This window comes from Spea bombifrons, chromosome 5 (assembly GCF_027358695.1).
Source record: "Spea bombifrons isolate aSpeBom1 chromosome 5, aSpeBom1.2.pri, whole genome shotgun sequence".
Classification (NCBI taxonomy): domain Eukaryota; kingdom Metazoa; phylum Chordata; class Amphibia; order Anura; family Pelobatidae; genus Spea; species Spea bombifrons.
The window spans coordinates 22,338,200-22,482,378 of NC_071091.1; the positions used below are offsets into that span (position 1 = coordinate 22,338,200).

The 144,179-nt window shown below is 37.7% G+C and overlaps 4 protein-coding genes across 5 annotated transcripts; all 4 read right to left on the reverse strand.

The window, feature by feature from the left end:
* Positions 1-1,500: 1,500 nt before the first annotated feature.
* OSBPL3 (oxysterol binding protein like 3) lies at positions 1,501-72,272 on the reverse strand. 2 transcript variants are annotated; one of them, XM_053466372.1, is made up of 22 exons: positions 72,058-72,272; positions 30,843-31,070; positions 25,539-25,655; positions 24,609-24,662; positions 23,495-23,608; positions 22,766-22,933; positions 20,149-20,260; positions 19,644-19,747; positions 18,337-18,432; positions 17,275-17,428; positions 16,803-16,900; positions 14,718-14,852; positions 14,207-14,300; positions 13,615-13,865; positions 12,887-13,024; positions 12,150-12,213; positions 7,498-7,576; positions 6,193-6,337; positions 5,162-5,306; positions 4,311-4,437; positions 2,625-2,747; positions 1,501-1,637 (listed from the first exon to the last, which is right to left on the reverse strand). In XM_053466372.1, exons 2-22 carry the CDS (start codon positions 30,933-30,935, stop codon positions 1,541-1,543), a joined length of 2,508 nt encoding a protein of 835 aa, XP_053322347.1. In that variant the 5' UTR covers positions 30,936-31,070; positions 72,058-72,272; the 3' UTR covers positions 1,501-1,540. The 2 variants fall into 2 exon arrangements, with proteins under 2 accessions (XP_053322347.1, XP_053322348.1); XM_053466373.1 differs by lacking the exons at positions 30,843-31,070; positions 72,058-72,272 and adding an exon at positions 28,819-28,913.
* Positions 72,273-79,394: 7,122 nt separating this feature from the next.
* LOC128496745 (cytochrome c, testis-specific) lies at positions 79,395-81,372 on the reverse strand. Its single transcript, XM_053466512.1, has 3 exons — positions 81,279-81,372; positions 80,063-80,239; positions 79,395-79,739 (listed from the first exon to the last, which is right to left on the reverse strand). The coding sequence occupies exons 2-3, from the start codon at positions 80,229-80,231 to the stop codon at positions 79,591-79,593; spliced, it is 318 nt and encodes a 105-aa protein (XP_053322487.1). The 5' UTR covers positions 80,232-80,239; positions 81,279-81,372; the 3' UTR covers positions 79,395-79,590.
* A 1,774-nt stretch (positions 81,373-83,146) lies between these two features.
* C5H7orf31 (chromosome 5 C7orf31 homolog) lies at positions 83,147-101,695 on the reverse strand. The gene is made up of 9 exons (XM_053467638.1): positions 101,562-101,695; positions 94,447-94,626; positions 92,416-92,487; positions 91,103-91,132; positions 90,826-91,001; positions 89,595-89,683; positions 87,138-87,312; positions 86,216-86,307; positions 83,147-84,116 (listed from the first exon to the last, which is right to left on the reverse strand). Exons 1-9 carry the CDS (start codon positions 101,693-101,695, stop codon positions 83,376-83,378), a joined length of 1,689 nt encoding a protein of 562 aa, XP_053323613.1. The 3' UTR covers positions 83,147-83,375.
* A 3,675-nt stretch (positions 101,696-105,370) lies between these two features.
* NPVF (neuropeptide VF precursor) lies at positions 105,371-108,513 on the reverse strand. The gene is made up of 3 exons (XM_053467095.1): positions 108,362-108,513; positions 106,832-107,280; positions 105,371-105,728 (listed from the first exon to the last, which is right to left on the reverse strand). Exons 1-3 carry the CDS (start codon positions 108,494-108,496, stop codon positions 105,683-105,685), a joined length of 630 nt encoding a protein of 209 aa, XP_053323070.1. The 5' UTR covers positions 108,497-108,513; the 3' UTR covers positions 105,371-105,682.
* Between the last annotated feature and the right edge of the window lie 35,666 nt (positions 108,514-144,179).

Consider the following 144,179-nt stretch of genomic DNA (forward strand, 5'->3'; position numbering starts at 1 on the left):
TTCATAGGCGTACAGAGGCACGTTATCAGCAACACTCCTGTGTTCCAATAGCACCTTGAGTTGGCTATTCCAATTTTAAGTTTAAAAGGCTAATTTTGCGATCAATGAGAATTTTTCAAAATCAACTCATTCATCGAACTATACATTACGCAGGGCCAGCTAAGCATTTTTGTAGGAGAAACGTTCCAAGGATGTCCCTTTCAATTGTACAGGGAAGTTATCTCTCCTGCCAATTCTCTCTTAACCTCTTAATGACAAAGCACGTATGCAGGCTCACAATGCATTGTTTTTAATGCGTTTAAGGACAATGTATATACTATATATATATATATATATATATATATATATATATATATATATATATATTATACACACACATAGGCACATCCCATCACCCTCCCCTAAATACATATACAGATAATAGGTTTTAAGGTGGAAAGGCTTTTATTCTAACAAACACTGTAAACAGATGTAGATTGTATAGGATCATTTAGCTTATTCACCTACAATAACTTTGCTAGGAGAGTATTTTTTTACTATGCTGGTTGCATCTTCCCATTAGATTTTTCAATAAAAAAAATATCTTAACTTAAAAAAAAAAAAAAAACAGAAACAGTAACCCTTCAAATATACAAATAAAATGTATGGGACATATGAATGCTGTAGTTCCCCATTTTATAACAGAAAATGGGCTGCAATCTAGATGTTTTCTGGTTAATGACATGAGCTGAATGATAGCGGTCTTGTAGACAAGTGTCCTAAATCTCACGCACATTTGACCTCTCTGTGTGCTATTTTTTATAAAATGCCATGAATATTAAGATGTTATTAAAATGTTATTATTAGATATCAGCTATAGTATACAGATACCTATATCAGCTATAATAATTCAAGGACATACTTGAAATATTAAGGCAAGTCCTATAATGCACCTCTCTTAATCTAATTTGAAAAATAACATCGCTACTAAATCCGGATGCCGATGTTCATATTAACAGGTAATATCTATCAAAAGACATTTTCAAGGTGCCAGTTCTATGTACAGAGAATACATATGTGGTCTTAATGTCAGGACCAACTGATATTTTTTTTATTTAACATTTCTTTTTCAAAATTTGTTCATAAAAAATGTAATTGATATTTTTTCCTGTTAAGTAACTGTCAAAATGAATAGGACAAGTTTAAGCACGTTTGTTAAAATGTATATTCTATGGTAAAACATGTCCCCAAAGAATTGAAGACTGGGTTTTTATTTTGTTAAATTAGCACAACTCTCCCATACTGTAGGCACAGGCATAAAAAAAGTGCAGAAAGTATATTTTTTATTATAATATTTTATAATATTCAGGACTGGAATGTGTTGACTATAGCTAAGGAACATTAGGTCAGGCTTCATTAATATCTAGACAAGTGTATTGTGTATATATATGTATATACACACACAATATTTTTTTCTTATTTTTTTTTTTTAAAACACACTGAATTTTATATTTTATTCAGCAAAATTCTAAACAGTGTTTGGTGCAGATCCATCCGTTCATCACCACAATATTGGACAGTCCATTTTAGAAAACCCTGGGTCTTTTCTCAGTTGCCAGTATGTTCCGTTTGAAACCCATGAATCATCTTCTGTTTTTCTGAAAATGCAGAATATTTCTGTGTTAATGCAACAAAACCTGGTTGTTTGCCAAGACACACAATAACACTTTCCCTGGTATAAATGCATATAAATCATGAAAAAATGCCACATTATAACTCCTGGTATGTTAACCCAACTGTGGATTACAGAGTGACGTGGAGAGCATTAAAATGGAAACAAAATGATAATCCTAGCATTAGTATGGTTTTAGTATAGTTAATTTACTAATATATCCCTATTGCTTGTGCTTTTTGTTTATCAATCAATTATGGGGACATTTAACTTGAAATACACCCTTAAAAAAAAGACTGTCTGCAACAATCAACAACTTAAAGGGACAGTCTACTTCCTTGGGAGTGCCAAATGCACATACGCATGGAGGTTCACATTAGACTACCTGAACATCTTGTGTGATACAGCCCTTCAGCTGGCCGGAGTGGAGGACCTGCTATTGCGCATTGCTGAGCAGGAGATGCGTTAGGCTGACCACATCTCTTGAAAGGCAAACTGCTGGTCTACTGGGAAATTCGGATGAATCCTTCTATGTGTTTGGATGAAACCTCAACCCCCTCCCCCTTAAATATAAGGTAACATTCAGCAATCATATGCATTAAAGTGCATACGAGGGTGGAATGTAGCTTTGACAAAAATGGAGAGCTAGCTTAGTGAGGAGAAACAATCATGCAGATCCAGAGAACATGATGTTAAGATGCCACCATATTCCGCAGCTCTGTACAATGGGTAAACAAGACATAACAAATAGCATGTAACATAAGAATTTTCACTTACGAAAACAAAAGATAGGGCGTTAGGGAATATTTTACAGAAGGTAAAAGTGTCATTCGTTGTGACAGACCAGACACGTATTAGAAGTTATTTTGATAGGTGTATATAGCTTATTTTAATCTGTTTATTTAGGTTATAGAACTATAAAATGTAGAATTTGGGAAAACGTCAATGACAAATTACATCTTTTAAGCTCTACCTGAAAAATCGAGGTTGATGCTCCATATTGTTCCCCTCCAGAACCCTCCTTCGCTCTCTTTGCAGCTGTTCTATCCTTTGTTTTTGCATTTCAGCTGCCTCAACATTTCCTTCTTCAAGATATCTGCAAAAATAGATTTTTAATAACACGAATGCCTATGATGTCCAGGAGATTTAACTTCTTACTATTTTCATGGTCTTGAAAAGTGAGAGAAGCTTAAAGGGCATGGTTAGACACTCAGTTACCTTGATTGTGTTTTCCATCAGCCAACACTTGAGTGTCAGAGTTTCCGGGGGGGGGGGGGAAATCTATAGATCTATATATTGGAAGCTACAGTTAATTATTTTCCTGTGCCAAAAACATTAAATATTCAATTAGATGCTAGTTGTGTTTGGGTTCCCCATGGAGTTGTTTCTAATGGTGCATTAGTCACTCTACGGCAAAAACACGGACTATGACCAAAAGTATGCGTTTGATACATTGATATGTAGTTGCCCCTCTCTGTTTATGGTCATAACAGGCTCTGCTCTACTGGAACGACTTATGGAGTGTTTCTGTGGGTGCATTCGTGAGGTCAGGCACTGAAGTTGGCCGAGAAAGCCTGACTTGCAACTGGCCTTCCAATTTAAAGTGTTTACTCGTGTTAAGTTCAGGGCTCTGTGTAGGCTGCTCAAGTTTCTCCACAACAAACTTTTCAAGCTTTGTCTTTATGGACCTTGTTTTGTACACAGGGGCATAGTCATGCTGGAACAGGAAAGGACCTTCCCCAAATTGGTGCCACAAAGTTGGAAGCATACAATTATCTAAAATGTCTTTTGCATGCTGTAGCATTAACATTACTCTTCACTGGAATTAAGTGGTCCAAACACTGACAAACAACCCCAGACCATTATCCCTCCTCCACCAAACGTTACAGTAGGCACAATGCATTCCGGTAGGTAGCATTCCACAGGCATCCACCAGAAGCCGATTTATCCATCAGACTTCCAGATCATGAAGCGTGATTCAGCACTACAGAGTCAAGTGGTGGTGTGCTTTACACCACTCCAGTCAAAGCTTGGAATTGAACATAGTGATCATTGTGTACAGCTGCTCAGACATGGAAACCCATTTCATGAAGCTCCCGACACACAGTGTTTGTGCTGATGTTGCTTCCAGAGACCGTTTGGAACTCGGTACTGAGTGATGCTACAGAGGACAGGTGATTTTTACGCACTACTCACTTCAGCACTCAGCAGCCCCACTCTGTGAAGGTGCAGGGTCTATCACTTTATGGCCGAGACGTTACCCCTAGAGGCTTCCACTTCACAATAATAGCACTTACAGTGGGCCAGGCCAGGCCAAAAATCTCACAAAATGACTTGTGGAAAAGGTGGTATCCCTATGGCAGTGGCACATTTAATATCACCAAGCTCTTCATTAAGATCCATTTCACTGTCAATTTTTGTTTATGGTGATGGCTGCCCATGTGCTTGATTTTATCCGCCTGTTGGCAATGTGTGGCTGAAACAACTGAACTCAATAATTAGGAAGGGTGTCCGTATACTTCTGGTCATATAGTGTAACTCATATGTTATTAAAATACAAACCAGTTTCATTTGATATTTTTATATCAGGTGAGCTGTGTTCTGTAGGCATCTAAAACTTACCACCTGAAAAAAAATTGAAATTGACATAAATACTGACCTTTGGTCTGGTCTAAATCTAGTGTCAGTCCCCGGCAGATGTGGTCTTATCTTTGGTTCCATTTCATTTAATGCCAATGCGTACTTTGTGAATCCATAGTACAGCTCAGAGTCTTTAGGCACGGGGTCTAATAGATAAGCAGGAATAAACAGCACTTGTTAAAAAAACAGAAAAAAAATTACCAAGTACAACTGTTGCAATCCAAGAGAAGGCGTGTCATACCCTATCCATGAGGGCCAAACCAGATCAGATTCTGAATATCCCAGCGTAAGCATTGGCAGCTCAGTCAAAATGGTCTGAACTAATTAAATCACTTGTGTTCAAATTATTTACTTAAATCCTGGTCTGTTTGTGGACCTTGAGGCCTGGAGTACAAACCCATGCCCTAGAGTTACACTTTACATATACTCAACTTTTCTGAATTGAATTTGTGTAGCGTTTATTATGCAGAAAAATATAGATATCCAAGCATAATGAAAACGTCCAATTTTAACCCCGCTAAACACGACATACCATGGCATATGAGGGGTTTCTGAAATCTAAAAAAATACCTAAATATATCTTAATCTGCACTGGTTATGTATTGCCTTTAGAGGTAAAACTGCAGAAATCTGAAGCTTTTGTTTTGAAATGTAACCCATTTCTTGAATGTGTTCTATGGACTTGCCCAATGCATTTTTCCCCTGGCAGCTGAGCTCTGAGACTTGTACATGATATGTATCAAACATAAAAGACTTTAAGAGGTTGAGCATTTGTCACATTAATGTCACATTTGTATTTTTGGCCAATCTTCTGGACCAAACCCATATCCCAAAGAATGTATGAGCCCAAAGACATTTTCATGAACATACGTGCTCTCCAGATGCACGTCGGTGAAGAAGGTGAGCCATAAAAAAGACTTTCATGCCACTTCCCAAACAGCCGATGCACCACCTTGCCATTCCTGTCCATCACCGTTCCTTCGATTTCATGCACGTTTGGATTCCAATACTTTGCCTGTAAATTATTTTCACTGGTTAGGAAAAACTTTATACATACACAATGTGTGTGTAGTCTATGTAGGGTGGGACACATTTATATATAAGTGTCACACAGTCTAGTTTTAGAAGCCAATTTGCAAAGTTTTGGGTCCAGGGAGACAAAAAACGATAAAAATCATGATATTTAGTAGGTACAGCCAAAGTGTTAAAGATTCTGGTCACAAAAACATTTTATACAGCTTTGTCGTGTCAGCTCTGATGAATAGAAGGCTAGAATGAAATGTCACAAAATCATATTGGGTATTGCCAGACAATTGATGGCCACTTCAGTGAAACAGTCATCAGAGTACAGAAAGTGGTTGGAATGCACTGAAGATTAATCTTCATGGAAATAGCCGTCTTGGGCCCATCGTTTCTAAAGTGTCCTACTGAATATTCTCTCATCACCACCTCCATCATCAAGACAACTGTTTTTTTTTTTATAGAATGATTGATCTTTACCTGCTTGGATATTTGTTTGAATACAAACATTGAAGGCTTCAACAATTATTGCAATAGTGATAAAATATTGACCATATAATAAGTTTGATACGATATTGTGGTCTGGCTTAACAAAAGTTTAGTCGTGAGCAATGTGATGATTCCTAAAGAATATTGGTGTTTGTTCACTTTATTTTTTTGAAATTTCAGGATTTATGGTAATTATATAAAACATGACAACTAATCTACAGACTATAACAACAACTGCAATATCCTACATTTCCAAAAGCTACTAAAGCAGATGCTCTCTTTTCACTGCATTAAATATTGCATTAAAAAGTTTCATATACACAGTCCACCACATTAGGAAGATATTACATACTATACATACAGATCATGAGCTACACTGAGTAGTTTCATACCTTCATGAAGGTTACTTTACAATGACAGTAGTTATTATTGGTATTCTTGATTATTATCTCGCCATAATGTTCAATCCATCTCTGGCCACTTAAAATGTTATGGATGCAAGAGGTCACTTTGTTCCATTCATAGTGGTCCTCAAACCTTAATAGAAACAAAATAACCAGTTGTAAAAAAAACCCCATATCTCATTCTGCATATTTTCACTGCATATATTGACATTTCAAGTACATTTCAAATGAATTAACGCTTTTGTTGCTGCAACAGGTATTCAAATAACAGTTAAAAAAATCTACCTTTGTAAATACCTGATTTAGTACACAACCAAAATACCATAAAACTCTCGGATGTAACGTGTCAGATTTGTACTTTATACTTAAAATGGCAAATCTTACCCTTTTTTTAAAAAACAAAAACACAAATGCACAAAAAGCAGTATGTTTCGAATTAGCGACAGATGATCATTCGTGACTGTAGCATCCATAGTAAAACTGTAAAACCTCCCACGCTCGATTCCTTAAGTAGCAATTTCATTCATACACAATCGCCTTTTGTAATCATGTCTTTGAAATGATTTGCAAGATAATTACTGTTCTAACTGCAATAACGTTAAAACAATGTATATCATTTTGAAAAATCTAGCCATTATATCTGGGCCGTACATGCAGTCAGATCTTATCTTGTGAGAGCAAAGTGGACAGGACTAGTGTATTTAATCTATACAGAGCCACCTTAACACGTGCCGTATGTGATGCATTCATTTTGATTCCTAAATTACTGTATTAAAAACCTAAAGGCAACAGAGGCCAATAATTTCATCTTTTAAACCAAGATCCGTGGACAGACACAACCCATCATCAACTGAAACAGATTAACTTCTTACAATCCAATTATCTCCTCCACCCATGACTCAACTGGTGCTGCAACCATACCATGGAACCTTCATCCACACAATTACAGAGCTTTAATTCTAAAAAGCTAATCATCAGAAAAGACAGATTGCACAAAGAACACAGCACAACTCTAGCTAACATAAACTTAATTATGGCACACTTATCAATATGAACAGAATGATGATTGGACCATTGCCCTCCAATCATAGCCATCAACACTTGTCCAAACACCCTCATCATCTATTGCAGTCTTTTTTTTTATTATTATTAAAGTTTGCAATATACAACAATAAAATAAGGGGATAAACAAGATTAAAAGGGGAGGGAAAGGGTAATATTTTCTGTCTCATGTTTGCTTATTGTAGTTAGTCTCTTACTACACAAGTGTTGACTTAAATGATAACAACTTACCCGGGTAGGATTAAATGTGTTGTACCAATTGGTACAATTTCCATAGATTTGCCCCAAAATTTATTTTTCCACCGGATATCTGAAACAAAAATAAAATAAATGTTTCATATGTTTGTCATGTATATAAGATGAGAAATGTAAGCACATTATGTAAATGCATCACATTTAACAAATTATTCTATTAAATTTATACCGGACACATTTGAAATTGTGGTAGCTGGACAAGAAGGGATGACTTTAACCATATTAAATACCATGCTCCAGAAAGTACTACAACGAGACAGCACAAAACTCATTCAACGTGAACTTATCACAAGTATATACACCACATTTTACTTTATTCCAATATTAAGCAATCTGCATTAACCCTATGGCACCTATTCCAGACTATATCTATATTGCAAATGTCACCCTCTTGTGAACCATTGTAACCCTCTGTCTTTTGCTTGGTACATCCAACTCTACACCTGACCCACTCCTGATTTCATCTCATAATTGAAATCTCTGATTAATTGGTATCCAGCTGTCCTGCTTGTTTGAAACTGTTGAAGGCCAGGTACTGACTACATATAATAAACTATTTGGGTCACTTATGGTATATCCAAATATCCTACGTGATGTCCTATAAATTCCAAGGCAGTTAAGTCACCCAACGTGAACTTATCTCAAGTGGACAGGTGGACTCATTGGTGTTCAGCTGGAAGGAAACTCCATCTCCCTTTGGCATCCCTACGTATTTAAGTTTAATTTACTTATTTGTTCCTGTTAGCACTAAGTTTCAATCATGGTTGTCTCATCAATTTATTAATTCCCCTCACTTTTCCTTTATCTTACTGCTTCTTCAACCACACTCTAAACAGAAATCATCTTTTCCCACCAACTTTGAGGTCTTCATACACTGATTTCTGCATGTTCTTCTCCCTACAACCAAATAATTCTGACGAAAGCAGTCGCTCCCCACTCAGCATCCTAATAAGACTGTTCAGTCACAAGGACATAGCCCTCTTCTTCTTCTGTACTAGTGTGTTTTATGTTTATTCATGTTATTGTCAGTCTTTGTTATTGTTGTATGACTGGCACTTGTGCAATAATATATACTACCACTACTACTACTACTAATCTAATACTGTCAGTAAATTCCTGACCAACAGTGAAACAGCAGCTGCATTTCTCCACTAGGGGGCGATCAAGTGGACTATTTTGGAACAGAACTTACAAAGGGAAAACGGATTTTCACAAACCTATCTGACACAAACACGCATACTAATTATATATATATATATATATGTGTGTATATGTGTATATATATATATATATATGTATATATATATATATATGTATATATATATATATATATATATATATATATATATGTATATATTTGTATGCATTATATATACATACATATAAACACATACATACACTATATGGACAAAATTATTGGGACCATTATTATAAAAATTATAAATAGATATATTAATATGTAGTTGGTCCCCTCTTTGATGCGATTACAGTTTCCACTCTTCTGAGAAGGCTTTTCACAAGATTGTGGGGTGTTTCTGATGGACTTTTTGCTCATTCATCCTGGACAGCATTTGTGAGGTCAGGCACTGATGTTGGACAACAAGGCCTGGCTCGCAATCTCCCTTTTCAGTTCATCTCAAAGGTGTTCAATGGGGTTGAGGTCAGGGCTCTGTGAGGGCCAGTGAAGTTCTTCCACACAAAACTCATCCATTCATGTCTTTATAGACCTTGCTTTGTGCACTGGGGCACAGTCATACTTGAATAGAGAAGCGTGATTCGTCACTCCACAGAACGCGTTTCCACTGCTCCAGACTCCAGCTGCGGTGTGCTTTATACCGGTCCGACGCTTGCCATTGTGCTTGGTGATGTGAGGCTTACATGCAGCTGCTTGGCCATGGAAACTGATTCCATGGCGCTCCCGCCACACAATTTTTGTGCTGTTATTAATGCCAGTGGAAGGCTGGAACTCTGCAGCTATGGAATCAGCAGAGCATTGACGATGGACCATGTGCCTCAGCACTCTATGACTTTACGTAGTCTTCCGCTTCGTGGCTTCCATTTTCCAGTAATACCACTTACAATAGACCATGAAATATCCTATTGCAAAGATGGCATCCTATCACAGTACCGCGCTTGAATTCACTAAGCTCTTCGGAACGACCCATTTTTTTCACAGATGTATGTAAACGCAGACCTGCATTGCTAGGCGCTTGATTTTATACACCTGTGGCAATGGGTCTGATTGAAACACCTGAACGCAATAATTAAGAGGTGTGTCCCAATATGCTTGTCCATATAATGTAAGTAAGGGTGCGGAGACTTTTTTATCGTTTGCATTTTACATGTCAGTTCTCTCTTTTACGGCACCCCAATTTTTTATATATTTTTTCTTTGCTCTCAGTGATCCCTATTCTTTTACCTTGCAGCTTTTGACTGTATTACGTGTTACATATTCCTCTGCAAATCTACATAAATGTCTCAAGAAGCTGTCAAGTCATTAGCAAATAATTGATTTGTCTCCCCAAACACTTCAGCATAGGATATAGAGCCATTGGACTTGGTGACACTAAAAGCATATGCTGTGGGATACATTATTCCACTGGATAAAGACCTAATCGAGAAGTAGGGAACATGGGAAGCAGTTTTCAACTGTTTAAGTGTTTGTATTCTACATAGTGCTTTCTGTCAGAGAAAGGGTTAACCTTTGTTCTCAAAAGAGCAGAAAATTGATTATTAATTCTCTTAGGTTCATGGATTAATAATTAAAGGCAGAAAAGTAGCTAGTTAGCCTGTAGAAGTAGAAGAAACAAACACAGACACAAACAAAGGCATATGACAAAAGGTTCACTGGAAGAAGATATTCACAAGTAATATAGCAGATATAAATTTACAGTGTAATGGTCCCTGTTAAGTTGAAGTGAATATAAATTATATATTGTATAAAGTTACAATACTAAAAGTGTCTTTTTGTAGATGGTGCTTTACAAATTGTAGTAACTTGTCTTGTCCCCATAAACATTAAGGTGGGCGTTCTTAGAATCCTTCCTTCCCACAATTCACTAAAGGAAGTGATGAAACAGGATATGATGTCAAATGAAGGGTATATAATATAATGCCACACATGAACTCCTTCAGTTCTTTTTCCTTTTCCTCCATGGTGGATGTGGTGAGAGTCAGCTCCCAGCAGTGAGCTATTATCGGATCTGGAGGCTTAACATTGGGTGAGATCAAATTGCATTGAAGGGAATTGTTATATGTATAGAGAGAGAGAGAGATAAAAGGGGGTTGTTGTCCTGTGGGGTTTGGCTATGCGTGTGTATATGAGATAAATGTGTTTGCTGTGTTGTTACCTTATAATAAATACCTTTGAATGTAGACGAACCTTTGTTATATTTTTATATTTGGTTTAACACCACACAAATCAGTAAGTAATAATTGCTAGTATAATATTTGATCATTAGGCAGAAAAATGGTGTTAAAAATAAAAGATCACTGTTGGAGATAAATAAAGTAAAATAATGTATTTAAAAATAAAAATGCAAATCCAACATCCACCCTCCTGATGGTGTGAAGAAAGATGAAAGCAAAATCCCAATAAATCCTTGAACCGTACCTACAACTTTTTTTTTTTTTTTTTTTTTTTTTTTTACCACAAGCTACGCCATTAAAAGCTGCATTATGCACCATTATGTCTCACCCTAATTAATCACCAAACCAGTCCGTTTCAGAAACGCAAACCTCATTACAATTTGCACTTGGAATCGTAACGTTCCCAATCATTTCCAGGCTTGCTATCAATATAAAGGGTGTTTGTGAATCCCATGGTGAAACCTGACCCATTAAAAGCTACAAGAGATCTCAGCCAAGCAGGCAGCATCTCACTAATTTACTGCTAATGGTTTAGCATGTCTCAACATGAACATGTTGTGGTGACCCCACGGTCCACTGTCCCAGAAATCTCTTGGAAAAACCATTTACTAAAGAAAAAAGAATGGAGGAAGCTAAAAGCACTTAACACATAACAATACTTCTTAATTGGACCGACATGTTTTCTATCACACCTTGATGGTGCAAACTGCAATTAGGAAATGTGTAAAAATAATTGGAAGGTGTTAAACATCTTCATCTTATCGATTAAAAGCCATTAAATCTTTATTTTCAACATACAACTTGTAAAGCTGCTCAGTCTCTCAATATTTATGTTTTCCCAAGCCTCAAGAATTAAGCCAGTATCCCAACCTCATGCTGACGAGTCCCGTTAAGGACGAAACAGCTGTCCATGAGCGGTGATCTGGCTACTGCACCTCTTACCCGAGTTTTGTCTAAAGGCTGTGCTGTACAGCGGGCAATTACTTTCAAGGGATCCATGTATAAAGTGGACACCGAGGCAAAAGGTGGTCATTGTTGACCTTATTTGATAGAGTACAGCACTGAAATTATGTGTAGAGCTTTTAAAATAATTGGGGAGTGCAGCTTATTCACAGCTTGTTCCATTTTATGAACAAGATGTGAATATCCTTTATACAATACGAGATTATGAACAGATGAATACCCTTTACTACAATAGATGTTATCATTCTCTGAGAATGGAAAGAAAAGGAATGATGGCAATATTGTAAATTCTTTACCTTGGTAAAATACAAATTTGTCAGAATCTGCATGGCAAGCAGATACTGGAGGGTGGTGGCAGACCTGCAAGGAAGGAAGAGATTAGCATTATGTTTCTGAAATATATATATATACCGAATTACACTAATCTGGTTAAAATAAATGCTTTTTATGCACAAGCAACATTTGCTCAGAATAGAGGAAGAATTCACCTCCAGTCAGAATAAACCCCAAATACCCTTCAATTACCCCAATTACCAAAATGCAATCCAGTTTACCTTCCGGTACCTGTGGCCATCATATCCATAGATGTGCCTATTAGAGTTTTACAAACATTACTTACAATGCAGCAACATTGTAAGGACTCATGTTTGAGACCTCCATTCTCCCTATGTTTAAGCCAGTTGTCAATCTATGTACAAACAGTAGCGAAAACATGAGTAAATCCGGCTGCAGTCTTCATATGGGGCGCCAACAAACTGGTTTCACGGCCTGGTTGAATCACGAGGGGTTCTGTTCAGAGCCCAGTCCATTGATTTCCAAGGAAGCATTTTTTCTGCTTCAAGCAACCAATCAGTGGCAATCAGTTGGACAATGAAGGCCTATTTTAGCTCTATTTTAATTAATTTTTTTTGGAGGATTTTGCATATTAAAGTACTCACAAATATTTTTGCACAGTGAAATGATCACCCCTTTATTAATAATGATATTAACTTTATATTACACTTTAACAAAAAGTTAGAATAAAGAATCGTACCTGCTCTGCTATGAATTTAAAGCCTTGGTCCTCTTTAATACATTCATATGTCTCTCCCAGCACAGGGTTAAAAGGCTTGCTTCCAGCCCTATAGAAGCTAGACGCATATGCAGATACTGCAAAAGTGGCAACGTAAACCTGTAACAGACACATACATAAAAAAAGAAAATAATTGAATATAAATGAAAACAACTTGTGAAAAGACTGGAAATGGGAACAGGGGGGCTGTCAATGTTATAATTTATATTAATAGCTTGAGTAAATTAATTTACTTAAACTAAGAATGGTGGCCAAAGGGGCCAGAGCTAGCACATCAAAGAACTTCTTAACCTAATTTCATCTCTTCTCCCCTAAACAATACAAAAGCTCCACAAAAGGTAGTTACTTGCTTAAACTTATAACACACCTCCTCCAAACTTCAAGGTATGCAAGCTAAATGTATTGTTTATATTATATATATATATATTAAAGTATTTGTTAAAATTCTCAGGGGAGCCTTGTGTAGGTCTGCATGTAGATTTTATTTTATGAAGTGTAAGCATGCCTGCTTGGAGCATTACAGTTCATTTTATACTACACTACAGGGTAATGTATGGTTGCATATGTAGCACAGTATGTACATAATGGATAGCTGATTTAGTATTCAGAAGGTACAGTAAGTATATTAGTTATACAGCCACTTCGCATTTGGTTTTGCTAATGTCTAACGAACAAGCCCTACTTCATACCATTCTTTCGTATGGGTCCTGAGTCTCAGCTGCCTTGTCCAGCAAGTCGCTATATTCAAGTTCCTCACAGAGCCTCTGCAAAGTATTAAGGGGCTCATTGAGCTGCACTGGCATGGACACCTTGGACAGATCCTTGCCAATGTTATTCCGAAGGATGTTCCACAAGCTAATGTTACTTGTGTTTGGGCACGGGGCAGGAAGGCAAGTACGGCTTTTTATGCAACCATCCACCGTTGTGACACCAGCTGAATCTAAAATCAAAGAAATAAAGTTGGACAAAAATAAAATCACCTAAAATAAACTTAAGTAAATGAGATTAGTGTTCCTGGTTTGAGGACTGCTCATTCTTCACTACACAGTGGCTCTAACCAACAATAACCAAAATACTTCCCATGGAACAACTGGAAAGCTGGAAAGTAGTGAGAAATACTTTTGAAAGTTGCAATTTCTGCCACCACTGAATAGGATTTAACAAGCCAAGATTAAACATTTCTTTAAAATCTAGCCCTGAAGACGTATTTTATGCATACATTGGATTTTTGTTCAATACCACCTTCTAGAACAACACTGGAAAATAAATCCCAATACCTACCTAAAGACTGTCTTTCATTGTCAATATCATTACTTAGATTATCCTCTGAAATGTTGTCACTTATATCACTAACATACGAGTCATCATCTGATATCTGGAGAAGAAATGAGGACAAAGAATGTGGATTAATAATAAAATATATTTTGGAGACAACAACCAATGCAATGGATAATGCCAGCCAAGCTAGTCTTCTGACCACTTTATGCAAAGGTAGAGAGACTTCACATAAACCACGCAAGTACAAGAAGAATTTGAGTTGTTGTAGTGTGAAGTTCAAAGACCAAAGGACTCTGCCTAATATGTTTATGTTGTAGATACCCAGATAAAACTTGATTAGCACTGTAAATGTTTTAACTATCTCAGGAACACTGTAGCTAGAGTTCTAGTATCGAATGCATCCTGTGGTCTGACACAAGGGTAGTAACGTTGGAGCAGAGAAACAGGCAGACCAGAGGACATGAATGAGCACAGATTTCTACATATGGAAGAAGGAAAACAAAATCTTACTAACTTCATTCTCAGATGAGCTCGATGATAGTAGCACTTCCTGAGCATCATAGAACTCAGTGAGGGAGTCTGTGATTGACAGTCTACTTTCATTGGACATCTGATGGACCAGAGGTTTGCTGTCCTCGCATGGGACCTCCTATTAACAAGAATTGCAACATAAAAAGAGGCAACGTTACATATGGGAAATGTTTTATTCAGTTAAGGTGGTAATTGTTACAAATCAATGAAATGATATGAACGATAACAAAAAATATAAGAAGACACTAAAGGGACAAAATTTAACCTGTTTGGACAAACACCGAGTATTTATCGCAATGCATGGTTGTGAGATATTTTCATACTACATACCAAACTTTAAGGCGAAATGTGGCAAAGATTTCTAAAATATGCAGCATTTCCAACACAGGGGGGAAAAAGCATGCTCTGCGTGTTTTAGTTACAACAAAATCACATCATTGGTGTCATCTCCATGCTCTTTATTTTCAACTCTTTTCTGTGGTGTGTCTCATTTGCTGATGCCGATGTTCTTGTAGCAGATGCTGTCAGCAGAGATCTAACTCCAAGCATGGAAATCTGACTTCTGGACTTTTCCTGTTTGTGTGACTGTGTGTATGACCTAGAAGCACACCTGTGTACTGCTCCTTTAAATGACCTTTAAGCACTCTCTTAAAAACACCATCCAGAACTTGTAAGTAGATCAGTGTTAATTTTTTGCATTTTTTTTTAAACATTTCTACTTAGGTGCCTGAGCACCTGAAGGACAAGCACCATCTTTGCTTACAGCGGTTTCCTTGTTTTCTTCTCCAACCTAAAGTCAGCCTAGAACAAGACTTTCTTTCATCCATCCTGCTCTGCAATTTGAATGACTATTCCTGATGGAGGTGTTACTTTAGGCATTGTATTTATTTTCAGAATGATTATTAGTGGAAGATCTGCACCATCTTCTAGAAGTGCTAGCATCACTCTACTTCTGAACTTTTAATTTTCTTTTGGATTGACTTTCCTCCATCTCAGTTATATGGTGTTGTACATTTATCTCAGTTAGTTATGCATACTATGTATGACGTATGTCCGTATCAAGTAAATGATAACAATTTGGGGTCACCAGTTAAAGCAGCACTGTTATCTTTATATTACTTGAAATAATTCAAGACAATACTATTAATATATGCCTTTTTTCTCATGTGTTCAAGGACCCACGCAAGATTCATGCTTCCATTATACAAGTAAGAAGTCTAAAGCCTTTCTTCTATGATTTGAGTAGTTTGTGAATTAAGGCGGCTTTGATAAACAATTATTAACACACATCCGGCAGATGGGATCTGCCTCACTAGAGTTGATTGAGTGAAGGTGACATACTTGGAAACCAGTAGTTCTATACTAATTGGTCAATGATAACTTTACCTTCTTGTGGCACAGATAATTTAACCTGGGTAAAGTACTAGCCTGGGGATTTCCTTGGAAACGGTTTCATTGCTGGATCAACTTTTGTGTAGCAGTTATTTTTTGTGACCAAAAAGTTCCTTTTAATCATGGCTGTCACTGAGCAACAGGAGTGAGGTATAGTATAACTGTCCTTAAGTTGGTTTTTACAAATTTATTCCAGAGACTTCTCTTCCATAAGTTCATCCATGTGAAGACTAGATGGCTCAGTTGGTTCTTGTCTGCCAAAATCTCTATCTTAAAATCACGCAGTGGCATCTAGTAACAGAGTGCAGACTAAGACTCGCCTACATGTAACCCTCAAACTATTGGAGTAACATAACACGAAATAAAAACAAACTTTAACAAGCCAGTTTTGGATATACCATAATATTCAGCAATGCGATCCACTGGTCACCAAATAAATATTTTTATCTAAAACTGGACAAACATGATCATCAATGTCCATATTAATAAAATGTGTTCATTCTATGTTAATATGGAAGATGGATTTTCAGGATCACTGGAGAAAATAATCTGATAATGCAGTAAGACATCCACATCTGCCAAATGCCTGAAAAAATGTCAAACACGCAGGTCTGGTTAACACGTTTAACTATTTTAACAGAGGAGGTCTTAATGAAAAAGGATTCTTTGAACTTACAATTTGAGCAGATGGAGAAGAGACTTGTTCCAGCATTTGTTTCAGTTTTTCTCTCTCTGTGAAGACTGTGCTATAAGCAGATTTTAAAGTAGAATAAGCTGATAAGGGAGAAAAAGTAGAACATATTTAGCTATTGTATGAACAAGTCCATAGTATAAAAAATATGGTATAAATATAAAGTTAACAATCGGACAGCAGGCATAAGATGGAACATGGAAAATATCAGGCAGATAAGAAACACTCGTATCCAACCAGCCAATCGGGTAAAAGATTGATATCAGATTTTGATGTTTTATTTTTTATTATTTTACTATCATTAAATAAAAGCCATTTAGGATTGCAATGTTATGCGATTATCTATTTTATCCTTTGGCTAGTTTAGGCTTGTTACTAAATGGAATTCATGTAGAGCTCCTTAATATGCTATTATTGCAATGTAAACGCAAATCATATCCTACGTGACCTTTCTCACCTTTGTGTGCTATATGACACAGATCATCTTGCATTTTGGTAAACTCTGAGCTTTCGGAGCTAGTGGAGTATTGTTTTTCCTCCACGTAATCGATGGTAGATAAGTTTGGGTTGGAAGCGTGTAACCTCATGTTGCCAGACATGGTTGGTGGCACCTGCAAGCAACACACAAAGCTGGTCAGGACAACAGAGCACATCAAAAGCACCACGTTTACATTCTGATTTTTTTTTTTAGTATTAAAAGAGAAAACAAATGGAGGTCATCAGAACTTTGTCTGAACTGCATAATAAAGCAATAGTGCTTTGGTTTGATCACCCTAGTATTAGTCAAGTGAAGATTTAGCAGGGTTATCACCACTCCAGCACAAAAATCTGGACCTTTATAAGATATTACATGTGAAGGCCCAAATGGCCAAAATTAATATGACATCAGAGAGCCTCAAAACACATTATAGGCAGTTAAGTAAAAAAAAAATGATCTTGTCACCATAGCAACTATTGCTGTTTGGACCATTAGTATTGCTCAAAATTACTTTTTTTTTTTTTTTTTTTAAACATATAATCCCCAAAATTATAGTGCATGTAATCAATCGCCTACTAAAATTTGTATTTGTCGTGTAGCATGAATACAGCACAGCCTTCTGGTATTTAAATAGATTGTCCTAATACAGTCTGGAATTTAAGTAACTACCAGACAGACCAGACCAGGAACACACGCACCTTTATTAGGACACAAATCTATTATTATATGAACAATAGGGAGATGAATAAATCATTGATAACAATTTATTTTAAGGTTTGGAACAAATTAACCAATAAGCAGAGGGATTTACACAAATAACAACCAATAGGATTACAGCACACACTTAGGCTAGGGGTAAGGTGGCTCATGGGAGAATTGCCTCCCTTGTCCAGGGGAGGGGGACCAAAAGGAGAAGTGACTACTTTCTCCATGTTACCCTATGGGGGAATGGTGACCAACTGGAGAAGTGCCTGTCTTCTCTTTTATTCAATGGGGATCAGCACAGGTAGTCTTAATTTCCCTTTAAAGACTGGCTACTACCTGCAGTGATCTTTTGGAATCTTTGCTCATTCCTTTTGTCCGCCACTTCCTTCTGTGTATTCCTTTTTCTTTTTTAGGGCTTTCGAAAGCATTTACCTTGGAGGAAAAGGGTGATTAAACATAAAATATCTACTGAATGTTAAAAGTGATCTTTGTTCCTTTGTACTAGCCTTCTGTCTTGTGGCATCAGCTAGTATTAATCAACAAGTTAAAAATAATATGCCGGTCCAATTCCTAACCATGGCCAAACTAAAAAAGATGTTTGCTAAAACCCACCAGACAAGCACCTAGTTACTGTAACCAAATGACCACTTTATGTCATACTTAGTCATTCTAGCCTTCATTATTGATCACATCTAATGAGTCTACAATCATAGCACGTGAAAGTTAACGCATTATAGTCGTGTCAAAGATACAGAAGCAGCTGCGATTATTTGATGGATGGCTGCTGCTAAACAGCTGTGAACGGTAAACAATTTTGCTACGATACACGTGTGTGTATGATTTTCCTTATATTTCGCAACGGCTGCTATCACGTATGGTGACCACCATAATAAAGGAAGGCAGCTGGGACACAGAAAAGAGTTCCACGCTAAATGGGGCATAAATGATTTCATGAGTCAGGAGAGTGCCTTTCTTCCTCCACCACATGTGTTTTCTTTATTGTTGGTCTTATGATCATTGCAAATACCATCAGCCTTTGAAACATTGATGCGTGACAGCTGGGTATTTTTGGATTCAGCCAAATTATTTCCTTGACTATACAACAAACACAATCCCCAATTAGTGTCACAAAAATATGACATACGTGAGCTGTATGCGGGAAGGGCAATCAACACTTACAACTTGCTGAGAAAATACCAAATGAGGCCATCGGAATATAAGCAATAGCAACATTCTGAATTATGGAAAATACGGAACTTTGTGTATTGTGCAGTGTCCATGAAAACAAGTGACTCAAAAACTATTTACTGGGCATAACTACCCAAACCTAACAAATGTCATGCGACACATATGTAAATTAGGGTCATTTTAAAAATAAATATTGCACATTTTTGTGTAATACCCAAATGTAGATGGTATTGTACCAGTATGTCTTAATGTGTTATGACACTGTTAATTTTAAGGTTATTGTTATTTTTCACTCTCCCCTGTTGTAATAGCGCTATGGGATCCGATGGTGCTATACAAATAAAGTGGAATGGACTGCAGCTATGACATGGTCTGAGTCAGGAGCCGTTAGTAAATTGTCAGGGTTATCTAATCTATAGTTTATCTATACATCTATATAAAGGGTTAATTCTCACCTGGATAGCATTTATTGCAGGTGCCGAGTATGTCCTATGAAGAACGTCCATATTTTGCAGAAGCTGACTCATTTCCAGCAAATAACCGTGACACTGGGCAAGGTCTACATGAAAGAATGAAGACAATTACTGTACAGTGCACCCAGGCCAGGTTATGTCAGCACTGCCCGCATCTCCAACAATCTTCAAAACACAATTTACTAGTGGTGTGTTATGGACCGATATACCATATACACACAATGATACTACTATTTCCAGGACACCTAAGTAGTGTATACCATCATTATGTTGATATAATTACAAAAGACTGGATAACGCATGAAGATAAAAAAGGCAGTACTGACACCACATTAACACCACTTCTGTTAATCATTTAACCAGGCTTTATATTTTCATCAATACATCTCCAGGCAAATAAGGCAGCACAATCTGTCCTTGTGGAAATACCCACTTATATGAGATATATAGCTAAGGTAACTGCTACCTAACGAAGAATTCATTTTACCTTTTGCACACTTTTCCATATCATCAGAAGACTGGAGCCAAGCTGGTATTCTCGTGTCAAATGGCAGACTGGGTCCGAGCTTCAAAGAATTCTTCCTATTGAAGTTGGATTCCTGCGACATTAAATAAAAACCCATACATACTTGCATTTTCCGAAAAGATCTGCACAAAGCATAAAAACTTACATTTCTTATTAATTTGGCTTGCAAGATCCGTTTTCCCATCTATAAAGCGTGACATGTTCATGACACTTTAAGCTTTGGGAATCAGTTGCTGTAACACTTTGTGACATTAAATGCAGTCAATGTGTAAAATATAATATGAACACCCCATTATCCTGTTTATATTTCTTATATATAAGACAGATCCCTAAAGAGACCATCAAAGGATAATGTGTTGCATTACATTCTGGAGAACGCTATATTCTAAGCTTGTTTTGTCTGAATCTGTGCCTTTAACACTGTAAAGGCCTCCCTCGTGCATAATGTATATGTAAGATGAGTATCGGACTCAGCGTTCATTTATTCTAGCAAACTGATCAATCTCCTGCTAAATGTCATGCAAAGCGATCAATACACAACAGTGCACATGACCACCTTATGCGTTACAGATCATCAAACACGGCCAAATCTGTTTTATTATTGTTCTTATTATGCAAGACATTAAGTCGAGCTAGGTTGTGGATGAGCAAACAAGCCCCTTAGTCTATGTTGGGATACAAAGACCCCCCCAGCCTGCCAAAAGGTGTAGATTGCCGGAATATCTAATGAAACTAACTAAGCTAGAAGGTGGGACAAGAAAACCCTTCTGCAATGTCCAGATTTGCCAGCAACTTTATTGACTTCTGAGTTTCTCTGACATGTCCGACACCTGTCCCTGGGGTACTAAAACTATAATAATGATATTAATTTTATATTGCGGAGCGACAGAAACCACATGATGAATGACATATTTACAAATATGTTCTAAATATTTAAAGGTTCTGGTCTTGGACAAGAACTTTGTACAGGTTTTTTTCTTAGTGATAATCCCCCCCCTCGTGCACTGGATGCAGATGATGATCCACACGAAAAAGTGAAATGAGTGAACTTATTTGCCTGCACATGACTGACTCCGCGTGCAAGCAAAAGTAACCTCCCTGTTCATTCGATGCATAACATTTAATACACGGACCTGTGTGTTTACTACAGTAGAGTTAAACATAAGAATTCAAATCAATAACTACAGATGACACACATGTTCATCTGGCGGCAAGGTGCATATTCTCAAGAAAAGGAAAGATATATGGATAGCCTATACATTGATAATCCAGTCCATCCAGCAGCGGAGACAGTGACTGTGCTCAGAGCAGTTGGCATCTCCGATGCATATCCAGCATCTTACATGAAAAACTGATCAGTATGCGGCATAAATAAAGAAAAAGCGACCTTGGGCACAAGTCAGCCCTAACTGAAATACTTCTACTAATTGCCAGCAGCTGGGAAAAATGCCAAAAGACACCTTGGCTCCAGAGTGCAAGGATCCCATGACCTGCCTCCGACAGCCTACAATAGCAAAGGAAGTCTCTGCCTTCGGCTTGTAGCCGGGCTCGTTAGCTGAATTATTAGTCACAAGTCTCCCGTTCGCATAAAGAACAGTACCGTGCATTCACTTTTTATTCTCTTCTATCTAACAGGAAATGCTTGTTTTTGGGGCTATTACTTAATGTCTGAGTTACATCGGGATATTTTTTTTAAGACTCTATCTAATTAAAACACCAAACAGAAACCTTCACACATCTGGAAAAGGTGCTTTTTTTTATTTTTATTTTTTTTTAGCACTAATGAGCCCCCAGTTCAATGTACCTCTCCAGGGCTCTGTCGCAGACCAATCTACTTTGTAATTAGTGATGTTATCTACACGTTATCAGCGTGACGAGGTCTGCTCGCACATACATTATAGCTGTAGCTGCATCTCTGATTCACTGAGCAGGTCAGTCCTGGACTGGCTGCCACAACTGTAATCAGGGAGGAATCACACAAAGGATTAGAATATAATGGTAACCTCCCTTCATCCCGCAGACAAAAAGACCTAGCTAGGTGTGACCGACATTAACTACACACATTCCGGCTGTCAATCAAGAAGGAAAAACACGCATTGTGTGAAAAGCTACCGGTATACTGTCATTCCACAAACCTTTGAGGCACCTTTTTCCAAAAAGAAAAACACACAGCAGAGAAAACATGGTCTATTTTAACTCCTTAACTACACTATACATCATGAAGGGTCGACCCCAGTGCTGCAGGATGGGCTTGGCTGGCCCCGTATAATGATTAGTTAAATCATCAGGTTTCTTCAAAGTCTCCTCGGCCATTGAACTATACATATAGCAGGGCCAGTTTAGCCCTTCTTTCCGGAGAAACCTGCCAATGCTGTCCCTTTCCTAATGAATAATTAAGTGAAGGTGTTGAAACCATAACCGTCCTGCCAACTCTCTTAATAACCAATTGCCAACACCATGAGGTCCCAATGTCATCACTACACCATTTGGAGTACCTGACACAGGATACTCTGCAAGAGGAAACACCAAACAAATACGGGACCATCCACGCCATATATTACCCTCCCTAGGCCTTTACCTGTTGAGATGACACTGGATCAAAACTGGAAGATGACTCAGTGTTGGAAAGCACTGGGAAAAAGGGAAGGTTCAGATCGTGTGGAAACACCGATATTTCATTCTGCCGGTAGAGGCGGTGATCACGAAGTTTTAGCACCCATTCTTCAAAAACTTCTGGAGACTTTGCCTAAATAATTACATAAAGATGTCTCATCAGGTTCCACAATGATACAATGTAACACATTACATAGTTTTATGCAGAAATCATCTATGCACAGTGAACCTCTATGACACTTACACCCTTACTAGGATATAGTAATGGTCGTTAACATTGTTTTTTTCCCTGTTTTATGTGACCATTACATAAATTCAATCAATTCATTAATCAGCAGGACTGCATCCATTCTCCTCTAAGTCATTAAAATTGGTGTCTCTTAAAGCAATAAAAGCACATTTCTCAGTTTCATTTCAAATATGTGAACTTGCTAAAATGTTCCTGACCAAAAGCCTCTAGAACACAGACGGGAATCGATACAGCTACAATACAATTGAAGCCGAACATGGAATATTGAGTAAAAACAAAGGGGGGCCGCCTCATATAATTCACATTAGTAACGTTTGGGGCTGGCAAACACTCCATTGCCCCTGGTTAATCCACCATTAGTTCAGCTGTGCCCTGAGGAACACCAGGAACTACAAAGTTTAACAAGGTCTTCTCATATCTCTATGATCTTCGTAGAAGGATTACCTTCAGGTGGTATATATGTTCTTCTGTATCCAAATCTATACACTTTGTTGACTTTTTGACAGACATCACAGAGAGACCAACATCAATGCAGCCGTGCAGTTTTCCCTTCTCCATCTTCGAGGAAGGAACGAAAGAAGGAAGGAAGATAATTTAATGGGATTCTTACGGCATTTTGTGCAACAACAATTACAACATCGGCATGCACGTTTTGCAGAAGAACAAGTCTAGGTACATTTCTGTTCACAGCTTTTGCATAAATGGCTTTTCTCTAAAATAACGCAGATCATAATCCAAGTAATAACTTTTTGTGGGTATTTTTTATTTTATTGTACATTAAAATGGGGTGGCCAAATCACTTAAAACCACCACTACAGATTGCTAATTTTATTAAATGGTAGTATTATTGATTAACTTTGGGATTTTTCTGTATGTATAGATGTGTAGAACTCCTACAGAAACCTTCTTCAGCTGAAATATCAACTACATTTCCAACTTTCATGGTTTTACTTTGTTTCCTTAGCATTCAACACCTAAACTAATGCTACACTACAACTTAATATTCTGATCAGAAGGATCGATTTGGGTAATGGAAGGCGCACGATTTTAAAATTCAAGTTAATGATAGAAAGGACATAAGGTGCATTAAATGACAAAGCAAGATTTATTGGGCCATATTTACAAAGAGCAGCCAGCAGGATCAGTCTACTGGCTTCTAAGATGGATCTTGACATTTAAAACTTTGCAGAAGCTTTATACAAATATTATACCAAAATACTGGTGCAAAGTGCTAAATATGGATATTAAGAGGAGAAGCCAACTGTTTTGGCCCATCATATTGCATACAGAAGTGATAGAATTTAAACAGAACTCTCCTTCAAGCTCATTTGAACATGTCCAACTTCTTCCAACTGCTTTCTATAAATATGAAATAAGGGTTATGCATTCAAAAAAGTGATTCTGGTGCCATTAAAAGTTCCATCTGAATGAACCATTGGGTTTTGTTTGGTTTACTTAATTTTAGATGGGATTTGAGACTCTTCTTTTTTACTCTTTTCTAGGCATTATTACTTATTTTGTTTGCCTGACAAAATAAAAGTAATGAAATTAAACTTACCTCAGTCGGGCCTTTGGCATACTTCAGGATTCCTTTGTCCAGAAAAAAATATCTCTGTTTACAGAAAAACAAAGTAAGGATAAAAAATACCAAATGGTAAAATACCAAAAGCAGCAGTATATTAAGGAAAGAACACAAGAAATTCAGTTACTGTAAAAAAAAAAATTCTATAAAGGTGAAAGATTAAGAGTAGCATTGAGTTGATTTTAATACATCACTTACAGTTTTAAAACAATTTTTAGTCTGATAGAAATTTCGCCGCATGCAGCTCAATTGCTGCACACATTGTCAGAAATGATTTTACATATTGAAATAAATTACTTTGGAAAATTGTGATTACATTTCCGGGGAGCCACATTTTATACATAACTTTTAAATTGTTGTTGCATCATTATTAGCTTTGTACAACAGGAGCAAAATGTGCCTTGGAGGCAGCAATGCTTTGTGGCAGAAACATAACCAAATGCAAAAATGTGCCAGGTTATTCCTTCCTTGTAAATATTAATGACGCACGTCATTGTAAGCACAAACCAATAATTAAGATGATGGATGTTTGAAAAGCCGGCTGTTTGTACACTCAGGAACGGATTTCTTACAGATATTACATTTGAAAGTTTTAAACACTACACAAACTTGTGCAGTGGTGTTGACATAGTTCTGTCTTCGTTCTTCATCATTAATACTCTATCCCCTAATACAAAGCTGCTGACTATATACTGCCGGTCCTGACCCAGACTGTCACCAATATCTGCTTCCATGAAGTGAATTTTACACTAAATATCTCCAAAACAAATTATTCTGGATGACAAGTCAACAGCAGAGGTAATGGGTATTTCGGTTTACACACACTAACATTGGGCAAGCTAGGGCAAAGAGGTCATTGTCTAAACTTTACTATAAGTGATCGTTCTTCAGAACGCAGGTACATACCTTGTGCCAACCTTTCAGCGGCCACTTTCTTTTCTTCAGCAGGAAGCCTTCTAGTTTCCATGGTTCCTCGATGCAGCTTGCACTGCCACGTATGCCTTCGACTATTTCCCAGCTATCCTGTTCACAACAGAGAAAACTTATCTATGGACTTCTACAGACGAAAAAGCCACCAACAGGTAGTCATAATGATGCTCTCAGAGCATTTATCCTTTGACTGCCCCCTAGTTTCACATCATCATAGCGTATAGTACAAATCAAATATCTCAAACATAACGATTAGATATGTCGTCCAGAGTTACAGTAGGTCCCGTCCTCCATAAACTCCCACTCCCTGCTGGTACACACATCACATTTTGTAATAGTTCATGGACAGGATAAAGGTGTAAGGCTTAAATTTTACCCCCTTATGTCCCTAATGCCTATAGAGGATCCAGATATTACAGTAAACAGTGTTACATTGCGTGTCAGATCCTGAGGCCATCTTCAAGCACGTAAAAGACATAATGTCCAGCATCCAATATAGATCTGTATATAATCCCCACATGGCAATTCCACAAAATATTACATCGGATTTCAAAACTGACAAAACATAATAACCAATAAAACAACAGTGTATCAAGCCAAAGTACTTTTGCCCATTTTGTATCATATTGTTGGACTCACATTCAATAAGAAGTCATCATCATCCGTCCCCAATGTATCCTCTCCTCCCTACAAGTTACATTCCCTTCAGCGATGGCCCTATCTTATACACAGTTGCTAACAACCTCTTAATATAAAACGGCATCGCATCTTCCAAATTGCAGTAAAAAAAAAATAAAATACATTTCATTCACTGGTTTAATCCTAAACCCAGACCTGCCCATGTCTCCAGTGGGTATAAACCAGCCTCTCATAGGCCCAGTGCCACGATATGACTGAAGTCAAGAATAGCCTTCAGCAAACTGAGAGAATGGCATTTAAAAGTGAAACACTTCATATTTTGCAGAAAAACTGGAACCAGCAGCATTAAATATCTTAAAAAACACTGTCCCTTTAAAACATTTAGCCAAGGACATGCCTATATTTCCCTGCATTCATAATTTCCCATTACAATAAGCAAAAGTCGTTCCAGGCAAGATCAGGTGAGGAAGTATTCGGCAGGAAACAGAACAGAGCCGGAAGCCTAGTTGGAACAAATACATGATTTCTGGTAAATCTAATACTTTAACCCTTTCCGTGTCAGAGGAATAAAATGTAAACAAACAGCCCAATATTAACTTTTAACCAATTACTTTCAATCTGCTACCTCCTTGAAAAGTTGAAGTTTTGTGATGATCCATATGTGCATACGATCGGGCTAGGACAGCGGTCTACATACATGAATAATGAATGGGAATGTGTCTGGCACCTACAAATCTCCGACTTCCCAGCACTTACATCTTACAAAAATATGCTGAATGAGAAGGAACCAGATCTAGTTTGAAAGCACTAATGCCCCAGGAATAATTACAGAACGTTAAACATGTTACTACTGCAGAGGCAAATAAAGCCGCTGCTAAAATTAGCCTTTTAAACGGTTATTAGGAGGGAGCTAATGGCTGAAGTTACGGACAAATTTCTCAGGTTTCTTTTACAAAATGATAATTTCAAGTATAATATCCATTAAGCCCATCTACTGACAGAAAGCCGTAATATGTACACCTTCTAACTGTCCCTGTGTAAGAGCCCCCCTTTGGGACCCAAATCATTGCCCCTCTTACGTCCCCTGATATATGTCTATGCTTGGAATGTTTGCTGGGTATGAGCGTATCATAGCGTTCTATAACCCTAAAGGTCACGGTAACGTGTATTGTCAGCAGAGATATGTTTGTTTTGGGAGTGCATTAAAGGCATAGTCAGCACAATGTCCCTTGGAGAGCTTTAAAAATAGAAGAAGGCTCCAGGCACGCAGGGGTTCCATCAGACAGATTTATTGTAGGAAACAGACAACAACGTTTCGACCTCACAATGAGGTCTTTATCAAGTTGGAGAGCTTTGTCATGATGGTAGGTATACAAATTCCCCCTTTTGCAGAATAAATTGGAAGTGGATTTCCGGTGGTTGCCCTTTGCCGTCCGCAGTTACATTAACCATTTAGGCTTATGATACTCTGAGACCATACATGGTGAGGAACAGAGACATCACTGGATAGGATAGCGAGAATCCGGATAAAAATTGAACTATAAAGATATGTTTTCATTTAATTTTTTTTGTAAAGCTGCTTGTGAAAGTGATCATTCACATTTTCAACTGAGAATAAACTCACGTAAAAGGCACTCTTTCAAATATCGAAGCCACCATCAATAACCATAAATTTAGGTTTTTGTTTGCCATTGCAGCTAGACACAAAATGAGTCAAATTCCTTCAATGAATGTTTTTACAGTTTTACACTGCCTCTCTTACTCATCACATATTACTGTAAATATATGACCATAATGAATATTTTATCTGTTATGGGTGTACTCTGTGTACTCCGTAGTATTGTGTATACAAACCTATCCAAGAAAAATAATCATTAAGAGAGAAAGAACTGGCAGCTCCGCAACTTTCAGTTGCTGACTCCGGAGACGTTATTTGTAGGTTTTGAGACTGCTATTTATAAAATAGCCAACATATGGGGCGGTGACACCCATTTCAGAGCACTGTTTCTTTATAAATCTTCACATTTTTATTGAAGGTAAATAAATACTTTGATAATCAGTGGAATGGTCCAGCTTTGTCCTTGACCCTGTGACTATGACATTCTGTTGCTGGGCCAGCAGGACATTTTTTACATCTCCAGATGGTGGGGTTAATAATTTGGCTCCATCCAATTGCCCACAGATAGGGTAATTTTCCAGGCCTGACTCATACTGCTTTGGAACATGTGACATGAAGAATGAGCAGCAAGGCTTACTTGAGAAAGAAACACCATCTTAACCAAAGCCAGACAATAGAGACAAGCATCTCCTCAACACAACCAGAACCATGAGTGGGTGAATGACAGAATTATGCATAGTGAAGTGTACTGCCTCAATCTTCAATACCACACACCAAACATTCTAAATATCTCTAAAACAAGCAGAGTGATTACAAACCAAACCAAAAAGTAGAACAGAGTTTCAATAGATGAATTTGGTTAAGCTAAAAGTAGAATAAAAATACTTCTTCTAAACATGACACTTCTAGCGTTTGAACATGTTTCTTTCCATTAGTTCATTATTCCTATTAGTTTCCTCTGCAAATATACAGTTCTTAAATACCACTATTGATACAGACCATCCCACAGAGTCTCTACGATCTTCTCCACATGGATACAACTTCTACTCCCATGACAGCAGTAGTGCCACTGACTGCACGGAGCTGCAGCAAAGCCGGTTAGGCAAGGGAGGCGGAAATTCTAGAGTGCATTCTTCACAGAGGAGTTACCTTTATTCTCTGAGGTCTTTGCATGCTCATGGCACTGACATAGAATAAGATCATTTTACATAGTTTCAGTCAACATGACCGAGAGTACAGGCATTTCCCTATAGCAACAAATAACTCATTGGTGAATAAGAATTACCCTATGCCTCATAAATAGGGCTGTATTTCCAAATAGCTGAAAACACAGACACGAGATGTCACAATGAACAGCATATAAGGCCTTCTCTTGCAGGTCGAGAGCGAGGGTACACTCAGATAATTATGTTATAGAGAGGTGGACAAAACGCAGGACATGGCGTATCTGCAGGTGGCCAACGTCTTGTGTTCTACTGCTTTTAAAATGTGCAATAATGAAATGACCATCCATCCTGACAAACAAAATTGAAGTCTTCTCAGCCTCCTCATGCCCTAAGGAGGGTTTCTACGGAAAGCCCTGCTTTTATAGTAATATTGAATGTTAGCCTATCAGGCTAAAGTGCTAAACAAATAGGTTTAAATGTTGTGTGCAATCCTGCAAGGGGAGAACGCACATTATTGATTTTTTTACACAGTACCAAGACATTTTTAGCTATTCTTGTGTAAGAAGCGGGATATAACATACAATGGCTTTCAATCCATCCAATGTCTCTTTCAGTGGAATTTTTATCCCATCGTATAATGTTTCCAAGTTAAGAACAACTTCTGATCTCATATCTTCCAACAAGAAGTGGGGGTTTAAATTAATAATGATTACATATTTAAAAGAATTGTAAAAGTTGACATTTTTATTTAGCCACTATATGACTGAATAAATCATTTACTTTCCTCATGATCTTCTACACAGGGAAACTCTTTCGCAGAGGATAAATATTCTGTGACTACTATCCCTTGGCCTCTATAGGACCACATATAATTGACATGCTGGGTAGTTGCCCTTGCTTTGCTTGACTATTAGAAGACAGGGATAACATTTTCGTTTGCCATCACACTATTACCACTGTTTAAACCTTCAATCTTACCTCTCTCTCTCTCTTGTATTATTGCACTTGTGTAAAAAAATACAGCATTTTGGGTACTTATAGTAGTCCCCCAGTAATGCAAATGGAATACAAAAGCCACTGTAGCTTTAACAAGTTGTCGATTCTTCCACTCTAATATTACATGGCTCCGTACAATGCTGGTGTATAAAGAATGTATTCGGGGGGCACTTTGGTGCATAAATATGACTATACCCCTATCTGTTTTACAAATAAGTCCCATGAATATCCATCAATTTATTGCTTAACAAGCTAAAAGAGCAGCATTCCCGAATACTTTATAATGTATGAAATAAAATAGGTAATTAAGCCCCAGCCACAGCTCAAACCCCCATTACCTTAAAGGAAAGTGTCTAGTTTTAAGACATTTGATATTTTGAGTTCCACTTAAAGTATTAATTATGCTGTCCAGTATGTTAAGCTAATTTACCTTGGTCGATCTGTCATTTTATTATTTCCTCTGAATATTTAATCGCATGAAAATCACAAACTTTTAGGAAGGCTTCTTAGTGTCTAGCCAACATGCTGCTAGTGCCTGGTTTTGTGATCATGTGATTAGGTGTTCTCATTGAAAATTAAAACGAAGCAAACTTTTACTTGATCAAAGAATTATTACTAGACAAGACTTGGGAATTGAATAGTACTTGGACATATCTAATGCCGTATTGGTTTATAAAACTGTTAAATACAGAATAATAGGTAGATCAGCACCTTTGAAATAAATCCTCTTTTATTCTTTATCACGACCCTTACCTTCACATATTTCTCACATCATTGTATAATTAATTTGCATACACTAGAAGCAAGTTTTTATAAAACAGTTTTTTGAGATGCCCCAACTTTGAAGCGTGGTGCACTGACCTGGCGACTCCCCAACTTGGAGGAGCAGCTGCTAGTACTCCGAGATGGAGAAAGCATCTTTTGCGACACGGCCAGACTTCTCTCTTCCCCCATAACGAAGCTTTGGCGCTGGTCTCAGGGAAAGCAATGTGGCTTCTCACAAAATTCTGTAAGCGCAGGTTGGGAGACACCAGGTACACAAACTGTTTCATTCATTTTCTGAGCTTTGCATACACATTCCTTCACCACCTAGTGGGAAAAAAACTCAGTAAGTGATTCAAGTCATAATCTTCTGGTGGAGAGCATTTAAATGGTTAGTATTCTGCACACAATCGGCATATTGGCCCTTCCAGAATAAACTGATGCTTTACCACAACAATGGGAAGCTTGTCTATACATTTCTTAAAATACACTTTACAATATCTTACAAATGCCCAATTTACATAAGAATTAGTAAAATCATTCAGCGAATATGAAACTTAAAACTACGATACATTAACTAAAGAAAGCTAAGAACCAGCAACTCCTGGCATGGTGGCTAAAGTGTCCTTTGATCTCCCATCACGTATGCTCAGCCATCTGCTAAGACTTACACAGCTCGGCTTGTGGATATTTAGTCAAACCAGTTTAAAATTCTACCCGTAAATTAGTAAATACCAAAAATGACATGTCCGTTTGAAATAAACTTGATGGGGTACTTCTGTAGCCCCCAGGGTGCTCCAGGAGAGGACCAAAGTCCCCTATGTTCCACTTAATTTTCCTTTATGCCCAACAACTGAATTATGCAGAATCCGTAACTTCTTATAAATGATATTTGTGATTTTTTTCCTATGGGTGGAAACATTTATACCTTGGGGTACACTGAAAATCTGGTCCCGATGGCAAACAAAGCTATGTTGTTTATATTTTTTTAAAATAGACTCTGTTTGTGATCTTCTAATCTTATACAGTACACACTGCCTAATGAACTATGTAATTACAGCCTCAGGTGAGTAATCTTCATCAGAACATGTGCCAATGTAACCATGCGCACGCTTGCAGAAGTAATACATGACCTCCATTTCACCTCCCAGGTACGTTACCTCCATTTACTGTAATTAACATATACCGTGCAATGCGCTAATGACAAACACTAATGCATAATACACATTTACATAATATAGAACGAGCAATGCCAATCCCGTCCATGTTTTATATAGCAACATAGGAAGCGGCCTAAGTAAAAGTCACGTCTTCAGTAAAGAAAATATATATATATATGTGCATAACGGAAATGTGTTTCAAATCTTAAATTGCATCTCTTCTTTTAACATCATAATCTACGCTCTGTAAATCTACAATCAGCTCCTCTACGTGGAATTACTTAATCAACATGGCTTTACATCCAACATTGTTGTATGATTATGTGAGCAATATAGATAAATGGAGATGGTAGGAGCCGTGCTTGACAAATTCCATGAGTAGGAGCTGCATTTTTCTTATTTTTTGTTTTTGTGCTACTATTCAGAGGGATCTATGGGTGCATCACTTCTTCGTCTCAAAACAATCAAGCTGTTGACGGGATTCTAAGCAATAAACGCAGGACTCTTTCATGCGAATACATGTACCCATATGGTAGAGTTGTTTTGTGCTCTATGTGTTAAATTTCACACATTTTAACACCGATTCTGGAACAATGGACATTTTAGGTTTTAAGCCTAGTGACCTGTGGTTAGAAACCTTTTGTACAAATGCTGAAAGTTTCACACAAACCACATGGCTACAACTGATGAGTAACAGTCTCAACAGAATTACATAAACACACACAGCAGAATATTGCAAGAGGTTCTGTAAATGGGGTCCTAGCGCCCATAAAAGTCCCAATCAGGAATCGGCTGCTGACAACACGCAACTAGAACATAATGGCTAAACACAAAAGTCTACCAACTAAATGGAGATGGATAACAATTCTAACTTCCTTAAACAGTTTCAATTAAAACTGGCCATAACTTGGACCATCCGAAAGTATGTTCTATACAAAGCAATGACAAAGGCAAATGACACGCACAAAGCTACCTGCCTCAAGAGCTTATAAGGAAACAGATATGTCTACAATCTACCTAAAAATAATGTCCGGTAGCCCCCAAATTTATTTCTGTTCTACAGTTTCCTGCAAATCCAAAAGAAACACTACATATAGGTAATCAAGTTACAAATCAACGTATAACATTACACCAGATTCTAATTAGCAATGCATTAAAGCAGGGCTTGACAAATTTGTTGTGAATCTAGGCACCAGGTAAAAAAGCTAGGAGCCAGGATTTTTTTAAACTAACAGTTGGTCAGGACTGATCTGATCATCATCAGCCCACTTACTAAACTCACAGCATTTGACCTGGAAGCACCCTGGACTTTCAGGTCAGTGCTGGTTTTTTTTTTTGGTTTTTTTTTTAACCCTTTCAATGCTGATGTTCCATTGGAGCACAGCATTGACTGATATTTAGTCCCCACAAGCTTGTGGGGACAAATGTTAACCCCTGCAATGCCACGAATGTGTCATACACAATTGTGGCATTAAAGGGGTTAACGCTGCACTGTCGCTCTCAGGGAGCGACCAGGCAGCAGGGGGGTGTTGGGGCTGCTCTCCACACTCATGGGGAGACCAAAGAACCCTCTCCCCTGTCCCTGAAGCTGCCTCTGGCAGCTGGGACTCAATTGCTGGTCTATAGACCAGCCATTGCAGTGGGGAGTCTCTGATGACTGCTGTAGGCTTCCATGCCTACAGGAATCATCAAAGGGCTTGTGGGGGCTCGTTTTTGCTGTTGCTGGTCTTCCTGGGCTTCCAGGCAGACCACCAGCTGCAGAGCCCCTTACAAAACGGGAATTAACCCCTAAATGCTGCGATCGCGGCATTGAAGGGGTTAACGCTGTACTGTCGCTCTCATGGAGCAATCAGGCAGCTGGGGGGTGTTGTGTCAGGTAACCACACTTGTGTGGGGACCCAATCAACGCACAACCTCCTTCCCTGAAGCTGCCTGTGGCAGCTGAAAACGCGATTGCTGGTTTTGCTGCAACCACGTTTTCAGCCTACAGGCTCACTCCATGGGAGTGATCTCAGGCTTGGGGGCGGGCTCGGAGTGGCTGTGCTGTCTGCCCAGACAGACAGACAGTAGCAGCAGCAGCAGCAGCAGCGCCCCCGTGTGGTGACTCAGCCTCTTACATCCACAATTTTTTCTGGATGTAAGAGGCTGACAAAACCTAGGCGCCAGGACAAAATTCTCTGTCGCCATGGCGACCTGGGATTTGTCGAGCCCTGCATTAAAGGTCTCTTGTATTGTGAGGATCCTCATCTCATTGTCACATACCTGCAACTCTGTGTTTAGTGAATATGCCCCATTAATTAAAAATGGTGTAGGGATCAACAGAACTCCTTAAAATGGAAGGCAAAAATAGCATGGTTCTTAAACTTTTTAATAGCAAAAGATATAACACAGATCCAGCATTAAGTGAAATCCTGCAAGTAGCTGCATCTTATGTTAGATGCCCTTGTCACGTGTGCTAGGTTTTAAGGGCACTGGGGACATAACATTTAAAACAAACAATGGATTTAATTATATACACACTAAAAACTCAATACTTAATAATATACTCAGGATTGTTTAGGTGTGTAGGTTATACTGAGCCAATAATATGTTTCATACTCCTCTGATCACCTGCAAAGATTTATGAAGACCTAAGGCGGCTGCTTGTGTGATCGGGACACGCAAGTCTTTATGAGGCTAAAATTATGGATTGAGGTAATGTGGCACAATTTAAAAAGATTTATTTTTATATCCATGCAAAATAAGAAATAAGTAATACAGATAGGCAACACAGATGAGATAAGTAATACAATAATCTAGTGTCATTAACCTGCAAACTGAACTTAATAAAAAGAATGAGGATTGACACAGTTTATTCCAAGCTATATGGTTGCCAGCAGAAACACAGCATGGCTAAAAATAGTGACAACCTGCAGAAATATTAATAGAATTTGTAAATGGAGTGCCGAGAGGCACAAAACAGAAGAAAATGCCCTAGCCATGGGATTTCAGTGTGGGAATCCATTGCCATGGAGATTAAGCAGTTTTTATACAGCTTAGAATACAAAAATAGGGCATTACCTGTCCAGGTTTACCGCATATACGCACGCACACACACACACACTTATTTAAAAATAGAAACATAACAATAACGCCAATCAACGACAAGGCCATGTGAGCAAAAAATAGGGATCAAGACAGAATGAAAGAAATGACACAGTTAAGAAGAAACTGCGATTCCCATGAAATGCAATTTTTCTACATCAAAGAGCAAGATGTATCTACAAGATGTTTACCCATCAAAGCACAGATCCTTGGGGTTTTCAGTGTTCTCTAAAAGATATAGGATAAAGCATAAAAGATACTCTACACACTAGTTATGCTACTGCTAGAGATGTAAATGGCAAAATAAAAAAAAATTACATAGATTAACAGGATTTGATAATCTGGTATTTGTACCTCACTGTACGTTGCAGGGCACAGAAATTCTCAGGGTCACAAAGGCTGTAAAACAGCCACACAATACTCACTGGAAGATGGTGTAAATGTAGGTGATATGCCATTAGGTTTACCACATTTTGCAGAGCCATTTCCTAGACATTCTTTGAAAGGATGCTCCTCGGGGTGTAAAAATGGGCATTTTGTTGTGTAAAGAGAAAAAGAAAAGAAAAAAGAAAGGTGAGTGAAAGGAGAGAAGAGAAAAAGGAGAGAGGAGAGCAAAGAGAAAATAGATGAATGAGACAAGAAAGAAGCAATGCGACTATAAGACAGAAAAAGTGACGGGAGAAGATAGTAGATGGAGACAATAGAAAAGAGAAGGAAAAAAGTGAAAGGGAGGGATACTGAAATTAGAGGGACAGAGAAAAGGGGGGGATGAGTGAAAGTATATGAGATGGAAGAGAGATAGTAAAGAAAAGTGGAATAAGAAAAGGAGAGATGGGAAAAGAAAAAAGGAGAGGATGGGAGCGAAGAGTGTCCAGGAAGCAGGTCAGCAAAAGGTTGCAACCACAATTATAATGCTCAAGATGTATGTCATATTTTTAAATTATCGGTTAAGCTGTAAGGCACTAGAAGATTCTCTTCTAAATAAATGAGATCATAAATATTTCTAAAATTACTACTGCCAGGCATTGGGAAAACCTGACATTTTTACAAACACAGATTAACCTACTCAAGCATCAAAGTCATACAACAAATCCTTCTGTAGCTTAGGGGCTGAGAATGTAAAATACTACGGCAGTTTATTTGTTGAAAGTTTGATTCCTGGTATTATAGCAAAACTAGCACGAGCTAATCAGATGATAGAAATTTCTCCAGGTCTACTTATAATTGTTGGGAAAACCAAAATCTATATAGACCAAATAAGGGTATAACTATTCTCTAATATCAAATGAAAATTCTTCCTGGATCCGGATGTATTACTTCATTTTTATTTGCAACTTCCTAAGTACAAAAAAAAGAATCTAACATGCATTCCCCTACAGTAAATGTAATAATAATAATTTGAGGGACGCTCGGAGAAATAAATATAAAAACATATGCATAATTGCAATGATGGCCCATACTAGCTGGAAGGTGGGGGGCAATTTTCGCACCAGGGCCCCCGTGGTTTCTAGGTACGCCTCTGTACACACAGACATACTCACATGAACAACGCACACTAACACACCCCTCAGACGTACTGTGTATAAGTGTCTTTAGGCAGGTACGATGGAGATTGTGTAGAGATCAGAACAACAATGCGGCCATTGAAAGGAAAAAGGCCAAAGGAAAAAGAGCCGAGAACCACTAATTACGAACGTAATTATGTCTGTGTGTCTCATATTTGTGTTGAATTTTTTTGTTTATGCTAATTAAAGTGCAGTTCTCTGGCAACAAGAAATCCGTAAACATTCCCAGCACATTACTTAACATGATACTCCTCCTCATCTTAAAGTATATAATCACCGACCCAAACTATCTCGCATATACTTAGAGGTCATTTCCCTTTTCAAACAGACAGAGTAAGATAGAGGAAGCCCATAAAATAGCTAATTTACAAAATAAAATGCAGAACGCCAATAAATGGCAAATGAGTTGTTTACACATCTGGCATTCAAATTAAACAAGCAGTGTAAGTCTGGGCAGCAGACATTATGGAGCTTGAAAAAGTCCAGAGGCAGGCTTATTAACAGAATTAATACGAAATGGGACCCCTTAATTATGAAGAGGCTAGAGAAGTTAAATTTGTTTACATTACAAAAAATACCTCTTCGAGGGGACAGGGCAGCATTACACAAATACACAGGGGACAACTCCAGCTACTCTCAGGTGACCTGATCATTAATTGGACTACGTAAAGGACTGGACATCACTCATTCAAACCTGAAGAAAGGAATTTCTCTCTCTTCCTCTCTCTTAGACGCTGTGCTACCAAATGTGATAGATGCCTTAAATTATGGCCTTGATGACTAATTAGCAAAGACGAATATACAGGAATATAATTACTTATAATGACATGATTAGTTATAGCTTGTGGATCCAGTAAGTAATCAGGTTGCCATCTTGGAGACTAAAATAATTTTTTCCTTCTTTGAGGCACAATCGGAAATGACTTCAATGAGGGTTTTTTGGTTGTCTTCTGGATTACCAGCAAGGTGAACTTGTCTTTTTTTTCCCCCAAATGAAATTACCGTACTATGTTGAAGGGTTAGAACTATTACTCAATTCTGATAACAGATCTGTAACACTAGATGATAATTTATTGCAGTCATTTGCACTCTACTGCACAGTGCAGGTACCATGTCCTCCTACCAAAACCAATTAAAAACGTGTTGTGTCATCAGTTTAAGACGACCTCTGGTCACATATATCTGTAATCTAGTGAACTGCGTGGATGTGATGAATCATCCCCTAATACATTTATACACTAGAACTAGAATTAAGTTATTTTATTAGCTCGCTAACAGAGCAAACAAAACGATTGATCTTATTAAATGCCGTCCTCCAGTATTATGCGAAAATCAAAGCAGAAAAGTGTGTGCAGTCATCCGTTATAGGATTGCGTTAAAGGAGACCTGTCAACCTGGCATGTGTGCTATAAACATAGTATATGTGATAATATATAAGGATATATCTATTTAAAGATCACCGATTCTTAAAATTCCAAAGCCCCGGAATTATTTAATAATTAGCAGAATTAAAGAAATAACAGAAATCCACCAAGTTCTGTGGCATTAGAAAGTTGGAGAATGATGACAGAGATATGGCTGTGGTCTTTTTGAAAGAGCTGCATGAAAAAAAAAAAAGTTACAATATAATGTCACAGAATAATTAAGAACTTCCTTGAAAGCTTCCATTCTTAAAGCTACAAAGGAGACGTACACTTTGTATCCAACATCCAAACTCACTACCTGGTAGACCGATCTGATTCAAGATCTCACTTACCATATGCTGAAAGTGTCTTTTTTTCCCCCCCAACACCTGCACACAATTCAACCAGACTGACTTTTCTATTTTACATACTTCAAAGCTTGATGCAGTTTGAAAAGAAGGAGCAGTATTGTAACAGAACAGTGATGTGAGAATAAAAGGCAAGAAATCAAAGCTTGATGGTTTTAAAAACTAATTTAAGAATAACTCATCAGGTAAATTGCTTTAATGGGTTACACTTTGTTCTGCAACAGAAAACTTCCAGCAGTTCATCGCGGGAGCTCATTATATGCCTATTACACACAGAATAACCTCCACATAAAGAAAAAAATTATAATTTATATGAATAACTAATAAAATTGTCTATTTAAAATAACATTACACAACTTCATTTAAATAATATCACAAATGTGCAAGTAAAGTAATTAAGCACTAATTACAGATTGGTCCAGCTGAACATTCCCATCTCATATTTCTAAGGTGGCTTCTCCATGCAAAAACCATCAGGGTCTCCTTTCAAACAAAAAAGAAATCTTCAAGCTCGCTAAATGGCAGACATTTTGCAGCGTGTGGGGCTAGCAAAGCCAATATATGCTTTGTTAAATATGCATCATCTAGTGGAATATGAAATTACAAGTAATAATTAATGCACAACAAACATACTGGCAACATCAGAAGCAATTCTGAAATACATCCTGGTAAGACCGAGTATTTGGCTAACTGGCATTGACTCCAATAGGCTCCACAATTGAGCAAGTGCTCAGAACGTACAGGCACCATACACTATTGTCAGAGTAAAGCCAATAATCTCTGCATAGAACCTCGTGCATGTTAAAGAGCTTGACTGGTGACATGAAAATGTCACGTTGATAACAGGTCCTCATTTTTATTCTGTTGATGGCAGGACACCAACTGTCTGCTACTTACATTTTAATAACACTTGCTTTAAAGTGAACAAAACACGCTGTCACTATAAATTCAGAAGATAAATAATGTAGCAGACACAGGGCAGTGAAGACAACCGTCTATTCTTGTTCTGTCTGAGCCATAGAGGTGATAGATCAGCATCAAAGCTTGTTTATTCATGACATCACCGACTGCTTCCAAAGGCTTCTGACATTCAAGCCATTAAATCTAATTAACACATTACTGGCCACAGAACTGTGGATGAACAGTCAGATGTACAGTATATGCCAACTCAAGATTATCTTGAAGTCATTGCAGTAAAATTCAAGGCCAACCCCACAAAATGTTGCGCAATCATACAGCAACATGTGACTTCTAGTGCTGTTTTGCCCCCATTTCTGTCAACACAAATTAGTTAATATCAATTAACGATTGCTATTTTAACACCTGTTCTGCCCTGGCTAATTGGCCTATTATTAAAACTATGACTTATGTCTAATAAAATGGCAAAGCTACCAGTCATCATCTTGTTGACTAAATATTTCCTTGAGTATAAATTAACATTACTTAAACTATGAAAATCCTGAAAGAAAAGTCACGGAATGAATGCCTTAATGAATGGAAAGATTATTCCAGTGCCAACACCCGGGGAAATGAACATGATCTTTATGAATCTTAGAAATTGTTACCAACCTACCTACATTTGCGTTTGGGAGACACACAAACCTATCCCCTCCTCATCTTTAACGATTTCTGAAGCCAATAAGGAAGAGCAATTTTGATGATTACTGGAATATATTATGTTCTAATGTTGGAGGCTGGACAATGAGGACAATTAGGGAAATTATTTGTAATTATTTGGAACGTTTCACAAATTCTGCTTATTATATTAAGGGTTTTCTGTCTTGAAAGGTCATGGTTGTGCCTTAAAGGTATTTTCTGCACTTTTTCTGAAATTTATATATTTTGTAAATGGTTATTTCGTGTCTACACTGGAAAGAATTCTCATCCTTTGCTTCGAGCAAATGCCAAAGAAGATTAACATAAAATGCCATAGTTCTTGCTTTACTATTCTATGTGTCCTAAGGAGTAGATATGCATACATTACTAATTCAACCTATGTCCGGTAACACATAATTATCAATAAGTTTCCATAGGTTAACGCAAAGTAAAACCCGATGAATGACTAATACTGCAAATGGAATATAGAGTGTTTGAATGGGAAAAATATATATAATTGAAATATTCTGTGGTACACATTAGTGTAATGCGGCATTAACGGAAAGTTTGATTTACTTTTTACTGTAAACACTATCTGGTGGCTATTATTGTCAGCAACCACGTGAAATCTGAGTGCTGCCTTGGATTCACAAGCGATGCAATGCTGACTGTTTTGGGGCAGAGATTATAGAGTTCTTGTAAGGTCCATTTCTGGTAAATTTTCATTAGAGATCAGGACTGATTGTATGGTCTACCATACCGCTGTGTAGGAAGAACTGTTAGATTACCATTAAAATTAAATAATAAAAAAAGATTTCTAAGCATATGCATAAAGCAAATATACAACGGCAAGTATAAATATGCCATTCAAGACTATTTATTAAAGTGGATCTGTCACTTTCCCAAATATTTAATTTTGCTATTCAGTAAATTAAATCTATGGAATAATGCTGACAGATGGAATAAGGGTAAAAAAAAAATATATATTTACACACGTAAATATTTAATATACATAAATATTCAGCATTGCTATCAGAAGACTTTCCAGATGATCCCTGATCATACTTCTTACACAGATATACAACACAACAACAATATTTTCTCTTTATGCCCCCATTTTATTAAAAAAGGTCCGCCCTAGCTCTGTTATCATACTTCATGCACATAGAAATCCACTTTGTGTAGGCGCCAATGCATTTTACTGCATGAAATTGGTGAATGCATTCTTTAGTTACTGGAGTTTAGCAATGAGTGTTATGTCTCATTTAGCTCCTCCCCCAGCCGCTTCTACCAAAAGAAGGAAGCATTTGTAGGTACACTTCTTGCACATGCTCAGTAGGACTCTCAAATGACTCAATGCAGCCAACTGCATGTATGCTTGCAAAACACCCATATTGTGTAAGCATACACGTGATTGGCTGCTACCGAGCATATGCAGGACGTATACCTTTTGCTTATACTAACCAGTTTCAGTAGAGGGGTTAAATGAGACAGAAGGCTATTTTTTATTATTAATTTGTTCTTTAATTTCAATACGAATGCTTGTACTGTTTACGTGCAGTAATACATCGGGACTGGACGGTTCACTTAACATAAAAGTTACCTCTGTTAGTTTCTGTTGTACTGTTGAGCAGATCTTCCTGCTGGTGACTTGCGACATTAGCTATACAGAGAAAGTGTGCGGCTAGAAACAATCTCTAGCATAATTTGTAGAGAATCCACTGGCTATACCCTTGGTAGATATCAAAGATAGAAAACCGGTCCCGGTTTTAATGTACTCTATGTTTATATATGAATGTTAGAAGGCTAAAATTATCATAGAAAATAGAGACGCAGCCCGAGATGAGACGTCTTATTTTGAAACGTACCATTTTGTGACAGGACATCCTTGGAGAAATTCCTTGGCTACTCTGCTTTTCTGATCGCGAGGAAACAAAGAAATAGTCTGCGTGCAATTACATGCAATTTATTATCTGCCCATTGCTTTACAAATGATGCAAATTAGGATCCAGGTAACATTATATGATAAATAACCCCCAAGCACCAAGTTGGAAAACAAATTCTACAGCTTTTTGTTCTGTAGCATAATGAAAAGGCATTTAAAAAATGTATTATTTTTTTTTATATTAAATTGCATTAGCACAAGTAGCAGCTTGATTATAAGAATTGAAGGAGGTTTAGCGAAGGGACTGGGAGCCTGTAATCTAAGCTTCCAACATTTTTTTTATTACAATACATAGTTCTTCAACATCGATGGATTTCATAAATTAATTAGCCAATGTGTTCTCAATACAAGATTTCACAGCCAACGTTATTCCTGGGGATATTTATACATTTCACTACTCAAAATACCATAGGTAAATATAAGGCAGAATGTTTACTGAGATTAAAAAGCTCAATATTTTTTTCATTTTATCATAATTTCAGTATTAAAATAAAGATTATGTTGCACTTTGTAATTAGATGATGGTCTCAAAAGATACCTGTGCTGGAACTAATTAAAAATACCGGTAATTGTTGGAGACCAGGCCTGGACTGGTCATCTGACACTTTGGACAAATGTCCAGTGGGCCGCTGGCCTAACAGGACCATACGCACACCCGATGTGCCGCTCCAGTGGCAAACCGGGTCCTGTAGTGTGCGGCCACTGGCTGGATGTGCCCGGTCGCATGCTATGTGAGCTTAAAAACGCAGCGTGCATTTCCAGACGTCAGCCGCAGTTACACTATCAGACGGCCCTGTTAGAGACAGAATGAGTCTGCTGTGTCCATTTTTATGATTCTTAAACATTACCGTACAATTGAATGGTGCTATATAATTAGAACACTAAATGTAACTAAAATCACGTATGTCTACAGAATATTTGACTACTAAAAAGACAAGCCAAAAAAAGCAATATTTCGGTAAATTGTCACCGATGACCTACTTAATAAAGTATCTTCCGCATTTAACCAACACATGCAGCAGTTACTTCATTCATGGGCTTGTTAGGCACATGTTGATTTGCGGTTTCCTGTTCTATAAGGGAAGGACTCTTTGATGACTAGCGTTTTTATCCTAGGCACCCATGGGGTAACAAAACCTCTAATCACTTCCTCTCCAAAGAATATCGGCACAGCAGCCTCTGGATCTGTCACCAGAAACACGTCACTGTTTATGACACGTTGTAAGGAACATTTGGTGGGCTTAGCACATTTAACATTTCACATAAAATGTTTTTACCCTCTTGACGATACTACATAAATGTACTAAATTATCACAGGGATAAACTAAACTTCAATTATGGTACCCCAGCCTCTACTTCTCCGCCATCACCCCAGGTTAGACAATGTATTTCTCTTGTTGCAGAAGGCATCTGTGTGTTATTATGCATTGGGTACAAGGCCACAAATTATTCTTCTCTCTGTGACTAACGGCCAGCTAAGTGTGGCAAGTACACCCTAGGAGGTAAGGCTCTAACATTTACATTTTACGTTATTAATAGCAACACAGAAAAAAAAAATATTTGGAAAGGCTTTGATTCCTCTGTAGGAGAAAGCAGTGATTAACTGCTGTATGAAATTGTGTTAAATTATTCAGAATAATAATTCAAGCTTTAAAAAAAAAAAGGATTATATATACACCGGTACACCGGTATATATAGTGTTATTTTACTAGAAAAAAAAGTAGAACAAACAAGTAATAGTCCTGGGCTTTTACCATTACCTTCTTGACCTTCTGCTTCCATAAAGACAAGATAGATATGGATTTCTTGACCTCAATGTTCTTTATCATGTCAATAAGCCATAAAACATTCAGTGTGCGGAACATTTATCCCATTATTCATACTCTATACTGCGAGGCAATTATTGTTCATGCTTTATGTCGTAATGTTAAATTAGGAATCATTCATTATTAAACGTATTGTTTAATAGCTAAACGCTGATTGTTTTAAGAGAGACACATAGTTAGCTAGTCTGGTATTCATGTGTCTTATTGACTCCACAAACATTCTAGGAAAACTGACATATTATATATACGTGGCCTAGGCCTTTTGGTGCAGGTCCCTGGCCACCAAACCAGGGGCATATCTCTAAGACCTGAGTGCGCACTTGTTCTGGATTGTATATGGATTTCCATATATTTGGCAGTAGTAGCACCTGGGCAGTTTCTGAATATGTTTGTAGTGAGTGCAAGAGTATTGGACTATATGCATGTCTGTATTTATGTATATATATATATCTACACACATATATACATATATATATATATATATACACACACACACACACACACACACACACACACACTGACTATATAGTTAATACAATTTTACATACACTGCAAAAATGAAATCTATTATTATAATTAGAGCTCTGAAATCCACTTAATTACAGCCAGTAAATATTGCTGCTGAGAAAAATAAATCTACAGAAGAATAGATTATTAGTTGAATTAACTGGACTGCCGAATTGCTTTAGATTGTTTCTTTAATATTATTTTAATTTCATAGCTCTGTAAAATATTATCACAATGCACAAAAACAGATCTAAAGTAGCATAGCTTCAAATGTTTCCAATGGCCAAGGGGGAATACTTGCTGCGGGTGCGACCCCCACATTGCTGGGGCTTTTTAGGCGACTTCATAGGTTTTACTGTTAGCTATTCACGTAACCAAGTGATTAAAAACAAAAAAAAAGCACCGTATTTCTACATTCCAGGTAACATTTTTGCTACAGTAACACTTGTTTAATTGACGTGGCTCTCTGTAAGGAGGTATCGTGGGTTTTAACAAGCGATTTTAGGACAGAAAACCCTTTTTCATTTTACGCTTGCAAAATGGTTTGCATAAAGTGCTAATCTTTTTATTGCTTGAATTAAATGCATAAGAAATACTGGCTATTGAACGTGTAGAAAAAAAAAATAAAGTTATTTTCAATAGGTGCTTAGGCTAATAGAAAAAAGTTGCAAAGTGTGAGCTATGGCAGATAATTTTTGGTCAGCATAGTATTGCGCATAGATAATCTAACAATTAGATGTCAACACTATCCTGGACACAGATTTACTAAAAATGGTTAATAGGCATAATGTTAAAGAAATGAATACACTGGGGTTAGCCATTTTGCTTTCTCTACGAAGCGATTTTTTTTTTTTTTTTTTTTTATAAATGTGCATTTTAGGAAAAACACTTCTATTAGCCTTTTCCAATATATACACTGTATGCGGCTGTGTAATATTGCTGTCATGTTTTAAGGAGCAGCTGACATTTGCTGTAAGAATTTTTAAATGTGAGCAACTGTGAGACAGAAAACATCTGTTTGCCGCCAAGCATATGGGAAGGGAGTAGATTTTTTTTTTAGACACACATCTGCAGCACTGGCAGCGTCAAAATTCATTCATCATGTTATGTTCTCGACATCCTGATTTGGATGCCAAAGTGTAGAAGAACTAAACCATTCTAAAAGGTTTCTGATAAATCACACGGAGCAAACCGGAATTGCAGTTAAAAATTACATATCCTGTAATTTGATTTGGGACATATCATCAGGTCATAGCGTGTAACCTACCTCTCAGAGAAACGAAACCCTGCAACACTAGCCATCCAGCAGAAGGGTACATAAAATACGCCAGTCTATGGGATTTAGAAGAAAATAAATAAAGCTTCAATTTGGATGCTAATAGGTCAAGGGGCCTCCACCCCACAGTGCCCACGAATTAAATGGTTAACTGGCAGAATGTAAACATTAACCCTAAAGCCACAAATTAAACCATTCTCAATCAAGGTTCCAAGGATGAAACTATCATCTACTGGGCAAATGTTTTAAACCGCCATTACTCAGCAGTTTTGCTGGAAACTATCCACTTGCGTCCATCTTCCAAGATCTACTAATGACCGCCACCTGCCGCCAGTGGCTAAGGGGTTTTCATACAGCAGAAGGTTCCCTTCTAAATGCTCTACCTAGATTGTTGGGTAATTACAGACTCTCATATTACACTTTTTTTAACAGGGGAAAACCGAGTTGTCTTTGAATCCCAGTTAAGCAAACAAAACGATTACAGGAGACGTTTGAAAACCAATATTTTGTTCTGTATCACACCAACTATGTCAGAGGGTAAACATAACATGAACCTGAAAATGTCAGAAGATCGACAGTAAAGTCATTTATCAGACATAAGTATGTACTTTATAAGAGTAAAGTATACGCAAGTACGTTTTGACTCGGCCAATAAAGATGCTTATATGATGCATTCATGTAACATAAGTGTTTATTCAGTAAAAGGGTTGTTGGCAATAAAAGCGGCTCCAGGTTATTAGCGTCTCTAAGCAAAAACATTTAAGTAATGAGGCTCATCTGTAATCTAAGTGGCGAAAGGTATAATTACAGAAAAACAAAGCAACACAACATTTCTGATAAGTTTGTTTTGTAAGACATACACTATCGGGTTATTACTTTAAGGAATCAGTACCTCATCCCTAAGACAATGCCTAAGGGGGGCCTCACAGACTAGTGGGGACCCCCAATCTTTATCTGCCACAATGTTGGGGGTCTTAAAGAATAGGCTTCCATTCTGCTTATATTGTAGCGCCATATCTACTCGTCACATGACCTACTAATTAATTTTCAATTCCCTAATTAGGAATGATTAAAGTTATGCTGCAAGAATCAAACTTCTTGAATTCCGAAGCAAATATGATACTAGAAAAAAAAAAACACACACACACACACACCTTTCACCCTCTTCGGAGATTTTTTTAAAAAAAATAACATATTACACATGTTTGTTTCTGACAACTACAATGACAAAAATATTAGGATTTTTACAAGCAGTCGTTCACACTCTATTACGTGTTGTCTCGGCTGACTACCGTAGTTTCATTAGGGAATTTGAAACTTCAAAAACGCATTAAGACTGTCTGCAATGTATAGAAGGAAACCCGATGCCATTACTCATAAGTACTCCCAAGGAGTTCTCTGTCTGACGTTACTTTCTACATATTTACAGCTATTTACTGTAACATAAAGCCTAAAAGCTTCTTAAGCCTTAAAAAGGAACCACAATAATAAGGTGAGTAATAACACTTAAAAGTGCAGTTCCACTGAATAACGACTTCTCTTAGTAGGCTAAGCAAATAAATGTAAGCAAATCTGCCATTCGATTCTTAGCTATGAATCACAGGAAAATAATCACCGAAGCTTTTTGATGTTTTTCCAGTTTCAATGGCAGCAACCTATCAGGGGCTGGTTCTGTGTCAAATACAAAAGTGTTCACAGCAAAAACCAAAAGGCATGATTAAAGAATTACCCCTGGAAAGTTTTGGGCATTCAACTACTAGAAATAGCTTTGGGCCTCATGAGTCTCAATTGGACCTCAGGAGAAATCAGGGCGACAAAAAAAAGAAAAAGAAAACCATACCAAAAAAAGCATTATTTCAATCAGATAAGGATTTCATAACCTGCTTCATCCTCGTAATATAAATACACCTAAATATAATTCACTTCCAAACCAGGTACCTCCACCTTCTCACCATCACCTTCTGTGGCTGCCTCGCTGGGTCTAAAACCTTTAGAGGAGACACTTTTGAGGGTACATTGAATAGAACAGACGCTTATTGGGATGCTGGACTCACATTTAACAAACAACGTTATCTTTTCTGTGTTTTTTTGCACACAACTGCGGTGTTCATCGGACTTCTTTTTCACATCATATACATTTGTTGTCTAGCACAGCAATCGTGAAAAAGAGGTCGACGGAGAACTGATCGACAGCCCAGATAGACAAAGTTTTAAGAACTGGGTAGAAACAGACATGAAACGAAACAGAGTTAAGCGGTAGATATAAAAATAGAGGAGTCATGGCTACCTGGCTCGTTGGATTTCCCCGACCTTGTTTTCTCTACACACACATTTTATGTTTCTATATTTTTATGAAGAGGTTACACTTCAAAAAGATGAGAAAACAAATTAGATGCATCTGTGCCGCAGCCCTCCAAGGGAAAAAATATGTCTCCTAATATGGAATCCCAGAGCAGAGAATCAAGAACACACCTTCACAAGAAACCCAGATTTACGGAAATTCCTGCCTAACAACCTGCCAAGTTTCCTTGTTTTTGCCAAGATATTTAATAATTTCACTAACGTATTTGCCCCTACCCAATTTATTTTTGTTGCATATTTGTCATGTTCTCTTTGTCTTCTATTAAAACTAGTTGAATGATCTGAAACATTTAAAAGTAACAAATAAGCAAAATAAATATTATTATTAGAAATATATACTGAGAATTATTAATATCGCCAATAATTCACCATCACAAATAGAAAAATAAGTTTGTCTATAATACGCTGACGAAAAAAATGGCCAAAATAACTTTTTTGTGAGACCAAGTAACATTTTTTGCATGCTATTCTATTCCATTTTTCTATGGAGTACCCATTTGGGACATACCCGACTAATGTTTTTAATTTTTATGTATATTTTTTTTTATATATTTGTAACCCCTGGATACACAAGTTAAGCACAATAACAAACATTATTTTAGCACAAACAAAAGAGCATCACACAATATTCAAGAAACAAGACGTTCTGGCTATGCCAAGCAGGGTTAGAATAAGAAAGTAAATCAAACATAAAGGCAAGATAATAATAAACAATGACCTTATGAATAAATACTCATTAGGAATACATATTAGGAAAATATTAGCACGGCAATTTAACTTACTAAACCATAACTGTGTTTTTTACATTTCCAGTCATGAAGAACAGCCAAATGGTTTTCGGGCAAACCTGTCTTTCTTGTTGTCCAAGCATTGTTTGGTTTATATTATTATTTATTGGTGCATATAGCAACATCATATTCAGCAGAGATATACAACGTAAACAATGCATAACATAACGTACAGAAACAAGAGGTACGGAGGGCCCTCGGCAAATGAGTTTACAATCTAGAGGGAGTTAAGGTGAATTATGCAAACGGTGAAAGAGTCTTCTCCGAGGGCAGGAGAGGAACTAGGGAAGGTGAGCTAAAGGAAGATGGGGGGGAAGGGTGTTAATGGTGTATGTTCATTGGCATCCCTAAGGAAGTGGGCCTTGAGGGGTTGTTTGAAGAGCCAAGAGGCAGGAAAGATGGATAGGCTGGGCAAAAGCATCCCAGGTAAGAGCAGCCCTTGAAAAGTCTTGCTATTGTGCATGAGAACTAGAAATGAGAGCTCAGGGCAGACGATAGAGCATCAGATGAGTGGAAAGTCCGGGTGGGAGTAGATTTTGAGATGAGGGAGCGGATGTAGGTAGTGGAACCATTATGAAGAGCTTTGAAAACAAGAGTCATGACTTAAAATGAATCAGCAGAGACAGCAAGTGAAGAGACTGACAGAGGGGTTATGGTGAGGAAAACACATCTGACAGTAGCATTTGTGATGGATTGTAAAGGGGCTAAATGGATACGAGGGAGAGGGTACACAATATATACTTCCTAATGCCAGCTATGCTGGAGTGCCAGGTGTCTACACATGCATGTGGCTTTTGCAGGCATCGGCAGCATACATATACAGTCTCAGAGTGCAAACTGTCATATGGTATACTACACTGGCATGTTTACCAAGTATGGCTACCAGTTACCCAAAATAAACATTTTCCCAAGGACATCAGCTATTAGACCTTAAGAAACACACCATTTATATATGAAAAGTTTTTTGTTGCCGAGCATATCTTAAGCTTTAATTCCCCCTTTCCCCATGCATACTACCTAATTGTACCCATGCCACTCATTAAAGACACAGATGTTCATTACCAAAAAGGAAAATGTCCTTTATTCCATCACCCAGATAAATGAATATTGCATTAAATAAGCGCTGAGCTAAGCTATACTTAGATAAAGGAATATGTCTTGGTGGCGATTCATCTATTTCTTATGCCAATAGCTAATGAGTTACTCTGCAAATCTATTTATATAGACAAGAAACATACTTTTTTTTTGCAAAGACTTTACTGCATTACTTTAATTGAACCCACAGATATCCTGTTAAAAGACAGTCAATGTTATTCATAAGACCGGAAACAAAAAGGCAGAGGAAAAGATGTTGCTCAAGACCATAAAGAAAAAATAATACATTTGCTACTGTTCTACATCATTTGAAAAAGCTGTCAGAATGTTTATTTGTCTGAATTTAATGGAAGCTCAGGTCTCTTGGTATCAGTATGGCTTTGTAAAAATACTTTTCCCATCCCTCAAACAATAAAAAGTCTGATGACAGCCATACAACCCTATCTTATACATGTTAAGAAAAAAAGAATACAATGATTTCATATTTTAACAAACTACATCAAACTATATGCGGTGCTTTGAGAAGTAATTTTATAAATGAGTAACAAAATTATAGTAAAAATACCACTTAACCTTAAGGGAAAGTACACCACCACTCAAAGAGTTCCCCATGGACAGATATGTATAAGCATACCTTGGAAGTTTCCAAATGAGCTGAGAATGTTGAAATATTAACCATTTGATTGCTCATCGTAAAGATTCTATATGGCAACAATAAAAATGTGTTTACCAAATGGCTCTAATTCTTGACAGGAGCGCTCCCACTCCCTCTCCTCTGACTCCACCTAAAACCCCACATCAAACCAAATAAGATGAGGTATCCCCTGGTCCCCACTGTCATGTTGGCCTATGCCACTAAAGCTGCCGGTCATTACTGGTTCTATTGGAATCCTTGACTTGTCATTATTTTAAAAAAAAAAACAAAGAAAAAAAAACCTTCGTTCAAGTGGAAGCATAACAACACATTTTGGAGTTTTATATCCAATCATAGCAATGCAGAATAGGAAGGAGTCAGTGTCAGACTGTGAGACCCTGAGAATCTGTCCCTTTACCCTAAGATTGGGCCAAAACTTCAGAAATTCAGTGTCAAACCTTGAAAGTTCCTAGGTATCTGTGTGCCGTGCAAATGTTTGGTTTAGAATAATATATAAACACACACATCATATATATTTTTTTATTTTTATATCTTTTTTTTAATTTTTATTTATTTATATTATGGAGTAGGCTACCCAAAGCTCTCTCACTTCTAGAGGAGCAGCTTCATAAAGGGGCAGGGTAGGAAGAAGAGCAAGACTCTGGAAAGACAGTATGCATTTTATAATGAGCTGTTTGCTGATGTGGCAAGTAAAAATAGTTTCACAGACGCAGCTGTGTGTTTTATAAAGGTGTTCACACTTTTTTTAGGGTTATAATATTTATTGCACGGGGGGAAATAATTTCCTAAATACAATTTGTACAGTAAGAATGAATCATTTGTAAGTGTTCCAACAAACAGAGGAATTAAGCCCTGGGTGCCCTTTTAATGATTTTACCATAGACAGCCAAGGCCGACACATTCATCAAGCAGACTTTGAAAGCTCACCGACAATAGAAGCACTGTGCGGTGAAACAGGACCTATACCTGGAAGAACTTTTGCCAAGAAACAGAAATTAAAATTTCCTTTATAAAACAAAAGAGCAGAAAGAGACGAATCCCAAAGATTTGCAACAAAAAGTGATCTGTGTGTTCGAATTGGTAGCTAATAGCTCATTCACACATCACTTGTGATATCAAATCGTGAAGACCCATCCAAAGACAGGTTCATGCTTGTTAAATTATTTGAGCCAGTTCTTAATAAAAGAAAGTGGATCCATTCAATTTGAAGACCTGTCATCAATGATTTGAAACCATAATTGATATCAAACACACATGACTCTAGTTATCTTATTCAAAAGCACCTTATTAAAGAGGACTCTAATGGCCACCAATGATGGGTGGCTGGAGAGTCCCTTCAAGATACTTATATACCTCAGCCCCAATATCTACCAAAGACATAGCATGAGTGCTAATGCAAGTTTCCATTTATATCCCACGAGCCATCATTTAGGATCGGACTGGAATCCTTCTGTCCGCCCCTGTAGGAAGCTCTATTACTAGAGATTGTTTGTATCTGTACAGTTCATCCAAAAAGCAACCATCACAAACGGGCTGAGGCACACATCGAGCACATGGGTACTATTGGAATGTGAAATCTCTAACAAATAATACTGCGTTTACAGCTTCATCAATGCTTTTTAGAAGATGGAGCATCCAAGACGGCAGGAACTAAAGCCCCAGGCTCACTGTCCTGCATATCCCGTGAAAGTTGGAAGGCGAGAAATCATAATGGTCTTGGGTAATTTTCCTTTTACCATTTGTTACTTTACAGCTACAGCCTTAATAACGAAACAAATAATCATCAAATGCAAATATAACCCTCACCCCGCTGCTACTTGTACCAATAAGCGTCACATCACATGCAGTCTTTTCAACTACTGTTCATTTGCACTGAATAATAACACAAAATGTACTTTCTCTACCCAGGCATAATATTTGGCTATCAAGGTTAATACGTGTAATTTATGTGGAAGCACAGGCATAGCACGGCGAGTATAACGGGTGAAAAAGTGGACACGTCCACAGAATCTTCCTTCCTCTGAGGATTACGGGTCCCATGTCACAGCAATTAAACTAGACAAAGTAAAAAGAGGAAAAAGCACATTGGTATTCAAGATGGTAATCAGCAATCTTGGTTTGCCAAAAGGGGAAAGAGAGCGATCAGGTACAACAAGCAGGCATCACTTAAAAGGACTTTACCTACTGCAGGGCGATCAATGCATTTGCTTTTTAACTGTTCATCACAGAGCAAATATATTGCCCAACTTACATTTATGCAGCGATCCCCAGGGTATGATAGTAAAATATTTATCCAAAGTTAATGCAGCACTTAGGAGGCAAGTTTTTTTGGTAGTGTTTGTGGTATTAGCATTCTTTCCCCTAAGATCCATAATGGAAAGGTAACAAAATATTCTGGGAACACACAACTCAAACCCTATGTAAACACTAAACAGAATTTGGCTTGAAACCACATTGTATAAGAAAAACAATACCATTATATATTCCATCCTCATCCGTAATGCGGAGGAATACAAAAAATATGCATTTTAAGGCTTTATAATCCTTCAAGAAATTTTAAAGACCAACAACACTGGTCACTCCTAAAATAAACACGAATCTACAATCCATATCAGCATTCCTCCCCGCCAGCAATAACCCAAGTTTAATACAAAATCCATTCTTAATTAAAAAAAAAAAAAAGATTATTGTGCAATTATCTGACCAGTGAGCTCATAAAAGCGCACGGCCATCAAAACATTGGGACCTTGCTTAAAATGAGTGATTTGGTTTATCATACTCGCACAGGAAGGCCAAAAAAAGAATCCTTCCAAGTACTTTTATTATTCTGAACCAATGGACAGAAAATAATTCCGTGTTTATTGCATTTTACAGTTCAATTTGTCACTTGCCCCAAAGCAAAATGAGACATTATTTAGTCGTTAGCAAATCATTTTAATGTAAAGTCGTGAATAGAAACCTCAACTGAAACATAAAATAGATGTTGAGTATTCTCCTAAATCTTACATTTTTGAGTCCTGCACCCTAAATATATCCATGACATTTTTGTTCCGTGATATCGGATACATTTACCTTTGAATTGGTGAGCAGAGTTCCAAATCAACTGCTACTATTAGAAATATTGCACATCAATCTGACCTCCGATGGGCTCACGTCCTGTCTGCTTTGCCTCTTCCGCTCTGCTATCCGGACTTGCCTATGCTGCCTATTCCTCTACCTCTATTTGTAAAATTTCCCAATGATAATTGGTTTATGATTTCCAGTACATTTTGTGGCGCACTGACTCTGAACTTACTAGCTCCGAGAAAAAAAAACAATAATTATGAGCTAAAACGCATAATAATGATAACAAATGTCAGTCTTTGTTTTGTGACTCTTGCCGTTAATTTTTTTTAATTACTATTTAACATACTATACAGTGCTGTACAGTTTAAATACAGGGTGGTTAACAAATATACATTTACACATACAGGAGTTGAGGAGTTGTCCATGAGCTCGCCATCTTACCTTATGGTACTTAAAGTTCCTGGCAACAAGGTGGGCTTTCGAGGGCACTGCTCGTGAGTTTATAATATAATCACTACACTAGAGGACAGAAGCTATAGTATAATCGGGTTTAACTTGTTACACACCCCTCTTTGGTTTAACCCCTTAATGTATATGTACGGGCTCAAAATGCATGGTTTTCAATGGGTTTAGGGACCGCCCATTGTCCTTAAGAGGTTAATATTTTTAAGGGCTTTACTTGAAATTCACCAGAAACAAACTTTTAACCAAAGTGTATTCATTGACACCTAACACTACAGAGCAGCTCATTCAAGATATGTGTAATGTTTTTCTACAGTAAGTATCTGTTCAAGCATTCTTGTCTACTTTTCCTTGAAGGCAAACACACATAGGACACAGTAACAAGCACACATTCCCAGTTCTCTTAATGGGTTTAATTCTTCTGTATTCTCGGCAGGATAAGATAGTTTGTTGGCACTTGATACTTCTTGGCAACAGTTACGGTATTCAGTAAAAAAAAAAAAAAAAACCATGCAATTACTCAACAACTTCCCATAATAAGGAATTTAACCATAAGACACAGGCAACAACTAGGCTACAGCTTGAAGCTGGCCAGGCCTGGTGAGCGTTTAAGTCCTCGACACCTAGAGTGTCAGACGCTGCCTATCTATGTATGTCAAACATTATTATGATGTTATAGCAAGAATCAGAGTTTTGTATTGGAGTCTACAGCAACTGATGTAAATGAATGATTTCATTTGATAACAACCAGAAATCATTAAGTATGAAAATGTTTTGGGTTGTGAAATCTAAAATGTGTCATAAATGTGCTTACACCAAATATGCATTGATCTATATGTGACCATGTTGAGTATAAAGAATGTCCGGAAAAAAACAACCACCACCTAAAGCAAACCGAAAACGGTTTTCCAACTCAGTATGGTTATGAATGTAAATATTTTTAATACCAGAGTCACGGAGGCATTTTCTGTAGAATCTCCATACGAAAGCCGTGCAAATACAAAATTTCCATGGAAAACGTATTTTCTTCTCTTTTGTTGAACATGGATACACTCACCCACGTAAAACTCTTTGCATTTCTTTATGTGGACAACCACAAAAATACTGGCTTTAAGTCATATCAATGCATACAAAGGGTTAAGTACACATAGCAGACATTAAGCGTCATGGGAGCTATAAGTTGTCCACGTCACCAATACTATCACATTCTACAATCATAATAGTTCATACTGTCACCAAATCAACAAAACATGGCCATACCCTTCTTAAAGAAAAGAAAACGCCAAACGTTCACCCAACTCCTGCAGAGTCCTTCCCGTTACAAGTCCAGATACACAAAGTTAGCTACACATTGCTTTGCTTGAACCTTTAATGAGAATTATATTAACTTTGTGTAGTGTTAAATATTTAAACCTTCTGACACTACTCTTTCTAAACCTAATCTCTCAGAAGTAAGATGAGCAAATTATATTCTACTCCACAAACTAGTGTCTATATATCATCAATAAAGGGTTAATGGTCTTATCTAAAATCTCTCTGCTATGTGATACACTAGCACTTTACTTGTATTAATGCGTTTATTTTAACTGCCAGTTGTTGTTGTTGTTAAACCTACCCTCCCTAGCACTTTTTGCCATTTTTCATTGGTACTTGGCAAACCACTTATGATAATGTCACATAATAGTGGTAACAAAGCACAGTTTGCCATTCCCTTGTATTTACTTAATTTTTGTTTCTGTACAGCTCTGAATGCATCTTAGTCTGCTTTATTAAGAGAAAAGGGCGTTTTGTCATTTATCATTTTGATCTTAAACCCTGCAGAAACCATTTGAATTATTAAGAAGGATTAGTGCCGGAGTCAAATTCTATGTTACCAAGGCAAGACTCTAAAAGAACATTAACATTAACTGCATGATAATTAGAAAATATCTGCAATGATTATGGCCACTAAATCCTATATACAAAAATATACCGTATTGGCTCGAATATAGGCCGCACTTTTTTCCCCCACTTTAAGTCTTTAAAGTGGGGGCCTATATTCGGGGACATGCAGTCCCGGGCGGCGGGCAGGCAGCGGGGTCAGGATACAGATCCCCCGCAGCGGTGCAGGGGACCTGCATCCTACTCCCCGATACGCTCAGTCAGCCTCCCCTGCCAGCACTTCCCACGGGGGGGGGGTGCCGGCACGGGAGGTTGTCTAAGCGCATCGTGCGGACCGTCCGCACAATGCGTTTTACCTCTGCCTGTCATGATTAACTCATATAATGTAGTGGATGCATGGAAGGGTAACCCAGCAGAGGTGGTTAGTTTCTTTGTTTCAGCACTCAATGAGTTAATCTGAGGTTGATTTTAATGTGTTTCTTTGTGAATGCCCTCTGTATCTGTTCTGGCTAGAGGTGTCATCTTCCCAAAGGACCCCTGTGGTGATTCATGGCCTAACTGATAAGGATCCTTAGTTATAGGAATTCCATTCCTATCTTAAGTGGGGGGGTTTCCATCACCTTTACCCCACCATAACTTATTGGCACATCAAAGATGGGACCCGATTCTTGGGGATGGTGTCATATAATCGGTCATGTGGTCAGAGGGGCGTTTGCTTGCAAGAGTCTGATTTAGGGACAATGCAGCGACCAAAAAGCAGAACTCCATGATATACTCTGATCGGGACAACATCGTAAGAAACCATCTGGACTTAAGGAGTTCCCACAGGCCTGCTTATTGGAGAAACTCGTGAGTGAGGGTCCTGTGTATTGGAGAAACTCGTGAGTGAGGGTCCTGTGTTTAAGTCCCTTTGTTTTTAAGAACTGTTTGCTGTTTTACTTTTATTTTGTATGTCTTGTTTTTTGTAATTCTGGCACTGTGTAATCCTTGTCTTTTTGTTATTAAAATATTCAAAATCTAAGTCTGTCTTTGGGCTCTAGTATCGATATCCACAAACCCTAAGAGAGGATAACACGTTACCGTATTGTTATTGAGTTCTACAGGATATATATATATAGATAGATATATAGTGATTGATGTTCTAATTCGGATTTCTCACGAATCCGGTATCAAAATCGTGAGTGGTGGCAGACTACCTGGGGGGATACAGGCAGGATTTGGGGGTTAATTTGGTGTAACTTATGCCCTGTTAAGGGGTCTAGTTAGTAAATCCAGAGGCCTGGTGCTATTAACCCCTTCATGCCCATGCCCTCCACACAGTCACGGCTTGGCAAGTAGTCCTGACCGTGACACTGCCCACCCCTGACTTACCGGAGCAGAATCCCGGGTGTCTTGCGGGGCCGGCGAGGGACATCTACGCAATACACGTATACAACTTCCGGTGCCGACACATCCAGTGCCGGCACCGGAAGTTGTATTGCGTAGATGTCTCGCAAGACACCCGGGAGTCTGCTCCGGTAAGTTTTAAAAAAGCACCAAACTTTTAGGGTGCGGCCTATATACGGGGGCGGCCTATATCCGAGCCAATACGGTAATAATGCGCAGGGCCTTGTCTCTAAATGGATACTGCCTGAAAATTATGGGTGCAAGAGGTGGCATCCAGCTGTCACATGTTTACGGCGAAATTCCAAATCTGAAATATTACCAAGAAAGTACACTAAATATAAATCGAAGCCACAAAAATCACTAATGTGAAACGCGAACCACCCCAATTCTAAGCATTGGGCTTCTTCTTGTTAATCCAACTTATTCCAGTGAGTCTTTTACTTCCTCAAATAACACAAAAAAGTCAACCTATATTATATAAAAAGCAAAATACAATAAGACTAATCAGTGCGTCTTATTTGAAGTCAAATCTGAAGATTATACTGATGGGTATAACGTTCGTTGGGTGATGTCAGACCTGTTGTCTTTCTGGAAAGCAAGACCTTCATTGTGTGTATATACCATGGGAGCAGCCATCTTAACTTTGTCTTCTGAGGATTTACATGAATATTCCTCTCCATTAAGTTATCATTCCCCTATCGTACCATGTGACGAGAAAGGAAAAGTTCTGCAAATGCCCTTTCGTAGATATTTGTAACTCAAAACTGTATGCAAGGTTTACACATAAAAGACAGGTAGAGCTGTTTAAATAATAAGCCAATAAGTCACATCCAGCGGCTATCAGCAGTAATAACCTCCACAAAACCTGGAGCCACTTCCTTTTAGCATGTGTAAACATTTAAATATTAAGGTGAACAAGTAAAAACCGGCCAGCAAAGCATTCTGTAATCAGCAAAAGATTACGGGATATGTTCTAGTCTGACTGCAAGTACTGTTACGATTCCACAAAGTTCTACCGCAGATCCAGAGGTCACATTACTAAAAGCCGTACTGGTACACCCCTGAGATTTTACCTCCCTGCGCAAATAAAAAAAAGACTCAATCACCTGATTAAGCGACGTTTGGTCTGGCCCCGTTTCCAAGCTAAACGTGGCAGGTACTGTGGGCCCTGAGATCTAGCCAGAGTTTGAGAACAAGGTCAGAACACTCTAGAAACCCAGAACTAGAAGGAGGAAGAAAGAGCAGCAGAGTTCACTCAGCCTCCCCCAGGTTTTAGGTGTGGGACTATTCACCTTTTGATTTTGAAAACCTTAAATGATTGTGAACTCTTATCTATCTGCAGATAACTCTAGAACAAGGTTGTGTAACAGCACTAGCATGGTGGAAGGCCCAGCAAAGGTACTCATAATTGCTTAATCTCTGCAGCATGCCGTCAACCGAGCCAAGTCTGTACAATGCCAACCAGACTCCCCTAAGGCAAAGAACATACGCGTGTGTCGGTTATATTTTGCTACCGTCCAGGGACGGATGTCTACATTTTAACTGGAACTCAGCCCACCACATCTCTTGCTTACAACAATGACACATCAGAAAATAGAACTGTAATGCTATTTGTTTCATGTCTTGACACGCCACAATAATATTTTGGTATCTTGTTGCATAGCAGACCACCTTTTTTGGAAGAAAAAAAACTGAATTTAATGCTTTAAAAATAAGTTTTCAAAACTTCTGTTTTCTTAAAAAGCAAGTCTTCATTCGCATCAGGGGCGGAACAATAACGAGTGCAGCCGGTACCCTCAAGAAGCTCGGTAAGGTAGATCATCGTGTCTCCCTTTACCGGCCCCACTAGTGTAACATTGCAGTGGTTCGCCACCAGTGCCAGCACCGAAACCATGGTGCGGGCAAACCATCAGGCCACGTACATGCTAACACCATACACTAATACACACACACACTTTAACGCTATATGCGGACATATAGTGTTAGCATGTGTGTACATGAGCGTGTTTGCGAGCATAGGATGTTAGCGTGTGTCTGTTACTGTATGGTGTTAGAGTGTATAACTGAATGTTAATGTATGGCAAGGCACCAGGAACATGATGGATGAAGGGGGATGAAGAAAAAAACTGGCTCCTTACTTTTTTTGGCTGGCTCCTAGATTCAGACCTTATTTGTCGATCCCTGTCCCAGTAACCAAGGCACCTATCTGGGTCATGTAACTCACGTTGAAGCTCGCATAAATAGTACAAGCTGCACTATAGATGGTGCTCAGTGCTCCTGACACTAACGGGTTCATTTACAAAATCCAAAATAGGGTCAGGTTCAGATGTGGACACTGCATGTAATGCAGAGGGATAGAAAAAGGAATAGTGATGCAAATAAAAAAATCTGGGAAAGCATTTGAACAAACCGTTTGAAACTTCTTTACAGGAATAGGTGTTCTCAGTGTGTCACATTAGATCACAAAGGCATTCCACTCACACTGAAATCTATTTATGTACTCCCAGAATTATATTTATTCCAATTAAAACCTATTTATGTGCCATTCTTCTTACTGGAACCACACAAAAGGGTAATTCAAGTTGTGCAGCGTGAAACACAGAAATTGTACAAGCAATTGCCTTATCAGCTTGACGTTTGACTTTTAGAGGATTGTCAACACTGACTAGCGATAGGGCCGACTGCTTAATGCAAACTCAAGTGGGAGACAGAAAGGTGCATATATCCCGAGGTTATTGCTGGAATATTGCAATTCCTATTTTGCATTACCAGTAAGGATTATATTTACATTATTTTAGTATAAAAACATTTTTCCTGCACCAAGGTTTAATACACAACACCAATACCAAATAAACATGTAACTGTACAGTCCGAAATACCGTGCACTTCAATTCCATGGTAATATAATGACCTCTTTTACATTACTATGGACATATTAGCCCCCTTCAGGACCAATGTGGTTCAACCATAGCAGTGTACTGGAGGGACTTTGCCATATAGATAACAGCATGATAATGTCTCTATTCTTCTACAGCAACCAAAAAATAATTCCTAGTGGTGCCATCCTGTGATGTAGAGATACTTGAGATGGTCCAAGATAATCCTGTAATCTTTGTAACAACTAAAGCATCTTAAAACAAAACAGAGGCAGTGTATTGTGCTTTTTTGTAATATTAGCCATTTATCTACTTTAGTACTTCAAACAATTACTATCCAGACAGAATGTAATGGAATTATAATGACATTTGTTTTCTAGGAGGAAAGGGTCCTGTGAGTTTTTATGTCGAATGAGCTAAAGTCAGACAAATAATGGACAGAGAATTGTTAGCAGAGGAACAGAGCCGCTATGCTGTCATTTATTGTGATGCCAGATTGATACTCTAATGGCTTTTAATCTTTCCTATTTTTTGGATCTTAATGTTTAAATGGTATGCTATTTTTTAATTAATACAGTCAGTCAATGTATGTTGCTTGAAATTTGCCTGAATTCCTATATATGTGTTTAGCTTGATACAGAGACAAGACAAAATACAGTGGAAATCCCAATATCCTTATAGACCCTTTTTGTCCATCACACACTAGGATATTTTAAAGTAATCTGTATTGAAAGCATCGGAAGGAAAAATTGACCATCTCATGAAAAAAAATCCTAGCTGGATTCCATTACAAGTCCTCCTCTTGTGATCAATAGTCTGACGTGAGATGTGTTGAATGGCAATTGTCCAGATTCCTGGGTAGATGGCTTCATGAGCCCACTGAAGGGTTTACTTTCTTTTATCTGCATTAATAGCCTTGATATATGCTCCAATATATATATACATATATATATATATATATATATATATATATCTTCATCATATCACCAAGCCCCACTCACCCAGTTTAGTTTAAATAGGGTCAATTAAATAACATAGGAACTGTAGAGAAAGTTCTGTCCCCTTCGAGCTTCCCCCTATATATCAAGTTAAAAGGGAAGTTTGGCACACATTGTTTTATTAATCTGTTACCTGGTGAGCCTACAAATATCTGCTAGTGTCGTAATATAAACTGGTTTTACAGCAGATAGGCCTTAACATCACATGATATGACTCAGTCAACTAGAAAGAAATACTTCTTGGAGATGAGGTCATCGAGGAAACTAAAATACAGCATACCGTATTTGTATGTTCAGTAATTTCAGTTCATCTTATAAAATGCCAAAAAATTTACTTTAACCTCTTCTGTACCAGTATGTCTTTCATGTGTTCATAATTTTCATGTTATTGTAATAGTGCTATAAACTGTGCTAGGATTCCATAAATGAAAATAAATGCGCTGTAAAAGAAAAAAAAAAATGTATATATCACCAGGAGTGTCACCTACACAGACAGGTTTATTATTTACTATTAATTTTATTTTTTATTTTTAATCACATCCATTTCTGATATCTTTTTTGTGCCAAGATCAAAGTCAAGTCAACACTTTTAACTCCCACAATTTTCTTAAATACAGCTCCGAACACTGAGGATACTTTTTTTATAAAAAGAACATTCTTGGAACAAATCATTTTTTATGCAAATAAACATATTTGCTACAAAATGCCACTTGTACATATCAGATGTGCACAATCCCTTTCACGCAATGAAATATTCCAGAATGAAAAAATGCAAACAAGACTAGGTTGACAAAAATTCTACTTCCTATTTACTGACTCATTTCATACTTCATACTTACTCATTTCATACAAGACAGATTTATTTTGACCGTACGTGAAAATAAACCTTATGAAGCATGCGAGAAAAAACTAATGAGGACATGCACATCTGAGAAAGATTTGGCTGAAGGTACATTAAATTCAGAGGCAGCTGGCGATGTGTACGCACTCAGTAGCCCAAACACCTGGTTCTTTATTATCTATGCTGTTTAGGTTTGTAGCTTTTCTACAGCTGGAAGATAAAAGCTTCTGTCTTCACCTCTGCATCCTCAGTAAACTGTGTTACGGGGTCACCATGGTACGCTAAAGACCACAGCATAAATTATAATTATATGATTATTGTGTGGCTGTTTGTGAAAACAAATTACTTGAGTAACTGGCACACAAAATAGACCATGAATGGACACTGTAGGTTCTACTCACTTCAAGGGTCCTACACAGCAGCTAAACTCACTCACTCACTATTAGTTTAATCCAAAATCTAACCCAGGTTCCCCAGTTTACTCTCTATACCGGGTAACTAACCCACAACTATGCGTTGCCTTGATTTGATGCATGCTTTTATGGTTTTAAAGTTGTTTCCATGGAGGGTTACTAATTCCCTCCAATGAGTCCCATTGTGCCCTGGGTATTTCTTAGTACTTAATTAGCTAAATCTATTCATTAGTAGAGAATAATAAGCAATATACAAGCTATACATCATCTTCCCCCTACTACAACCAGAGCCCATGATCTAGAGATCTATATCATTGCTTATTTTGAGCACACAATGAAGTGCTATGTACAGAAATAGGATACTGTGTTACAAAACTTACTTTTATTTCATTTTGCTCCAAATAAGGCCCTGAATCTGCAGGCCTATATTATACCAATGCCGTCAGACAAGTGATACTTGTGTGTAATGAAGTCTGGCAATTAAATCATTTCCCCCGTAGACTTCCATTACTCGGTTTGTCAGTGATCAAAACCAGGTCATTCTAATTCTTACAACAAGGCAGTATAATAATAATTGAGGCTGTCCGTCTAGCAGATTGGGCCAAGAAAATACTTAGAATACATACATCACTAATATGCAGGTAGAAGCAGGACAAAACTTTTTTTTTTTTTTTTTTTTAAATCAATACCTGGGAACTCTCCAGGTTGCGACCATAGACTCTGGGCAAACCCTACTCCCCACCAACAATGGAGCATTCTGCAAGGGGTCCTTTAAAAAGTTCCTAGGTATGAATACTAGTAATAAAAATGCATGCTGGGGTTCTACTTTAAGGTCCTCAAACCAGGGAAGAGATGGAATTAGCATTTTTTCATTAAACCATTTATGTGAAAATGGGTTGAACATTTCAATTTCTGATTGCACAGTTTATTATAAAGGTTCTCTAGCAATAACGGCAGCGTTTGTCCTGTCTGGTACATAATTTACGCGAGTGGCTTTCTTTTAAGTTACCACAATATTTTATTATGCAGGCCAATGCAACCTTTTTTTGATGCAGAAACTCAGCCAGGGTTATAATTTATAATGCATATTGAGTAGTTGCTGAACCAAAATGCTGAGCATGCATTCAAACCTCTGGTTACGGCCTGTATATGCCAAACTATTTAAAGGCTCCCCAAAGTGAGGCTGGTGGTATTGTTATCCCTCAACATAAATCATTTATAAAAAGAAAAAAAATTAATAATCTGTCACCGTTCTATGAATGCCTCATTAAATTAATCTTAGGAAATGGACAGTACTTTTATGTTTTTATATTTACCAAGTAAAAAAGATCTGTTTGCTAGGCATCTAGCAAACATAGAAGTGGAACATCTAGACTTTGGGTACTCTGTCCAGTACGTAGGAACAGTGACCAGAAACAAATCATAGCATTATTCCTGTCCCATTATTTTATTCAAAGCCTCCTGAGACCCTAGGAACATCCAAGGATGGACAAAAACGATAAGTCATCTGTATGTGTGATACACTGACTGTTAGTCCACTCTTATTATGAACTGGCTAGTCACTCATATCTGGGTCCCAGTCTTTCGCTATTAGATCCCATAACCTGTTTGAAAATGTGAAAGCGGAAAAAACAATAAAAAAAAAATAAAAAAAAAAAAAAATCACAGAACAGAAGAGATTCTGGAAAGCAAGATTTCATTATCGCCTTTTAATGAAGATATTTAAACTAAATAGAAGGTTCTACACACCTGCCGTGCTTTTGTTCCAAGCAGCGTCATAGCTACCGTGTGATTTGTCACATGTATCAAGTGTCAAATTACAATGACTCATAGCAATAATGTACCATTAACTAGCAGATCAATGCTTTCAGATCCTATAAACGCTCAAACACTTAAAAATACACTCTCCGACTTAACAAAGCCCTGATTTTCAGAGATCATTCCCAATACAGCTGCTCACGGATACGTCTATTGTTATAAACCTAAAATATGTATAATACATACAAACAAACCGCATAAAAATGTTTATCTGTTTGGTCCCTTGCTGCTTTAGCTAGAAGAGAGATGTGTCCTTGTTACTTTGCTGTAAAATTTGTACCTCTCATCTCTGCGATACATCTCTGATGCAACAAAGCATAAATTCATAATCATGAACGTCCCTCAGTGAACAAATACGCAGCCTACGTTGGATTTGCTGTATTTGAGCAAATCGAAGGAGGTCAGAATCCTCCCCGGGGCCCCATACACTACCCTTTATATTTGTATGCATTTAAAGGAAAAGAAAGCCAAATCATTTAATGGAGACGTGAACCCAAATCAAGGAGTAGGTGAAGTTAATTTCTGTATTGACTTTCGCTCATGTGAAAAGGCTAAATAAAGCTTCAAGGAGGATGTAAGTAAAGCTAAATCAATTTAAGTAGGCCTCAGAAGCAGATGTGTCGCCATTACTACCATCATAGTAATAATACCATTCTGAGACCTTTGCTTTTAGACCAGTCTTTCTCTAGGGCAAAGCCAATAATCCTAGCACTATATAGAGTGCGTATTTACGTATGTAATAGTGTGTGTCTCTGTATGTTAGCTACATACAACACACAGCTGCCAATAAGAAAGTCCAGTTTATGCCGGGAAATAGCACCTTCTCTTCATTGTAAGGTTCATTGTATAGGAAGCTATGTATATAGGAAGTACAAGCAATTATCAATACAAATGGCTGTTTTAAAGCATTCTTAAACACATCAATAAAGTTATAAACATTCAAATTGACAATAACACCAACACACCTTAGGACATACTGGCACCAAAGGAGGCGGCAGCCCTGGTCTTGCAATCTTACAATGAATGGAGCATTTTAAGCAAATAAAGAATAGCAGATCTGTGATTTTATTCTTTTTTCTGAAACATTTATGTGCATAAAAATAGAGACACTTCACTTAATGGCAACAACCTATCAGTGCCTGTTTTATGTCACATGACAAGAATTCCCTGAAAAATCACAAGCAAGGCAACCATTAACATGATAAAAGTTTCTAGCAACAGTTTGGGGATTCACCAATACTAGTTATAATGCTACAGTACTAGCAAAAAAGAAAGAAAACATCTCTGAATATCATGAATAACCTTAGATCAGGTCTCGAAGACTCTCCTTTCGTTAAATACGACAAAAACTACACTATGTTTTCTTTTCTCTTTTTTCATGTATGAGGAAGACCTATACTATGGCTTCAATCCCCTCTCACTATTATCATTTATTGTTTTATATAGCGTCATCAAATTCTGTAGCGCTGTACAATGGGTAGACAGGACATAACAATAGTAGTATATATATATATATATATATATATATATATATATATATATATATATATATATATATATATATAAGTAGTATATAACATAACAAGTTGACATTAAAACGCATTTATTAAGAGGTGGTTTCATTCAGCGGACTCTGTGGAACAGCACTATAACAACAAAAACAAACGACTGCGTCGTCTCCAATCATAAAGTATTTTTTCTTTTATTTCTCCAGGTGACCCTTATTTTATTACAAATTGTCACAGATATGCCGTTTTGGCAAAAACTGCATGGTGTCCGATTCTGCGTCCAACTGCTGCTCTCCTTAGTGTGTATATATACTGGAAAAATCTGAAAACAGATGTACATCAGCACTTAATAGCTTTGCATGGATGCAACATGTTTAATCATACACTTTAAGGAAAATGTAGCAAATTTGTTACTAAATTAAAAAAGGAGATCTCAGATGTCCAGATAAATATAAAATGATGATGTACAGGTGATGCTCTGCTGTTATGCTCTATTAATACTTCAAAATCAGGAACTGAAGTGCTGCGGTACAGTAGGAAATCCTTCCTAGTACGAGGTATTTTATTTGCCGTTTGGGGGAAGGGATTCCCTACCTATGACTGACAGATGCAGTCAGCAGCACAAGAGAAAGCTAATCCCTCGCCGGTCTCATCATACATAATAAATGCAGAGAAGTGATAAAACATGTCGCTGGCAAGGCCATCCCACACAATATCCTAAAATACAATCCTTGTGCATGTTAGTAACTAAAAACAATGCAAGACAATAAAACCACCCCCGCACTGTACGTATATATTATATACATATGTGTGTATATTTTTTATACATATGTATATACTGTAATATATATGTTTTAAAACATTATACATTTTTATTTTTTACTTGTATTTCTAGAAACAAAAGGTAGGGAGGATCCTGTTCAAACAAACTTACAATCATATTTAAAATGTTTACATTTTCGGGTTAAGTGCAGAAGCTCAACTGAGCAACTCTGTTTTTCCTGGTCACGCTGTGAACTGCAGGTAGTTTTCAAGGCCGGGTGCAATCTTTGCGCTGTGCATCTTTGTCTAGATTTTTAAACGCCACCAGGGTGAATCGTGATAAAGAAAAAGTGCATCATTTGTTTTTTTTTTTTTTCCTTTCCAAGAAACTACAGCGCATTCATAGAAAATATACTCACTTTCTTCAATGGGGGGTAGAGCAAGATGTCACGTAAGGAAAGCGTAGCAAAAGATTCATAGATGATAAGGGAGTGCGGCTTCAACATTGGATGCATGACAGATGCACAATTGGCACTACTATTCCTGTTGCTATTGGCACAGACAGAAGAAGAAAAACAAACACACGCACACACGCACACACACACACACCTGCCAAAATGGTGAATACACGGCTTCACAATAGAGCACAAACAGCAAAACCCATATTAGTCACCCGGGTTTTACAGTGCACTGATTTCTTAGATTGGAATACGGATAATATTTGTACTGGTTTTAGTAGCTGCTAGCCCTACTTTTTTTTTTTAAGTTTATTGTAGCTGTTAAATTGGTCGCCTTCCAAGTATATACATTCCTTGCGGATATTTTAAGATAGCTCTCTCATGAATATTGTGCTTGTGCAAGTTAAAACATGCATTCGTGCCGCTATAAGAGGCAATTGCCATGTTTTTAACATATAATTTAGGTAGGGGATAAAGAAGTGTAGCAAAAAAAAAAATTCTTAAATAATTCAAGCAATGTAAAAAGAAAAAAAAAAAGAGCAATGTGGATACCTGATCATTGCACCTATAGGATATCCCAGTACAAAACCCACATACGACCCTTTCTACCGCCAATGTTTGTCTATGGAGATGGCTGCCTATATGCTTGATTTTATACACCCGTCAGCAATGGGTACAACTGAAATATCTAAACGCAACAATTAGGAGGTGTCCACATACTTTCGGCCATATAGTGTACATACGCGCGAACACAATGGTCACAGACAATGCATATTTAGGCCTACCACAAGCCATTTTAACGGCCGTGCCACTGAGCATGTACGCTACACTCACCACTAGCCATAACCAGAGGTGAGTTATTACTTGCTCTCCATTTTGGCTTTATTTTTGTTGAAGAAATCATGACACGGTGTAATATGTCATATGTTGTTCATCTGAGGTTGATGATTGTTATCTCCTGATATGTAAAACCACAGGATTCTTCTATATATTTTCTAGGGACCTTTGTTGGCACTTCGAATTATATATTTTATGAAAGAACTTAATTTATCCAACTAGAGGTTTAAGTTTTATCATTTTAGGTTTTGATAACGTTAGGAACCAGATTTTCCGAAACGGCGATAACGTGGGGTAAAATGATGCAAGGTACTATGTATTATTTCCTATCTGCATTCCATCGCAGCATAGCATGGGCAAGTCAAGACAATTTTAGGGCTGCAGCTTAATCGAACAACCCTAAAAATAAATATTTACCTAGGAACACAGTATGAAAACTAAAGAAAAAGAAAAGGACGTTGCATTCATTTAAAATAAACTTAATTTCCTAAGATAAAAATAAATGTAAAAGAGCAACATAATTACATGCAAGGTATGCCTCACAGGAGAGTATGAGACTGAGTAGGTATAATAATTAGACTGCATCAGTCCGCACAATTTCATTTTACTATATATTGAAGAAACTTGGCAAATCCCTATGTGGAATGATTCAGCATCAATCTACAGCATTGCATTAATGAGTATGGATTCCGTGCCTATGGATGTAACAAAGCAAAATCCATTCACCAACCAGTAATACCATGCCTCCTAACTGTCTTACTTTGCATGGGACAGTCCTGATTTTTCCACTCTATCTTACCTTCCCACTGAGTTCTACCTCTGTCCCTGCGGCCCCAGTTTAATTCCTTGGAGAATCCATTCTGCACATGTACAGAACTGTGCACATGTACAGTAGCGCTGCAAGTTTGAGTGGCACTCTACCTCCCAGGGTATGCCTCCAGGCTACCTCCCAGGGGTAGGGAAAGAGGGTTGGGATGTATGGAATACCTATAGATATAGTTGGGCAGGTCACCTAATGGACAGACATAGGGTTCTGTTTATATTGCATTAAGAAAATAGAAAAGGCATTCCAAACATGGAATCCAGAATCAAGGATCCAGTTGAGGCAAACAGTGTAGCAATGAACTTTATGGTGAACTTCTGTGGCATTTATAACGGGTATCAAATAGATTTAAAAGGGGCACTCTAGCCCCCAAGGCAGCCTCCTCAACAAAGAATACATTCACTAAAGAAAAGATTACCTTTAGGAGAAGCTGCAGTGCAACTCCTCTGTGGCCTGTTGATTTTCACCACCGACTGGTGCTTGTTTTGGCCATTGTTTGGACAATTTTGGCCAGCGTTAAAGGGAAAGAAAGAAATAGGAGACAACCTGCTTAAGGATATAACCATATGACATGGGGTTTTGTGTAAACCTGTGCAACTGCCAAAAACACAATATGCAAGCCATGTGGCATTTTAACCAAAAAACATACTGTTTATTACCAAACAATACTGATTGATTTGCAACAAAAGCCACGTTTTTATCAACAACATAAAAAAAGTTTACTCACGGAAGCCTGTAGCACATGGGCATGATATTGGGTAAATTACATACAGTATTACATATTGATCCTCGCTGTTAGTCAGATATGTTGTAATGTGGCCCATATTATAGAGCACGTGTTGTTACATTGCACAGCTCATTCAGAGAAGCACTATGTGAATCCTACAAGGTGAGGTTCTACGTTGTACACAATGCTCCTCGCTTCTGACTCAGTGAAACTGAGAAAAGCTACTGAGCTTGTTCCTCAAGTATCCGACATAGTAAGATGAGAAAACAGTGACCCAACAGAGGCCGGTGCACACATTCATAAATATTGCATATAGTTTCCATCCACTTAGTGCTCACCAACCAATTAACCATGATGTCAGCGGCGAGATGAAGGTTAGAAGGACTTTTCCAGAGTGTCAAGCCAAGGCAAGGACACAAAAGGCTAATTGTGTGGCAAATGCCGTTGTGATTGTCTTTTTTTTATTATTATTATTTAAAAACAGTAGTGAAAAAGCAGCAGTTTTGAAGTCGAGACATCATGCAGTTACACAGCTGAACTAGGGGCGCTCTAGGTGGCACTGAGGACGCTCATCCTTCAGACAGATGTTACCCAAGTTTCACAGGTTGGAGAGACATGTTTTACTTTACTTAGAAGGTGGTAGATAAGTGGAACAGCTTCCTAGCAAAAATGGTAGAGATTAATAAAGTGAGGGAACACCTGTAGTAAAACGCACTGGGCTCAAGCACAATAGACTCCAACATGCTGTAAACATTAAAAAATAAATACATTTTTGACAACTAGACAATAGCAAAATAATGAATCTGTATCTCCTAGGTCACAGAATCGGTGTGACTTTGAATAAAGAACTCCCTCTTTATTAAAACATGTCATTCCATATCATAAATCCACAGGATACGTGGATCTTTATGGAGCCCGATTCCTCCATACAACTAAAGACATCACCTTCAAGAAATATTTCATCTATAAGAAAACACTACACTACTACATGACCCAACCCTTCTTTCACAATATTAATTAGTCCAGAGGAAATACCATAGCGTATTAGAACATAGCCTCGTAATCTCTAAACTGTTCAAAAGACACATTATAACCGTTCTTCTTCTTTGCAAACATGTTTATACATTTTAATGGCAAGTTAAGATAATTAAGTACAATATGTTCTAAACTAATCTTAAACTAGAACACAGTTACTATAAGGAACGCTTAATGTTTTCTGCATACTTTATCTGCCATTTTAATTAATTATTGAGGACATGTATAAATCTAAAATGACTTTCAAGAAGCATGTGTTAATTATTCAATATTCAAATTTTTTTTTAAGTAAATTTATGTAACTGTAACCAGTCAATCTAAAATTACATACAAATATTAAAAATTACACTTTATGGCTTTGGTTCCAAAAAAGCACATCTAAACATAACTGTGCTAAGTAGTATGTGTTCCATTTCACACCACTACATAACAGCAGAGCATCAAGGATGTGAAGACAGAGTACCCAGCGGCATCCAATTCCTCCCCTAGGAGATGCTCCACTGTGCTGCCTTGTGCTGATCTAGGAATTAATACAAAGATATACTGTACAGCGGCAGATCGGTGCCAGCAAAGCACTTCCTTAGAGGACGCAGGGCAGACTTAGCAACTAAATGTGAAAAAAACACAAATCTAAGCCTTTCAGACGATATGATTGCAAAATACAACATATTATATATATATATATATATATATATATATATATAAAAATGTAATTTCTAGGAACGTCTCACCCTTATCATGCACTCAGCATGAGTTCGAATTAAACTTTTCTGTCTTCTAGATTGTAAGCTCCCTTCAGCAGGGCCCTCCTTACCTTATGTTTCTTTAGATCCAATTACGCTACTTGTTATATACCCGGTATACAGCACTGTGGTATACGTCGGTGCTATATAAACCCATAACATATTTTTACAGTCTTTTTTTTATCCATCACACAGTGTAGTAACATTATATCACTTCTAATTGAATACATTATGTTAAAATACAAATAAATGCCAATTTTTTTTTTTTAAATGGCAAATTTAACCAACAGCCAATCACACGATCGCTTTTAACTTTTGAATACATTATAAATATATACCCGAGTGCCTAAACATATATATGCCCTCCGATACTTTGGGAGAACTACCTTCCATGTTTCTGCATCTCTCCCAATGTGATCTAAATGAATGAAGGTGAAGAGACAGCCATCAGGGCAAATCTGATGCATTTCTAAACTGAGTGATGTGATAAGTATTAAGGGAGGGGCAAGAAAGGTATCTACCCCCATGGTGCAACAAAGAGAATCAGGGGTTATAGTTTAGAATGGGGCTGCCCTATATGAAAATCGCAAGGGTTAACTCCATGCAGGGTCACAGTTATTCCAGCAACGTCTACAATTCAGCCAACAGCCTGAGAACAGGCACTTTCTATTACAGTTAAAGTACAACGTCAACGTTCATTTCCGGTAGGTGATAAAAGGAAGAGCATTAAGCCCACACAGAGGGTTTGCCAAGGTAACGTGCTATTCCTTTGGATGTGTTCGCTGCCACCTCTCCTGCGGTTATGACACAAGAATAGTCAACTTGCTGCTGTGGCTGAGGGTCATGAGAGTTGCCGATCAACAAAAGCCAGCAGGTCAGTGAACCCTCTGCTCTAAATCACCCATCATCCGACCATTCGTTACTTAAAGCACACATTTCACCACCTCACCCAATGTACTCATCTGGGTATAAAATCCAACACGGGAGAGACCGATCAACCCAAGTTATCCGGTGCTTTCGGAAATCCGTCTTTCATTGCGTTAATTCCTACCTGTCTGTCTGCAATCAACCGTCATGTAATCGCCTTTGCAGTTGCTGTGTTACCGGGGGACAGAGAGAAGAGGCTTTTCATCAATTAGAGCTGCGAGCTGTCACCGCCGGTTTAACAGGAAGCTGGGGCAGCTCGGTCACCGGGGACCCGCGCTTCGGCGGTAAAGTGAACTTCTCCGCTGCTACTCACTGAGCTTCTGAATGCGGACTCCTCCTGTCAGCTATGGAGCGAGAGCCTAGGACGTTCGGAAGGGCGTGGCCAACCGCCAGCCACAGGCATTCTAAGGTTACGAGGTAGTACTAGAAGCACGGCCCATGTTTCGTGACGTCACAGGGCTGTGGGCAGGTAAAGGGAACACTAGGCGAAATGCTTTAGTAGGCACAGCCATAGAAAAAGGAAATTGTTATATCCTGGAAATGCTCTTACCATATGATTCTGCAAAGCTTTGTAACTCAAGCAGGAAATGGTGTATACTTTATCTACATGCATTCTTTAGCCAAAGGTCATAAAAGTTTGACAGGTGTAGGGGGCCCGCAGTCCCACTGCTACAAATCCATGGGGGCAGATCACCCTCTTGGGCAGTCAAGCCCCCCCCATGTCCCTCTGCACAAAGGGACATTAAAGAAAGATCATTATTCTCCTCAACCTGCCATATTACTCTTTGAGCATGGCCCTCGTCGTCTGTTGTTTCTGTAAGTCAAATTGTTGTAGTGTATACTACATGTTATATCCCATTGTACAGTGCTACGGAACAAGGTACGGAACAAGGTACGGAACAAGGTAAATCCAGCACTGCATAAGGGGTAACATATAACGTGTAAGGTTCAGGCAGACAGATTTTGGTGCATGTGATATACTCACCGCCAGTCAGCTCCAGCACTGGCTCAGCAAACATAGCAAGCAGTGTGTGGAAAGCACTTTCATTGAAAATAATGTGAGCTCTTTCCTGCCACTTACTGGCTACTTCAAGCAGCCAATCAGTGGCAAGAATTGCCTGCCTACTGAAGAGAAGAGCATGGGCGGGCTGCCGACTCTACATCAAGTAAGGAATCATACTGATCATCACTACTGACATGGAAATTGGATCTTCAAGGATACATCCCCTGCACTGGGAACCTGTCAATAGTAGAGCAGACCGCTTACCTATATCCATGACATTCATTGTCATTGTGATGAAGTTAATGTGACTTGCCAATCATTATGTCATGGAACTCCACGATGGATGCTATGGGATTAAAGGGTGTTATGGAACTTTTGTGATAGGTAAATGTTTTTAAATCTTGGCCAGATCCCACTGAAGCCAACAATCTCAAGAGAGAAATTCTTTAGATGCTATATTTGACTTTTACCAAATACACTTAATGTTTGTAACAATGTCACTCTAGGTCACACCATAGTTTGATATTTATGGGAGTTATGCATAAAGGTTGAGTTGGGTATAAAGTTGACACTTCACTGATTGCTATGGTGATAGCACATATTTCCTGTTAAGATGACATTAACACAATACTAGATTTCCTGGCTTTCAGGGGACTGTCAAACAATTAAAATATGTGTGATTTCACAACTGTTTTGTTGTTTAAATGGCATAATTAACATAACCCATTTTTATTAAATATTACCAATAAAAATGGAATGAGGCAATAATATGTGTTATTTACACAATGTAATTTTGAAACCCTTTTTCTGTGGTTTATATGTCGTGTACAAAAACACTAGTTGGTGCTCCAAAAGTGGTAGGGCCACAATGAAAACCAGATCCCCAGTCTTCCTCTTCTATGGCCGCACTCCGTATATAGGGCTCCTTCCATTCCTTCCAGACCGAAGCCTAAGGAGGACTGGAACTTCTATGGGCCTCCCCGACGAGAGGACCCACTAATACTCATACCCAGCCAATATTCTAAGCTCTCTTAAAAAAGGGACATAAAGGGAGGAGAGAGAGTAGTTTGGGTCTTAAAGAGGGCTACCCTTCTAAATAGTGACACTTGGGTGGTATTACTATTACAGTGCATAAATCTTCCTTCTTTTCCTTGTTGAAATCAAAAAACTCAAGTTAACATAAAAGGAACATAATGATGCTTTTTTATGTTATGTATCTATAAATGGAGTACTTTAGCATACCAGGTAATATTTATTCAACGAGGTGTAAAAATTGTAAGGATATTTCAAATTTGCTAAGTCCTATTTATTTGCTGGGCTTGCAAAGTAATGGCGAGAGTATTATTGTAATAATAACTACTTAACTGATAGCACAACCAGCTCACATAATGTGATTGTATCATTGCCAGTCATAAGAAATTCTTACAGTTTCCAGAGATGATCAGATATGTCAGGAAATGTAGTTTCACTGCTCCTATCTGTATCCTATGCCAGACTGTCAATAATAAATTGTTAACAATAAAACACAGATTGATCAGTAATGCGATTTTCCTTTTTCATGTCTGGGGTGTGGGCACTAGAGTGTGGAGGGTAGAGGACACAGGGGAGGGTTGGAGTATGGGTACTGTGGGAAGAGGGAGGCAGAGGAGTATGGGTACAAGAACTCTTACCATTATTGTATACCCTTATTCAATGTCAAAGTAGAGGCCCCAGCTAGCTATAGAGGGGTAATCAAATATGAAAAATGTTAACTTATTAAGTATGAATAAAAATTATGCATAGAACTGCGGAGGTTCTGCCCTTTTGCAGAAGTCATGCGGGAGGCCTCACTAATGGAGCTGAAACTGGGGAGATGCGCAGAAAGACAGAAGAACAAGAAGATGTAAAAGAAGAAGCTGTGGAAAAGGAGACAGGGACAAGGAAGTGATCGGCAGAGAAAGTACTGAGACTTGGATAAGGAGTGAGTAAGAGTGAATTAGAGTGATTGTTAGAGAGTGTGTGAGACCATGGGAGGGGGCAAGTGAATTCTCAATGGAAAAAGCCTTTCAAATTATGTCTGAAACCAAAGGGCAGGACAAATTGTTGCCTGAAAACAAACGCACCAGTAACAAAATGAGAAATTGTCTGTATTGTTTTTGGTTGATTTGAACCAAGTCTATTGCAGAATTACAATGAGAATATAGAATGAGATGCAGTTCTCCACGCCTACTGTAACTATTCAAGTGGGAACTGTTTGGGTTTGACCCGGAGTGTCTAGGTAAAGCCCTGTTTTCCTGGGACTCTTGTTTCTCCGGGCTGGAGAGCAAGGTTTGGTCATGCTCACTATCTGCCAACTTCATTCATGCTCGCCAAACACTGTGTGGAGCCAGCCTTGTCCCCTAGCTTTGCCTCACATAAACTGTATAACTTATGTATATAACACACACATGCTAACACACACTCACTCTAACATACATATCCACTCTATTTTCTTACCCCTTTACTCCCTTACCCCCTCAATGCCTTACTTTTTTTTTAATTTAACATGGTGTACCCCCAGCTGGTGTTGTTTGAAGAACATTAATTACATTAGGATAAAGCTGTCCTTTATATGCTATATCCCTAAAAGTGTAAAGGCACAGGAAGTAGATCAACACAGCGCTGCAGACCTTAACACGCTACAGCTTACTAACACACTTCTGCCACTTTTCTCAACCACCTCTACCTCCTCCTGTCCTGATGTTGCCACAGTTCAGTATAACCAAACTCTTGCCTCAGTTCTAGATATGGTCGCTCCAGTAACTGTGCGCCACCCCCCATACCATCCACCTCAGCCATGGCATTCCACACAGACCCATCTCCTTCAAAACTGTTCACATACCCCTGAGCACCTGTGGAGGAAGTCTCGCTCACCTGAAGACTTTACACATTATAAGCTCATGCTATGTTCCTATACATCAGCCCTCCATCTCTCCAAATTTATTTCATTAATCGTCTCCCTTTCCCATAACCCTAAATGTCTGTTCACCACATTTAATACCCTTCTCTGTCCTCCAGTACCTCCTTCACCTTCCAACTTCTCTGCCCAAGAACTTGCCACCTATTTTAAAAACAAAATAGACACCTTCAGGGATAACATACTCCCCCATGGTGTTAATTTTATTGTACCCTGAACCCTCTCCTTGCCACAAGCCATTCCTAAGTGCTTCAGTCCAGTTACCCCTACTAAAGTTTCTGAGGTCCTCTTGTCCTCCAACCACACCACCTGCCCCCTTGACCCTGTACCCTAAAATCTCCTATGCTTTCTGGCATCTTTACACCAACCCTAACCAGTATCCCACCAGTATCCCATCCTCATTTAAACATGCCATCATCTCTACCATCCTAAAGAAACCTTCCCTCCGGAATCAAATTCAAACTTCAAACCCTGACCTACAGACCCATAACAACTCTGCACCCCCCTACATATCTACCCTCTTATCCAAACTCACCCCTAACAGGTCTCTGTTTCTCTCATTAGTGATGGGAAGGTCAGATCATTAAAATGAATCGGTTCATTTCGAGTCATTCATTAAAATAAATCGATTCATGAACCAATTTATCAGATCACTCAATGTAACTCACAGCAGTTGCTACTTCCCAGTCCCTCCCTGCAGTCACACTGATGATTGGCCCCGCCCCTTTCCTTATAACATCCACACTGCTCAGCAACTCATCTAACAGTAAGTATAAAATTAATATTTGTGCTGCTGAAAGTTAGGGGAGGTGGGGGTTAATTTAGGGGCAGTTATAATTAATGGGGTCTTTAGGGTTAATTTAGGGACAGTTATGGTTAATGGGGTCTTTAGGGTTAATTTAGGGGCAGTTATGGTTAGTGGGTCTTAATCAGGAAGGGGTGTGGTCTTGACAGGAAGGGGTGGGCCAATTTTAGATTAGGGGGGTGCCGCACAAAACCAAAATACACCACTGCAAATACGACAAGATTATTGTCCCAGCTGGTCATTCTTTTTTTTTGTGAATATATGTTTTATTGTTTTATCACAACAGAACAGGAGATAAGTGGGGAAGGGAAGACAAAGGGGGGAAAAAAGGGGTCCATAAGTCCACAGAATACAGGCAGATATATAGCCCAACGCAGTGGGCCCCCGCTGATCATTCTGTCTCCACAAGTCTTGGATTCTTATGTTCTGTCTGCTCATCTCATAGGGTTAGGAAGGAACCACTTAAAAAGATGACTGCCTTTTTGGCATTTGCAGGTGTGGAGGACCCCCTAGTGACTGATTTTGGTACTACAAGGCAGAAAGGAAAATCATTTCTCTGCTTTGTCTGCAGTTGTATATTTGGTTCAATGGTGCTGTTTCATTGGACAAAACAATTTCTGTCACTCTTTATGCTAAGAAGTAAACCTGTTGAGATCTGTCATTATTGTTTCCTTTGAAGGTTTACTAACGTAAAATAATACGGAGACAGAAGCTTTCCCCCATTCCTATAATTACATGTATATGCTATTTACAAACATAACAGTTCATGAATTCACATATGAAATACAATGGTAAAAGGAAATCTCCACCACTATAAAGTGCCACCATAACATATTTCCATTGTAAGCACACTTTATAGAAATAAAGGATACCACAAAAAACATGGTGTTGGGTTTGCTTACATTAATGGTATTATTAATAAAGATAAATTATTGTCTAAATCCGTGGTGTATTAGTCATCAGCCCGGACTGGCGATTTGGCATAATGGGCATATGCGTGATGGGCCACTGGCCATTGGCACCCTGTACTCACTAGACGCATATCCAGCCATCAGCAGCACTGACATCATCAGGCGCCTAATCACTTCCAGTCCGCCTCTGCTGCTGATTCAGTCTTTCATTTTGCACCAGAGTTGCTCTTTATACATTACCTCCAAAGTATCTAGGCAAGTGTGTGGCATTCTAACTACATACACCACTTTATGTTAAAAAATGAATAAATGAAAAGACAAAAAAGGAGGAAATACATCTGTAAACCTTTACAAACTCCATCAGTTGGAAAATTTAGTCTACACAGAGACATCTAGTGGTGGTGTATGAGAAGAACTCTTCTGAAGCACATTTGTTATTGTATGCCAAAAAATGACATCGGTAATGTAGTGACTATTACCCTTAAAATAAAATTGTTAATAATACATTTGCTTACATTTTCCAAGGAGTTAATTTTAAATATATGGTCACCTGACCAGAGCAGTATGTAATAGTTAGGGCTTTAAAACTCCCTCCATGGTCACAGGCTGCTGTCTCTTAAGTCTCCAGCGTCACCTTCCCAGCAAGACCACAGACCAAGCAAAGCCTTGACATCTTCCAATGACACCAGCCACCGGGTGTATTGCTGAAAATAAGGCCACAAATGTTCCAATTTGCAAATACAAGGTCCCCCTGCTTAGATGATGATGTCACACACTACCTATGCTGAGACATCATCACTGCAGAGGTTCTCTAAGTTATAGGATTCTAGGTTGTTCCGTTAGAGGCTTAAGAGTACCAGAGGATCATGGGTAGTTGGGTATTTCTGTTAAAGCTACAACTAACTAAAATAAAAGATTTAAACTGACAACTAGTACATGTTACTTAACATATGTAATACTTAAGACAGGAATGTGGGGGCTCCTCTTTAAACATTTACCTATGTATTTATTTACTTCAAGATGGGTAGAAAGTGACTGTCCTGCGATAAGCATGATTTCATTTTGTGTATGTGATAAGTGTAATGTTTGTTTGGAAACATGAACCCCCAAAAATTGGCCCAGTAAAATTACAATATTATTGCCCCATAAGGATAAATAGGTTATGGTTTATAATAAAGATAGAATATAAGGGAGTCATTGTACATATTTTGTATTTTCTGGCTAAATATTCTGAAAGACAGCAATGTATTTTCCTGTGGGCCTGCCCTAGAGCAGCGCCCCTAATCCCCTCTGCAGTCGGAGTCTCCGGCACAATGCACCTTTAAGAAACAGAGCTTTGAGATATGACATCATATCCCGGTGTACCGTATCTTAAAGGCACGCAGGACCTTTTAATCTTCCAAGTCTATGGAGGCTGTGCTAAGTTGGCACAGCTTCTATAGTGGAAATTGGCCTGTTGGAGAGATCAAAAAGCAGATACTTTTAAACCACCCCACATATTCACAAAATGCACTTCCCTTGTGGGCAGTGTGCCACATGGTTGTCACCTCTCCCTACATAACTTACTGTGCCCTATCACAGTAGGAAGTGCAGAGAGGCAAAATGTTCACACAGTGACCAAATATATATTTAATGGATAGTGATCAAAGTAGCAAAAATTGCCGAATGCAGATATCAGTATCATCAAGAAGAAGAAAAGCGAACGGAAACCTACATTTCCAGCTACACCAAAATACAAAGTTTTATTGCAAGGACACTTTTTTTCCCCCCCTTTATAAATTAAAGGGAAAACACATGACTGGGATAATTATTTTAATGGTGGCAACATTTCACAGTCGGATCATATTGACATTGCCGAATTTATTTGCTACATTGTGTTTACATCTGGTTGATGAGACATAATCTATGATACACTGACAGTACAAATAAAAAATATATATAAAAGTTAAAATGATCTCATCACACATAATGCCATAAAATAAATAAAGCAGCAGGTGTCGTTGTTAGCTGGAGGTGGCTTGTTTGAGGTATGCTATTAAGTCGTCTCTTTCACTCGCCTTCTTTATTCCAGCAAAGATCATCTTTGTCCCGGGGATATACTTCTTTGGATTCTCTAGATACTCAAACAGTGTTTTCTCATCCCAAGTGATACCTACAAAAGATACAGAATCAATAGTTAGACATGTTAATTGCCAAAAAGTAGTAGCAACTAGCATGATCGATATTAAGTGGTCCATGGACTCCAAATCATAAACAATTACACCATTACTTGGATAAAACTTTCATATAACTTAAAACGGTTGCAAAAAAAAAAATTACATCTGAATTTAGGGTCCCATTAAAGTCCCTTATATAATGATCAGTGTTCACTTTTTGTGAATCCTTTTGTTAATCCTACAGATTATGTTTTAGCCATCATTATGACAAGGATATACATCAAAATAGCTGTATATTTATATTATTATAAACACGTACCCTTGTTTTTGTTGGCATCTGTATAAGAAAAGCCTTCTGCTTGCCCAGTCTTGCGCCCAAATATCCCATAGAGATTTGGGCCAGTCTTGTGCTTTCCTCCCTTTTCAACAGTGTGGCAGCTGGAGCATTTCAGGACGAAAATCTTTTTGCCCTTTTCAACGTCTCCCATTGTTCCAACTACAAAAAAAAAACAAAAAACAGAGTTAAAAACTTGCGTAACAGTAAAATAGGTTTAAACATGGGGTTTGCCAGTCAGCCTCCTCCATTTTTTTTAAAGTTTACAATATGTAAAAATAGATACTAAAGATCAAAACAGACTAGAAAGCCGCCATCGGTAGTAAAGGTTTAACAATCGGACATAGCAATAGGCAGGATCCCCTCCCCCACCTCCAATGAATTTCCTGTAGACAACACAAGAATTGGCCCAGTGACCTACACAACCTTCTAGAAGGATCAAAGAACATACATGAGTTACAAAGGAGTAAATAACCTGGTAGAATGAGTTTAAAGTTCAGCAAACGTGGTGCTACAGAATGTATAATATTGGATCAGGCAATGATCAGGACAGGGTTAATACCAATGCCCTTGGACCCATTTCAATATTTTTTTTTTCAATCAGCGCCAATAAAAATTAAAATAAACAAATAATAATGGGGGGGGAGGAGTAACTTCAAATATCTGACATATCCTTAAAGAACGGATTCATTCATTGAACTCAATTTCATTCATCCATTCAACACACAAGCAAAAACAAAAAAAACCCAGTAACTTTAAATATCAGCATATCCTTAAAGAACTGATTCATTCATTCATTCATTCACTGAATTCAATTTCATTCATCGATTCAACACACAAGCAAAAAAATCAGAAAGGTGATTTAATATGCAAGATATTGGCAATACTAAAAAGATGAACGGAAAATATTTCATATAAAATGAATACTTCTAAGAAAGAAAAAAATAAAATACATTTACACCAAAAAAATCTAACCCGTGTAACATTACTTAAATATATAGGGCGTTATTCTGTCAGTCCTGCCCGCTCCAGGGGACGCAGTTGTATCTTAGTGTCCCCGATGTACAGATATTAGAGTAAAACCAGACAAAAAAATCAGTATCATCCTATCTAAATCATATTTATCTGAATGAATACGGCTCAGTAAATCGCACGTATATCAATACAGTCACACAGACGCCCGCGGGCTGCTTCCTCTTACCCGCGATCAGTGTTAGTCGCTCGGATACGAACACCTCTCCGCTCCTTGCGATGCTCTGTTGAAGGACACGCCGTCTAAAGCCATTTGTAACCGGTATTTTTCAACTCAACCTGATGTCTAACTGTGGTACGTCACCAAATTTCTAGCCCCAAATTAGCATTCTAGCCAATCAGCACACGGCTTTTCACATTATCAAGAACCGCGCCTTCGCCCCTTAGTTAGGTTGAGCCGCACGTTGGCAGAGGAAATTATAATGCCCCGCCCATTCTTTTGCATGGCAAAGGGTATTGGTCCAGTGTGGCCAATAGGCATCCCGTATGAGTATGGCTGGTATTTTATTCATAAAACGCTTGACTCTATTGCTAGAGCTCCTAGTGTTGGTTACTACGTAGTAAACATGGTGCGTAGTTGAAATGGATGATAGTAGATTTTAGGACACTTCTTTAGTCCATAAAGCCACCCGTTCCAGGAAATCTGGGAGGACAAATGTCAGAGTTGTGTGTATGGAGAGCATGGTAGTGCTACAGGGGTCAGTGTCCCTGTGCTGTCTCCTCATGACGTCATTAAGTTGGCTAAAGCCCTCATGAACATGTTGCATTGGTGGAGTAAGTCAGCTGACGCGGTCACATTCCACACCATGATGTAACTAAACGTTTCACATTGTAAGCTGCCTTACCTGCTGAGGGAAGGACAAGGTGTCCTCTGACTTAAAATGGAAGATGCTTGGAAGGTCAGGCAGAGGTTGAAGACAGTTTTTCAACTTAATGAAATTATATTCTTTCATTTTGCATAATATGAGAGCACCTGAATAATGTTTGTACCTAGTTATATATTTATTTCCATAACTATTTTTTAATAAGTAATAGAGTGATTGCTAAATATAAATTGAAGGAACAGTCATTTTAATTTTTAATTATTAAGTGTTAATTTAAATAAATATTGAAATAATCTACCCTCCTCTATGACAGCATAATTTCTACACTAAATCCCCCTTCTTCGTGCAGATGGTGGCCCCGGGGCCCATCTGTTTTGCTCAGTTCTGTCAGACAGTTTTACCATCATTATCAAAAATATGAAAATATTAAAATATATTGCGTTATAGGTGTGACATTGAAGTATTTTGACTAAACTGAAAGACCATTTCAACTAAATGTTGTTATGCGTCATAAAGAGACAATTTCTTTCAGAGTCTTCTACAAGAAGGGCAGAGAGGAACGGTTAACATAAACAGCTAAACCTGTGAAATTACAAGAAAAAAAGATGTTCAGTTCACCCATAATATCCCACATAGTCCCATTTGGTGACTGCACACCATTGTCTGTGATTCTTACTCAACCCTACAAAGTTGTGACTGCTCTGTTGATTAAGAAAACCTGGATCTGGCTCCTTCCTATTCTACACTGCTGTGATCATATATGAGACTCCCAACTGGGGCTTCTGTTACCAGTTTGTCATGGTTGATACCTCTGTTTGAATCCAGGTCACTCAATTGTATTTTAAGGAGAAGTCAAGCTTTCCATGAGGACCAATATTAGAGCCATTTGGCGAGTTACTACATAGAATCGTCATGATGAGCTATTACAATATTTAAAGAGTCTCAGGGTCAGCTCATTTAGAAAGTTCCCAGGTATGAACGTAGTAAAATGTAGGATATGAGAAAAGTGACAGATCTGCTTTAACATTAATGAGCAGATGAAATGTGAGTCTAACTTAAATATGAATTATAAAGCAGAACAATATTAAGCTAATAAAACTAAGGCATTATAAAATAATTAATATTAGTGACATTTAGATATGGCATTTTGTTATTCTTGCACAAGTCCAATGAACAAACCAACAATAACATTTTGAAACACGTGTTTTATTAAAAAAAAAAAACCTGTAACAACAAATCCTATTGTCCCTGTTAACACAAGAATACAAAGCTCTGTGTCATCAGCAGGAAGGCATTCTCTTTCTATGGCATGATTGTATTGATTCATTAATATGTCTTTAAAATGTATTTTTCCTCAAAGAAGAATAAAGTAAGGTTCAAAGTGAAGCAGGGTTATAGACATTTCAATTAAATATGCTCATATTTTTTGCGTATTAGCATAGTTAATTGTGAAAATAAAACGAATGGAAACCATAGAAGGTGTGCTTTTTCCCAGAATGATAATTGTCTCTTAGATCCTTGGCCTTTTCTGGGAAGTTTTGATGAAAATTCTTGCTCATTTCTGATTTAGAGATCACTTCTGGGAGCTCTGAAAAGGCTGTGTGTGGCCGTTTTAGATCCTTGCTAGATATTTCTCCTGGTGCTGGTATTCCCGAAACACGTTGCTTGTTGCAGGAGTTCAATGCATTTTGGCTTTCATTAGCCTTTAAAACAGTAGAATCCTCAATACCAGTCTCAGAGCCACCAATCAGTTTTCTTGATGTTAAAGGTCGGTAACAGAGTGATTTTGGAGCTTTAAGCTCTTCTTCAGTCACTAATTGCATGGGGGTAACCTGTCTTCTGTACAAAGCATTGTGTTTATCCGTGTCTGTGATCTTACCAAAACTTGTGAGCATCCTATGGGGTGAGTAACATTTAGGTTCCTGCTGTGTGGTGCAGTCCTTGGAGTTGCTGGGGACCTCTGAGATATGACAGTCGTTTCTAGGAGGCCATACGGAACGGATAAACTGTCCAGTACCACTTTCTTCATACAAATTAGGTTTGGTGCTTTTTGAGTTTTCATCTTCTGCATCAACTTTCTGAACTACTTCCTTTCCACCGAAGATACGATGACCCTCTTTCATTTCAGCAATATGGTCTTTCAGTGGTCTTGCTGATAGCATGGCAGAGAGAAAAGCTTGCTTCTGTAAAAAAGTATACTGAAAGTTATGAAAATGCCATTTGTTAACATTGTCCATACAAGGTTTATATAACTGCTATGCTTGGTTAGTTCAGAAAGTAGCTGGTCACAGGAAGATTATAATTTTTTTCCAAATCTAGCAATTCTGACCCCAGGTGCTACTTGGGACATCTTTAAAGCCACCCATTCAATTCACTCCATCATACCATATATTTTTGAAAACTATACAACCCAGCATATTTTAAATGCTAGCATTTTAACTCTTTCCATGCACTAATTCTACCACCAGTCATTGCCAAATTTTTCTTGCACATTTTAGTGCACGGTTAGTGAACGGTTTGTAATGCAAATGCACAAAACAATGCAAGAATTCAGCGCATACCCAAAAATCCAAGGCATAAATATTGGGGATTCCGTCACACCTTATGTTCATATATTGTTTGGCCTGACACTATGTCAAAGTACCATAACTTTAGGCAGTCCTGTTTAATTTTACTTGACTATATTGCTTACCAAGGAGCTGAATCAGTGAAACTGCTTTGCATTTTGACCCAGAAGAGACTTCTCTGGACTTCATTAATGAGGGATCTGTGTGGCAGGAGGGGCTGCTCAACCCCAAGTGTGAACACCACAAAAAAATATACCAAAAAGGGGAGCAGACAACAAATACACACCTTGTGAATTCATTAGCCATAATTATTATAGCACCAACCCAGGAATCTAAATCTGTACGTCCTTTATGCTTTTTTAGGTTGTGCTCTCACTTTTTTGTATATTTTTTTCATCAGGAAATGCACATATTCAGTGTATCGGGAAGAGTTAACAAGGCGCCTTGCATATATACAAAAATATATCTCTTTCTTCTGGCAGATGCTTGCCAGATCCCATCATAAAATTAGTGAATCATGAAGAGCATCTAAGTAGTTTAGTTTCAAAGGATGGCATAATTCTACAGGTGATTCAGCATGTAACATCCTCAGGGCTAGTTTATTTTCAGGTTTTACAACCTAAACGTAAATGTGAAAAATGGTAATCTTTAGGGCTAAACTTTGATTTGTTTTTTAACAAGGCATTTTTATTAAATGATTTTACCTTGGCATAGTATATGATTTTTGTGTTCATTAGTTGTCTGTTTTAACATTGGGATTGAAATAAATCAGTTCTGTCTTGGTGTGTCGATTTCAAGCTCACAGTCTTTGGTGGTTTTATCAGCATTTTTCTAATATTAACAGAATATGTTTTTGGCTAAATTGGGTTTTTATATAATTTTAGTAATCCAAGAGGTTACCAAAGCCTCCTTATGTGTTTATAAAGTTTAAACAACACTAGGTAGTGGCGCTGAGTTTAAGGGGTTTGGGTGAACAGGTTTGGGTTAGGTGTGGCTTCTCTGTGCCCTGGGGAGGTAGTGATGAGCAATGATTGTCTTGTGTAAAAGAGTTAATTCACAAGATGGACAAAAAGGTATCAAATGTCATGTAATATACATTCCAGGAGGGCAGGGGGGGTCAGATGTCTGAAGGTCTCCCTTAACTGTAAAAGAGACCTTAGTGGACTCCACTCTGTCTGCTCTCCCCTGTGCTTTTTCTAGCTGCAGAAACAGGTTGCAAAGGGCCGACTGCATTGCATTTTTTCTAAGATTGCCTAGGCTATGGAAAAGCTTGTTTGATTTAGGGACTGTTCATGTTCAGGTCCAGGTTATTTTCTCTAAAATAGAGAATTCACTCTCGTTCCATCAACTCTGGCAGCAAGACTTTTTTTCTAATGCTGGACAAATAAAAGCTGATATTTTGGCAAAATTGTTTATTTCACATATAAAGAGTCAGCTTTTAATAGTTTATATACCCCAGTAAATGTACACATATGTGTTTCTTTTAAAACTTCCTAGTTGCCTAAACCTGACAGCATCAGATACCAATTATTTAGTGCTTGGCTTCCTGTATTATGGGAAAGTTGGACTCAATTATAAAATTACCATCAACATGTTATGCTCTACTTAATAAAACTGTATGTTTTAAAAAATACAGGAAAGAACCACCATTTAAAAAAATGGTGTGGTGAGCAGCCCTCCCCAAACTATGGTTCTTTACATTGAGCATCACTTACCAGTTCTGTGTTTTCATCTGATTGTCCTACGATTCTGCTATGAAGTTTTTCATAATAATTATCAAGCTTCAGAGGATTCATTTCACCACGACCTGAAAATTGGAAAATTACTCAGTCTTTTATTAAAACTACTGTGTATTAGCATATATGTTATACATTATATATGGTTCTAACATTAGACTGGTTAATAATGGGAAGACGCTACATAAAAAAATTCTGGAGATCAAGTCGTAAGCTCGTTTGTTTATGTATAAATCTATTTTACCTGCTCAAACAAGGAAATCTGGAAACATCGAAGCAAGCCTTATGCTGCTCTCAATGGGTGGGTCTAAAACAGCAGGCGTATATAAATTAGGGAGCCCATCTAACCATGGATAAGCAATACAAAGCAAATGTACATATTGTCTATGTCCCCTTAACGAAGAGTATCTAAACTTCCCATCTTGTAACTGAAATACTGGAGATGCTTCTTTGGTTTTCTGTGCCCTGTCTCTGGACCGCGGAGTGTTTAGGCATGTCCGCCTGTTCCCCTCCTACACGTATTTAAGCTATCTGGAGCTATCTTTAAGCTATCTGGTTAAGCTAACCCTGCCTCTCGCTAAGCCACAGACCCCCCAAATGAGAAAGGGATGTGCTTAGCCTGACCAACAGAACCTCTATGGGCTTGTCAGGAAGCTAATTCTTCATCTTGTGTTCTTTCAGATAGGCTGCAAGAATAAGTGCTACATATTGACAGAAACGATGGCTATTATTACAAATGGTGCTTAGAAGACATTTTGAGCTTGGGGCTAATTATATGTGATATAATGTGTTCACTTTAGTAGGAGAGATCCAATGGGGGGGTTTGCTCTCAATAACTTTATTGTGACATAATATTCAATGAATTTGTTTTTTGGGGCCAGGATCTCCATACATGACTTACCTGTGAAGCTGCGGTTATATGATGTTATCCACTGAGACTTTATTACATTTTTTTGCATATTTGCTGTCCTGTCAGAGAGTCTCTCTTCAGGTGGCTTCTCTGAAGCATTAGGAGCCACTGTTTTGGGGGGCATGGGATAATATATCTGTCCATTTTTCAGATGGAATTTGGGAAACTATGAACAAATAAGTTGAGAGGTAGGTTTATTAAAATGAAAATGACATATTTAAAGAGTAATAAAAGATATATCGTAGGATAGCTATCTATGGTGATAACTATGGTTTTTATTTATTTTTTGTTATATAGAGGGCCCATAAGAGAAAGGAGACAATATGCAAGGGTGAGGCAGATCTGTCCTGATCTTACTAAAGATTTGATATTTGATATTATTGAAAGAAGCAATGTTAATGTCTATATCATGCGCCTTAATGTGTAAATACATAGTAATTTAGGTTGAAAAAGTCCAACCTTACTGTTATCCAGAAGAAGGCAAAACCCCTCATTGAAGCGATTTCAAACTGTGGCAAAAAGGGAAAATGTATTCTTGACTCCAAATGGTTGATCTCTCATTAGATTTACAACCTATAGCTAGTCCTTAAATTCCATTATATCCCTGTATATTTTTTTTCTCATCAGCCCATATTTAAAGGCATCTTTCAAATGTGATAGCACAATGTATGCGGGTAGTGAACTCCACTTCTTTCTTGTTCTTACTGTAAAGAACTGTTTTCTGCGCTCTAAGGGAAAATTAATTTCTGAGTCTGAGTGGATAACCTCTTATTCTTTGTATAATACTGTTAACGAACAGGTCATCAGCAGTAGCTGGTTTTGTCACCATATTTGTATAATTATATTCTATCCCCTCTAAGATGCGTCTTTTGTAATGTAAACAAATTTAACTTCAATAGACTATATTCATAATTAAGATGTCCCAGTCCTCTTGTTAACGTTGTGGCCCACCTCAGCAAAAGAGGCAAAATTATATTTTCCTCTTGTGAATCAGTACTTCGTTTTATACATGACAACATTTTACTGGCCCTTGCAGCAGCTACCTGACATTGAACACTGTTGCTATGTTTCTTGTAGTTGTCTACAATTGTTTCTTGTTTAATGATTTCCCTAACATAACCCCATTTAAGGTATAACTTACACATTTCTTTCAATAATGTTGGTTTTGTTTATACACAGTTCTACAGTGAAATGAAAAGGTTCACGAAAGCGGAGGATTCTAGAACACCAGATCATACCTTATGTTTAGGATGGGTACCCTATTAATCCTCTCACATAGCCCCCTAAAAAGTCCAGCTGCACCTGGCACTGCAGAATTACCCGGTAGCAAATACTACATTTTTTTTAGAATCGACTCCTAGGTATCTAGTGATCTAGTGTTATAGAATCATCTGCTTTCATGAACCTTTTCATTTTGCTGTGGAACTGTATGTGATTAGACACAGAAAACACAACAAGGAACAGAATGGAAAGAATGTTGCTCTAGGGTGTGCAAGACATGTCTCAAGACACGTTTTATCACTAAAAATATACAGACACATGACACCAGCAATATGGAGTGTAATAACTAGCACGTGGTTGCTATAGTAACTAAAGTAGGCCAAAGGGGAAAGCAAGCTACATGTTGCCTTCCCAGCTAAGGAGTTAAAACAATCTTTTACAGTTAATTTATTGCATCAGAGCTCCAATCCCATTATGCAGCTGCCAATGTGCTAAGAGGTACTTAACTCTACTTATTTAATCCAAAAAGAACCATGATTGGTGCTACCGCTAGCATTAAAAATCAAAATATCAAAGTTAAATTACTTAAAAGAACAATCATACAAATATTTAAAGGCAGGTCAATTAGACAATACCAAATATGTAAATGTGCCGTTTCACCTACTAGGCTGCACTTAACACTTTTGTAAAGTAATAATTCCTAAATTGTGTAAAAGTTTGCCTCCTTCATATTTTTTTCATGTGACATGTGTCATATGCACACCTGTGAACTCTCCCGGTTTGGCTACATGAGGAGGCAAACTTTTACTCAATTTAGGATTGTTTCCTGCAAGGTCCCGCAAGGAGAATTTCCTGCAAGGTCAGGGAAATTCAGGCTATTGCAGGAAATGCCCACAAGTTCCCAGGTATGGTCATATGACACAAAACCAGGCACTGGAAGGTAGGTGTCATAGAAACTCCAAAGTTTTCTTAAAATTGTATGTGCTATTTTATGTGATTTAACATTCACAGGTAAAAATAATGTTACAGAATGCAATTAACATCTAAGCGAAACAGAACCATTAAGAGAAATGTTCTGACAATATAGCAGTTATTCAGTAAACTAATCAAAGCTCAAAAACAAAATATAAACTACAATAAAAAGCTAATTGTTTCTTACGACAGATTACCAAACTGAGGGAGAACAGACAGGTCTGGAGGATCAGGTAGAAAAATTATTGTACGTACATGAAAGTATCCTTGCTGGCCTGGCCAAATCAAAGGCTCCTTTTCTGAATCAGGAGGCATATAAATGACCTCATGTCTATATGGATTTCCTAAAAAAGACATAATTAGGCATATAATACTCCATTTGAGTAATTTTCTAAATAATGCTTGGTTCTCTACTATTCCACCAATGTTAGATAAGAAAGTTCTGTTGGTGCACACAATAGGCTTCCAGCAGTGGTACTGGCACATGCTGCATATCATAAGTAGAAAATAAAGATTTAAACAGAATATATATCATCTATGATTTATCATAAATTAAAGGATCCCAAGACTTGAACAGAAAAAAATGTAATGGTCACCGGGGACATTTTTCAATGTAGGTGTTTTCTTCTCTGCTTTGTATCTAAAAGGTGTATTGGCAAAGCAAGAGTCTGGACCTTTGTTTTATTTATATATATATATTTAAGTCTTGTCAGGTTCTGGATCTTTGTTTTATTTATATATACATACATTTTGCCACCAACTCCTATTGTAAATGTGTCATTACTTTTAAAGGGGAACTTTTAATAGTTTCCCTTTTAATCTAAATTGATTTATTGAAACTACCTATAGTGTGTGTGTTCTATTTTCAGTATCAAACCAATTACCTTGACTCCTAGAAGCCGTAAACAAAGTATATAGAGAGATAAACATTGTTATTAGATCCACTAAGTTATTAAATTAGGAAACTTAGAGGCAAGCCCCCTAGCAGCTAGCATGTTTCCAAACAATACAAGGAACAAACAAGTGTACAGGTTTTACCTATGGGCTTAACGGTTCCACCTCCAATAATTTATTTCTGTGTAAAACCATCTCATTGTAAATTATCAGAAAAACATTAGGATTTTGGATTTCTAAATTTCCCATAGGAGAAGAAAGCTCTAGTATCTCCATAACCAAATACAGACAAAATAACTAAGTCATATCCATAACAGGGGAAACTCTGGGTCGCGGGAGCGGTGTTGCATCACCTCATACTCCCTTCCAACGTCCCCTTCAACAATGTTGTGTATCCAGCGATGCCAGTGGGACTGCCCCCAGCATCAGTGGCACAGCCCACTGACATCAGTGGGACCGCCCAGGACATCAGCGGGACCGCCAACCAACATCAGCAGGACCGCTCACCAACACCAGCGGGACCTCCATCCCACATCCCGTAAAGGGGGGCTCCGGGTAGCCAAAGCCTGAAAGCTCCCAGGAGCGGTGATACCTTTTGTTTTCTTTAAAATGACAGCGGTATAGGGCCTTGATGGCCTTTCAGGCTCGGGGGGAGAGGCGCAGTGTAGAGACTCTTCTGGTGACTTGAAACTTGGGAACATGGCAAATTTCGATATGTGTGAATGGTATGGATGTTCTGCTGGGAAATCCACATATAGTTGTCTTGCGCTAATTGAAAAAGCAAAATTTAAAATACGATTATTCCTCAACATTGTTATCAGTAATTAGCAATGTAATTTCTATATTTTCAAAAATGTATTTTTACTTACCTGATAGAAGCAGCAGGTGGTTTAGGATACCTATAAAGGAATGAAGGTAAGGAAACCTTTTTATATGTAAACATACATATTTTGATTTAAATAATGGCAGCTCTATAATTGAGATTGAAAATTATTATGATTATTAACTTTATTTAGTGCCAACAAATTATGAAGCACTGTACAATTTAAATAGGGCAGCTAACACATACATAACGAATATACATTAATACATACAGACACATCAGGAGTTGAGAACATGTGGGGATTCATTTGTTGTGAATTGACTTTAGGTCTTGGGGTACATTCACAGATTCTCAGGGTCACACCGGCAGCTGAGTCATTAATACATGGATTTACATTATGATTTAAGGAGCAAACCAATATGTACTTTTCAGGGCCGGCCCGACAATGGAGCCAAGTGGGGCAACCGCTCCAGGCGGCACTTTTGAAGGGGCGGCACTTTGCCGCCCCAAGCCCCTTTTTTTTTTAAAGCGAAAGAGTCTCCCTGTTCGGTCTCGGTGCCGGCTTGTAATGCTGAGTGCCGGAAGATTTCAGGGAGATTTACAGGGAGACTCGCCGCAGAACTGCTGAAAGGTAAGTACAAGGAGGGGGGCAGGGGCGGAGGGAGAGGAAGGGTCGATAAGAGGGGGGGTGTAGATAATGGGGGGGGGGTGGCAGGGACGGAGGGAGAGGAAGGGTAGATAAGGGGGCGGCATTTTAAAATTCGCCCCAGGCGGCATTTTGCCTCGGGCCGGCCCTGGTACTTTTGCATCACATCTGAAATATTATTTAATACACGTGAATTCAGACTATCCTTACTCACTTACATGGGGCAGGCTGATGGGAGGGACATGGGAGCCCAGGCCCTAAGCTTCTACTGGGCCCCAGGATTTCTAATGGTGGCCCTGACTACTAACAAGTCGCTGACATAGAATGTACATAGTAGTGTTTTAAAGGCATTTAAAGTGTCTCTGGGCAGCTCCATGGTATACCAGTCTGATGCCTTTTACTGATACAGGCACATAAAACAAGACTATGTACCTGCGTACCAATAACAACAATTAAAAAAACATTTTGAACCATAAGATTATATTGTTATTTAACATCTAAAAATGGTGTGTAAGTGTCAATTTGGGAGTGTCCAATATAAAAAACAACTGTCCAGACATGTAAGAAGAAATGAGAAAGTGCCATGCAATGTGACATTTATTCTGATTATATGAGTCTCGAGTCTCTGAGTCATACTTCATACCTATATTATTTCCTGGTATCTTACAATATGACTATGGAGAAAATACACAGAGCATTTTTTGTTTACTTACAAGTCATCACTTGCACGAACTGCACTTTTTTTCAGCTGGGTTATTTCATTGAATTGCTGTATAGGAAGTCCTCTACGAAGAACAGTAGAAAGCAAGGCATGATAAAACAAGACTCTTAAAGGAACAGTTATAAATGTGCACCACCCGGTAAACTGAGCATGCCCAACCTCCCTGTGCCACCAACTGGAAGGGGCTGGTTTTAGGCTTAGGATGAATCTGTTGGCATTGCAAGATGGATTGTAAACTTCTTTGAAAAGACCCCTGCTCACTTTTTGTTTCTGTAAATCCAAATTGTTATGTAATGTATTACTACGGTTCTGCAGAATAAGTTGGTTCTATTTTTTGTAAAAAAAAAAAAAAAGATCTCTTGCTCCTTGGCAGAAATGAGGGGCAGTTGGTGAGCGTAAGTAGAGTCAAGGTTGGCAAAGCTAAACATTATGCACGCATATCAAGATGTGACACAATTAAATAAGATTTGTCATTTCTAGATGGAGATGGCTGGGACTTTTTTCAGTGTACAATCCTGAAAGGATCTTTCTTAACTTACCTACTAAGACATCCGGGTTACCGAAAAAGGAATAATGGGTGGCAATCCATTTTTTGACCCACTCAGTTATCCTGGTAGGTGGTAAACCAGTAAATCCAGCCGTATCCAACATAGCTAACAATTTTCTAAGAAACACTCTGAGATGCTAATAATGTAGAATTTTATTACGTGCGGCCGGTTTTGTAAAATGGAGCTCCAGAATTGCCGGTATACAGCCAAAATGGGTGAGAAGGCATGATCTGCAGTATCATCAAGTGGTTTTATAGAGCCAAAGTCCCCTGGTGTGCTGCCACATAACATCATAAAAGGGTAAAGTAATAAATCCAGTTCTTTCTTCATTGCATATTGTGGATTAGCTATGCAGGACCATTAACTTTTACTCTATGAAAAACAAGCAAAATGTCTTCCTCATTGGAAAAAAGTATTTTGTTCTCCCCCTTTTTAACACTGTCACCATGGAAGTGTATGATTGTCTTTTTTTTTTGTTTTTTAGCAAATGCCTTGCAGTAGTAGTCTGTTATCAAGTTATTTTAAACAAAAAGTAGTGCTAGTTCCTCACGCAGTGTGCCTGTGCCACAGCAGTAATCCATTGAGTCGCTGCGTGGCCGGAGTGCTCCTCGGCCGGCCCCCAGACCAGTGAAATCTGCAGGTTTAGGGGCAGAAATGGTACAGACAGACTACTTAAGGGGCAGTGTGGCTGTTTCAGGGGCAGAGGTGGCACAGGCAGGCGGCCTGTTTCAAGGGCAGAGGTGGCACAGGCAGGCGGTCTGTTTCAAGGGCAGAGGTTGCACAGACAGCCTGCCTGTTTCAGGGGCAGAGGTGGCACAGGCAGGCTATTTTGGGTGCAGAAGCCTACCACGTCAATGTCTGGCTCAGTGTGTAGTGATGGGGGTTACACTGTACCACCATCAATGTCTGGCTCAGTATATAGTGATAGGCGTTCCGATGTGCTTTATCTGTTCAGTAAATGTTATTTATTTAAACTTATTTAATTTATTTATAAGTTAATAATTAATTTTTTCAGATTTCTAGTTTTTTTTCCAGTTGACATATAGTTGACACATTTGTGAAATAAATATTCTTGCCAACAAAATCGTTTGTGTGGGTGCCTTTACACTTAATTGCGTAAACATGTTTGTTTATTTTTGTTTGTCACATACTAATTTAGGCTTACTTACTGCTCATTTTACTGTAGGTTTCAGATGTTAAATTGTTGTTTAGTGTCGCCTAGTGGTAAAATGTGAAAATACACAGCACCATTAACATTTGTACACTGACATCTAGTGGCCAACTGGGAATATGCTTTTTTGAAGGGACATCTAAGAAAACGTGCAGAACAGCAGATATATTGATTTATCAGGGCTGTCCTTAAAGTTTATGGCCTATATTTGCTAAAGAAACTCTGATTAGCTATACTTGTAGAAAAAAGGAAAGTGCAGAAAATTAAGCACCATTTTCAGTGTTGCAATTGGAAATCAACGTACCTTGGCCAAGGGTCTCCTCCATAGCCATAGTGCTTGTGTCCCTTGGCATCTAATGGCGGTGGTTCTGCCTTTGGTCTATGGTCGTCCGGAAGGGATACTGGCCCTATTCCTCCATATTCTCTTTCCTTTCCCCAGGGAAGTCTTGGTGTGAAAGGGGATCTTGCAAGGTACTCTTGATATCTACAAAATTAGCACATTTAACAGAATATATTATAAATAAATATTACAGCTACTACAGCCACACAAGTGATGTGCTATTATGGTAATAAACAGGACATTTTCCATAAAATAGGTTTGGAGAGCAGTTTAGTCCAGTCTCTTAGAGACTGGACTAAACAGATATTAGTACTTGGGAAGCTTGAGATTGAAGACTTTTGTAGGGCTGCAACTAACGATTATTTTAATAATCGATTAGTTGGCCGATTATTTTTTCGATTAATCGATTAATCGGATAAAAAAAAACAATATGCAAATTTTTCGTTTATTTAAAATAATTTAATGAACTGGATGTTAAAAAACAACTTAAAATTTACATTAACATTCTTATTTTGTTATGATGTAATAAAAAACAATATTTTCAAAGTACAAGAACCCAAACACAATATTTATGAAACAAAATAACCCCAAACATTCTGAAAAGAGGTGGACTATTACTGTTCAAGAAACTTTGCCCCAGCCCTGGCACTTTGCACCCAGCACTTTGCCCCAGAACTTTGCACCCAGCACTTTGCCCCAGCCCTGGCACTTTGCACCCAGCAAGCACTTTGCACCCAGCACTCAGCACTTTGCACCCAGCCCTGGCACTTTGCACCCAGCACTTTGTACCCAGCACTCAGCACTTTGCACCCAGCACTTTGCCCCAGCCCTGGCACTTTGCACCCAGCACTTTGCCCCAGCCCTGGCACTTTGCACCCAGCAAGCACTTTGCACCCAGCACTTTGCACCAGCACTTTGCACTTTGCACCCAGCCCTGGCACTTTGTACCCAGCACTGGCACTTTGCACCCAGCACTTTGCACTGTGCCCCTGCACCCAGTCTCCAACTCTGCCCTGCACCCAGCCCTGCCCCCACATTCTGCCCTGCCCCCACACTCACACTCTGCCCTGCACCCACTCTGCCCTGCACCCACACTCACACCCTGCCCTGCATCCCCACCCCCACTCTGCCCTGCACCCAGTCTCCCACTCTGCCCTGCACCCACACTCACACCCTGCATCCCCACCCCCACTCTGCCCTGCACCCAGTCTCCTGCCCTGCACCCCCCACCCCCACTCTGCCCTGCACCCCCCACCCCCACTCTGCCCTGCACCCCCACCCCCACTCTGCCCTGCACCCACACTCACACCCTGCATCCCCTGAAACCCCACCCCCACCCCACCGTGGACCCCCACCCCCGCGAATCGCTCTGTGCGAATGGAGCCACTCGCACAGAGCGAACCGCTCTGTGCGAATGGAGCCACTCGCACAGAGCGAACCGCTTGTGCTACACGCTCTGCAGTCTCCGCCTTCTAGCTACGTGACGGATGTGACGCGTTCCGGAGGTAAGTATTCTTCATGTCTATGTGCACAGATCGCACAGAGCCACTCGCACAGAGCGAATCGCTCTGTGCGAATGGAGCCACTCGCACAGAGCGATTCGCTCTGTGCGAGTGGCTCCATTCGCACAGAGCGGTTCGCTCTGTGCGAGTGGCTCCATTCGCACAGAGCGATTCGCTCTGTGCGAGTGGCTCTGTGCGATCTGTGCACATAGACATGAAGAATACTTACCTCCGGAACGCGTCACATCCGTCACGTAGCTAGAAGGCGGAGACTGCAGAGCGTGTAGCAGAAGCGGGGAACGCTCGCGGAGGTAAGTAAAAGGAGCCGAGTGCTCCAACAACGAATCGATCACTCGATTAATCGATAACGGAAATCATCGACAACGATTTCCGTTATCGATTATTATCGATTTTATCGATTCGTTGTTTCAGCCCTAGACTTTTGTGTAATTTTCAACCCGAATAACTACGTTACTGTGTAAAATGTATTAATTTACACTCAACCAGTAAACAAACATACCAATAAATTAAAGGGATTATAGCACTGTTCTGTAACATAATCACAAAGCTTTATTAGTCATTCAAAAACACACAGGACCTATATATATATATGTTACTTTTAATTAAGCAATTTACAAGCTGAACGGAGGGCTGGAGATTCCCTGGTAATCCTTTTATACTTTCTCCCATTTGGGGGTATATATAGCCCTTCCTGGGGTGCAGGACTTCCAGCTCACAATACTCCCCCCCCCTCTTTCTGTTGCCTAGTGTCAGCCTCACTATCTCTTTGCAGTTAGTGTTCTTTTGCGTCTGCTTTTGCTGTCTTCTCATACTGTCACTTTAACCTTTTCCATTGGTACTGAAAGCAAATTGTGGATGAAGATAGGTTGCCAGAGGCAAAAATCTCTAAATCTGGGACTCTTAGTATCTAAACTCACTCCTAGGCATGTTCAAGAAGAATACCCTGGTCCTTCCACCTTATTACCCTCCTAGACCTCTTTTCTTGATTTTTTAAAAAACTGAATATATCCTAAACTTGCACCAACCAAGAAACAAAAAGTGCTAGTTATAGGTAGTTTTAATACATTTAGTTTTGCTACAAATTCTACAACAGTTCCACTTTAAGTTGTGAGCATCAGTTGTACAGTAGATAATTCCAATGCACTTTACTCCAGAGCCAAAAGTGATTCTTGATTGTCTGGCAGAGCAGGAACTTCCACTATAATGTTAATCAGGAAAATTAACGGAATTTAAAAGAACAATAGGATCATATATTCAGAGAGCAGTGCCTACTGTATGTATTGTAAAATGCATGACAACTGTCTGAACTTTCTGGTTAATAAGCTTTTAGGATGTTTTAATGAAGTAGCAACAGACATGCAAACATACCTTCCACAAAGCGACTGCAGGACAAAGGGTAATGATTCTGATACACAGTGAAAGCTAAAGGCAGCATATTTAATTATATTATCTTCTTAAACTATTTGCATACAAACATTAGCTGGTAAATATTGTGTTCTACGAACTAGCACATAATATATATTGCAAAACTGTTGTTAAAAATATGTATTAAAGGCACAAACATGTCTGATTTTTAAAATCTACTTATTTTCTTATAGTGGAGCTAACTCAATTTAAAAAAATCTGGAGGAATATCTCCCACTGTTTCGTATTACTAGTATCAGATTTTTTTTTTTTTTTAAACATATTGGGTTGCTTTGTTTCTTAATCAGTTCTAGTTATTGTATAATATGTTTTCGCACAGCTGCATATTAGTCATATTATGTGTTCTAAAGTCTATGTAAGCGTGGACTTCATTACCATAAGGAATTAGCTCAGTGTAGTGTTTGAGCTGGGAACGTTATGCAAAATATTACATAAAACTGAGCAAGAAATCAGCACATACTCCGCGAATACATCACACAAACAATATACAGAAAGGGGAGCATACCCTAAACGGCATGAAAAGCATACACACAAAATATTACATGACTGACAGCCTCCAGGACTGAATATAGGGAGTTAATTGCAAGTAATTTAGATAAAGCCAGGTTTTTATGAATATATATATTTTATGTTCAAGGACAAAACTACTTATTTTCATGGGGCTTCCCTTTTAACTTATGACCCTCTGGGCGAGTGAGAAGTGGGCGCTCTTTCTTGTACTTGATTATACTGGTGTCTGTCTGTAAGCTAGGCTCATTGATTTGTCTTGGCATAGAAACAGTTACATTGGCATCTTTGACTATATCAGGACTATTTGGACCATTGAGCTGGTAAATAACTTCAGTGTCACTCAAGTTGTATGGTTTTGTTTTGGTTTGGCAAAGTAATTGTTGGCATTAGAAATTTAAATGTAATTTACAAACATAGCTGAGCTAGTAAATTTAATCTGTTTAGCTCTTTCCACATAATTAAAGTCCTAGTTATAAATCAATAGTCAACTCCGGGAAGGGATTTAATCATCTGTAATCAAGCTAGACCCTGCATTAAGTGTCAAAGGTTAGCGCAATCAGGTTAAGAGTCAGGACACATGTCATGTTATAAATTAGATTGGGAATATGAATAATGTCAGAACCTTTCAAGAACCATTGTAGTTCCAGAAAAATTATTTAGCCATGTTCTTTTTTTCAGGAAGTGATGTCATTTTTCAGTACACAGTGTCAGTGAGTGAGCTACAGGCCACATCCTGCCTCACTATGCTGTGTACCCAGACGTCGCTTTTTCGGTACACAGTGTCAGTGAGGGAGCATGAAGGACTGGCTATGAAGGAGATGAAGGACCGGGGGGGGGGCAAACAGTGGAAACTACTTTTTGTCTAATTGCTCCTTTACCTGGCCTTGCTCTTAATACTAGAAAATACAGCAGAACATATAATTACTAGACTTGTGCACGAGGTCCAAACTCATTTGCTTTTTGTTTCGTTTTCCCTCATTTATTTTTGGACAGCCAATTTAGTTTTCTGGCCTTTTATTTCAGATGAAATTCAGAGGCATTTTAAAATTCTGAATCAAAATTTGTTGCCCGAAAACATATCTCTATATCTCTCTCTGTCTCCTGGTCTTGTTTCTGGTCAGTATGTGAGACAGGGTCCTTCTACATAAAATGCTGTAGATGTACTTTACGAAAGGGGGTGGTGTATATGAGGAACGACCTCCCAGTAAAAGTAACTTGAGGTCCACAGAGCCCTGAAATCTTTATTGTCCTTTTTCTCTTGTTTGCACCTCTTTAATTTAAGTTGGTGTTTTGGTTGAGCTGTTTAAAAATATTATTAAAAATTTAATTTTAGAGTGATCAGAGATTTTTTTTCAGTATAGATGAAATATCTAATATCTAAAATCTATACTGAAAAAAATGGATGTTTTGGTGGCTTTGCAATTCGTTTCATCGGGGATCGCCCTCATTTTCAGAGATTCGTACAAACATAAGAAAAAAGCAATTTTCGTTAACAAGCAAGTTCATATGAATCTGAATGCACAAGTCTAATAATTACTAAACAGGTCGCAATACTAAAGATATCACATCTAAAATCGAATTGCTGCAAACAATCTGTTTACCCTATTTAACCTTTAAAAGTGTTTTTTTTTAAAAGACATATACTCCATAATTATAATGGAATAAATGCAATGCTGCATTATGGGCGTTACACATAAACAGAAAATGAAATGTTCCTGTAAATTGGACATTTAGCCTGTTTACACAAGAAAAACACAAATTACATATATAAAAATAAGCGCTACAGTTTTTCTCTCTGTATTGGTTATTTATGTATGCTATTGACATTACATCAGCACAGGATTGTATTGTGACAACTTAGTAAACCGAGTGTCATTGAATTACCTGTAAATGATTCCCGATGACACGTATGTGTATTGTACTGAAATGAAAAATGATCCTTTTGCGGTAAGGAGCACACTTGAAAATCACTGAGTTCAAAGGGAGTTTAATCTCTGTAAACCATAAATGCGATACTAGAATAACGGATAGTGTTACATTATGTTACTGACACAAATTATCACACAAGTAGCAGGGGAAATGCACATAGAGGTTTGGTGGCTTTGTGTTTGAGTGACAAATCCAAGGTAAACCAACACATTGGAAAATGTTAATACATGTTGAACACTGAGTAGTCATAATTATATACATGATTTTCAGCTCCAGATTCTCTGTAATGTTTAGTTAGTGAATAAAAGGGTCATACAACATAGCCGTGGTGCTGGACGGGTGGTTGCAGGTGTGGCTCCAGTTTTTGGGGCCCATAAGCAAATATATCTATTATGGTTCCCATCTCTAAATGTGTTGTTTCACAAAGACACAATTTTAAGCGCATGCTCTAGTAAGTTAATAGGATACTCCATTTATTGCATATGATAGCTAAGTGTCACCTCTAAAATAATATTTATTTAATGCAGATGGAATAGAGGAATTCACCAGAATTCGGTAACATAAGTAATAATCAAGAGGTCACAAAATCACATAAGAAGCCTTGGTGAGGCTCCTCCCCTAGTCACACCTCTAACCACACCCCCTAAACGCACACACTCTCTCTTCCTCTCCCTGGGTAAGACCCAGGTAAGTAACACTTCACCCAGAGACTCTGGAGAGTTCCCAGGTTTGTGGAACAGTCATAATATACTTGCGGCACCATCTCATCTTCTAGTTATTATACGGTATTCAGTGCAGAGATAAATATGCACTTCAGGGGCGGCCAGGCACAAACTTTTCTGCATGACATACTAAAATAAACTGGCTTAAGTGTATGCGGAAATTGGTCAGGAAGCAGATAAAAAGTGGTCTAAGTGGTAGGGGATGCTTGTGCCCTGGTTACTTCTGTCCATTTCACCCTCTAGGCACAATTAAAACCTGAAGTTTTGCTCTCCTTTTTCTTTTTTTGCCATGTCCCTCCAGCATATCTTTTTTTATTGTTCCAGACAATGGTTCCATAAAACTAATAGCTCTGATAAATTATGTGGAAAAGCAGCAAGTCACCTATCAATCAGTATCTGAGAAAGTATCCTGCTTGCCTGCAATAACAAAGCGCCTTGACATTAATTGTGAGCCCAATAAATTGTTGTGTATATTCTGTCATGGCATGGTCAGTTTGGAGACGGCCCCCTAGATACTGACTGATTTAACCTACTCAAGGCAAAACTTCTCTTTAGCAGAAAAAAACTACTAGATAAAAAATGAATTCCTACCCACATTCCATGCCTAATAGAGGATAATGTCTACTGGAGAACCACAGTGGTTTAAGAAAGATTTTTCAGCTAATTCACACATATATTATTAGGGTATCAGCCGCTCTCCATTTCAGTGAGCAGAGGCACCCCCACAATGTCACATTTGCAGAGGCAACATTATTTTTTTGATTGAAGGCAGCATCGTCAGATTATTCAATTTACTAACTTGATCTGGTTAATTTGGGCAAACATTCACTTGAGATCATTCATTGATAAACAGTGGGCAATCATGACAAAAGTCCCAGACTATTAATTTACACTCACATCTCATAAATTATAATTTTTAAGAGTTTCATGCAGATCTAGAATTTCTTCCTCAACTTCCTAAATTTCTTACCGGTCTGGAGATACAGTAATACGCTGGGGTAATTGTAGAGGAGTCCATACTTCGGATGATTGCAGACTTGGGGATAGTTCCAGGGCTCCTTCCCTCTGCCTGTAGTAATGTGATAAGTCAAACTGCACCTCCATTCTTCAAATGTCACCTTCTCAAGTCTGACACCAATGAAGCAGCATTCAGATTACAGAGTTACAGAATGAGACAAGCCACTGAGATACCGACACATGCCTCTTAGAAACAACATGATCAGCCTTCTTGGTCATTTGTTTAGAACTTCAATAATGCAGAAGGCAGAGGCACTGTAGTTACTGACACTATTAGCATAGCAAGAACATATATCAACAAAACATACAATGCTTCTCACCTTTTATGAACACGGGTACAAAAGATGCATTTGAACAGTAAGTAGTTTACTGCCTATGTAAATACTTGGTTGGCATTACAGAACGTCAGGTGAAATGCACACGTTACTGGGAGCAGGGTTACTGTATACGTAAAAGCCAGCTTTACAGCCAGAAATAGGCATTTTCTTGGACATGTGTGAATATGACGGTGCTGTAGCCTCTGGAGACCAAAAATAACAATAATGTGAAATTTAGATATATTACCTAGGTGCCAGAGGATTTTAACTACATAGAATACTACAATTCTCATTTAACTGTTTTTCACAATAAAGTTCTGGTCTGCGGTTCCCTGAGCATAATGGGAGTTATAGCTAAACAAAAGGCAGATTTTATCAACTAACTGAGCACAATAGAGTAGTTTAGCGAATATTTGACCAAATGCTATCATCTCAATTATAAAACATGTATTTTCAGGATTCCCATCCATTTCTGACCCCTGTTTTTATTTGAGTCTTAAAGTAAATTACCTTTCCAAGCAACATTTTTTGCTTTAAATTCTATTTTGCATTAGTAAATGGCATTGTGATTGCTGCTGTCTCATTTTTGCTGTGCTTTCTGGAAGGGATGGGGCTGGAGGTATTAACTATTGCAATGGGGTATTAGAAATGTTAGTATCTTAAATTAATTTGTGCCATACTTGAGAACTTATATATTTAAGGTCAGATCGCATGGTTCCAAATGGATTTTGGTTCAATTACTAACTTTCTTCTGCTAAGGTGGGAAATGTAAACAATTAGTCTTTTGCTTTTTTCCAACAAAAATATTAAAATATATACATTTTGTAATGCTTTCATGAAATCTGAAATAAACCTGACCATCACTCTTATGGTAGTGGAGACAGTTTTTTCTTGGATTTCTATAGTCTTAGAATGCCTCTTTTGACAATGTACTTCTTGATCATGCTTTGCTTAAAGTGAGATGCCTCCTATATGTATTATTCATCCAGGTGGGCAACAGATAGACATCGGTGAATGGTGTCGCAACCAGCCCCTGTATATATTCCCGCATTCAGTTGTTCTTGCCATTTGACATTTCATTATTAATCCCCTGCTTTGTCCTTTATCTATATCTTGTCCATCCTAACCTACTGGACGATTCCTGACTACGAAGAACATGCTTATTTTGTTCTTGCTTTGATACCTGCCAGAACCATTGCTCTGCCTCACCTCTCTTTTGGATTACAACTGTCTAAAATATTAGAGCAGTTTATATGCTGATACTTTCTGTGGACTGTTACCTATCAGTTGTTACAGTTAGTGGATTACTGATCTGTACCTACTGTGGTTGGCCTCCGACTTCAACTATGCTCACAAAATGTAAAACTATATATTATGGTCAATGTAATTTTAGTGAGTGTCAGCTCAATAATACCAGTTAATACCAATAATAGGGATTCAATATGTCAATGCCTCCAACAACCCGTTACATTTTTGATGTTTCTTGTATTTATTCCAATGACATTATTTAAAGCAGCCAATCTCTCCTATTGAAAACAATAGCAGTGGTTCCTGTAATACACACACATCGATCATTAAACCCAGGGAGCTCTAATGCGATCCAGGGGAAATGTGTTAAAACTTAAAAGGGAAACTTTGCAATCATCTACATGAAAGTCTTTAACATACTAGAGAGTGCAGTCAATATTTTGTCTAAGTGGAACAGCACCTTTAATGGGATTTATGTATTGCAAGGATTTACTGTTTCTTTAAACAAAACATATTTGCACTAGATTAAATAATGTCCAGATTTATTAATATAACAATTCTATAGCCCTATTTCTTGATGCTACAACGAGTTTAAAATGTTTATTCCATCTTGACCTGGCCGGTTTGTAGCCCAGGAAACTATTTCCACAGCGCTGTAGTCTGATACACGCAGACATAGATACAGTTACCTGGATGTGGGTATTGTTGTCGCCTGGGTAAATAACTGCAAGCTCAAGCAGCAAATCCCCTGCTACTAAAATACCAGCGCAGGTTATATTAAAGTTGTTTAATCCTGTTTTGAAAGACCGCCGATCATATGTTAGATGTCTTTATCCGCTTTGGAGAAAACAGATTTTCAGCCACCTTGGGTTTTCTTGTCTTAACTTTTCAATTAAATATTTTTATGTTCCTCTATGCCATTCTGTGTAGTATGCAGTCCTCACAACTTCTTTTAAAGTCACATTAAGTAAAATAATTATACAATAATTATTTTATCAGAAGAGATTGCTTTATGAAGGAGATCAGTTTACCAATATTCACCAACTGATTTTTAAGCACACGAGTAGTTCTTTCAAATTGGTCTCTTTTTTTTTATTTAACTACATTTCAAAATATGGTTTTTATGCACATTTATGGGAAAAAAAATCCAAGTTTTTATTCTGTATCCAGCTCAATCAGTAACACTGTTTTCTTTCTTCTCTATTTTAGGAAAGTGATCTCCAGCTAATGTTTCACCTGCACCTGTGCTCAAACTTTCATTATTTTTTTGCTTGTTTTTGTTTTTTGTTTACATTTTTTTTATTGTGGCCTTTGTAACCCTTACAATTTGCTGCCCCCTTGTGGGCTTTTTTTGTATATTTTCAATCATTTGAATAATAGCCTAACAGAAACACATTTCAGACTTAGCAGTAGTCTGTACAAAAGGTGCAAAAGGTAACACATAAAATAGAAAAAAGAAAACATTTTTCTCTGCATCTATACACATTTTCTCTCATAGTTATGAATTTATCAACCTATGGATCAGCAACATTTTGCTGAAGATGACATATTTGGTTTTAGCATTGAAACCAAAAATAATTTATCTGAATGCTCCATAGTCATGTTTTACCTGTTCATCCATACCGAATCACAATGATACAATTAAATCAGATGCTTTCAGACAATGATCTGTTAGCAGATTGTTAAACTACTAATACAAATCATTTATTATTGCACACATTAAGTCAATATTTAAAATAAAACTATATTACTATTATTTAAATGAAAACACTAATGTAAATTTGAATGTGGAGCCGCAAATATGTATCTTAAATGTAGTATGGTCAGATGGTGCATTTACACTGAAGAATATCCAAACCACGGTGTGTGTTATATGTATTTATAAAGGATGACGGAGCATCATAATGCTACTTTTTAACAAAAAGATCTCTTTAAAAAATAAAATTATGAAGACACTTAATCTGGAGTTTGTCACTTGGTAGAATTAAAACATGCACATACTGAACCTTTAGCATTTAGCAGGTTGTCAAAAATACCTTCCATGGGAGAGATAATGCTTACCTCCTAAAAGACCACGGAGGACAAAAACTATTGGCACCATAATAATACATATTTGTACGTATTAGTGTAACAGAGCCATTTTTATTAATACCTTCAACTAATGCTATTGACCGTAATTGAACCACACATCAACAAATGCTTCAGCAATAAAAGCTCTTTAATAAAATAACACGTTTTGGACAAATAATTCACACATTTTGTATTCTTGCTTCCTTATTTTTTAAGAACAATAATTGATCATATGTTTACATTATTTTAATACTGATTACCCAGTACTACATGTAGATCCGTACAACAGATTTCACAACACTGTACAAGAAGTGTATATCTGGATGTAGATTGCACTCGTCTAAGGAAAACAACAGTTGAAAGTTATTATAGAATTTTATCTCATATTTAGCTAATAACTAATCAATATTTGACATCCATTTAAGTGCGTGGTTTGTAGTCACATTTGTAGTTTTCTCTCATAATCACAATTCAGTCCCTGTGTCCTGTATTAAAAACAAATGAGAAAAATAAAGCCTAATTAAGAAAATGCCTTTACATTCAGAAAAAATGTTTAATTATAGTATTCATTATCTAGCAGAACAGGCTAATGAGAGTTTCAATATAATGGGACCACACAAGCAGCTTTCTCATTGGACCTAAAACTCATATATACAAACATTATCCCCTTCGTGACACAGGATTTCACTCCCCTAAGTGACAGGAGCTTTCTTTTTGGTATTTTTAGCATATCTTTGTTCACCCATAATTCTCCCTTTCCATGTTTAGTGTACCAACATAAACTATATATATATATTTTAAGGACAGATGGGGCTTTCTCTTTATACCTGTTACATTCCCGATTCCATGGAGGAGAGGGAGACCTCCATCCAACTCCCATCAGTCAGAGCCATCACCACACCCTCCTCCACCTCCTACCAACCTCAGCCACAGCAGCAGCATGAAAGAGGGAGAGTTTCTTCTGGCTCCACACACCCTCTAGTGGCGCCTTTATGTACTCCTTCTGCTTTTAGCAGTAGGTTAAAGTCTTGGAACTTGCCGCTCCACACTAAAGATGGCCACCGTCACACCTGTAATTGGTGCTAATTAACTCCCACACTCCATAAATACCATCAGAATTCACTTGGACATTGCCCTCTGATGGTTGTGCCTATACATATGGTGCCTTTGCCTCATGTGTGTGGTTTGTTGGGTTCCCATGTTTGACCCAGGCTTGTAATTTGGTTATTCTGATCTATGGCTTCCTGACCTTGGCTTGGACTTGATCATCTTGATTCCTGGTGCCCTGACTTTGTTGGTATATTCTCTATGCCCTACCTTGTATCTGGTCTCCACCTTATGCTGTCTGTGACAATACCCCTTTGTTTCTTATAGTCTGTCATTTAGTATGAATTAAATAAAAAAAAATAACCCCTCCCCTGATTTATGTTCAACAACATCAAGATTGTAAGCTTGCGAGCAGGGCTCTCTCCACCTAATGTATTGATTTGTCTAAGTCTGTCAATTCTTTTTATAGTAAGGTTATTATTATTTATTGTTTTATATAGGGCCATCAAATTCTGTAGCGCTGTACAATGGGATCACTTACCTGTCATTGCCTTCTTGGGAATTTTTTATTTCTTGTGTATACGGATTTGTCTCACATTGTAGTCTCTGGAGATGTGTCCCTCTTCCAAATCTAAGAGGTAATGCAGCAAGAGACTGTACCAAATGGCCGCTGTGCACTGATCTGCCAAACCGTTGGGGCAAATTGGCTGCTGACTGGATACTGGGCTTGCCAGGAAGATATCGCCCAAATCGTTGGGGCAGGTTAGGGACGCTCTTTGCTACTTTGTCGTCAGAGCCTCTTCCAAATCGTTGGGGCAAATTTACAGCAGGCTTGATGCCTCTCTCTTCCAGAAATCCTCTCTCAACCTCTATTGGTAAATTACTATACTTGCTCAGTACAGATGCAATTTCATTTACGCCATCTGTACCCCAGTATTGAAGTTCTTCAGAATTACCATTTCTCTGGTTTAGGACGTCTTCTGAGGATTGCTAGGAAATAATAATAAAAAGAACAAATAAAAGAATTTTCCACGGTAACTACCACAAGAATGTTTCCCCTGTTGATTATGTTTAAATGTATATGAAATATGTGAGCAGCTCCTATTGGAATTCGTTACATGTCCCTCTGGCACTATTTCACGGGTGAGCTATACCACAGGACACCAATATCCATGAAAAAGCTAGGTACCCACGAGGCATTTATTAAATCGCCACTACAAAGCCTTGGGCATTTAAATCTCTACCATTCTATTATTGTTTAAAAATCGAAATAATACATATCAACCTATTACATTATACTATTATTTCCACTGACTGGTAGGTACATACTGTATAACAAAAGGGAAACTACTTTGCGGAGCCAGTTGCCAGCTCCAAGCTGGGTATTTTAGTTGCCTTGCATTTTCTGCACAGTTGAGATTAACAGAGCCTGCATTGTGAGTGAAAGCAAGCTTTGCCTAAGTAGTTATACCCCTTAATAAAATATGAGATATTTATTGGCTTACATCTTATTATTTCTCATTATAGTCATGAAATGAATGAAACCTGACTTTAACGAAACAGTAGATGGACAATCTCATGTCATCAAAGCATAGTGTGAAAAAAAACAACACAACCACGAACGTAAGATGCCTACTGACTACAGAAAGTAGGACACAAAAGAGAGACATGTAATGAGGGAGCACTAAGAACGCACTGATAGGAAGCATCAGGACAAACACAAAATAAGGTGTGCAAAAGAGCAAAATCATGCACAGAAAGACATATACAGGCTACTTAAAGAACAGCTGAGAGTATTCTTTATTAAGACGTACCTGAAGACATGATTTATTACCTTAACACAACGAAAGCACGTTGTTATCAAGTATCAAAAGAACAGGTTTTAACATCGTCTACAATGTACTGTCAATGGTAGTCAACCATTACTGTAATTACTATTTACAAAATTCTGCTAGAAACTAGAAATTACAATTTAAAAGGATTTTGTAAATGCAAACAACTGGAAAAAAATCTTTAGAATTAATAGAAATAACGTAATTTTGCTGATGATTTTTTTTTGTTGAATTCATACCTCAAATAAGTCATCGTATTTCTCTTGGCTTTCCAGATTAGTCGTAAATTCGTCTACGCAGAGATAGGAAGAGGAGAAGATGGCAATGGTGCCAAGAATGAAAAGTATAGTCTTACTGGCAGAGAACATCTCCATTTTCTTGGCTTCTTCGGTTAATTTACCGTTTATCTTAGAATCACGGTGCCCGTCACTTTATATATATCATCACAGAACAAAACACTTATTTTTGAACAATGACATTGTAAAATCTCTTCTTGGAAATTAATGACGGAACCTTAAATTAGAGCAAAAAGAATGTGAAGAATTTGTTTGTTGAGAGTTTTTTTTCCGGTATGTTTCCTTCTTGTAAACACATTGACTTTGCAAATATTTTTCATGTAATTGTACATAAATTAATTAGGGGATTTCGGAGTCCATAGCAATTAGGATTCTTACAAGCTATGTACAATTAGCACATTCTTCATCCATCAGTTTCATAATGTAAAATTCATTTTTCAAATGCTATATTTCACAGGCATATAAATGCGCTGTTAATTAATATTAGAAATCTAAACATCTTACGCATTAGCTTCTCTTTATTATGAAATGTTGCTAATGAACCTGAAAAAAAATAGTTTTGGTTCATTCACTGGTGAGTGCATTCTGAAAATCAACTTTTTAATCTTTATCCATTTTTTACATGTATTTTTAACCATTTTTATGTCAAGGTGATGTTCAAAATAATGCCACGAGTAACACTTAATCAACTTACTGTTTGATTTTTGGTAAAAGTAAAAGTCCAAGTCATATGAGTGGAGCTACACTTTTGCCATTTGACAAAGTCTATATAATAATTTACCAGAAATTCAACATGGAACAATAAGTCAGTCTATACTCAAATGTAACTAATACTAGGTTTCTGGACACAGTTGAGTGGAGGTCTCCATTTGAATAGCCAAACTTCTACAAAACTTGCAACCACGTGTAGGCACTTTCCAAAAAAGTGACCAGTAGTTTGTGTAATGGAAATCTTTATTTTTGAATAATATATAATATATATTTAGCAATATAAGCTAAGTAATTTAGTTTAACCTTATTAATCAAGCAGTGTAATAAAGTAGTTGCAAAAATATAAAACATAAAAAGAAAAATACCAAACATTTTATATGTTTTATATATATTTTATATGTATATATTATATTATTTTAACAGTTTATATATATATATATATATATATATATATATATATATGTATATATATATATATATATATATAAAACCAATAAATATATATGACCAATAACTTACATTTATTGCATTGCATTAGCCATTTCCCGAAGTTTTGTTTCATATTTCCTATTACTAAATCACTATCTAAATAATAATCTAATTTCAGAATGTCCAGAGGGGGGCGCAATATTCCTAAAAATAACGTTTAAATCTCTGTCAGAAAGGAATATAGGACATATATTCCCTCAGGCTAACCCTGCTGTGTACATTACTTCAATAAAATGTTTATAATGCTAATGTTAATTTGTATAAGATTTATTTGGAAGAATCGATAGAAAATGATTGATCTAATCATAAAGAAATTTTACTTCCTAAAGCTCTGGTTGCTAAAATGAAATTCCGTTAAATTTTAGGATTCAAATAATTCTAACTATTTAGCAAAATATACTTTCCCCTATCAACACTAATGTGGTAATCACTGACTTTTGTCTTGAGGTGCATCAGAAACGACTGTTTCTGCAATGGCTAATTGATTTTCTAAAACAGTTGTTCTGTGCAGGATTATAGAGTGAGTTTTTTTTAAATGCGTCGGTTAATCTCTGGTATGGAATTCAAATTCCTAAAAATGAATGAACTTTTTTTTTACATTACCTTTATCACTGATGTATATGGATAAGACTTATCATTAAAACATGATCTTGCATATTTAGAAGGTTTTGAAATGACAGTTTAGAATTTTTTTGTATGCGGCCAGAAAATATGAAACAGCATCATGATCTTCGTGATTAATGACCTCATATTTAAACTGTAATGTGTATGGAAAGAGTACTTGGCTGTAATAGGTGTAGAATGAAATAGATTCTAAAAATGGTCTGACCTAATTAGCATGCCTGGGAACTCTCTAGGTTTGACCCAGAGTCTCCAGGTGAAAATTTGCCTTTCCAGGACTTATGGTGATTTTATTATTTTTCTCTTGAAAGGGGGTTATTATTTAGCGGCACCCACTCCCTCCCCTACTTACAGCTAATTTAAGGCAATCTGGGGCTAGCCATGTGTGTATAGCCGAACTGCTGCTACGAGTGTGGGTTCTCCAACCCAACCATAAACTGCACCTATAAACAGTAAAGTAGTAGCCCAAGATGTAGCAAGGATTACCTTGTCAAGAGATGAAGCAGCATTGAATTCAGATTAAATGTCTGATACAAAAGTGTTTCCACATATGTTCCTGAATGGTCTCCTGACGTGCTTCATCCAAGTGGTGGACTTAATCTTAGGTGTGAAGGTGTGCCTCCATGTGAAGCCAGAATAGGAAGCTCCCAACTATGCCAATTAGACAAGTATGTTTTTTCAAATGTGTAATCTACATTTACTGTTACCAAAAATAGATGTTATATTATTTATTTTATGCATTACAATTAATTGTCTATTGTTGGCTTACGGTGACAAATGATAAACCCCATGGATGTCTGTTGCAAAGATTTTTGTTACCTATCCCTGAGTACTAGAAATCCTTCAGCTGTTTACATGAGCATGGTCTATTGTTTTATTTTAACTTCTAGTCAATGATATCCGTTTCCAATTAGAAAAAAAACATTAAAAGCATCTTGAGTGTAATGTGGGGTTACTCGCTGGGATCTTAAGTCGCTCTATTACAATTAAAAAGCATTGTCAGTTTCTGGCTTCAGAACGTTCAGAAGAAAAGCTTCCGGCATCTGTATATACCCGCAGGTGGATGTGTGGAAGCACGGACTCAAACTGGTTTTGGTTTGGGTCTGAGTGTTATATCTCTTGCTGGGTCAAGCCCACAGCCTTTGCCAATGGCCTATGTTTGTTTTTCATTCAGCCATAGCAAAATGTATGCAATACTTTGAAAGCTAAAATTCTAACATATTTATTATATTTAAATAGTTTAGTGCTAGTTGACCTACAACTTTTATGGTCCCTTTAAGTAGGTAATATTGCTATTAAAGCAATCACCGGCACAATTTATATCTAAAGACGGTGTCTATTCATTTATGCTTCGCAAGGTCACAGCTCTGACATAGAATTGATCTGTTCTTTGTTCAATATTTGCAGAGGATACTGGCAACATATGCACCGAGCTAGTAGTACTGACCACAAGACACGCTATAATTACCCATAGCGATTATTGATCACGGTATAATAATGGTTTTATACTAATTTGAAATGGATGAGTTTGACCTTTAAATGCCAGTGGTGTCCAGAAGGTCAGCTGTGTTTTTCTTTGTATTAAGAAGCTGAAGAAAACAGCAATGATTTATCATTTTCATCTTTTCCAATTTGATTATCATTTCAAGATATTTAACCATATCTCATACCTCATCACAGACCCCACATTGATGTGTGCCAAGATATAGGCAGTTGCCTAAAAACTGATTTGGTGTTAACACAAGGATAACACCAAACTTTCTTGCTAATTTAGTTGCTATTAACACATGAACAAGCAATTAATGACACACTGGAATGCTCTCCGCTAGAAAATGCAACGGTGAGGTAGAGGGACGCCAGAGCAGCTCAACATAGGTGTCCTCTCTTATTAATTCAAATATCAGCTCATACCATTTTGAAACGCTGGGGCAATACCATCAAATATGGGCCAGACCCCCCTTTTGCAAGCACCCCCTCCAGCATTGGCTTAAACTATTCCCATAAGCCCTAGCCAAACATGATAGGTAATGAATGACGTTCTTTCTATATATAATGTGATGTAGTCTAGCTAAGGCTGACTAGGCTTAGGGTGGAAGGTCCATGGGGCAATACTCCCCTTATGACAAAACCAGGGAGTAGATCGCCCACTTGGGCAATCAGGCCCCCTGGAATACTGCTGCTCAATGGGCCGGATATAAGGGAGATAGTTGACTAGATGCCACAAGATGCAGTAAACTGTGCTGTGCACCTTTAAGACACATTGGGATATGACATCATATCTTGGCACTCCTCAGTAAGGACGGCTGCTACAGAGGGCCTACCTATAGTCAGACCTAGGGCAGCACTCAAGGTAAATACAACAGTGAGTCTAATACCGACGTTTTAACTGTGTCTAAGACACTTCCGCAAAAAATATTATGCAAAAAACCCCAGAATTTTTACTTTTCAGTGAACTTTCTGTTCTTTTAACATATACATCCATAAGATGCAAAAAAATTACTAATCTGGGGCATGTTTGGATATCACGATTATTTCTGTCTGTAGTAAGATTTTGAAAATGTCATTCTTTTTACTTACTTGTGAATCATGAAGTCCATCACAGAAATATAAGGTAAGGCTCAAACTTAATGATTCTCGGTCAAATTGAATTGATGTACTTTGTGCATGTTGTGGAATATCAGTAGAACCCAGCCTGTTGTCAGCTCTTGAGAACCAACCATGCATAACTAGTTTGTAGTCTAGGAACTTTTGACTCTGACTCTTGATTGGCTGGCATGTTTCCTCGACTTGTTAATGAATGAAGACACATTACAACTACATCTATACAGGTTATCAGCAACCAGAGACTGTGCAATGTGTCAGTGAACAATATCCCTAAGTGCTGAAAGAAAGCTTCACTTCACAAGCCAAACATTGTGAACCCAAAGGCATTGCAGATCATTAACTACTGGCCAGTGGTTCTCATCGATCTGCACTCTACAAAGGAAGTGGTTTGAAAACTCTGAAATTTACCTGGCAGGCGATAAAAAAATACCTTTTTTCCCTTGACAGAGTCATCGACAACTGAGTCAACTAGAAAGTAATTAGCTCTGTCATCATTAATGTAACTATATAGGCTGTTTGTTTACCTCTAGCTAAAGTTAACCACATAAGGATGTTTGATACTTTATATGAATTTTCCACCTGTGCTTTTTTCCCTCAGTGCTACAGTTTTACAGATATGCTATTTTTTTTTACAGTACATTGGACTGAACGTTATTATTAGTCTGAAATTTATCAGGAAGTGGCATGAATATTTTTTTTTTAACCACCGAGATGAGGTACACAGGAGTTTTTAAGGTTAGATACACAAATCTAGAGTCGTATTGCACGGCCTTCAGTTTTTACATGCCTGACTGCTGACTGGCTGTGTGAGATAAAATTGATTGAATATCCAGGCATCTCACACAAATCTTACCCTGAAAGCCGGGTCGTTCAAAGTTTGCCAAAATGTTTCTAGAAATAATACGGCTCTTTAATACAGACTACAACGGTATTAACAAAAACCTATTTTTTTTTCTAGTTTTTCATTTTATAAGTGGCACAAAATAGAAAAAAAATATGAAAAAGGATGAAAGGACTTAACTTTGTCGAGGAAAATATAAGATGTGGGAGAGTGTCATAAATATACCAGAGAAATCAGTTACCTGAAGGCATTAATTTAGTTATTTAAATTACATATAACAGAAGACTTTCTCTTCCTTCCTAAGGCCTCTCCATACTGGTTCAAAGGAGAAACATCCTGCAGAATGGATAAACTAACCCACTTGCTAATGTTTATTTCACTAAAACTTGGAACACATGTCTCCCCTTTAAAGCTAGGAACATAACTCTAAATCCAGTCGTGTGTAAAATGTAACACTTCCATGTCTGTCTAGTGAATACATTATACATACCTTCCAAAGTGCCCCTCTTTAGCAGGGATAGTCCATCTACCATCTCTTTCTTCTCCTGATATCCTACTTTTCTGGGAGCTCAGAATATTTATTTAGAAAATGAGATTGAGATTTCTCTCATTGCCAAGTACATCCTGGAGAGCATAGAGATGTTCCAAAACATATGAAAAAATGATGATTATTATAAACAAAAGGTGTAAAATTAAAATAACAAACAGTTAATACAATGGTACTTTGATGCTAAATACAATGAAGCAGATATTTTCAGGGATCCTAAACTGCAGGGCGTTTTGAGGGTTTCCACATTTGAGGAGCTCTGTAAGGGACGACGTCTCAACCTACTTATTTCAGGCATTGTGGCACCATGAGCAAGTCTCATGACCTGAGATAGAGACCGTGCTTCTCAGATATCGAGGTACTTTTCCAGAGATATGTTTGTTGTGTTTTCTGGATATGGACGTCTGATGGTGTTTTTCAGAAATACCAAGCATTAAATGTAGAAATCAAAGTAATGTTCATTTTGATGACTGTACTTTATAATCAAAGTCACAATAATGTGTATTTACATACACAACTCTAGATGTTATGTGACATGGTCTTACATGGTGAAACTAAGCATCCACACAATGACATTCAATGAATAGTAATACCTCTTGAGTAGGAAACCTACCACATTCAATATAACATGATTGAGACATTTATATCCCAAGCTGTTTAAGACCAAATATGTACTACTTTTTAAACTACGGGAACGTGTTATTTCTGTTATGAACCCTATACATGCATACAATATGTTGTTTTCAGATGCACCCTGGTGGGAAATTGTGCCCTCCAGCTACAAAGCTTAGATGGTTATGGCTCTAGTAAGTCAGGTCCCCTGTTGATTTCATATAATCTCCCTTGAAACACATTCCTGGCTGTTACTCAAAGCTGTTTAGCGCATGTAAGTAATGGCGGATTTTAATTTCACATCACACTGAAAAACAAAAAGCAGTACATTTCAGACTCACACATTGTAATGGAGAGGTAGGGAAATTGTGATGTATGCTTTTAAGTCGTGTCACATTAAGGGATAATGGTTCTCTAATGACCTCAGTGTCTGGTCTGCCATATACCTCTTTCATCAACATATCCATTTGTACGCTGTTACAAGGAAAATGCTGTCAGTGACCCAATGAGCCATGGGAACAAATATCTCTAATGCCTACAGAGCAGGACAAGAAAGGAAACAGAACATGGAGAGGTCTAACATACGTGTTCTTTATGGGAAAGTAGAACAATGCCGGGATCAACATCTTTTAAATTCAAATATTTACTAATAAATATCCAGGTTATTTTGAATGCCCCCACAGGTATTTAGGGTTGCTACCTGCATAGGCAGTGCATTCCAGAGTTTTACAGCCCTTACTCTTAAGAACATCCTATCCCTTTTACGTTTAATCAACAGACGCACAGATCAAGAGAAACGTATTCCTTTAGATTGTGTTTTATGTTTATCTTACAATGGTTTCAAGTGTTGAAAAGAAGAAACAAAAAGAGCCTATTGATGTATACTCTATTTACGAATAGTTAGGAATATTAACTTATCTAAGCACCTTATTGCCTTTGGTTTGTTCTAAAATGACTTTATGATAATCTAATATCTTGTTGTTAGGAATGTAGATGTTATTAAGCGTTTGGGGGCTTTTTACAAATGTACTTAGGTAGAACACTTGGGTTTTGAATTTTAAAACATATCCAGTATTTATATAAAACAGCACATTGGGGAGCCACTATTTCAAAAAGTGCAATAAAACAGTATAAAGTCAATTATAACCCTTGTGTTACATTTCTTAAATGCAATTCTTCCCCATGGAATCACTCAAGCAACATGTCTCTGTAATACACTTACAAATAATGATCAATAAGAGCAATGTGTGCATGTAAATGATTCTTTTTACATACATTCTCATTTCAGAATCCGTATGCGACATCCGCTGAGAGTGTCTGGCATTTGCCTAATTTAGATTTCTACAGAGAAAATTTCTTGTACAGTAAATAAACAAAGCCTCTAGAAGTGAAGATCAAAACTTTATGAAGGTGATTAGGTAAAAGCCAGAACCAGAACTGACAGTAACCTTCTCTTCTAAGAGACAGTCGTTGTGTTTGTGCAGTTGTCTTAGAATACAAAGTAAATGGATGAGCCAGGTTTGGGCTAGTCTCAGCCTTATTTCCTCGTCTTACTAGTCAGTAGGGGGCCTAATGTTGTACATTAGCTAGTTAGTATTGAGTAAAGTAGTGTGACTTACTTGAAGTTCTTGCTTCCTGGTTTCCTCCATGTCGGTCAGCCTGGCATTTCTTCACAGTATGCTCCAGCATAGCCTTTCCCAACCGAACTACGGCCCAAACAGTGCAGTGACATCATGTGATGATGTCAGACACCTCTATGTGTGAATTTGAAAATTAGGCTGCATTCAAGTGTCAAGGCCGGCTAAATGGCTCTGGCACTTTAAGGAAAGCACATTGGATTTTTATAATTTTGCAGCATGCCAGACTTAAGGACCCAGTCTGGAGCGGCAGTATCGGTAAGTGTGCTCCTCAGATGAAATCTCCCAAAGAATTGTACCTCAAGTAACGGCATGACACACCATTCAGTATACAAATGAACACATACATATTGTTGGGAGAAAACATTCAGTTTTAAGAACAGAGCAATGGTAACCTTGGGTAAATACACAGAACACAAACAGAATGGCCTACAGTTATCTCTGACCGAGGAAGAAAGGTTTAGTCTGTGGGACAGTACGTTATAGGAACCAAGGAGGGGCTTCAGATTAGGTAGGGGGTAGAAAAGGCATAAGAAGGGAATGGTGCCTACAATTTGAATTTGGAAGCCTGAACATGGTCAGTTTCAAAGAAATATGGGGAGGGCTATAGGTGCAAGGCGGCCATTTTACAAAATACATTATAACAATAATAAAACATGGTAACAGGATTAACACAAAAGTACCGGGTCCTGTTTCAATGGAGTTTTGGAAATGATATTATGACTTTTGGCATCGAGAAAATACTTTTAAAGAACAAAATTAAAATTGTGTCTCCTTAGGGCCCCTATTTGTCTAAGGGGTATCCTTAGGGGATGTGAGAGGAGTGAGGTACATATTGCTTGTAAATGTATAACTCTATAATGTATATTGTTATTTAAATTATTTAATCACAGCTTTGCAATTGAACAACCTTGGTTTGGGTTTGGTGATAGACTTGCCCAACGGAAACTGAAACACAATCTATATGGGATCATATTTGAAGTTGGCATCAGTTTTAAGGGTGTAGTCCCACATAGACCCTATCCTTACCTAAACTGATTTCTTTACCAAAACCCATGCAAAAATAGCTTTTCCAACAAAAAAACACAGATACCTGAAAAAAGAATTCAATGCATATGAGCTGGTTTAACCTAGGACTCTCAGCAATTCCTTTGAATGACAATGACCTTAAATATTTTTTTAAAGCAATAGGATATAAAATGTTTGTATTTTAATATTTTTACGTTTTCATGGGGTTTGTTTATGATATTTACTTCCAACAACACATTTGGGTATACACTTTATTACATGCAGTAAAAGTGGATAAAGTCAACAATGAGCCACGATTGAAGTTTGTTTAATGCCAGGTTCCCTGTAGACTCACTTGCTCCAAAAAAAAATCTATAATATGATAGCATTATAAAGAATATACATTACATTCAACAGCCAGTTTTCTGCCAGTTGAATGATGCCATGTTTTACACAGGGTCTTGTTTAGTGCCAGCTGCTCTGTAGACTCACTTGCTCCAAAATCTATAATACTCCTGGAATGCACTTTAAAAATTAAAAGAATATATATTATTGAAATTTATATTCTATATAATGCTATTCATATCTTATAAAGTTTCAGTAATAAGTGTTACCTTCCAATTTGCTTGTTTACAAAGTCTGAGATGAGGAAGTGGAGGCAGTAGAACCATCATCACTGATTACCTCTACCGCAAACAGCTAATGATATGTAAAGTCATTTAAAACTTAATAGATCTCTCAATTTATTACAGGCATACCCCACATTAACCTACACAATGGGGCCAGAATATGTATGTAAAACGAAAATGTACTTTAAGTGAAGCACTACCTTTTTTAACTTATCAAAGCATGTACTGCGCTGCAAGCACCAGGCTCAAAAGACCCTCAAATGACGAAATAGACGAGCTGGCGTGCTGGGGTCATGCTGTTATGTGTCTGTTCTCACAAAGCAAGTGTACATAAACAGGGGAATTGATGTGCTGCCACTACGTCCTTACTTGCGAGTGTTCTGTGAATGTCCTTAAAGTGGGGTATTTCTGTATTTCTTTCAATGGTTTAATCACGGATAAGCTACACGGGTACTTTAAGAAAACTTCAGTTTTTATAGCAGCCGGTTTTCTGCCAGTTGAATGATGCAATGTTTTACACAATTAAAACAATATCTTTGGAAAATTCTTGAGCATTCAACAGTACAGCTACTTAGGTGGAACAACAACTGTAACAATCCTATGAAAAAGGATGTTGTGGCATCAGTGATATATTCACTAGACTAGACCTGACCTAGGGCAGCACCCCTCAGTGGTCTCTTCCTCATTGGTCAGTGTCCAAGGTACAATAACAATGACATCATATTACGGTGCCCTGTGTCTTAAAAGCACGCAGCACCTTTTAATGAAGTTAATTGAGTCTGTGCTGATAACCATTTCCCTGCTATCCTGTTAGACCATCAAGAGAGTGCAGAGCTATAGGGTTTCTGGATACCTGAGACCTATTTCCAACTGTGTGTTCTGCAACCCTTAACCCCTTATGCCATTCTACCACATAATGGTTTCCCTTCTCTTCTTTCAACCATCAGAATGAGGCGAGTTCTAGAATCTTAACCCCTTAATGACAAAATGCATTGTTTTCAATGGGGTTAGGGACCGCCCATTGTCCTTAAGGGGTTAAAAATAAATTGGTGTCTTAGACCTTTGAGATCAGTGCTGTACATTACAATAATATAGACTTTTATTATCATGCGTTAGTGGCTTATCCAGAATTGACTGATGGCCTTCAAATAAACTGTACCTTGCTCCACCAATATTGTATGTTATGTCATAAGCAAAATATATTATGATCTGTTGTAGCTGTCAAGATGCACACTGTATTTTCTTTATACATGTGCATAACCATTGCTTTCATGGAAAGTATATATGACACGGCTTGAAACAAAATAAAAGGACATTTGTTCTCAAGGGATCCATGCATAAAATGGATATACCGGCAAAGCGTGATCATTGTTAACCTGGTCAAACAGAGCTCTCCATTCCAAAGAAAGAGGAAAGGGATCCGGGGACCAAACCTGAGTCTTCCCAGGTATTCTCACATGCCTGAAACCTGCTCGCAAAATACAAATCAACCAATAAATCAGCTTCTCTTGTAAACACACTTCATAAATATTTCAATCGTATCCTCCATTTGCACCTGAACATAAAAGTTAAGGATATTATAGTTATTTAATATTTGACACATTCACTCCCTTTCATCTTCTCCTTGTATGTTTATTGTTTCGGTCAATAGCAGGATATTTTGAGACTTCTTCTCTCCGCATGTTTCTTGCACATGAACTTGTATTACTGTTCTCTCAAATAAAATAATGAACAGCTTTGGGCTATAAAACCTTTTAAATTGTTTTTCGCAGAAGGGATTTGCATGCTGACTCATTGCCGTGATATTTATAAGTCATTGCCAAAGCACAGCAACTGCAGGATTTCTAATAAAGCAGTGGAAATTACATGCATCGCAATGGGAGTTGAATAAATTTACATTTGAAGTGTCTTTCCATTTCACAATTTATTGCATATTACCTTGTTTGTGCATGCCTAGACTTTAATGGTTATTTTTATAGTGTAAAATTGTGATTTTATGATAATATTCCCACATGAAATATATTATGAAACTGACATATGGAATATCATATATAACCCTATCATCGGATACCAGACTAAATCACTGATATACACTATGGCGCACTAGAATTTGAAATTAGGGAAAATATCATTCATTTACATTTTTAATTTTCATTTTAATTTCCATTATCAGTATGTTTATGCAATTTCACAATAACATGTCATCTCAGCAGAATCAAAAACAAAAATATTGCCATTTATTTACAAAACCTTGGCATATTTCTTAGCAATTCAGGACCAATTAATCAACTATTTATGGGTCATAAACTCACAGAAATTGGCTGTCAGCTTCAGCTAATAAGGCAGTCCTGGGTCTACCACCCTGTAACTGCCCAGAAATCACCCTTCAGGGGGAGTGGCTTTACAAGGGGGTGGGGCAAGCTATACCATGGGCATGGCTAGCTGATTGGGGCTGGGCTTGCCCCATATAGCATAGAAATGTTTGGGAATGGGAGAGAAACTGGAGTGGGAAGTGGTCTTGGCTAAACACCGTTCCCGTACCCAGGAGACTTATGGAAGCAACACTTTATCAGGAGAGTTCCCAGTTACTATTATTATTATTATTATTGTTAGAATTCCAGTAATATATAGCAGCCCAATAACAAGTTAGAAGCAGAATACAAAGAAACAAAAATTCAACAGATTAGAAACCACCAAATCAGACAACACAAAAGATGTATGGCAGGGGCAAGGAAAGGTTATGCTGCTTAAAGACCATTTTGGTATCTCATATTAAAAATGACACAATAAAATAAATTACAATAAAATTAAAAATATATATTTTTAGACTAGAAAGCTGTTCAAAAAATATTTTTGCAATCTTAGGCAAGCCGCCCAAAGTCCTCATATCTAGAATTTCAAAACTTCTTTGTCACTATATCCTCAGGAAAATTGTAATGTGACAAGTTAATTCACTTAATTGAGAGATATTCTATACTGGGGATCAAAGAAGCATAAATGCACACTACAGCAAAGTGAAAATCTAATCTGGAATACAGAAAATGTATATCTCCAACTATTCAACTATTCCATGATATTCTTATACTGTACTGTGCTATATGGGTGGTTAGTGCAGCTTCTGGATTCAGAAAATTAAAGTGCATGCCTCTCGAATGTCCCTCTTAACGATCCAAATCCCTCTGTCCATCATGTTTGCTGGGGATGAGTGTATTACAGTCCCAAGTCACAATAATATGTAAGAAACAACACTCACGAAAAATCAAATATTTGTTCTTCTTAATGCTTTACTTAGTTTCCCCAATATCAGTAAATTACAAAATAACAAAAAAATCTTGGGGTGTTTTGAACTGCTGTTGAACTATGACTCCTCGATAAACTGTCTACTTCATATGATTGATTCAAGTTTTAGTTTAGCAGTAGTCAATTATTTACTTTCTTTATCATTTCTGATATCTAGCTTATTAGTCCGAGTTAGTCTGAGATGGCTTTGTCACCATAATGCCAATGCTGTACGTAAACTACCTAGGCCAAGTTAAAGTGCCCTTCTGATTAATTATTTATTTATTCTGCTGTCCTAGGGAAACATGTGGGACCCAAAATGCTATGAACTTCACTTGAGTTCATGAACATGGGGAAGCTCAGTGTAAAGGATGTAGGGTGAAGGAAATATTGTTAGTATAAGTTACTGCTGAAAATAACTATATAACTATTTGACAGCATACATTAATGTTTGTGAGGTTATTGATCTAAAGATTGAAAAAGGTGTGAGGGGCTTTTGTTGCGTCAAGAGTTCTATGGCTTGTGACAAAATGGCATTTTCACAGCTTATCTATTGAATAAAGACACCATTAACATTCCATCAGTGTGAAACATTCAGAAAACCTGCAGTAATCCATGTAACCCTGACATTTACTCTTTGGTGCTATTCCTTTTTCTCTGCATTGCATTATCTATTGAGTTCATTGTGTGGACTGATGCCTAGTTTTACCGAGACCATGTTTATATTGACACTGTTTTTATGCTTTTAACATTTGTTCATTAGATAAAATCATTTCAGGTTTTTTTTCCCCCCGGATAAGACATTATGTAATGGCACTCACAACATAGGATAGATGGTGCAAGAGAAGACCCTTGGACCAAGCCCAGGACAGTGACCCCCATAAATACACCACCTATTTCATGCCCTAATACAGTCTATTTTACCACCATGACTGCTTTAGAAATGGCCATTTATAAAGTTACTTGACAGTTTACTTCTTTTGATCCTTATGAATGATTTGCACACATTTCAAAATGTTTCACTATGTTATTCACATTTTTTTCCCATAAAGAGAGAACGAATGAACAGAAAGGTTGCTGTTTGGGGAGGATTTAACTCTAAAATCTATCCCTCTGTCTGAAACATTCCGAAAGGAAAGTCTTACCATTGTACTAGAATACAGCAACACTATTAAAATAATAAACTAACAGTGTTATTTATATGAAGAAAAAAATCTCTGAAAAGCATTGCTGATTCACTCAGCATGTACAGATTTTCAGAAGCTATAATACAAAAAAAGGTCAGAAATATATAAATTGCTCTGGGGATTCGGCAGTGTTTCTAAGACTGAATGTGCTAATTCTTTCACTTTCACATCAAGCAGTCAGGGGTCACTAACATGCAGCAAACAAGTTAAAAGCATTTTTGCGTTTGTTCATGCTTATGAATTTCAAGGCGTGGAATGTGCCTTTGACACGCCATTTCTTTTACAGCTCTAGGTATACAAGCTAGCTGCTGTTGAAGCACACATGGCTTTATACTTCCTTAATCTATCCACAAAAGGCATTTGAACATACTTTTCTTGTAATTCTAGTTGCTTACTGAAAGAGGATCTGCATTGGAGGAAATCTGATTTGGAACGAACAATTGAAGGGGCCTCTGGCCAAAGAGAAATATTGCAGTGACATGTGAAAGAGAAAAAAAAAGCTTTCTATTTGCAAAATTGCATAGCTGTGAAATGTATATTCTGCATTCTGTACCAATTACCTGTCTTCTTTGGAACTGTTTTTTAAAGCATACAAATCCACAAAAGATAGGATACACAAAACCAGTCGTCTTATAAAAACACATTCGTAGACTCGCTTGCTTGAGAAGAAAAGCACATCTCTCATCTATATCAGCCCTTGTAAATATAGCAGTTAATTACTGGTGTATTCACAGACTTATTGTGATTTAACCAGTCTTTTAAAACCAAACTTGAGTATTTTCATGTATAATCAGAGTCTTTTGAGGTTCTTCAGCTTTACAAAGCCCTGTTGTATCTGGATATCATAGTGATAATTTAAGCAACATTTAAATTCATAAGTTAGTTTGAGTGGCTGAAAGAAACACTGATTGTTTGTTCTGTTCAACCCATACAAAATAAAGATTATTGTAAAATGATATAGTAATTTAAAAGCGGAGTACAGTACTGCAATGTTTATTCCCCTTGGCCCCAGATGACTCCTGGGTTGACCTGTGGGGTCACAGGTCTGGGCATTTCTATAACTAGGACAAAGTTGGGCTCCTTTTCCTGCCCGTCTCCACAACTGTCACAACTGTTTGCAGTGAGTAGGCGATTCCCAGGATAAAACATTTCCACAACCCACTTACGTATCAGAGAGTCATCGAAACATGTCATTGTGGCTGTTTTGGAGTTTCTAGCCTTTGGGGCTCCTAGCCCATGGTGTATGCACAAGGATATGAGTGGATTATTGTTCCTTTTTAAAAATCTCCTTTTCAGCCAAGGCACCATTATAAAAAAAACAAAATATCAGATTAAAATGAATTTGATTATGCTGGAACATTGCTATTATAAATAAATATGACCCCTGTTGGTTATCAGGGACATTATTCTTCAGACTATAGAGTTTATGTTAACGCATTGAAATAAACATTATGAATCCTTTATAGGGATTTAGTACATGGTACTTCACAGGGACTTAACTGATTTCTTTGATACCCATACATTTTGGATAAAGTTCTTTAGAGATTTGCAGGTTGCCAGAAGAAACCCTGGAAAGGCCAAAACAGTATCAATACTTGAAGTTGATACTTTAACTATTGCGACCCTAAAGGTTTCTTTGCCACCTACACTGGCTCAAAAAGAGGTATCAACTTCGACTAAAGACCCAACTTTTTCCTGGGTTAATATGACTATATCTGTTTTCACAAAAACGGGAAGGAGTTATAAGGGTAAACAAGTTGTTTTGCATAATTTTCTAATCTTTCCCAGCCAGAGTCACCTACTTACTCATTAATCACAATAGTTTAGATGTATCTCCTAATATATCTATAACTTGTTACCAATTGAGTCCTACTAAATTATTTTGCTCTGGGCCTCTACAAACCCGAAATGTTGCCCCTGCACATTAATGACTAGTAATCTAGTATAAACTAGGGTGCAGAACAATCACTAAATATGTGAATATGCTTTATACACTACAGAGTTTTGTTTAAGATCCTACTATAACATTATAGATCCTTATAGATGTATACAGGATAAACCGTCATCGTCTCTTCAAACATTTGATAGGTTGCTATTTCCTATGTCTAGCTATTCCTAGAAATGGATCACTAAGCACAAAACATCATCTCACATGCAAAGTTAGCTACATTACCCTCAATGAGAATGGGAAAATTATTTGCTTAAACAAAACAATGTTTTGTTTCTGTAACTAAAAGAAACAAATGGAGAGGCTACAATCCCATATAAATGCAAATGATAAAGCAAAGCGTAGCTGGGTGCTGTAACGTCAAAAGGACCCGGTCCAGGTTCCAAACTGTGACATAAAAAACGATAGTTGTGCCAGCCGACACCAGTATCACACTAAGAAGTCCATGCATGTATAAAAAAATATAATTTTATTAAGCATCCGTGGACAATAAAATCGAAAGGAACAACAGTACGTGAACACAAACAGAAAAAGGCTAAACCGCTTGCCGCTTTTCGCACAAACTCTGCTTAGTCATAAGCTGCCTTTTTTTTTGCATATACTGGAAAGCATTGAAGTAAGCCGTTGTTTTTAATTTCTCATTACTTGAAACAAAGATCTCAAAGTTTTAAAAGCTATCCCGATTTAGCTTCTTTAGGGTTTATGAATGGTTTTGAGTTAACTCCATACCCCACCAGTTTAGATGCATATACTCATCTAGGACACCTCTAGGCAGGGATACAGCTGTGGGTAATATTAATGTGGGCCATTTCCTGTTTTTAGAGTATTGTCGAGAATGCCTCTTTCCAAGCTAAGCACTCTTTACAACTCATTCTGTTGACAATTTCAATGTGTGGTCACACTACATTTGGTGCACACTAAGGTATGTGTGATGTCATTTTTGTTAAATATGATGACTCAGAAGCACTTGTCGTACTGGTAAAGCAATGAAAGATGCAGTGCAATCCTTTTGGAAGGCCTGTGTCCCGAGTAGATGCCTCTTTGCTCTGCGTTGAAGATATCCTTTCCCTGGGAGGAAGTTGCTTAGATTTTTGTACCAGAAGCTTTTTATTTATGTGTTGTACTAGCAGTTCCAAATACTGCCTACAGCAACGAAGGCTTCTGTAATTATTAGTAAAGCAGTAACTCAATCCAAATAATATTGATTTTTTGGAATGAGATGAAAATTGGCTGGTGAGTTGTTCAGAGAATTATCTTAGAGTTTATCTGTAAGGAGACATTAGTCACCACCTTTAAAATTTGCCTGCTTAACGTTCCTTGTCAAATTTCGTTTTTCTTACTGCCCTTGATTCTTATTAGAATTTCCTCATTTCAGTGGATATGACCATTTTCTATGCTTTCTGCAACTCTTAAATCAAAGATTCCAATATAAATAATGCATTGATTTATGTTATGTGCTCCTGTACAAAGAGATTAAAATGACAAAGTACATTTTATTGCTGTTGGAGAAGAATGAATTACATTATTTTAAATCAATTTGATTTGTATATGAAGATGGTTTGGTTCAGTTTCTGGTTTGTTACGTTTAAAAAGTGGAAATTAAGTGGATACAATGCCCAAGTGACGTCACCAAACCATATTGGGTAATAAAAATGTGACATGTAAAGCAACAATGTGACTGGAATGTTAAAAGATGGGCATAGTTTGATTATGCTTTACAAATTATTGCTGCCATGGCAGGATAGCTGTTTAGAAGATATATTTGATTATCCACTGGTAAATATTGGTACATGTTTATCGCTAAGAGCACCCAGTATTTTTAGTATCTGTAATCATAAATGGTATTGTAACTCCTTCTTCTCATTTTACTTTATTTTTCCGTTCAATTGGCTTCAAACATATATTCTTCAATTGGCTATATAACGATGATCCCACAGTGGGGAAGTTTCTGTTACAAAGTTAGCACCCGTCACACAGAATTCAGAAGAGTCGGCACGGTGAATCTCTTCCTAACTGGAGAATAAACAATGTAGATCCCCTTTCTCTCTACTTACCCCCTGGAATGAACAAGAGGCTTATAAGTAAAGACAGACAATGGCAACTCACATAAAAAGTAAGATGGCTAATGCGTCTCTAGTAGACTTGTGCATTCGTCTTCGGGCGAACATGAAAATGAACACGAAGAGTGCGTTTTTGTGTTTGTTCCGAAGACACGTAGAAGAGAAGACAGTGCCGGTAAAACGTAAGCGAAAACGAAGACACACACACGAAGAATCTTCGTTATCGTCTTCATCTCCGTCTACTAATCTCCCGGTCCCTTCCCAATATAGCCTACCTTATGTTCGCGGCATCGCGGGAGTTTAATCCGCAGGTTCGTCGTCTGGGGTTGCAGGGCAGTGCGAGTGAGCCTATGTGTCACCTGCAGGGTCTTCCTCTGGCATCAACCAATAGGCTCACTCGCACGGCCTTTTTAACTCCTGATTTCCGCTCCCGTTAACCCCTGCGATGCTGCGTTGGATACCGGGAGCAGAAATCTCTAGGGTAAAGTGCCGTGCAAGCGACCAATAGGCTCACTCGCACGGCCTCTTACCACTAGTTGCTATGCAGAAAAAAGAAAAAAAAACCTGGGACCCTGCTGCAACAGTTAAAAATCCGTGCCAGCGAACAACAAAGTCGCCGGTACAGACATTTAACTTAGCATAATAACTTATTATAACTTCGGACATAATGCTGCCCTCTGTTGGTAAGATACATTGAGTAGCTTAATAAGTTATTATGCTACTCAATGTAAAACCAACAGAGGGCAGCATTCTGGCCGAAGATATATTAGCCATATGTGGCAGTGTGTTCATTTTAATTTATTAATTATTTAAATAAAATATTTAAATAAAATATTCCCATGATCCACTGGTCTCCCCGCTGCAACAGTTAAATGTCCGCACTCGCGGACATTAATTCAGTCGAACTTGCAAACTCTTTTTTTCTATTTATTTTGGGGGTTTTTTTTGTATTAAACCATTACACGAAAGGATCATGAGAATATATTTTATTTGAATAAATACAAATGAGCACACTAGCATATATGGCTAATATATCTTCGGACAGAATGCTGCCCTCTGTTGGTTTTACATTGAGTATCATAATATTCTGCCCGAGAATATATTAGCTATATTAGCGACCAATAGAGTTGCTGATACGCAGATGTGAACTACTGGCGCCAGAGCTGCTGCGGTACACGTTAACCCCGTATTAACCCCTTAACCGGGAAAAACAAAGAAAAAACAAATATTCGCCCAAAGAATAGACAGGAACGGGCGAATATTCGCCGAATACGAAGATTTTTTTTTTACGAAGACGAGCACGAAGACGAAGAGCCCCCTGGTGCCCAAGTCTAGTGTCTAGCATATCATGGCAATAAAGGCTATTTCAAGAAATAACTGTACAAAAACTAAGCAGTATATAATACTATACAAGTGTATAGTAGATAAGGAGGCCAGGCTTTACATCTGTACAGAGCAGTGTCTACGATCAGTCATTGGGCATTGCAGTATAAAATCTATGCACTGGCACAGGATAATTTATAATATGGCCAGTTTTTGTATTTGCAGTATATAATGTCTTTATTAGGTTGTACTAAAGATAAAGTTTACCTCGGGTGTCAGCAATCCTAGGACCAGCCTTGCTCACTAGCCCACTACCAAACAACCCATTTGGCCTATTTGTCCTATGGGTAGTTCGGACGAGGTTAAGCCTCTTATTAGGGATGCTTGTTAATATATATTCTATGAAAGTGATGAAAGTGCATGTTAAAAAATTCTATGATGCTTAATTGTGCACAGATTGCTGTAACAGGGATAGGTCAGAGCAAATTAACCTTATTTGCTTTTTGCAGGAAGTAAACATGAATTTAATTTAATGAGAAGGTGCGTTAGGCAAGTACTTTAGGTTTATGTCCTAAGCATAGGTGGTAATGGTTCTATCACAGAATAGGACTTATTGAAAAGGCGAATTATTACTAATACAATAACATTCAGGCACAAACACACCACCGGATCCCAGAAATCCTAGGAACACTTACCAAAAACCAGTCTGTATTCAGTTCATACGAACGGCTTTCAACATTTTCCTTTTTACTGAGATTTTTTTTTAAAACCCCCAATGATTTTAATGCGTCCATTGAATATATAATTCCATAAATGGTTGATGTTGTCAGCCTATCATATAGCATAACCATAATGTATGTGTTGTGAATCTAATAATGAGTTTTTGGAAGGGTACTAATCAGAGCACCAAAAGGCTTAGGCTTGTTATTGAATGTTTTTTAGCTTTCTGCTGGAAATTAAGGGTTGAAATTTATGTGTGTGTGATGGCACGGGACATTCTTTTTCCGATCTGGTTTCTGTGGTAACAGTGATTATTATTATACCAGTATCTCATTTTTTGACTTCTCTCTTAATCATGGGCCAAGAATATATCACTCTTAGGAATTTATTTTTGGAGTAGAGAAATATAATAAATATATTTATTAAAGCTCCCGTGATGTATTATATTATATTTGTTGTATGCCAACAAAGTCCACATGGCTTAGAGTACAATTTGATTTTTCTTTTGTATATAGCTGGTGACATTAAATAAATAAAAAAATATATATGAAGCTATACTTTATATATAATATAGTTACATGAACAAATGACTTCATCCCAACACAGTCTAAATAATATAAATAAGTCTATGCATGATTCAGTCTAAAATAAAATGCAATAAAGCGGCACATTATGGAAATATTGAATTGATTCAAATATTTCTTCCTGAAGTATTTTATTTTTAAAAATGAAAGATTAAAAATGAAGCAAGTGTGTCAGCTAGCCAAGGGAAGTGGGTACCAACAAAAACCATGAACTTGAAAAGCTATTTCAGATCAGTACAAAGCCAAAAGTATGAACAATGTAACACTGTAGTGTTAGTTTTCAGGCGATATATGAGGGTGTTGCATTAATAAATATTGTCTTTTTTCCCCTAGCTCTGCTTGTATTAAATAATTTGCATTCGTCTCACGCTGTTTTATGGAAAGGATTTTCTTGAAACATAGAACTTCTTCTGACATTCACTGGTTTAGCCAACAGCCTCAAGAAGCAAAATGATCATCCGTATCCTGTGTGTATTTTGCATCCATTTACCTAGCAGGATGCAGGTTGGAAAATCAATTGTTTCGCTAATTCCATTAGTACAACGAGGAGTCTGTCCTCAATCACAGCCCTCCACAGATCAAAGGAAAAGATATCCATTATTATAGAGAGTGTTATGTAGACAGGATGCATTTCATATTTAAATATCACCTTGCTTAATGTAACTGAATTAAAAGCATTGATGAAATGAGATTTTCAATTTTGTGAACCTGAGTGTTGCCTTTATGGCTATATAGCTGCTAAAACGATGGAAATTAAAATAATAATTGTTATTATTATTGTTTTTATTAATATTATATTTTATGTATATAGTGCAACAATTTATGCAGCACAAAACTAGAATTGACAAACTAAGACAAACGGATACATTAGTTGAAGGGCGCCCTGCTTGCAATCTTTCAATTTAGACAACAAATTCATAATTATTTAATAAGTAATAATAATAATCATAGCAACGCTGTTCTTTACAATGTTACACAAAACTGTGACTTTTATGTGGGGTACACGTTAATGTTAGTGGTAGCATTGTATACACATACCCCAAATAAACAAATAAAATCCCATCACAAATATCTACAATTATAGTCCCATGATATATTTACATTCAGAGCTTGTACTCTCATGAAATGCAACCCATTGTCTTTATTTTGCCTTGCAAATTACAAGTTTTACGAGCACAAATCACTATTTAGTCATAGTTACCTGTTTATATAGAATTTGCCTATCTCTACTTGCAGATTGTACTTTGTGAGACAATTGACATGCATGAAGTTTGCATGTGCCAATATTGGCGATACAGTTTCTTTTATCATGTATGATGGTTTGTACTAATTTAATCCTGCCTAGACTTTAACAGAAAGATAAATGAGACTGTGCAATACTGTGCAAATCTGCTTCTGTTTGGAGTGTAAAGAAATGGTATGTATATATATTGGGATGTCTGACCAAAGTACTTTGATTACTTTGCATTCTTAATATATAGACATTAATATGTAATGGGTCTTTGCAGCTATAACAGCTTCTACTCCTCTGGGAAGGCTTTCCACATGATTTTGCAGTGTTTCTGTGGGAGTCTTTGCCCATTCGCAAGTCAGGCAATGATGGTGGACGAGGGTCCAACATAAAGACATGGGTGAAAGAGTTTGGTGTGGATGAAGTTGACTGGCCCGCACAGAGCCCTGACCGCAACCCCATGAAACACCTTTGAGATGAACTGGAATAGAAATTGCAAGAATGGCCTTCTCGTCCAATCTCACAAATGCTCTACTGGCTGAATGGGCAAAAATTCCAACAGAAACACCCCAAACTCTTGTGGAAAGCCTTTCCAGAAGAGTGAAAGCTGTTATAGCTGCAAAGTGGAACAACTACTTGTCATATAAATGTCTATGTATTTAGAAGACAATGTCATAAAAGTGCCCATTGGTGTAATAATCAGGTGTCCAAATACTTTTGTCCATTTAGCATGTATGTATATATATATAGATATATATATATATATATATATATATATATCTATATATATATATGCGAAAGACTACATTTATCTTTTCAGAATCTCAATAAAGATGACCCCATCTCTGTGAATGCCAGCGTCAGAAGGAGTTGATTAGGTTTAAATGGTTATACTTTTGAATTGCTGGGAAATGAGAAATGTTTTAACATAATGATAAATTGATTTGTCTTTTTCCTAACTCAACCTCTGTTCTCCTCTAGTATCTCTTTGTGGGCTCCTAAGACGCACAGTATTACCATATTAATTCATTATAATGCCGAGCTCCTAATTGAAGGTAACCTTATGCCCGTTTAATAGCATGCCCATTAACTCTGGGAATAAGAAATTGATATTGAAAATAAAGAATGCATTAGAAAATGAATGATGTATAATTTTCGAGAACAATTATAGCTGCATTTCTTTTGTAGCATCCAACTTTGAATCCCATGACACGGTTATTGTATAAAAAAACTCTTTTTTTGTTTTACCTCAACATAAAAACAGTTTTCATAAATACCACATGAAATCTTCCGGCAATTAACTTATTATACAAAAGATGTGGTGCAATCGGTGGTAAGAATTGTGGTTGATGATACTTATGATCTCAGGTTTATGTTTACATGTCCAATAACATTTATGGAGAAAAACATGCTGAGTTTTTGATGTAGAATCACACAACTGAGGGTTTTTCAATATTTTGGTATATATTTTTTTTGGTCATTTCATTTATAGTTAGTTAGGATATTAAATAAAAAGAATATTATGATGTTTACCCTTGCTAGTCAAGGATCATCTATAGGTCACAGTAAAACATGGTTTGATAGGACTTTCCTTAAAGGAACACTTCAACCATCATATGCACTGATTGAAAATGGGTAGTCGTGAATAGCACCGGAACACCAATCACAGCTTCTGAACCAACTGATAATGTTGACAGAGAACAACAGTGTGGTTGCTTTCACAAGTTCCTCGACTTTCCAGATTGCTGAAAATTCTATTAAAATAACGCACAATACATACATATTTGGCAATCAAAGGGGTTTTGTTGAAAACCTAATCCTGTTATCCACTTTATGATAATTTGTAAATTTGATGGCTTATGAGTTGAACATCGCTGATCATTATCCAAAAACTGAATCATACAATATTCCCAGGCTAATGTTTGTTGGTCCCAGTTGAAGGATATCAATCCAGCTCAGCCTATTATGTTTCCTAACAAATTGTTGATGCTATTGCCAAATGTGATTGAAGCAGCAGTTTTATCCAGATTATGTGTTCAGTGGAATTTAAATGCACACATTTAGTGTGACACAAAAGGCGAGGGAACCTATCAGCTAGCGAACCATACAACAAAGCTAGAGGCAATTCATAAACCCCCAACCAACTGGCTGACAAAGGGAATCCAATGAGCCAGTCACTTCTGGAAGACAACATTCCTCATTAGGAACATCTGAGTCCACTGATTGCCTGCAAAATATAAAAAATACAGTCGTTCCACTCACAGAGGTTTAATCAGATTTGTATTATTTTTAATGTACAACTACTGATATTTGGAACACGTTTCATTTGAACAGTCTTTGCTTACCTGGTCATCATTAAGGGCACGGTGTCCTGTCAGTGCCACTATTTTCTGTTGAATAATAATTAAGATAATAATAATTATTAGAGAATCACAATACAAGGGGTGTTTAACAAACAGTACATTTTCAAAAAGTGTGTCATTTATTTTGTACCATACTGACTAATGCATCTGCTAAATTTATATCATATATGGGCCTCGCTATATATGTGCTATACAATGTGTTTTGTAATATAAATAATTGTTATATCCTTGAACTTAGACTCCAGCCTGTTTTACTTCCTTGGCCTTGGCAAGTAAATTGATTCCTCTTCTTTTTGTTGCTTTCTGACACCATGTTGTTTGCTGCTGGTCACGAGAGGCAGCCGTCAACCTTTTATTCTGATGGTCACACTGAGACGTGGAGCACCACAATGAAATCAAGGAAAAGTAGTAGTTTCCTAAGTGCCAGAAGGAATAGACATTACCCAATAGACGTTGGTATTGAGTGTAGATAGATGCCCTTCTCCGGGCTTTAAGCCTTCTTTCTTGTGTGGCCTCTTAGCTTTTGGAATAGATCCACCATCTTAAGGCAAAGTGGACACCAAGGAAGGGAGATGGGCTACAAACATTGAAGGGACTTCATCTATTGCCTTTTAATTAGAAATATTATTGTGAATGAAGGTGAATGTACTCTCTTCATATCCCTGGGAAGAATCTGCAGAAAATATATAAACCATGAACTGGAATGAGCAGACCATGTGTGGCTACGAGGAACTGTATACTATTTATTCCTAAATACATGAAATATTTTTGTCTTCACAAGGAGATAAATAATTACATTAAAGTTAGGTAGGTACTTTGACCTAACCCATCCTTTTAATTTATGGATTATGTATATGCATGGATCAGTATGTGCATTTTCTGGTTGTTCAATAAATACAACTTGAGCTATATTATTTGTAGAGCACAGTAAAAATATAAATTAATTTAGAAAGTGGATTTGATTGCATTTCAACATAATGGGAATATACATTGATTTAAAAGTAATTTTAAAGTTGTAGAAGCCAAAAATCTAGCTGGTAGATTCAAGCATGACATGTCAAGTTTACTTTTTCCATTTAAAAGAATTAATAAACTCAACAATGCATGCTTTGGCGGTTTTGTCTGACATCTAATAGTTGTAAAAACAAATGGAATTTCAACTGTTTCCAACGGACCGTGTGAATCTAGTTTCAACAGAAATTATATATTTTTATGTGTATATTATATTTTTATGTGTGTTAAATTTTTTCAACAAACAGCCCAGGATTATGTGGTTGTGTTCTTTGAGCACTACTTAAGTTAAGGTCTAGCAGCGGTGGGTGGCATTCTAGGTCAGTCCTCTCTACCTATATCATACAATCTGTGAAATTCAATTTGAGATAACATGGTAACAAATGCTAGGAATAAGCCATAGAAAGGTAGGAGAGCTGGATGGAGCCAAAAATGCCTCTTCATTTAATCTTTTTGGTGCCTTTGAAAGTATTTGAAATGTCACTGTCAAGGACATTGGTATCTTTATGGTGATACCAATCACTTTCCAGCCTACGGACAAGCACACCAAATGGCCTGATAATAGACTGATGCTTTTGGCTGGAACTACACTGAACTCCATACAAGAAGAACAAAAAGGATCAAGCTAGGGTGTTAATGCTGCCTAAATTTGCAGTAGACACTCTGGTGAAAGCATTTGGATTCAGAAAGCACCAAAACAAATATTCTGCCGGTGGCAGAATTCTGAAACAATTTGGAGAGATCAGACAACCCCTCCTTTCCAGCCCTCCCTTGCCCAGCAATATAAAATGTACCGTGCTATGCCACCTGTAGCATTCATTATACTAGAGCATGATGATACAGCAATGATTTTCATGTTTGCTGTGAGTTATTTCGAAAGCCTTCCCTGTACATTATTTATTTAACAAAAGAACACATAATAAAAGTAAAAAAATAACCATGACGGGTATGGTACCTAAAATAACATTAGTGTCTCCAGGATACATCAAGGTTTCCGCAGACACCCAAGCCAAAGACAAGATTCCAGAAAGTTATGGTTCCTTGAACAGAACAATAGGCTTCCATGGTGATACAGCTCTGATATTTAACATCACATTATCTAGCTTTCGTATTGAATTAATAGAACATAGTAATTGCTGCATATAAAACCATAAATTGTATAAATGTGTTATAATCTGACATTATGCCACCATTGTTTAATGTGTATGACGCAATGTCCCAGCTCCATCCAGTCCCCACATCACTTTCTTTATGATGCAGGACAAATTGTTTTCAAAACCAAGAATCTTGAATTTTATAACCACTTCTTCTACAACTTCAAATACTATAAGTTAATGGACACAAATAAATGTTATTGTACTGAACATGAACCTTTCCAAAATGTTTCCAACTTATTTCAAAGCCCTCCAAGGTTATTTTCCTTGTGTGGTCTCCTGAAGCCCAACCCTTACAGTTGATCATAGAAGGCAGGTGGCTTATCCCCAGGTCCTGGAGAATTACAGTATGAGCAGACACAACGAAAATGTCCCCTTCAGTATAGCAAGATATTTTGGGGTACACTATGCTTCTAACTTTGTGGGAACAGTTTGGGGAAGACCCTTCTCTATTCCAGCATGATTTTACCCCAGAGCACAAACTTAGATTCATAAAGACATTGTTGGATGGGTTTGGTGTGGAAGAACTTCACTGGCCCGCACAGAGTCCTGACCTCAACCCCATCGAACACCTTTGGGATGAACTAGAATGGAGGTTGCGAGCCAGGCCTTCTCATCCAACATCAGTGCCTAACCTCACAAATCCTCTACTAGATGAATGGGTACAAATTCCCACAGAAACACCCCAAACTCTTGTGGAAAGCCTTCCCAGAAGAGTGGAAACTGTAGCTGCAAAGAGGGGACCAAATACATATTAATGTCTATGCAATGTCATAAACATCCCTGTTGGTGTAATGTACAGGTGTCCCAATACGTTTGCCATATAGTGTATAGTGTATGCAGATGTACCCTCCTCTTTAGCTTGTCACCTAAGGAATAGGCCAGGAACTTTCTGTTACTGTGTACACGGGAGGAAGCAAAAGAAAAAAAAATCATATGTAAATAATCTAATTAACATTTGAAGGTGACTTTTTAAAAAGTAAAATTAATAATTACTACAGGAGCTGTCTGCAATGTATTATTTTTTATTGGATGCTGGCAATGAGTCTAATACAGCTTCAGACACAAACACACTCATATGCAGAAGTAAACCTGGTTACCCACTGTGTGCATACCATCTCTGCCTCTCAATAATAAGATATATAATTCCTTAGCATATGATGGCTAGGAGTGCAGGTTGTATAATTAGCATGATAATAGCTCCATCATGGGATATTTCATAGATATATATGAAACACATCAAAATGGATGTCAAAATATACATAATATCAGTAAAAACAAAATGAATAGTCAATAACACCATAACAGGACATTTGTACATTTGTGCAGTCAGGGCCGGCCGAAGACTTAACGCCGCCTGGGGCAAAGTTTAAAATGCCGCCCCCCCCGCCGACGCCGGGGGGGGGCGGCATTTTAAACTTCGCCGACGCCATAATCTACGATCCCCCCCGGTACTTACCTTTAAACAGTCCTGCGGCGAGTCTCCCTGCTCTGCCACGGTGCCGGCTTGTAATGCTGAGCGCCGGAAATTGACGTCACTTCCGGCGCTCTGCATTACAAGCCGGCACCGGGACCGAACAGGGAGACTCGCCGCAGAGGAGAGAGAGAGAGAGGGGCGCCGAGCGGGTAAGCGAAAACCACTCGGTGCCCCTCTCTCCTCCGCTTCAAAAAACAAAAAAAAAGCGCTTGGGGCGGCAAAGTGCCGCCCCTTCTAAAGTGCCGCCTGGGGCAATTGCCCCAGTCTGCCCCATTATAGGGCCGGCCCTGTGTGCAGTGGGTATTTAGAGCAGAGTAAGAGTCACCCTGATGGCTGATAATCTAGAGGGAGGAGAATAAGGACTCTGCCTATATCAGCTTAGACTCTCAAGGTATCACTACCTTGCGATATGTGCAGCCACAGGGTTCTGAATACTAGGCTATGATATCATTGGTGTGTGGAGTTCCACTGTTGTGTGTGTTGAAGGGTTTCCTAGTAAAGCTGGTATTCATGTATTCTGCTGCTAATGGCTTCAGTAGTTCGTTATCACAAGCATGTGCAAGGTGTTTTTCGTTAAAATTGGCATCATAATTACACTTACGAATGTCTTTGTGAAGGGACAGGGCCATCCTCAGATAGGGGTGGGGTCAGCATCAAATAGCCTTTACTGGGTGGAGAGTGGGCAGTAAATGGGTGAGGCGGAGGCAGGAAGCAAGAGGCTCTGGGCCAATTATTATAATAATATAACGACACGTAAGTACTGATTTCTCACATGCCCAGCGACAATCTCAGAGACGCTGCCATTTCGAACAAACCAGAAGATCTGTTAAGTATGGCCTCAACACAACTTGAAGGCTCCTAAGCAATTTGGGTGTGCTTCTGGTTATATCCCAGTGTAAATCAAAAACAGCCCTATTCACACAAAATTAATTTCACTTCTAATTTAATGTAGCATTTTGACTTACCAAACACTTAATTAAATACAATGCACATTGACACAATATAAGCGATTCTAGATCAATGTGACTCCGCCAGCAGATACAATATCAAAACACAAGGGCATAAAAGTTACATTTTTAGGAGTCCAGCATTGAATCTAATCATAAAATCAGTTGATGGTTTTATGATAGTGGTAAAAGTTAGCTTGATTGATCAAATGGCTGTTCCCCTCCAAGGCAGCTTTCTATTGATAATATTTTTAAGACTGTAAGTAAATCAATAGTTTGTGAAAGGTGATGATAAAGGCAGATATTTGCTTAGAGGGAAAAAAAAGGAAAGTAATAATAATTAAATGTTCCACACATTCTCAGGACACCATGTAAAATGTTTATACTTCATACCGCGCCTCGACGGACACTGAAGTCTCAAAAGATATGTTGTATAGCCATGTTCTGCCATATGAAAAAAAACACAAAGAAAATAATTACCGCTATAAAGGACTGTGTATCTCACATAAAACAGTCATAGATTTTTGGGAAATGTGACCTTGATAAACTATCTAAAAGTCGATTTCGTTAAAGGATACCGAGTAACAATGGCATTTCACATAGTTATTGTTTATGAGGCAATCCTACAAAAACTTTCTCTTTAAATTTTATTCGCTACGCAAATAAACAAAGTTATGGGGCAGTAGATAACTACAAAACAGTAAAGGTTGATCTATGGAAAGATGTATTGTTACATTTACATAAATCTAGAGCAATGTTCTATATAATAAGATATTTTAAGATTCAGCACGACAGCTGCTGACTTTGTTGTAATAAACAGGGTTTGTTATATTTAGGAATATTGTGAGCTCACATCTAACCATGAGGGGAAAAAGAGGGTGGTAAATGGACAGGTCGCTCGATAGAATGCTAACGCTAGACAGAATGGAGACATAATACACCTAAATGAACTGTCCTATGAAAAACATTTTTAGGTTAACTGTTTCTTTAACTGATGCAGACCTTGAGAAATATATAAGAAAATAAAAAATAATTTTGCCCAAAATAAATTCAAAACATATAGTTAAAATATATACATAATGGAATGGGAGATCCTCTTTCTGTAAACATAAAAAAACAAACAGAAACATAGCACACAAGGCAATGATTTATTAATGATTTTAATCAAATGCCAATTTACATTTTTATGGCTGAAATCTAATGTTAAGCGAAAAGGACCAACTTTTTAAACAGAATACTATATATATTCCTAAATAATATAAAACGGTTAAACTAACAACTAAAAAAAATGGGTTAACTAACTGCAAACACAACAGCAAGCAAGTCCTGGGATTTTTTTTTTAAACTTCCGATAACAAAAGACATAATTTATGGGAAGTGAAGTGAGCTGATTGCCAAGTTTCAGAAATTGTTTCAGCTGAGCTTGTAATTCAGAAGTATAATACTGCGAGAAGCATTATTACTGAGCCATCTGTGAAAATGCTGTTCTGGAAGAGATTCAGACCCATGCTGGATACTCGAGAAACCTCATGCTGTGCTATCAAGCCAGGCCTCCTCCGTTCCAAATCTGTTCTTGTTTGACAAACGTAATTTGATAGAGCAACAGAATTTGGTTCCAAGCAAATAATTAAATAATTAAGAGTTTTTATAAACAAAATATTAACAAAGTAAAAGCAATACTGAAGAGTTAATAATGAACATGGAATTGTGACTTTGTTATATGCTTTCAGAGCAGAAGTGAGATTTTCACACAACTGTATTTTTGTTATTGTTTATTGTATATACTTTGCTTACTGCAGTGGCCTCTTCATTTTTGGATGTTGGTGGGGTTGCTGTAAATCTTGAAATGGACTTCTACCTTTGGATTGTCCAAAAATGAAGTCCCCATTATCTATCACTCTCCTGCTGTCCTGCTGGGCTGGTCCACTGTATTGCTTTTACTGGGCACTTACCTGAGCTAGAAGCTGTAGCTCTACAGGTTGCCTTCTCGGTGGTCTGACAATATTTGTCACTAATTGGCTGCCTGAAGCACAAAAAATCCTCCCATTTCCTACGCATGCACACAATGGTCGGAATTGACCCATGTCTGCAACATTCGCTGAGTCAGCACTGGAGCTGACTGTCATTAAGTATATCAGAAAAAAAATGGAGGGTGAGCAAAGAGGTAAAAAGAATGCAACAGAAATTTAAAGTATCCACTCTTTATTTGATGGCTGGAGTATCCCTTTAACCCTTTAGGACCAGTACTATTTTACACTACAAGAGCAATTTTCATGTTTTACTGTGTTAATAATAGGTTTTTCTCAATGAGTGCAAGTAAGGCTTTCTTTTGAAACCATATTCACATATGTAAGGCAATATTTTGTATGAATTACATTTGAAAAAATAGAAAAAAATATTTTCATCAAATTTGTCAGTTATAGGATGATTATTTGGTGCCTATCACTTTTTTTCAAATCTGACTTGCTGGGATTCTAACCGCAATAGCGTTCACGGATCTGGAAAGAACTTCATAAATCTATATGTGACTTAGAAGAATCCAATCCAAGGTAATTCACTAGGACAATTCTGTCACTTTTCAGGCAGCCATTTTTATTACCAATCTCTTCTAAAACGTTTGTTTTTATGCATATATTGCAATGAGGGTTAAACAGATTATGTGTAACTGCAAAAAGAAATAAAACAAGTTTGTATTCCTCAACATCCTATAATTCAGCAATTCCCCCAGGAAAAGGTTTGGAAAGTTTTGTGGAAGCTACAGGGCCAAAAGCTGGAGCATGTACATTTTATTTTTCATATTTGGAATTTACAGAGATTAATTTTCTGGGTCCATATCCCGATTTTGGATAATTTAGTTCCAATTAACCCCATAAAACTATATGTCTAGGAATAGTAGACAACCAAATTCCTGTGAGTCTCTGCGTATGAAGATGATTCCCTGTGAGCCCCTGATGTCACTGGCGGGAAATGCCTGAACTAGTGTTCAGCATTTAAATCCCCATTTGAATGTAACGGTGCTCAATTAGAGTGCTGCCACATTTAATCTGATACCCCTGCCAGAGCTAAAAGGGATCATTTTCTTGGGATGTATCCCCTACGTCTATGGTCCTTTAGTAGTTAAACATGATATAACGACTACAATCAAGAGTCAAAACAAAACTTGTGTACCTAACCTTTGGGAATATTAACGGAAAAGAAAGGAGGTCACAACATTATGTCTGATTTCACAAAATATAATGTAATTTTTACTTTTTTATTAATTTACTGACATTTTAAGCTAATGGAGCCATACTTATGTTGCCAACATTTAGGAAACCTGAGCGATACATGATTATTCTATAAGGTTCTTGGCTTCTTGAAATAAATATATAAATTAAACAAAAAAAAGTTAATTGATTTAGAAAACTCAAGCGCCAGGTTGGTATAATCCTTAAACCCGAGATTTGTAAATATTTTAGGTGCTGCAAAACACCGCGGCATGTTCCACACAGTGCGGTAAAAGATGTTGCTTTATACCAGTAATAACATTAGTTGTCGGACCATGTTGCCATATAGTTCCACTGTAACAGAATTTCAAGTTTATTCATTTATTCATGTTTTCCAAAGAGAAAGCATTAAGTAAAGTAAATGCCAATCAAAAATGGCATTACATGTAAAAAATAATTGTGTTTCAGTATGTAAAACATTATAAAATAACATATTAAATAGTAGCCAACAAAATAATTACATTTTCCTTCAATGCCTACTTTCCTTAAAAAATGCAGTTCACTCATTTTGTTAACCCTTTGACTGCCCACAAATGATTTGATAAATTTGGGGGGTGGCTATTAACTAAATTGTGAGACTTGCTAAATATATGACAAGACTGCAGAGGCTGCATTAAAAAATGACGTTAAGCAAGACTAGATAGTATTTCATATACATTATAATATCGCTTAATTGTAAAGAATTAGCTACCTAGACACTATGAAATCTGTCTGGTGAATACTAAGCCAGGGTGAAGAGGGAAATATGTGGAGAGCAGGCTGGAATGGGCATAGCAACGAGCTGCAACCATGCCCAGTGAAATAAGAAACAGACCTGGAGACTACAGGTCAAAGCTGGAGAGTTCCCAGGTATGGATTTGATGTTTGTGTGAGTCTTACCGCTGGACTATTGAAATATATTTGTATACTATGTATCGAGTAATTTTACATTAAAATAAAAAATAAATAAATAAAAATTCTTTGTGCCTCTTCTTCCAAAATCATCTATGCCAATAACGACAGACCAGGCAGAGGTCCAGGGATATGTCAGATGGATGACGATGTCCCAAGCTAAAGCAGAGCACAAAGACTAATCCTATTTTAGTAGTATATCAATCCATCTGCCCTGTTTTGAGCAACGCCCCTCCAGACGAGTACAAGTCCCAACTGGTTTGTTTGGCAATAGAGGATGAGGGATATGTCTAAATAGGGATGGCAAACATCACATAACATGAACATATATCTAGGACTTTGTTAGCTAGGTGCACATGGGCATAAGTAGATACTAACTAGCCAAATAGCTCAACTGGCTGTCATGGCTGTTTTCAGCAGAAACTCTAACAATTATAAGGAAATTAAAATAATGGAAAGACTAAACTTGTTTGTCAAAACTTACAAAGGTATTTATCAAGAAAAAATAAATATTAATTTACAATAAATTCATGCTGAGGTAGACTCATCTACAAATGAAATGTTGAAGTGTATTATCATCTTCTAGATGATAAACAGAGTCCCTAGTAATATAGTATAACATAGGAGTTTTCCCTTTGAGACCAAAATGAAACCTCCAAAAACATTGATATCTATATATTGTGGCAGTGGATGTATATATAAGTAAGTGAAATTCTGCCCATATACCACCAGTTATTAATTACAACACATGGTACATTGATTAATAATAAACAATGTTAATTGTTTTGTTTATATGCAAATTAAATACGATCGTCATCCTCTATGATTTTATTATCTTTTATTTTGAAAATAATGAATCTTCCTAGCCTCCATGAAACTTGCTAGCTCTCCTTTCCTGACCTCAACATTCAGTCTATTGATCGGAGCAGTGTGCCAATGGCACAGAAGGGATGCTCCTGTGTCCCAGCTGGAAGAAATAAATGCATTAGGAATGAAGGCTCCCAATGTCTGTGCACACAAAAGCACATGCATGATAACCTGTTACTGCAGACAGATAGGCTGCCAGGAAGCGACTATTAAGTAAGTAATCGAGCAACATTTCCCAATGAAACACTGCTCGGCTTGCAAGGAGAGACCGAGAATGAATTTAAAAAAATTGAGCATTGATAATTATAAATTATACATACATAGTAAAATCCATAATAAATAACAAACAATGTTTTTTTCCTCTCAAATTTAGCAAAGTTCTCTCCTACCCACTCTGGGAAAATGCCTTTAGGTATAAATGTGATGAGTAAGGCAGGACATGCACACACATTTAAAACAACACCATATGATGAGATGAAATTATGCAGAGTTGATTTAAGAGCAATAAATATGTCCATAAAATACCCACGCTACTGGCATGAAAGCAAACTCTTAAAACAAGAAGCACTCCATGTAAACCGCTAATGCAGCATTCCAAATAGCAGTGTGATGCTGACCCATTGTCAGGTCTATGCAAGGAGTACGTCTTCCTGTGCCTTGATACATGGCAAGAATTCATACAGACCAAAATGACAAACAATAGGCAGAATTTAAGCAGGCCAGACTCATGCTAAGACTCTTCTCAGGTTTGGTACTTTGGAACATGATCAAAACGTTTTCCCTACTTCCCTAGCTTTTGTGCTATGTTTTATTGAGCAATGTCATTGTCATGTGCTGTCTCCCCTTGGGATTCTACAAAGTTTATTTGATTATTATTATCATTATTGCTTTTATTTACACAGCACCAACAATTTACGCAGTGCTTCATACAGTATTCATATTTTTGAATGGAATGACAAAACTAGAACTGACAGATCTAGTTAAAAAAATGGGGAGGACTTGTAGGTGTTCTGTTAAGCACATTTTTAATAGTGACTTGTCTTAATTTGTTTATATATTTGTATTTAATCACATTGTTCAATTATAGCAAGACATAGACATTTTGATACTCTTTTACTGGCAAGGTCTAGTAGCTCCTAGTCACATACCTCATTAACTCTGTCACTAATGATGACTCATAGACCAGAAAATAATGGTGACCATACACAGTGAATTGATTAGCATGGCTAATCGTCATACTTCCACTCCAAAGATCTAACATTATCCCTACATTCATACATGTCCAGCTAGCTGATCATACTTCTTATCCCACTCTCTTGGACTTTTGTCCACACTGTTGTTGTGATACTACAAACATTGCTCCTATAGTTATTGGTGGTTGCATTAGGCTAGTCAATGAAAGCTCAAGGCAAGTTTGAGCCAACTTGATATCAGCTATGAGCCAGTGCTGAGTGAGGTAAAATATGGATAGGTGGTAATGGTCTCTGCCTTTCACTGGCTAGCAGGGGTGTAGCTGAGAAGGTGAAGCCCCAAGTGTTTTAGTTGGACAGCCTGAACAGAGACTCTCTACCTGAATATTTTTTTGAACCTGAGTCCCTGGAACTGCTCACCATTTCCATCTTTAGCTGACGTAACCAAGACTTCAGACTCAGCTTGACCCATTAACTAGTAGGCTTTTCAGCATAATGCGATATCACTCAACTCGCTAGATGCTCTGTCATTTCACAATGCACAGACGCGCAGACAATCTCAAT

Bases quoted from the DNA above. Each gene is read 5' to 3' on its own strand.
- OSBPL3 (XM_053466372.1), bottom strand. From the start codon at position 30,935: ATGGGGGAAGAGAGAAGTCTGGCCGTGTCGCAAAAGATGCTTTCTCCA. The intron at 13,866-14,206 runs GTAGGTATTGGG...CTTTGATTTTAG, and splicing joins CAATGAAAGACAGTCTTTAG to ATTCAGCTGGTGTCACAACG. The intron at 4,438-5,161 runs GTATGTTCATGA...CTTATCTATTAG, and splicing joins GACGTGCATCTGGAGAGCAC to ACCCCGTGCCTAAAGACTCT.
- LOC128496745 (XM_053466512.1), bottom strand. From the start codon at position 80,231: ATGGGAGACGTTGAAAAGGGCAAAAAGATTTTCGTCCTGAAATGCTCC. The intron at 79,740-80,062 runs GTACGTGTTTAT...TATCTTTTGTAG, and splicing joins AGATGCCAACAAAAACAAGG to GTATCACTTGGGATGAGAAA.
- C5H7orf31 (XM_053467638.1), bottom strand. From the start codon at position 101,695: ATGGAGGTGCAGTTTGACTTATCACATTACTACAGGCAGAGGGAAGGA. The intron at 92,488-94,446 runs GTACGTTGATTT...TGTTCTTCGTAG, and splicing joins GGAGGAGACCCTTGGCCAAG to AGGACTTCCTATACAGCAAT. The intron at 91,002-91,102 runs GTAAGTAAAAAT...TTTTTCAATTAG, and splicing joins CCACCTGCTGCTTCTATCAG to CGCAAGACAACTATATGTGG.
- NPVF (XM_053467095.1), bottom strand. From the start codon at position 108,496: ATGGAGATGTTCTCTGCCAGTAAGACTATACTTTTCATTCTTGGCACC. The intron at 107,281-108,361 runs GTATGAATTCAA...ATTATTTCCTAG, and splicing joins AATACGATGACTTATTTGAG to CAATCCTCAGAAGACGTCCT. The intron at 105,729-106,831 runs GTAAGTGATCCC...TTTTTAATACAG, and splicing joins TCCCAAGAAGGCAATGACAG to GACACAGGGACTGAATTGTG.